General features: G+C 34.0%; 1 protein-coding gene across 5 annotated transcripts; it reads right to left on the reverse strand.

Moving 5' to 3' along the window:
• Window positions 1–24,613: 24,613 nt before the first annotated feature.
• On the reverse strand, window positions 24,614–99,398 carry PTBP2 (polypyrimidine tract binding protein 2). 5 transcript variants are annotated; one of them, XM_045547471.1, is made up of 14 exons: window positions 99,214–99,398; window positions 97,507–97,537; window positions 73,247–73,322; window positions 62,121–62,293; window positions 61,055–61,198; window positions 54,670–54,834; window positions 54,467–54,577; window positions 50,742–50,937; window positions 34,945–35,099; window positions 33,453–33,486; window positions 32,943–33,035; window positions 26,462–26,678; window positions 26,282–26,359; window positions 24,614–26,105 (listed from the first exon to the last, which is right to left on the reverse strand). In XM_045547471.1, the coding sequence occupies exons 1-14, from the start codon at window positions 99,219–99,221 to the stop codon at window positions 25,973–25,975; spliced, it is 1,614 nt and encodes a 537-aa protein (XP_045403427.1). In that variant the 5' UTR covers window positions 99,222–99,398; the 3' UTR covers window positions 24,614–25,972. The 5 variants fall into 5 exon arrangements, with proteins under 5 accessions (XP_045403427.1, XP_045403430.1, XP_045403429.1 ...); XM_045547474.1 differs by having other exon boundaries at window positions 24,614–26,102; window positions 34,945–35,084; window positions 99,214–99,366; XM_045547473.1 differs by having other exon boundaries at window positions 34,945–35,084; window positions 99,214–99,366.
• Window positions 99,399–144,179: the final 44,781 nt, after the last annotated feature.

The following is a 144,179-nucleotide window of genomic DNA, read 5'->3' on the forward strand; positions in this document are numbered from 1 at the left end:
ATATCCAGGCAATGTAAAACCGTACCTTCCATACATGGCTTGGGAGAGGCTTCTTGGTTCAACAGATCAGAACTAGGTGTCAGGAAAGTTCAGCTGCGTCTTACAGCCCCAATGTTGGTTTTTTTTTTTTTTTTTTTTTTGATATAGAATCTCACTCTGTTGCCCGGGTTAGAGTGCCATGGTGTAAGCCTAGCCCACAGCAACCTCAAACTCCTGGGCTCAAGCGATCCTCCTGCCTCAGCCTCCCGAGTAGCTGGGACTACAAGCATGCGCCACCATGCCTGGCTAATTTTTCGATATATATTTTTAGCTATCCATATAATTTCTTTCTATTTTTAATAGAGACGGGGTCTCACTCTGTGTCGAGACAGGGTCTCGAACTCCTGTGCTCAAACAATCCACCCGCCTCGGCCTCCCAGAATGCTAGGATTACAGGCGTGAGCCACCGCGCCCGGCCCCCAATGTTGTATTTTAGGCAAATTCTTTCACTGAACTATGCCTTCAGCAAAACTTCTCTCTAGAGTGCCTTGACTTCCCCAGCCTCACCTCATGGTCTGCACAGGCCAGGGGGCTACATGTGCCCTGGGAAAGAGGAGAATTTCCTGCCCAGCAAAGCCTGCAGGAAACCCAGCAAGCGGAAGAAGAGAGTGAAGCATGGTGAAATGTGGAAGAGAAACTTAGAAATCTGCAAGTCCAAGTACTTTTCCTGCAGCAGACCTGGGAGAGGTGTGATATACTCAGAAAAAAGACTAACAGTTGAGAAAGGATGGTGGGAGGCCAACGCACGAACCGCAGGAAAAGAGGAAAATGGACATGTTGCTTATTTCATTGGTAGAGCAGGTACAAATTTCAGTGTCAGATGAGAAACAAATGCAACTACATTTTTCTTTGATTGAACTAATTGTGGAGCCCTATTTCTAAAGTGGTTGGGATACCCTCAAGCAATTCCTATCCTAGTCTTTGTGGCTCTCTCACATGATGCTGCCTACACGTTTCCTTATCCTGTAGTCCCAGCTACTTGGGAGGCTGAAGCAGGAGGATTGCTTAGGCCTGGAAGTTCAATGCCAGCCTGGGCAACATAGCAAGACTCCATCTCTAAAAAATAAATTTAAAAAAAATTCCCTTATCAATGAAGCCTCTCCTAATCACATCATATAGAACAACACCCCTCAACTCTATTTCAATCTCTTTCTGCTTTGTTCTGCTTTTTTGTTTTTGTCCATTGCACTTGTCACTATTTGAGATGATAAATGTAGATAGATGATAGATAGATTTAGATATAAGTAAAATTTGTTCATTGTCTGACATCCCCCACTAGATTGGAAGCTCCATGAGGACTTTGACAAGAGTTGAGAGCACTTATGTTAATACGACTTAGATGACAGTAGACCCCCTATGTCAGCATGAACTGTTTGTTCCAGAAAACATTCGCCTAGAAAAGGCAAGGCTGTAAGACAATAAATAACTTCATTGTTTTTTTCAGGAAATCTCCTGAGAACAATTTATCAGAGACAAGGAACTGCTCACCTTGACAAACAGTTTGTTCATCAACCACAGTTTACTTATCAAGGAGCACTAAGGCCCTCACTTCTCTGTGTTTGCCGGTCCTGAAAGATTATATCACAATTTCTGTTCCATTCCATTCAGTTGCTCACTTTAAAAGGTCCACCTTAAACTACTTGAACTCACACCCCAAAGTCAAATGGCATTTTATTTTTGACTTCTTCATTCTGAGACACCCTTACAACTCTGTCAAGGTGATGTCCTCTTTTATTGCGGTAAGTTCTAATAAATGTACCTTGTTTGATTAATAGGTTGTCTGGAGATATTTTGGGGAAGTTCAAGATTGTTTAAACTTATTACACTGTCTTTAACAGTGAAAACAACTACGCAAAATTGTTTTTGTATAATGTTGTGTTTCTCATTCCTAGACCAACGCTAGGAAGTTTGCAAGTGCTCTGTATTTGTTGAATGGGAGAATGAACAAATGAATGGGTAGAGGGTCTCCACTTGTCCCTGCAGCTCGTCGAAGGCAGTTTGTGCATTGGCATGGTAAGTGGGAAGCTCTGGCCTGTGGTGTAGGCTCTTGGTCTAGACTGGTATCTGTTATGACATTGGTCACCTCTTTTGGTCTTTGGCCATTGGCTCATGAGCGATGCTGATGGGTGATTCCTTTGTTCTTGTCTGTGCTGGCTCCTGCAAGCCCTGATGTCTTTCTTGGTTATTTGTGTACAGTCATCATTCTGCTGCTTCCATGCCACACATAAGCTGTAAAAAACTCACCAGGCTGTCTTAGGCTTTTCTCCGTCTTTTTGCCACTTTGAGTGCATGGCAAGTCCTTTGACTATTTTGTGCTATACTGGTTGTTTTAACCCCATCTACCTAAGCACAGTAGCTGTTTCTTCTACTCTCATATAATGCCGGCTTGGGGAACTGGAATTTCCCAATGCCCTAGGCCAATGTTTCTGTAAAGGACTAGATAGTAAATATTTTAGGCTATGCAAACATAAGGTGTCTGTTGCAACTATTCAGCTCTGCCATTGTAATATAAAACAGCTATAGACAATACATAAATGAATGAGCATGTATTTACAAGAACAGGCAGCTGGTCTGTGTACTAGCCAGTGTTCGAGGACTCCTGCCCTAAGCTTTCCTAGGAAATAAAAGAATAAAAGACACATCTTCTCTTTGGACCCACAGATTTATTGAGGTTTGTTCACTTCCCCTAAGACTCCACTGTCACCACTTTTGGGATCAGGAACCATAACTCCTCCTCAGCCCTTCCAATGTTCTAATCTCTTTGCTTTTCCTTTTAACCATTTCTTTCTCCCCACATAAAGTCTTGGAGACAAGAAAAAGTTGACTTTGACAAATGATGTTTTCTTTCAAACCTATTATTTCATTCTTGTATTTCAGCTTTAAGAAATGCAAAGAATTTGACTTTCTTCTCTATTCTTCTTGAGGAAAATGTGGCTCATTTGTCCAACTGGGAGAAAGTAAAGACAATAAAAGATGTTTCAGGAGGAAATATCAGCTAATGTTTCAAAATAGTATTGACGTTTATTGTAACATGGCTCCTGGGGAGAAGGGCAGCAGGAAAAGGGAAGAGCACACAGGCAGTCCCCCAGTGGGTCCGAGGGGGAAGGCACTGAGACCGCCAGGGCTCTGCTCAGCGTGGGAGGGGAGCCCCTGCTAACCTGAGGGAGTGAGCCTTTCCCTCACCCACTCAATAGGGTCAGGGTCACCAGGTAGGTCTCCTGCCATTCAAACTGAAGGAAGAACTTAGGTGTTAGCTTTAGACCTGAAGAGAAATTTGTTCTGTGGGTAGTATCAGAAGAACGGGGGCAGGTAGGAGTTTTGAGATGACAACAGCTAGATGCTCTGCTTTCTGTCCATTTTCTTCAAGACTGGAACCTGAGCAGTGATAGACTAACAGTTCGATAAAATCAGCAGCATGTGGTTTGGCCTGGAAAAAATTAATGTGAATTGAACCATGGTAAGAGGGAGTCTTGCCATGGTTCTCAAAAAGGTACAACCACAGATACGTTAAACCTGTGGCTAAAGATATAGTGTGAGTTTAATGTTATATACCACAGAGAGTGGCTCCCATTTGGAAATAGTCACAGTAGCACTTCTTCTTAAAATGATCGGGGTAAAGAACCTACCTTGCATTTATATAGTGTGTTATGATTGGCAGTGTGCTTCCTTATCTATGCTCGCTGCACAAAAGTATCTTATAATATGAGAAAGACACACACATGCAAATGGGTGAAAGGTCTAGGATTAAAAAAAGAGAAAATATTAAACTGGGTAATATGTTCCCAAATGAAGGTTACAGAAGCCACTGGAGAAGGTGAGGGATGCTGCGAGAAGACAAAGCTCAAAAGGGGAAATTTTGAAGCAATCAATGGGACAATCAGAGAAGAAAATTAATATGAGTTTGTATCAAGAAATAAATCCAGATCCCAGAAAAGCTAGACATGGGGCTTTGCATTTGTATGCATGAGGATTTATGTATGCAAAATAAGAGCTGGAGATATGTAAATGGACAATGTGGCCTTTCATCCTGCTTCTATTTTGTCCTCATCTTTGGTTTTACTTTCCTGCACTTTTACTTATGCTACCTTTTATGTTATACATCCTTATCCACTGCCCTTAAACCTCTCTGGAATGAGATGAAGTAAAAATAAATAAATAAATAAATAAATAAACACAGTGTGCTCTTTTCTGGTAATAACCCAAACTGCATAGCTCATTTGCCTCAAATCCTTCTGGAAGTGGGTATGATAAAAATCAGTGGTTCTCCCCCTGTGTCCCACAGGGTGCTGATGGTTATTACAAGGGACAGTACACAAGCACTGGCTGAAGCCAGACTGAAATATTTTTAATTATGTATAATTCATAAAGTAGCAGGTCTATATTTAAAATCATAGTTTTCCACTGCTATGTACTCTCTCAATCAAAGGGTACAAAAAAGTCAGAGTTTTTATGAAATGTGATTGTCTTTTGACATAATGAAAGGTCCTCAAACTCAAAAAGATTGGAGGAATTTTGTAGGAATGTATAGTCCGGTCAGAAGAGCAAGGCTTTGTTTCTATTGAAGAATATTCAGAGAATAACTATTGATATAGATTGGTATATTGAAGTTCCCAGTGGAATTTTCTATGGGAAATTAATTTAGAGTTTTAACTTAGTGCTCAGGGTAGGACACTTTTATGTGTATGTGGGACTTGGGAAATAAAGCGGCAAACGCATCAGTTTTAGCAGAACTCCCTGTAAAAGGAGAAAGGATTTAAAGGCTGTTCCAGCAACAAAAGGGCCTATGGAGTGGGAACTACTATATGGACAATGCAATATATGTTAGTTAAGAATAATGCTAGACTGTTGGAGCAGATACCTTCTGAAATATCAGTGTTTCAGTATAAAAAATATTTATTTTTTCTTTACAAAAAATCCTAGATTGGGTGGTGATTTGGGGAGCAGGCAGCCTGCTTCCTGCTAGAATGTATAGGGGTACAAAGATTGTTTCAAGGGTTGAGCAGGCACATGTCATTTTTAACAGCTACATAGTATTCCATCTTATTACCATATGTACTGTAACTGAATCAGTCTTCTGTTGAAGGACGGTTTTTTCCATTTGTAATATTACAAACCATAATGTAATAAACATCCCTATGCATGTGCCTACATGAAATTCTGGGTCAAAGCTATGCCTAATCAAACCATCACAGCCAAAAAGAGCTTCCAATTCTAACAGCCTTTTATGAGTAAATTTCATAAGATTTCTGAAGCCTATGTAGATGAACTTATTACTATCATTTTAATTGCCACATGAAAGAGAGTGAAATGAATAAATGAAACAGAATGAAACAGGGTATGTTTTAACAATGATAAGTAAAGGAGAGGGGAAGTATATCAGAAACAAGAAGCTATTGATGTTGCGAAACACAGGTCTACTAGCAAGTTCATAAACAGGCAGTTGTGATGCCATCCTCTCCTTCTTTGCAGGCAATGACAATCACAGCATTTCTCTCAATGAGCCCATAGATTCCTTCCCAACACGGTATTCCCTATGCCTTCTGCACGTAAGTAGGATATAAGATCTTTAACTAGACCAACAGAATTCAAGTATGCCAACATGTTCCAGGGGAAATGAGCATGAACTATCCTATGGAAATCAGCCTCCAGATCCTCAGCTTCCATAGTATCCTTTTAAAACTGTTTTGCCTGAGCACTTGCCTGGGTTCACGATAGACCTTCTTCCCTTTACCAAATAAGGTCAATCTCTCCTGCATAGTCGTCTTACTGTGATTTATTGATGGAGGTTTGAAATTCTGCATATTGCCAAAATGGGGGGAATACACCTTTCAATAATTAATCAAAATGGCATAGATCCACCAAAATGTTTGTGTTTTCATATCATTATATATTTGTATTAAGGATTAAGCTTGCATTAGAAATGGAGGATTTTTGCCCACGTTGGGATATCCTGAATCTAGGTATAAGCTTCTTCTATCCTCCTATTATTGTCATAGAAAGGGAAAAGGAACCAAAGGAACATAGCAAAAAAGAGCATTGGTAAGAAATAGTGAAATGCTGATGGTGGCAGACAGACCCGAAGGTGGCCCCCCATGGTTTTGTTCCTCCTGGTGTCCACATATTTGTATAATCCCTATCCCTTGAGCGTGGGTACAGACGGGTGACTTGCTTCAAGCAAAGGTGATCCATGTTGCTCCCATGACTATGTTCTCCTTAGCTGACTGCAGGAAGAGATTCTCTCTGCTGACTTGATAAAATAAACAGCCACGTTTAGGAAGCACACATGGCAATGAGCTGTGGGCAGTCCCTAGAAACTGTGGGCAGCATCTAGGACCTGCAAGGGGCCTCCAGCCAAACGCCAACAGAAAGCTGGGACTTTCAGGCACATGGCTACAAGGAGCTTGGAAGCAGATCTTTCCCTGGTTGAGCCTTCAGCTGAGAACATGTTTTGACCCATATCTTAATTGCATCCTTGCGAGACTCTAAGCAGAGAACCCAACTAAGCCATGCCTGGACTCTTGGCTCACGGAAACTGTGAGATAATAAATACGTGGTTTTTTACGCTGCTAAGCTTGTGGTACTTTCTTACATAGCAATAGAAAACAAAGTTGATATTTCAATTTTTACAAAGATTTTCATTTCATGTAAGGGTAACCAATAAAAAGATAGAATTATTTGGAAAAGAGGAATGAAAATTCAAGGTGAAGGACTAAAGGGAAAAGTGTAAAATTTTTAATGTCAAAGAAAAATTTTTACAAATAGATTTTAAATGGAAGATGGTATCAAATTATTATGAATTCTAAATTCCATTCATTTTATTTAAAAGGAATCAACAGCTTTATGCTAAAAATATTTATAATACTCTGAAAATTAAATCATTTATGATAATTCAAATTGATAGAGAGATTTCAGGTGTCAGCTTAATGTATATTAAAGGATACATACTTTTTCAAAATTCTTTTAGGAGGTACATGAGCAAAAAATACTGAAGACCATAGTTGTACACTGTAAGTTCTTTTCTAATAAGGGCTATGTATATATCTTGTTTGTATATGGTAGCCCTAGGACCTAGTGCAATGCCTAAGACATAGTATAAATTTAATAAACGTATAGAATTAAGGGAAACTTATTTTTACAGAAAATCTGCTACCATAAAAGGAGAAGAAAATAGCTTTTTGTAAAAAAAAAAAAATCATAACAGATATAAAGGTGGTGGAAAGGATTTCCTTTGGGGGAAGCGCCTTTTCCCTATTAGTGTATGTATTTAGGACTCCAGACGTGGCACAAGGATATAATATTGGCCCATTAAGCATCAAATTCCCCTGGCTACTGTGATTGATTCAGAGCAGACACATAACCCAAACTTAAAGAATTAGAGAATTTCTATTCCTGGCCATGGGGATAACCTCAAGAATTAGCACATGGCTTAAGCTGATCCCAACAGGATAACTTCTAGGACTTGAGAAGTTACGAGGAGTGAAGTTCTTCATCTGCAATACTAGGATAAGAATATACACATAATAACATGTTAGAGGATTAAATGCAGTGATACATGTAAACCATTTGCATAGTAAATTTGGTAACTAGAAGGTCATTAGTAATTTGGTGAGAGCAATTTCTGTGGAGTGTTGGTAGCAGAAGTCAGACTGCATTTGACTAAACAAAGAGGAAGGATTGAAATATTGAGCATAGATTACACCTGTAAAGAGTTTGAATGAGAAGGGAAGTTGCGATTAAATGGTATTTAGAAGGGGATATAAGATCAAAGAATGTGTGTGTATATTTTGTGTGTGTGATTATTCTAGACAACTTGAACATGTTTATAGGCTGAGACAGGATTCAAGGGGACAATTTAGGGATAGAGGAAAGGGGGTAACTCAAAAAGGAGTTCTTAAAAGGGCAAGAAGAAGGGCATTGAGAGGAATTATCCTTGAAGAGGATGGGTTCATTCTCTGAAACTGCATAGAAGGGCACACATGACGGCTATGTTGGAAGAGAGAAATGGAGAGTTCTCACTTGACAGTTTCTATATAGATTATAAACATGGTGTGGGAAGAGGAGAGGGGTATCACAGGATCATTTACTGAGTGGAACTACATGTGCACATAAGTATTAGCAGTGTGTATGTGCATGTTAATTAAATAGGCAGCCTGAGTAAGGTGATAAGGAGGAGGAGAGTAGGATTTTTCAAGGTCACTTAACATGTCTGATACAGAGCATTGAGGACCAAGTAGGACGGAAAAGCCCAAAGTGGTGATGGCTTCAATCTGATAGTTGTGAGCCTATCTTCATCTTTGGGACCATAGCTCAGATATTTAAATAGAGAAGTCTGATTATAAGACAGTGTAGGCAAAACATGCTACCAAACAACTGATATTTAGGGTAAGTTTTAGAGAAACTTGACATTTGGATCCCTACTGATGTATTCTTTAAAGGATCCCATCTCTCTAAGCAACTGTTCCAAGGATCACTCCTTGATCATTTCATATTTAACATATTCTAAGCTTATGATGATCTTAAACTATAGACGTTAGATTTAAGTCCTGTAGACATCTTCTAGGCCAAGCACGATTTTCAAGATAAGAGCACCAGTGCTCAGAGTCCTATTTAGGAACCCAGTTCTTCTCATCTACACTGGTGTTTTTCCAACTACACTGTGAATTTTTTCTTCCACTGGAGATCAAATTTCCACTTAGCTGGAAACATTATTTGTTGTCAGTATTTTTTAAAAATGTGTAGCATTTCCTATGGAAATGGAAAGATATTCTTCCTTAATGGAAATATATTTTAGTTTCTCTAAAATTGTATCAATTAAGTACAGTAAATCTATTCATGAGAAAGTGGTATTTACAAAATGGTTAAACGATTTATTCAAGGTCAGTCTCAATACTGGCTCACTTTCCTGGACTTTTTAATGTGTTCCCTTATATGAGTTTTAGTTTTTAAACAAAGAATTTTTCATGATAAAATGAACATTTTCTAAATGGAAAATATAATCATAGTAAATAAATGTAATGGATCAGAGGCTACAAAGTCTTTAGGTTGTACAAATAGGCTTCACTATAAGCAAATTAAATAAATAGATAAGTACATTTTTAAGCAGTGCTTATTTACTTTTAAGTTCCAATTAAGCGGTTTTGAGCTATATCTTATCTAATCAATTGAAAGAAAAAAGAAAGCTCAGCTTAACACAATTATCTGGGGAAAAAAAAGATGCTCCAAATTTTTACTCTTAGGTAGGATACCTCCAGTTTGTCCTTTCACTCCTACTGATTTCAGAAATAATATGTTCATTTTATATTCTTCTACCATATTATTTCAAACAAGTGGTCTATTTAGGCTTCACAAATTTTTGCCAAATCAAACATAAATAGAATGAAACTAATCTATACTTCATAAAGAAAGATATAGTATTTAACAAATAAAACTTATACAAGCCTCTAGGTGCAAAAACAACTTTAACATTTAGATGAATACACAAAGAGAAATCGTATTTTATCTGCAATTGTGTGCTTTATATCAACTTCCGATTTTTGAAACATCTTAGATTCTTTAAGAATAAAATCTATTACTTTGAAAGTAATAGATGCTAGCACACCAGTTGTTTATATAATTATGCTTTTTTTAAAGAAAAGTAGTTACATTTTCAGAAATTCATAAAAATTAAGAGTTTTTGTTTTCATGAAAGAATATTTTTAGAACAAAAAATACACAAGGTGTTAAGCTACTAGTGAACATTTTAAAGGAGACATGTATTGGTCCTTATATTAGTAAATGATTTGTCCTAACATTTTCAGAAATATAGCAAGTATTAAACTTGGCGGCAGTAAATCATGGTTGTTACGATAATAACTGCCAAAAAACTCCACAGTCATGTTAATTCCAAAGTGGAAAATATTCTTATATAGCACATAGTATATCTCTTACCTCTGTTAAATATCGATAGATGACTGAAAATCAGCCATAGCCCCAGATTTTTGAGTTAATATGTATTGTACTTAAACTACTATCACTACACAACCAAATTCTATGACATGTAGAATAGAGCAAACTTCCTGATGTATCTATAGTTAAACAAATGAGGATACATGATAAAAGTAGCAATATGCAGAATACTTACCCTCCGAGAATGCTAAATTGAGGTGTATATTAAAAATAAATATAATAGGTAATAAAATTTCTGTGACTGACTGATAGGCATTTCTCAGGAGTTATATGAATAAGTTTGAACTCCAGAGTCAAAGCAGTATTTTAGCATTGACTGATTTCCTCTGATAAAATAGGTTTCCTGAGATTTAACTTGAGAATAAATGAAATTTCTAGCAGCTTAATTACAGCAGTAAGACAACTTTAAGACAGTGCTTCTTGAAATTTTAATCATGTTTGTGAATTCAAGTAAAGCTCAAATTCAAAATGCTTCAAGGTCATGATTATATCTTTTCTTTAAAAGTTAATTTAAAGAATGGATGAAAGCCTGAAAGTTTGTGACCTGAATGTTGTTTTGCTGCCATAATGTATATTTAAAAATAGAACACGCTATAAAAAACATAGCGCTGAGTAGGACCAGTGCAAAGCTTTCAAATATCTATAAATCAGATCATTAATAATATCAATGAAGCACTAAATGGGAGAAGTCAATAGCTGTAAGAAATGTACAGTTATTGGCCCTATATTACTGGCTGGAAAAGTATGGGGTAACTAATGACGTGAAATGTTTATTTCAGAAATTTGATAGTTATACAGCTATATATTAAGATCTGGCACTAAAATGATAAACTAAACCATAGAAAAGAAGCAATTACTTTTTTGAAGCAATTACTAATCAGGAAAAGATTCTAATAAATCAATCAGCATTAAGGTTGCTCTTCATCAGCTAGATTCATGGTATTGCAAATTATTTACATTTTTAAATGGCTCACCTGGCTTAGCAATGATATTCAAATAATTTCCATAATGTCGCCTGACAAGGACACCTTAGAAAATTGCTTATTTAACTCTGATATTTTTAATGGAACAAGGAGAGTGTGGGGGAATAAAGAAAAGAGAAAAAAAAAAACCTTCACTAAGCCAAATGGAGAAAAATATAAATTAAAAATGCCAAATATAAAAGGATAAAATTTTAATAAGTATCTACAAATATGTAGATTCAGCCTATTGATGTAGTGTATATATAGATGTAGAATTGTGTAATTTATCTGATAGTATATCTGTAAGTAATTTATATCATTATAGAATAAGCAGTGATATTTTATGCCCTTTTTCATACATTTGGTGAAAATCATATAGTACCCTATTTCTATGTTGTATCCTTTCTTATTAGCATGTATTTAAGCTTCAAAGCAGAACAATAGAAGTTACAATACATCATAAACATCACTTTCCAAAAAAAAAAAAGTGACTCTTCTATGTTCTTTAAAATTCTCTAAGGTAAAAAGAAACTGTATCTAGAGTGACATAGTAAGTTCCACAGAGCATTCAAATTTTTCCCTGTGGTGGAATTTCATTAGATTATGCACCTTGCCAGAAATTACTTTCTAAATTATTCTCTGTGCTGAATTGAACAGAGAGTGCATAAAGCAAAGAAAGAAAAGTGCTTTAAACATAAAAGAGCAAAGATGGAAAAAACTTCTTAAGCAAATACCCATTGATGTTGAAAGTATCATTTTCTGCTGCTGCGCTTTTAGAGGGATACAAAATTTGACTCAATCCCAGCCCTCAATGAGCACACAGTCTACTTGGGCAGAGGACATTAATAGAATATGAAATAGATAAAAATAGAAATATCTACCAACTCTCTATAGATAATTGTATTCACTCTCACTGCTGGAACTATAATCTGTGTGGTATAGCCAAAGACTCTCCAAATATTATCTCCACTCCCACCTCTTTTCTATGATTCATATATGCTTTTACAACCCAAGTGGATGTTTCAACATTATAAACTGATGTACAATTCACTGTCTTCCACATTCATACACCATACTAGAAGAACTATTTTTCCTAAATTTTTCCTCCTAATACAAATAATAATTTAACCGTCTGGTCGTCAACTCTTCCTTCTCCTTCACATGCTTTTCTTTAGTCCATCCCCTAGCCTGCATCCATGAAATGTTCTTCAAATTCTCCCCATTTCCACTGCCTGAGCTCATAGCATAATCTTTTGCCTGCACTGTTCCAAGAGTTTCTCTGACTGATCTCTATTACTCCAGGCTCTCTTCACTGCAATCCATCCTCATCATTACTACCAGTTACCTCTCCAATACAAATCTGATCAGGTAAAGCCCTTATTTAAATATTCACTATTTCTATCTATAGGGAAGATTAAAATTCCCAGCATGGCAGACAAGACCTTTCAACTTTCCTAGTCTTATCTCTTGCCACTCCCCATCTGCCAATGATATTGAACTATTCATGAGAGCTGAACATATTCTGAGCCTCCGCATATTTTTCACTGTATCTAAGATGTGCTCTTCTTCCATTTCTTCTTCTGGCAAATGTTTACTTAGCCTTTAAATAACCTAGTCCAATGTCACTTCCTCTGTGCCATTCATTAATCATCTTTCCCATGTGCTCTCATAGAATATATATATATATCCATACAAATATACATATACATATTTTACAGCTATAGTGATATGGTTGTTTTGTATTTTCTTTGCTAGACTGTAGGTCATTTTTTCAATTATTGCTTAAACATATTTGGCAAGTGCAGTGATACAGATAAATAGAGTTTGTTAGCAGTGTACAATTTACCAAGTCTAGACTGAGAAATCAGGGAAGGATTGAAGTAACACAATTCAGTGTTAGGAGTAAGTATACATCAGTAGGCTAGAAAAGAGAAAAAAACATTCCAGGCAGAAGGACGAACATGTACAAAAAAGTAGGGATCTGTAAATATTTGCTAGTGGTAAAGTTGGAAATATGTATGCATAGGCTTAGGAAAATAGGAAAAGGGAATTGAATTGATCCTTAAAATTATTAAAGATGTTGCTAAAGACTCAGATGAATTGAGCTAATCTGTGATGATGTAAGATTTTATTCAAATGTACTTTGCAATTCAAGCAAAGGATATAGATTATGATACTGATCTGGGTTGGAATTCGTTGGGCAGGTGTGGCATAAGTAGACAAGTAAAAGGAAAACGAAGATTTTAGCGAGTGGTTCAGATGACCAGTTCTTGGTTCCAGACCATGTAGAAGAACCAGGAGGAATCAAGGAACACAGGCTATGTTTTCAAAAATCAGATATACTGGGACAGACAAATTGAAAGTTGTAATTCATGGATCTAATAGGTATTTATTGAACACTTACTTTGTGTCAAATACTCTTTTAGGAACTGGGAATATAGCAAAGAAAAAAAAAGACAAAAATTGCCAAGATGTTTGTTGATGTTCAAGTTTTCGGAGGTAAAGTGGTTCTAGAAAACACAAAGACCATATGTTGCTCTGGGAAGGGATGACTGAAGTATTGTGGAGGTCTGGGTCCCTAGAATTTAAGAGAACAAGAAACTCTAAGGAGAACATATTGCACAAAGATACGTTTAAGTCATAAACATAAACAGGAAATCAATCAGGACCATCAGGACTTAGATGATAAGAAAAAAAAGCCAGGTGAAAAATTCTTCAATGAATGTGAAGGTTACTACTAGATTGTCGAGATGAAAATGGGTAGAAGAGGGCATAATCAGATGCAAAAGTTTCATTGAAGTAATAATTTTTACTTGAAAGTAGAGGATGTTGAGAAGTAGCTTGTTGAGAGAAAAAAGTATGTACTGCTTTCTGATCCTATGAAATACACATAAAATAAGAAAAACCAGGTTTAAGTTAAGACAAGACAGCAGAAAAGGCATTACATGAACACTAAGGATACAGAGTACTTTGTTTACCATGGAGTGAGAAGTGATGGTTCCACAGAAGAGTTTGCGGGTGAGTGTAAGGTAGGTGATAAAGTTGAGGAACTTACTCTGTGGGCAGTGATCTAAGAGTGGACTTGGCTGATTCACGTGTTACCAAGAGGATAGTGCAGCAGATGAGAGCAGGCTCTACAGACAGACTTCCTACCAGCTTTACCACTTATAGACTCTGGGACTTTGAAAATTGTATTAAGTACTTAGTGTAGAGCTCGCACACAGCAATTCTCAGATAGTAGCTATTATTAATGTGCTAAGGTCCAAGGAAGTTGGAAGTTGAATGGATGTAGTCACTGGAGGCCTGTTTTGTAAGCTGATGTAGGTGGAAGCCCTGGGAATCAGAGGCCTGTAGAAGCTGAGGTTATTAATAGTATGAAGAATAGGTTCCTGGTGGAAATGGAGACCAGTTCATGGAAAACCTCAGAGTGGTCTGAGGCCTCACTACACTGAAGTAAATAGAAAGAGCAATACTAGGTGATCAAAGGCTTAGTGGCCAGCACAGGCACAAGTATAGGGATAATCAGTGGCTTGTTATTTAGGCCAATGGTTCTCAAACTTTAGTGTCCATCAGTCATCCGGAGGGTTTGTTAAAAAACAGATTGCCGGGCCCCATCCCCCTTAGTTTCTAATTCAGTAGATCTAGGGTGTGTCTTAAGAATATGGATTTATACCATGTTCCCAAATAATGCTGATGCTGGTCCAGGAGCCACAATTAAGAGAATCATACATTTAGGCCCTAATTACAGATGCATTCCTCGCAATCAGAGGTCAGTAATAAGAGGTCTGTTTTGAATGCATAAAGTGCTAAATAGTATAGACAGAAATCTACGTGGTCTCTAAACATCAGAGAGGGCTTTAAAATAGACGAGAGGTGATTTTAATAATGACGCTAGGAAGATACATAGACATTGGAGAGCTAATAGAAGAAAGCTGAGGCGACAGAGAAACACCAACAAAAACCTAACTCCCCCACTGGAAAGTGAGCCTAGCTTTGTGTTTCTTATTTGTCCCATCACTTGACTCTGAACCCTAGAGCCCGAAGTAGGCAGGGCAATGAGACAGGATAAAGAATAAATGTGTCAAAAGAAAATTATGCATATTTATGAAGGTATATGATTATGATTATTATCACTAAAAGTCTGTTGGCTGGGATGATAGTGGGAGGATTACTATTTAAAACATGGGCTCAGGCTTAACCATTTGCTATACAGCCTTGGTGGTAACATTTACTGAGCTTGGTTTTCTCTAATATGGAAGTATAACATTTGTGTCACACTGTTTTCAAGGATTAAATTCACACAGGAATTAAATCAGCAAATGCACATGGAGTTTAGCACAGTTAGTGTTGCTAGAAAATATTAAGTTTTAGCTATTCCCTACTACAGGACCATACCTATAAAACCAGACCTATTGAACACCAGATTTGTTTTCCTGTTGCCACTACTTCAGCAAGTGTGTCATTTCCTGAAGCTTTACTAAACCCCCAATATCTGAAGAAGGAAAACAGATGTTCTCATACTTATACTCCAGGACAAACACGGGGGACAGCTGAAAGTTCTGACTCTTAAAGTGCAAAAATGCATTTAGATCTTATAATAAAAATGTGTAAGATTTATATCTAAATGGCAGAAGAAATGTTAATATAAAATTGAGATAAGACTTATATAGATAAGGGGCAAGGACCAAGAAGAATAAGATTCAAGAACATTCTTTTCTTCATCTTTCTTTCACTGAAGGGCTCCCAGATGGATGGGTTGCTTTTGCACACTGCAAATCTAAGAAAGCTAGATTAGGTCCATGGGCAGGGATACCATAATTGATTTTACTCATGTCTTTATTACAGCAAACGAAACAGTGTAAATTTGGCTTCTCATGCTAAACCTCAAATTTTCAACAAATTGGCAAACAGCTACTATTGTGGCTTCCTAGAAAGTAATTTATTTTTAAAGGAAAACGGGGAAAAAAAAAAGAGTTCACCATGATTCCAGATCCCAATGCAAGAGTTGTTTAGTGTAGATACCAGAAGAAAAGGACACACCTAGCCATGTTTGTTTTCCTTCAAAAATCTTGTTATATGTTAAATAACATTGCTTTCTTGTGTCGTTTTATAATTGTTTCCTAGCCTTTGCCTCAACTAATCTATTAATATAAGGAATTACATACTTCAGCTGTCCAACTTCAACAAAAAGCAACATTCTATTTGCTCTTGAAAAACATTCAATAGAAAGTTCTCGTGTATTAGTAGGAGTGCTTGTGTATATTGTGTAGATAGAATTTAGTGAAAAGAATATGACAGCAAAATTTGAACTAATTTTGCCACTGATTTTGCATTTATTAGGGCCATGTATTAGCCAAGATGGTCTGAGATTTATGCAGTAAATATATTAAATATAGAATGAATAAAATGAGAGTTCTTTGATCTGCTTGGATAGGTCAAACACTATTAAACTAATTACAACTAAATTACATCTACTCAGTAACAATTCATTTAAAGTATGTGTCAAAATTTGAGAGTCTTTTGGAGTTTCTAAATTGGGGTTTGACCTAGATATCAACTCCATACATCATCCTTGTTATGAATGATTAATAAAAAGTGAGACACGAAAAATACCTGAGAGAGAGTATGATATTGGTAACCTAGATTTCTAGGTTAAGTGTAGTGATTCAGCGAGCAGAAAAAAAGCAAATGCTAACAAAGATTTTTGGAAAACCTGTTTATCTATTGTAAAGCTCAATATTCCCGTAAACACTTTGTCCACTTGATTTCAATTTTCATTAAACTCAATTACATATGACTTTTATATACACAATGATAAGCTGAGGTAGACAGCAAGTGGAAAGGCACAGGTGGTAAAGTATTTTGAATTTTGAATTTTCAATCATTAAACAGTTTTTGTGTGTGGTCATAAACTCAAGTACAATTCTACTTGACTTAAGATAACTGTTATAACAGATAATGGTTAACAGGTACTTGTACAAGTAATATTTAATCTACTGTGAGGATTCAATTTTCTTAAATGGTAAAACATTTTATAAAGGGTTTTTTGTTCATCTACATTGATTCTTTTGACTCAACAAAATCACTGACAATTCTGATTTAAAATTTTTATATTAGTTAGTGATTCTAAGCAGCAGGAACAGCATGAGAGTGAACTAGTATTCCTGGCGAACCTTGAAGCATAGCCTAAAGTGGCCCTAGAAGCACAGTAGCTGAAATGGCTTTGAAATTTCATTTTAAATCTTGTAACTTAAAAGCTTTGTTTGCATTCTTCTTAAGATATATGTTTTAATGGAAAAATGTTTTAAGTTACCATAGTAAGACAGTACAAAACCATGTATGCTTGTTCCATAGCTTCGTCTAATCCTTGTCACACAGCTAAGAGGAGCATGGTCAAAGGGTATTAATTATCAGAGGACAATGCAGCCTTACTAAGGGTCTTCCTTTCAATAGTATTCAACAAGACTCGTTTGGAAGTCTTAATTTTGTATTTTAAAAAATAATTTAGTATCAAGTTTTGTTTGCAGTTTTTTAGATAGGTAGGTTTAAATTTGTGTGGTTTTTTAGTATTAGAAAAAAGAAAAAACCAATTCAAAAGGGATACTTTAACGAACATGATAAATTCACCATTCTTTTCAAGTCAACCCTGTCCCTTCTAAATCCATTTTACCAATAATTGTGTTTAAAAACCTTAGTTTGGATAGATATCCATTGGTTTCAAAATAGAATCCAAACACCTTAGCCTGGCCTACAATCTGACTGACCTAACCTCTGTCTATCCAAACATACTTATTTATTCCTTGTCTCATAATTTATGACCTAGCCAGCCAAACTTTTAGTTTCTCCAGGGTGCTATATCCTTGATTCTGGTCTTTATTTTTAAACAAACTGTTCTAACACTTGCACCCCCTACCCCTCCCTCTAAACCAGGTTAACTCTTAAATATAACTACCTCCAAGAATCCTTTCCTAACTGCTAATGGTTGAGCATACTGAGAACCCAGTAGTTTCTCCATAAAATATATCAAAACATATAATTCTTTGTTTACTTATCTCACACCATACTAAAACCTCCGTCATAGGATGAAATTTTGTTTTAATTGCTGTTTCAACCATAGCATCTAAGCTGGCACATAGTTAGGGGGTAATGAGTATTTGTTGAATGAAAGATTCTCAAGAAGTTAAAAGTAGATGTTAGCAAACAAAGACTAAAATCTAGTTTCAAAGTCATGACTTATTTTGCTAGCTGGTAGAAATCTGTATTTTTAGGGGCTATTTCATTTGAAAGCATAATACTGGATGCTTTACACTGATATACAATCTCTAAAACTGAAATTGACCTCTTCTGGTGCACTCCTGCAGTAATTTTATAAATAGATATAAATAATTAAATTCAATAACTTTAGAAAACAAAATTATAAAGTCAAAGTAATAAATTAGTCACAACCTACGTACACAGACTGTTATTCCCTGTGATGTAGAGAGAAAAAAAGCATGGTGTTTGAGGTCAAAATATATCTCCATTTGTTTGAAAAAATGTTTTATAATAATTTCACCTTAAAATTTGTCCAAAAGGTGATTTTGTACCACTATAGACTCAACCCTGTATTTCTGTATTTGACATTTTATAAACTGCTTACATAAATTATCTCGTTTGGAACTAACAATAACCCAGTAAGAAAGGATGTAGATCATCAGCTCCATTTTACAGATGAGAAAATGGGCTCAGATAACTGACAGTACCTTGTTCAAGCTACCATGATTATTAAATGGTGATATGCCCAGCCTATTTTCTGATGCTTAAATTATTCTTTAATATAAATGTTAAATATGCTGGAACAAATTTGCATTTTCAAAGTGTTATAGAACTGCCTGTACTTTGGTTCTATTTATCTTTGTATTCCCTGCAATGCACATAGCAAGTGTCCAATAAATGTCTTTTGAATACTTAAAAGAGGTCAGAATTAGTTTCTAGGAAAAAAAAAATTCCATAAATGTAATGCAAAAAATTCCCCCCTCAAGCAGAGGGCAAGGAAAACTACCAATGGAATGGCACTGCATTTCACATAATCCTCCCAAGTGAACATATGAAATAGATATCTCCATTTCACAGATGAGAAAATTATGGCTTTTAAAGGTCTCATAGCTACGAGGTAGAAGGATAGGATTTGAATACAAATTTAGTCTTATGTCAATGTCTATGCTTTTTTCAGAGTAAAAATGTATTTATAATTAAGTATATGATATTTTACACCATAAAATTCCCAACTTAGGGAAAAAACAACTACAGTGATGTTACTATGCTTTCTGCAGCTAATTTCTAGGAATCGTGACTATATGAATTGGAATCATGTTTTAGAATTCTGCAAGTCTCCTGAAAGGAGCTCTTTCACCACACAATTCTTTGACCAACTCCCTTCCATTAGAGTTGATACACTAGTGATAAATACATGAATGCTTCAAGTTTCTGGAGACTTACAGTGATTTCAACCATCTGGAACTGTTACAAACTCAGAAGTTAAAAAGCAAAACGAGGCAAAAGAAAAAGCGGGGGATGGGGAGGGTTTAAGCTGAACCAGACAAAAATATTAGTAGCAAAACATCTGAATATTACATACAATGCATTATTATTTGTCAATTCATTAACCAGAAATGAAATAATCTAATTGGTTGATTATGGCTATAAAAAATGAGTCACAGGAGCAAAAAACTTAATTGCAAAGAAGAGAGGAATGATGGAAGAAAAATGGAGAAATAAACAGCATAAGGGATGGACAGCTAAAGCAGCAACAAGGTTTAGAGATAGAAATGGGGGTGGCAAGCAGGAAATACTCAGGTAAGACATGACAATAGAGAAAGTTGCTAGCCATAAGAATATTAAGAAACTGTGCTAAAGTTACGAGAAATAGCCCCTGAAGTCATACTATTGCAAAGCTAAATATATATTTATAGTATAGCTATAGCTCTGGGAGAAAATATCAGAATCATCTTTCAGTAAGGTTAAAGCATTTCAACTAGAAGACTGTGCTATCCAGTTGGAGGGGTTAAACGGACTGAAGAAACATTAAGTGTATAGAAAAGCTGTCTATTTACGAAAATGACCCAAGGGCATTATTATACTGCGTGATATAATAAATGAGTCAGGGCTTAAGAATGTTAATTTGCAGTCATTTAAAAAAAATCAATTTACACAGAAATTTCTTCCCTGTCAGGCTGAATCTGACATTTAGTACTAAATAAAAACTCATATTGATTTCTATTATTAGCTATCAACTTGTACATAACAGTTTCAATTTATGAATAACAGCAGGCCTCTATTTCCTTTAATCACTATAATACACTGGAAGACTGGACTGGAAACCCAGGGAGTTGTATTCTAATTACAGATAAGTTACTATATATATGTTGCTAAACTATTGATTTGCCCTTTCTAGAAGTGTTTACCTCTAAAACAAAAAGTTACAACTGGATATCTGGGATCTTTTTCAGTTCTACAATTATTCCTTAGTGTTACTAACAATATTTATCTCTGAGTAACTTAAAATTACCAATGAAATATAACAATTTTCATACTGGGGGAGGGGAACACTTTGAAGCTGATTTTCAGAGAACTGAAAAAACATGTTCTATTAGAGGGCTTTTCAAACTTGTGGGTCAAAATGGATAATCTGCCAATCTTGTAAAAATGCAGATTCAGCAGGTCAGTTATACAGCCAGAGATTCTGAATTTCTATTAATAAGCTCCCAGGTGATACTACTTGCCACTGGTCTGATAAATGCACTTTGAGCAGCAAGGTTCTAGGATTTGAAGAAATGTACTATTGACAAGCTCGGCCAGTCCAGATACTACTAGAGAACATTAACTATGACCAGGAATAAAAAGACACGATAAGGAAAACATGGCCACAAAGTTTCATGATGAAATGTCTGGGATTTGCATTAGTATAAGAGGCGAGAAGTAGATGGAGGAAACAAAAGGTCTAACTTGGTAACTGAAGCTGAGTGATAGGGGTTTATTATATTCTTTTTTGTATATTTGAAATCTCTCATAATAAAAAGTGAAAATTCCTTGATTCAAAACCCTATACACCACCACTAACTCCAAGTGAATGAAAACAGACATGCCAAATACTTTCTGTCCACTGAAATGGGAGCAAGGGAGAAAGGAAGGATAGGACAGAAAAAGTTTCAAGAAAGGTGGTCACGTGAAGCTAGAAAGGGTGTGTTTGTATTTAAAGATATTACACATAATCTAAGCTTTTAAAATATCAATGGCCCCTTGTTTACTTTTTACATCTTTAAGAAAAACTTCAGACCCAAACAACTCAATATTTATTGAACAGGAGGATTTTAAAACCTCCTTTAAAAACTGGTTAAATGTCATGAGATTTGATAAGGGTAGTATCAATGTCCAAACATTTTAATGTTAAAAAATTATGAAGTGTGTGCTGGACAAAAAAAAATTGTAGTTTTTAAATATCATGAGTATTTGCAGTATTTTTTAGCTAGGTAGAAAAAGAAATTTAGGCTACAGAATATAAGACAATTTCTCCTTGAAAAGCAACCACTAAATAATAAAACACTAAATTCAAGGTAATGATAACTTCTGGGGAAAGAATGAGGTAGTAAGATCAAGAAGAGGTACACATGGGATTTCAGTCAATCTGTAATGTTTTCTTCCTTTCAAGTAACACATAAAAATTACATTTAAAATATGGAAACTGTTAGATGGTGATACAGTTGAGTGGTAAGCACGCAGGTATTCATTATGGTTTTTTACAATTTTCTGCACATTTGAACACTGTATCTTGTTCTTACTGTATGATACTCAACTTCAGACTTTATGCTTTTATTTGCAAAATCTGGAACTAAAAAAGATAATTAAGAATATATTCAAAATAACAAAGAGTAACTATGAAATCAAGATTTCTTATAACCAGCATATATATACTAATATTGTGGTTTAAAATTTTCTCCTGAATTCTTACCATCAGATTTCTAGAAACCACTATTTGGCTAAAATAGAAATCTACGTATATTTAATTTCACTTACAAATTCTGTACCCTCTTCTGAATGAAAAGAATGTTTTCAGATTTATGCTCCATTTTAATATACTAAGGCAGCCAGAAAATCCTGTTTGAAGTCCTGTGCTACTCAGAATACGTCTTTCCTTCCTTTCTTAAGCTTTGGAAGTCCTGAAGTGTTAGAATTACTTTCAAGTTTCACAGAAACTTTTAAAGGTTTATACATATGAAATCTCACTCTTTAGTAGAATCTATAAAGTTTATAATTAAATATGTAAGCTTTATTATTGGGCTATCAAATATTTTAAACTGAAAATATAAGACTAAATCCATAGTCTCTTTTCATTTGGCTTTGGGATGCACTATATAACTGCATTCTACATCTTTTTGCTTTACCAGACTAACATTTAAATAAATTTCAAAACATACATATTTCTTTGTGGCAAAAGAGACATTAGGATAGCTATTTATTTTGAACAACTAAGTTTACTATGGGCAAATCTAACAACAGTCTGGGAACTCTGGCATTGTAATTTTTAGTAGACGTATCAGTTTACCAATTGCATAGCATTCCTTCACTTATCCTATTTGAGCTTCACAATAACCCTGAGAGATGAGCAGAACAGAATTTTTCTCCCCATTTTACAAATAAGGATAATGAGGCTCAGAAAAGGGATTTGTCCTTTCCCTGGTAACTATATGGTGATCCAAATAGAAATACATGAACAAATTAAGCAAATTATTTCAATTAATTTGACTACACTAAGTTTAAATTTTGAAGCTAAAATGCCTCAAAAGTGTTAGCTAATATAATTCCTAATATAACTAATAGAATGATTCATTACCCTTCCTGGTTAAGCTAGGGTTTTCTTATTTGCCTTCAAATGCTAAAACAGGTTTCTAACATTAAATATGAACCATAAGAAACTATCCCTTAAGTAGGTACTTTGAAACTCATATCCAAAATGAATCTTACTTAATGTCAAAAAAATCAGTTTTTCTAACTCTCAGTTACAGGAAAAAAAATCAAGTTACTTCTCTCTAAATATTCAAGGTAAGGGCTCTACTAACAAAGCAGCTGAGTCCTAAGAATATTTCACTGTTAGCTAGTTCACTGTAAGAGATGATTCTGAGGCATAGAGTAGCAATAAGGACAGAGCTATTATTATTTTTACCTAACATTTAATAAGCAATTCACCATATGCCAAAGACCTAAGTGTATTTAATGTATTGAATTAAAAATATTCTAGAATGTCAAAATCCCCATTCTCATTAACTTGGTGCTTTGGAAGGAAGGCTGTATTGGAGTATAGAGTAAGAGACTGTAGAATCTGCCATAGTCCTCAGGCTGGAAGAACTTTAATTTCTGGTTACTTCCCATTGGGAGACACTGGAAACTCTAACCAGCTTAGCAATTGGCGCAACTGCAGTTCCCCCATGCAGCTCAGAACTTTATTTCTCCTTGCAAGCCAATCTCACCCACAAGGAACTACCTGAAAGGGGGATAGAACCTACTTTCAAGTATTATCACCATCACCCATGACTGAGAAAAACTCACTTGAAAAAGCTTTGTTCAATTACTATTCATTAATCACAGTATTGATTTTTTATGGCCTTTACACATAACTTGATGTCGCTAGACTCTGTACTATGGTATTTTAAGAAAAAACCTGGGCAATCATCTAGCTTCCAAATCATCTCAAATTGTTGACTCTAATGTAATTAAAATTATTTTACTATGATTTTCCTTTCTTGGAGGTGATTGAATTATTCTATTAAATATAGTGCATTTAAACATATCCTATGCTCCTTCATTTATTTTTTATTATCCTAATGTGTAAGTTTTGTGTAATTGTGAGATATAACAGAACAAACCTAAGGAACATATATAACTTCAAAGTTACTTGACACCAGTATACCTATTTAGAAAAAGTGGCCCAAAATATTTTGAATAGCACCCTAATCATAACTGTTTTAAAAAGTGAAATAACATTTCCAGTTGTTAAATGCAATTACCCTTATTTTTAAATGCCTGAATATATACCATCCTTCCTCCCCAGGCAAAAGCAGATGATATGCTACTCTTTCTTCCCAACATCAAGTACTCTTTGTTAACTAACAAAGTAGTCTAAGATTAGTAGGAAATCTTTAGCAGACACAAAAGATGAAAGATGAAACTGCAGCAAAAGAGCATGGCAAATCCAAAAGATCTATTAGTGCATAAATCTACTGGAAAAAAAAACAACAAAAGAGATAGAAAGAATTAACAAGCTACAATAAAAGTTATGTCTTTAAAGCAGTAGATTAAAACAGGGTGGGAAATGTTTAATATGTGTCCTCTTGAAAAGCAGTTACCATCTTTTAAATTAAAAAAAACCAGCTGGTATATTTTCACAGCATCTAGATTTATTTATGGTATAAAGCCATAGAATTGTAATATTATTACTCCTTTCCCACCCTGGCAGAGAATAAACATGAATTCAGAAGCACAGTGGAGTGAAAACAAAGAAGAGGAGAGAGAAAAAGGCAGCAGAGAAAGACAGAAAAGGTGAATACAGAGCTACAGAAGTGTTTATTGAGCATGCTACAGAGGTAAGCAGAGTACACACAAAATGAAATTAAACAACCATCAAACCTCCCAACTTTGTTAGAAAATTAATTTTTAATTGTGCCGCTTTCAAACTATACTGAATTTTACATTTCTAAAGATGTAAAAACTCAACTAATAGAAAATATACATGACCATTCTGTCTACATAGATAACAGAATCTATGAATCTTGAAACTAAGTACATCAATTTCAAAAAGTATTGGTCATTTAAACAGAATCAACAATTCAGATTGACAAGAACTGTTCAAATTAATTTGACCTGTAGATTCTGAGCCATGTTTTTATTAAAGTCAGATCTATTTCTAAATACAAAATATTTTGAAGATTTATTAAAACTGAATATTACAATGCAAGGTAAATTAAGACTAAAGGCACATAAACTTTGGTCCCACCTGGTTGTCAGTTTTAGAAAACTGCCACAAAATTAATCTTCCTGCAAATTTCCGCAGTACACTTTCTTTATCTTTGAAAAATACATGCACCAGTTTCTGAACTAGCTAGACCAGTCTGCACATGCTCAGAAATCCACAACCATATTCCAAATCTTAATTACAAACTAAGGATGGCAATATATATTTAAATGCACATAAGTCATGTCAACTTCAAAAACATCTACGAAAAATATTCAGCCACAAACAAGACATTACTTAGTGCTGACATTTATATGATACGTCCCACAAGAGTGTGTACAAAAAGGTTAAGATTCCACAATGCTTTCCACATAGGGCTCAAACTTACAGAAATCACTTTGTTGTCTTAAGAAATTAATACTCTGCATCTTGTTAATTTTAACTAATGCCTACATTCATAACTGAATCTAGACCAGAATTGTGAGATACAAAAGGCCAATGTTTTTTTAAAGCAATAAAGCCTAAGGTAGTGAAACCTAAAAATGCTGCTTTATTCTTTCAGTAGCATGTATCTTATTTGATTAAATAGAAAATAATGTGACAAGTTAATAATTCAAAATAAGTTCCAAGCAGGAGAAAAAAAACTTAACCTTTTTACACACCCCTGCCTAAACATATTTTAATTCCCATATAACAATGTGCCCTAGACAACCAATTCCTTTTTTCTAGTAAATGCACAATAGCAACACTAGTTTTCCTTTTTAAGGCACGTATGTCAACTAAGTTGAAAAAAGAAAGCAAAATTAAACTGAAATTTTAAACAGACAAAAATGGCTTCCCTATAGAACAGATGAAATACAGCAGTTAATAACTCTGCCTTTACATATGCCATTTCATTTCATAACCAAGGAATGATAACAGCATGGGAAAAAAAAGAAAAAAAATTAACAAAGAAATCAAACTCTGGTCCCCACTTTTCTGAACAGTCAATAGGTGATGACACCAAACAATGTGATTCACCCCAATCTTCATCTCCCACTTTTTAAATTGTTGACTTGGAGAAAGACACTCTCAGATGATGGTTTTCACCAAGGTTATAATTATGAAGATCAATCAAGGCCTGGATAGCTTCTTCCACTGTTGCCATCTGAAGAAGAGCCATTTTGTGATCTCTTCTGAAACAAAATTATGAAATTAGATACTTCATAAAAACTAGGAAGGGCTCATTAAATACTTGAATTTTGCCCGTTCCAGAATCAAAAATTTCTATAAACAGAAAGAATAAAAACTACTTGAAGAAAACTTTTATTTCTATCAAGTCACTAATATAAAGACAAGGAAGCTTGCTTACTGAAAAAACTTAAATGCTTTCACAGTGCCCCCAGTGTTAGCAAACAGTGTTCGTAGATCCTCTTCTGCTACTGAAGGACTAGGAAAATTGGATGGGGAAAAAAGCAAAGATTAATAATACATTTTATATTTTATTAAAATAAAATGTATATCCTTAATAAACTCCAGCTTAAATACTTACGGGATATTAGACAGGTGAAGGGTTGCAGAAGGAGGAAAAATGTTCTGAAAATTTTTGGATCCAGGTTTCTTAAAACGATGCAATGGGGAATTACCAAAATCTTTTGTTAGCCCTTGATCATCAAGTCCCTCTCGAGGTAGTTGTACAGTCTGATGTTTAGAAAGAGTAACACGAATAATTTTTCCATACATTTTCTGTCCATTAAGGTGGTTCATGGCTATAAAAAGGAGGAATGCTTATCAATAAACAATATCAAAGTTCAAAACAAAAGTAATGATCTTAAAAATAATAGTTTAAAATCTGATTTTCTTATGACTTTAAAATAAATCATGAATTTATTTAGCATAGCCATTGGTAACAACACTTCAATTCCATTTTCACTTGTAGTAGATAAGATATTCTGGTAAAAAAGCCAGCTTCCTAGAACAAAAATCCAGATTATGAATATCTGTATCTTCCTCAACAATCCTGCCAATAAATCATATACTTAGCTACCCAAGAAAAAAACTTAGTAGTCATCTTTTTCTCCCTTCCACTACATATCCTAATTGCTACGTCCTGTAATATTCCTTCTCCTGATTGTCTCTCAAATTCATGTTCGCTCTGTTTCTCCACTTTTTACTATATTTTATCTGGATAACTCAATCAGTATCCTCATTTGTCTTCCTATTGCTTATTTCTCTCTCTATTTTTTTCAATCCATTCTATACATACCAGCTTGATGACCTTTGCACATTATAAACTTAATCATGCCATTACCTGCTTAAAACCTTAGGGACAAAATCTATCATTCCTTGAAATGAGTTACACTTTTCCCAGTCTGAGCCTTATACAGGTTGAGTATACTTAATTCAAAAATCCAAACCTGAACTTCTCTAAGATTCAAAACTTTCTGAGTGCCCACTAGAGCATTTCCGATTTTGGATTTTCAGATTTGGGATGCTCAACTGGTATAATGCAAATATTCCAAAACCTGAAAAAAATGTGAACTCTGAAACACTTCTGGCTCTTATCATTTTGGATAAGTGATATTCAACCTATATATAACTTCCAGCTTCTTTGAGCAGATATTTATCAATGATGTGTAATATCACTGTGCTAGTGCTAGGAATAAAGTGGTAAGATAAGACGCCATCTCAGCTCTCATGGAATTTATGGTATCTTAGTACTATACTCTTTGCACTTTATGCTCCAGCTAACAAAACACATACCCTGACACTAAGTGCTAGTTTCTCTTATTTTTATTCTTGTGTACATGATCGTCTATCTGTAACAATTTCCTATGTCCTTTCCTTTCCCTTTTAGTCTACTCATCTTTCAAAGTCACTTCTCCAGGAAGGCCTTTCTTTAACCTCTGGAAAGGTTCAGAACCTCACTAGATGTCTCCTATACCATTTTTTAAGTTTGTCATCACAATTTATTGTCATTATCTATAACATTCTCTTTCAGACTGTAAAGTACATGGAGATAGGAATTACTGTCTCTACTCCAGCACACAGTGCAGTGTGTGAACACAGAATATTACATGGTTATTTCTGTAGGTAGCTGCTGGGTTATTTTTAAACTAAATCAACCGATCTGATATTAGAAACAATTTTATGTTTTAGTTACCAGTCACAACAACTAACAAAGACCATCTTTAATAAGTCATATACTTTTGGCTAAATTGAAGGTCTAAATGATTACAATAAAACTGGATAAAAGCATTAAAGAATTAGCAGAAGAGAGGTAAGGACAATGAAACTGGATAAAAGCATTAAAGTATTAGCAGCAGAAAGGTAAGGACAATGCGGAAAAGCAGGAAACTGACAACAGAATCTACTCTCCAAGAGTTTCTAATATAATCAGTACATTATGTATACATCCTGACACAGAAAATACCAAGAATTCGTTAAATCCATGAATCTTGTCATACTTACATGTATAAAATAAACCAATTAAATATAAAACATCTGAAAAGGATAATGCTGTAAAAGTATGAGGTACCATTCAGAAAAAAAAAGTAAATTCTTTTTTTATTTACAACTTCCCTAATTTGTAAAAATAAGTTTACTCTTCCTGAATGTCACTACACTGTTATATATTTGTAACAGTTTTCTATTTTCAACTGAGGCTAACAAAAAGAAAAAAATCATCTCTCAGGCCTGAATCTTCTCTCACTGGTTTCTTACAGTACATTTCACATACACTTATAAATCTACACTCACATTTATAAAACCAATTTTTAATTATCTACAGTGATGGTTCATAAAATCCTTTTATAATCCCATTGAATTATAAAACGTTTTAAAAGTCCTATAATTCTATTGTTTTAAGTGAACAAGCTTCTATGATAAAGTGTTATACCTCAGACAAAAGGTATCATAAAGTATGAGTCTGGGGAATAAAGGAGACTAAGGTTGCCATAAGAAAACTGTCTCAATGAAAAGACTGCACAAACAGCTGAGCTTTGAGATAAAGAAGGGTAGGAATAAGAAAACAATAAAAAGTCTTATGCATAGTAACTGTATAAAGAAGAGACTGATGATAAAGGAATCGTATTAAAATAAAGCAAAATAACCAAATAGCTATCCTCAGGAAGTGGCCAGGTAATAAGAGATTCAAGTCAGCTGATTGCTAACAAAAAGATCTGAAGGATTTAAAGGAGAAGGGGAAGAGAGAGCAGCAATTAGAATACCAAAGTTTTTAAGTTAAAGAAAAAAAAAAAACTTTGCCAAAAATTGAGGTACACAAGGATTAAAAAAAATAAAGCAGAAGGAAAGTATCTTAATCACTAATTTTAAATGAATCACTTTTTAAAACAATGAGAATCTTATATTTGAAATCTACTATTCTGATAAATATGGCATAAATGGACAAAGCAATAATAAAGGAGGAAAAAGTCAATGTTGCACAGCAGAAATAGCATTTTTGGTTAAACATAATTTTTTAGCTTTATCATATTCCATCTCTGAAGAAGATATTAATGAATTATGAAAATTTAAAAGACAGCAAGAAGTTTACAGATACAGAAGTTTATATAATTTGGAACTGGAGCTGTATCAATAGTTCTCCCTTTTATAATTCAAAATATTATGTGTGCCACACTCTCATTTCTTAATCTTTACAGACACTTGTCTATTTTATCACTAGCCTTTTTCAAAGAACTCAACTTTTGGCTTTGTTTTTTCTCTCAACTATCTTCTATACCACTGATTTCTAGTCTATAATATCTCTTTCCCTTGGGTTTATGCTGTTTCCTTGAAGTTAAAACTTTCTTTCAAAAGACCTCTTTCACTGTACCACACATATCTAATTTATGTATAGTATTTCCATTACCTAGTTTTAAGTATTTTTAACCTCCCATTAAAACAACCTCTTTGACCTATGAAAAACTGGGACAGATTTTTAAATTTCCAGGTACGTGGAGATTTTAAATGTATTTTTCCGTTATTAACTCTAATTGTGCAACAGAAAATGGGGTCTGTGTGATACTTACTCTTTGAAATTAATTGAAGCTTGCTTTATGGTTTAGTATATGATCAATTTTTTCAAATGTTCCATATGTGCTTTAAAAAAATGTGCTGGATGCATAACTGTTGGATGCATTAACAGAGAATTGCGTTGTATCATTTTGTATCTTTGTTGATTTTTTTTTTTTTTTGGTCTGCTTGACAATTCAGAAAGGTCATTGAAATCCACCACTATGATGGATTTGCTCAATTCTACCTGCATCTTTATCCATTTATGATTTATACATTTTAAAGTTATTTCACTAGGCATACATATACATAAAATTGTTGTATCTTCCTAGGTGAACTAAATCTTTTATCAATACTTTTTGTCTTAAATTAACAAAGTCACGTGAGTTTTCTTTGGCTTACTGTCTGCCCAATGCATCTCTTTACATCCCTTTGCTTTCAATCTTTTCCATATCCTTGTGGCTTCATATGTTTGTTGCAAAGAGCACATAGGGAACTTTTAAAAAATCAAATCTGACAATATTTTAATTGATGAATTTATTCTTTCACATTTGTCACTATTACTGATGTATCAGGTCTTGATTCTACCATAATTTCATTTGCTGTTTTCCCCTCCTTCCCCTTCCTTTCTTTGTTTTGGAGGGAAGATCTCTTAAGATCTCTCTTTTGTGAGACCAACAATGCCTCAAAGTGTGACTTATTACTAATTACTCATGACAGTAATATATACACATACTTAAAAGTGAATACATACACACACTTAAAAACTTCTCAAATACCGTAACACTAGAGTAATATGATTTCCACTCATTTTTTGAACACTTTGATAGATATAATTTAGTAGGTAAAGGTTATGAACAAGAACTAAATAAGTTTAACTTTTGAGATGGCAGCTATATATTTAATTAAAAACAGAGATATTTTACAAGCAGTTAGTAAAAACATAAATTGAAGAAACTAGACAATTATTTTTACCCTGAAGGAACCACTTTTTTTGTCAGAACTTAATCTTTGGAGATCAGTATACTGTTTTTAAGATGAAAATTTACAAATTTGATTATTCTTAAAATATTCAATTGAAAAAATACTGTATCAATTAAATAGGCTAGTGGCACAAAGTTTATCAAAGAAATATCTTGATGTTTGAAAATTTTAAAATTCTGGTGTGAAACGATTTAACATCGCCTGCAAGATCTGCAACAATCTCATTCACATTTAAACATTGCCTACTATATTCTCTCTTAGTTTCCCTTGTCATTTATTTCTCTCATGCTACTTCTTAAACATAAAGACATCTGCCTATAACATAAAGCAATGAATATTTCCAACTAGAGGCCCATGAAAACCAGAAGGAATGAGGACAGAGTCCAAAAACCAAAATTAAAAAAAAAATTTTTAAGTCTTATTTTTCTTGATACCACACCCTAGAGTTTCGTGTGGGATTTGAGTGTGAGTGTCTGTGTGTGTTTTAAAGGCATTGATGGTGTGAATACTATTTTTATGGTCACACACTTCAAGAAAGCAGTATCTACCTAGCAATAATGAGAAATAATAAATTATTAACCACTAAAGTCCAAAAATTATAAACCATGCTACTATTAATAGCAAGTCAAAACTTTAGTGACAGCATCTTATGAAATTGGGGATAAATACTTCCAAATATAAGTATTGCAACAGACTGAATTGTGTTTCCCCAAAGTTGTATGTTGAAGCCCTAACTCCCAAATGTAACTGTATTTAAAGATGGGACCTTTAAGGAGGTAATTTTAAGGTTAAATGAAGTCCTAGGGGGGAGTCCTAATTCAACAGAACTGGTGTCCTTATAAGAAGAGGAAGAGATCTCTCTCTCTCTCTCTCTCTCACCAAAAAGGCCATGTGAGGACACAACAGAGAAGATGGCTATAAGCAAGCCAAGAGAGCCCTCACCAGTAACCAAATCTGTTGGCACCTTGATCTGAGACTCCAAAACTGAGAAAATACATTTCTGCTGTTTAAGTCACCCAGTCTTTGGTATTTTTATAGCAGCCCAAGCAGACTCCAAGCACACTAATAACAAGTATGATAAAAATTAAAATACCATTTATTTAAAATAGTCTTTTACATAAAATAAAAAAAAAAAAACTACACAGAGGAATTTGGTTTATTTTTACCTTAGGAAATTCTCAACCATTATGATTTTGCATCCTTTATTTATATGAAGGTAATGACACCCATACCTCAAATGGTGACAAGAAAAAGATGACATATTTAAGAATGTTTTGTTGACTATGAAGCACTGTCAAATGGTTACTTACAACGTATATGACATATCACCACTCTTACATATCTTTCATTTAAAATAGGTATCACCATTATAAAAATGGAGAACCACATGGATAGTTTCATACCTTGTCTAAGCTGCTAAGATCATTGCCAAGAACACCACTAAAGTTTAAACTTACTGTTTGAAATTCCAACTTTTCTGATTCCAAAGGCCAAAGTTTGTCTAGTATATCATGTTGTTCATCTCTGAGTTTCATATGAATGTAACAACAAAAATATACTAGTTCTTACATCAAAAATGGCAAATTTCAAAACTAACAATGTAAATACAATCAGTCTAAGGCACCATCATCCCATAATCTCATGAACAGAATTATAAGCTACGAACATACTACTGTATGCAGTTATATTCCAGATTTATGTGACATGACTGTGTATGAAATCAAATGAGATGTAAGTTTAATTAAAATCATCAATTATTTATCTAAGTAATGATTTAAGTGTAACTTGACTAGAGTACATCTTAAGATCCCCAAAGGGATTAACAACAGTGCTTTTGGCACAGGTTTTTCATTCTGTAAGAACTTGGTATCTCTAAAAGACATCTTCTATGAACTCTTTCAATTACTAAGTTTAGCCAAATACTTACAATAAATGACTTTAGAAGAATTAAAATAATTTGCATTAATCAGGATTTATGGACTATGTATTTGAAATCAGAACTGAAGATATACAGATAACATATAGTTTAGTCTTACCGAGTTGTGATTGGTTTCCATCAGCCATCTGTATTAGAGCACTGTCTTTCTTATTGTACAAAATCTTCACACGCTGCACATCTCCATAAACACCTTTTTTGGAGTCACAGAGAGGTAATCCAAAAATGGAATTAATTTTATGTGCAAGTCAGCTAAAGATTATCTTTCTGACATATCAATGAAACATTCAGACATCAACATGACCACTCATTCAATCTCATCATTCTCACAAATGAATAAAGAAGATCAAGATTTTGAACAGTGAATTTTGAAAAGAATAATTTTTGATAAACCCTCAAAGCTATGTGAATGATATTAAATTAAAGACCATGCAAAATAAATCAGCATGCATTAAAACAAATTTTGTGTCTATGGAGAGTTTTAAATAGCAAAGAAAAATAGCAAAAGATTTACTATTCAACTTTAAGCCAAAGTGCTAGCTACAAATAAGAATTAAGGTGAAACAAAAATCAAATCAATAATAAAAGTATAGTGCTAACAATAACATACCGAAGAGGGTAAACAGACTTTGGGGCGTAACCATCTTTAGAAGGAGAGAAGAGCAAGCAGCGTAAGACAAGAAGAGAGAAGAGTCGAGGAAGAGCGGAGATGAACAGATCATCCATAACGAAGGGTGGTTCCCGCAGAATGGTGAGGTGGTCATGGATCATGGTTCAAGGCGGTTAATTGGGGCAAGTTGGTCCGAGGAACATTTGTTCAAGCACAGAAGCATGAACATAGGGAATGGAGACAGGGAATGAAGACAAGGACAAGGAAAATAAAGGATAAGACAGGGAAGGGAATGGGTATTTGGGAAAAGACAAGGAAAGGGAAGGTAAACACACAGGGAAAAGGATGAAATGGGGAAGGGAAACAGCAATGCAGAAGAAAAAAATAAGGAATTGGGGAACAAAAAAAAAATAAAATATAGGTCAGTACATAGGAAATGCAGGAATTTGGTCAGAAAATGGTTGGTTTATGTACTGTACAAGAAAAACTGAGTAAAATGTAGTCATCCAAGACAAATATGGGTAAAGTACATCTATATCAAAGAGTAAATTACAGCATTTCATCTCAACATAGGGAAGGAAAGCATGCATAGGAATTTTAAACTTTGAACTTTAACTGCATAAGCATGGCTGGTTATGAAATGCAGGCAAAAGTCTTAAAATAAAAACAAAGACACTCTGATTCAAACATTTTAGCATGCAGAACTGTGAATGATAATAGTATTAAATGATAAAATAAGCTTAATGTTCATATTAAGAGGCCAATTAAAAATGAAACAAATATTCAAATTAGACATCATAAAGTGATACACTGAGATTCCCACATTTCATACCAGCTTTCATAGCAATCAAAATAAAATATACCAGACATAAAATGTACAACTAAATAAAATAACTTAGCAATAAATTTTATTCAACGGGCGGGGGGGTTGGGAATAAAGTTGAAAAATATTTTTAGAAGACAATGACTAATAACTGCAAAGAAAAAATTACTAAGAAAGACTGGAAGAGTGCCTCGTCAAGATCTTTGGAAGAACCTTCAAAGAAAAATGTATTAGAGTAGTTCACATAAAATAAGATTTAAAAAAAATGCAATGACACATAAGCATGAAATGAACAAGCAAATAATTAGAAAAGGCAAAGAGCAAAATTGTTTTACAGTTAAATTTGCAAATTAGATCACATTTGCCTTTGAAAACAACAAAAAGATAAAAAGCCATACTACAGTACTTCACCATATTTTTCTTAGGAAAAATAGGTAGTTAGGTTAAAAAAATATACATATATAGATATAAAGAGATATGACTGTCTAAGGAAATAAAGTATTACTTAAACAAGTATGTAGATTTTATTCAGAAGTAGAAACATACAGAAAATACTTTGACTAATGAATGTACATAAAAAGAAAGGCAAGTGCAAAATGAAATAAACATGAAAAACTTTCACAAATGAAATGGAGTTAAAGAATAAACATTAGAAACTATTTTACTAACCTCTTCATTTAAATTGCTAACCAACAGGACTGTATTGCCACCAGCTGAGACTCCAGGCATACCCACTCGGCCAGCAGCAGCTGCAGCAGCTGCTGCAGCGGCATTTGGAATAGCCAAAGGACTCAGAGCTCCTGGAACAGCTGCAACAGGAAGCCCTAATTTTAAAATAAAGTATATTTTACGAAACACACACAAGTCGTTTACAAAAACCAATTTAAGCACGATGGCTGCATGGCTTACGGCTGACCATTCCAAATGGTTCCTGAAAGTTAATTTTTGTTTATAAAAATTATTTGCTGATGGGTAGTAGAGAAAGATAATTTATTTCAACAAAACCATTAATTATTTCAGCTAAGATACATACCTGTATTACGTTAAAAATTAAATACGCATTTCTCCATTTCCTAAGGAAAAGCAAACAAAGCATAAAGAATATATTTCTAAGTCAGAGACTCAGAAAATTCACTTCCATGGTTCATAGTGAGAAGCCAAATATAAAAAAATCACCTTCAACATAATAGCAATTCATACTTTTTTCTACAAGTGCTATCTTCTTCGTAAACTCACACCTGAAATCAAATAATCACACCTATGAAACAAATACAGTAAAATCCTTCAGTTCCTAGAGATAAGTCACTCTGAATATTATTTAATTCATGCAAATAACCTAAAGAAAATGTTAGCAAAATGTGTTGGCCTTAATACTACACTTGAGTAGTCATAATAAACATAAGTTTCTCCAGTATAATACCCTCTCAGTAGAAAGCAAGAGAAACCGTCACTATATAACAGACTTTCTATTTCAGTATTTTCCTATCCTTTGCCAATGTGTTTTTACCATTTCCTTCTTGTTTCTATTAATATTTTTCTAGTTTCCAGTCTTATTGTTGTCCTATTATCTTTAAGTCCTCCATACCTTCAGTCACTTATTCTAGATAGAATTCTCTTTTGTCTTAGCACCCTTTATCCACTTTTCAATTACAAATGAACTCAGAATACTTTCATCCCTTAAATTCTTACATACCAATTTTTCAATAAATGTTAGTTCACTAAAGAAATTAATTATATGTTCTTTTTTTTTTTTACCTTCCCATGATAAAGCAACAACACCCAAACTAAATGAAGTTGATTTTGTGACATACCTGGCCATTACCACTGTCGTTCCATAGTTCACATTTTATTTCTTCTGTCTTTCCAGCCTTCTTGAGCATTTCATAAGCATCTGCTGTTACCTTTGGTTTCAGAGATCTTAATCTTTTAGTAAAGTTTTTGATCTTTTTACTTTACAGAAACTACTATGACCTTTCACTGGCGGTCTGAACACTGGCAAGTTTAATATTCACAATCCTTAACCTAAGTTTTTGGCTTACATTATTTTCTCCATATTGTTTTATAATTCAGCCTTTATCCCTTCTCTCCAAGCACTGTATCAGTGGAATGATATGGTTCTCATTTAATATTCTTGCTTTGGATGAGTTTATTTTATAGCTTTTTTGCCCATATCATTTTTTAGGAGCTCCTTTTTTTCTTATTTCTCCGCTTTTCTTTTTTTGATATGACTTTTTGCTTTGGAAAGTTTCCAACATATATAAAAGTAAAAAGACTAGACTAATGAACCCCCATGTACCCAGCACACAGGTTTAACAATTAACAACTCTCATGGCCAATCATGTTTCATCCACTCACTCATTTTATTTTTAAAGTAAATCTCAGAAATAACAATCTAACTTTAAAATAGAAAAGTCTCAAGTCTATTATTTACTAATGCACAGTAGTCTTCAATGCCTCTTTGGATACACCAGTGTGGATCTTTTCAATCAACTATTCTACTACATTACTAACATTCTCCATGTTATTAGTATTAACATTCTCCATGTTAAATACTACAGCTCTCATTACAATTCACAGGTCGTTTCCATTTAACATTTAATGGATAAGTTTCATTCCTTACCAAGTCGAGCATAAAGATACAGTCCTAATTCCTAGGCACACACTCACATACATTGTAACTTGCATACTGTTGGAAAGTGACCTCCCCACACTTAATTTTTAACATTGTTCTTCAGTATTTTCAGATAGCTTTGCCTGAATGCACAGAACATTTAACCTAAGTCAACAACAACATGATTATTTAATAACAGTGGAAATGCCAGATGTAGTCATTATAATGTCAAATCATCCCCCTTGTTTTTCCTGCCTTTAATTAGCTACCTTTCAGAATAAAAAGTAACTTAAAATTCTGTTAAATTCCCTAGTCTTTATGAGATCCAGCTGATGGACAAAAAAAAGAAAAAGAAAAAAAAAAGGCAAAACTACCAACTGCAATACATAGCATACTGAAGAAAAAAAGTTCAGTACCAAGCCTCATGTTCCCTTTTAACAGTAAAAAGACTTTCTTAAAATAAAAAACTCCCAAAATATATGACCCATTCTTTCCCACAATAAAAAATTGAACCAGTTTAATTTCTGGTTTCTTTTCACTTCTAATAGGCAAGAAGTGATTCTCAGGACCCACTAAACCAGAAAGACTTAATTTAGAAATTAATTGTAATTAGTTACCAAAATCAAAATAATCTCAAAAATTTGATCACAAGCATTTTCTCTGTATATCTCTTGACTCTTAACACAGTCTACTGTTTATAAAAATACTCTTTATCTCCTATTTATCTACTAGAATTGTCTTGAACTTTGTATCCCACAGTAAAAAAGCTGTCAAACTTTTTGGTTTCAGGACCCTTTTACACTCTTAAAATTACTGAGGACCACAAAGAGTTTTCGCTTATGTGGGCTGTATGTATTGATATTTATCACTTCAGAAATTAAAACCAAGAACTTCTTAAGGCACAAAATCACACTTTCAAACATTGTGTTAGTCTTCAGAATGATGTAGGAACACCACTGTATTAAGAGAATGACAGTCAAAAAGGCAAAAAACATTTTAGTATTATCCTACAAGTTCTGACTTTGTAGACCCCCCCTGAGGTCTCAGGAATTCCCAAGCATCTCTGGAAAACATTTTGTAAACTTCTATCATATAGGCATATGCTTTGTACATATGGAATGCTCATGAAAATACATAGGAATTTAAAAGATGCATTACTCACTTCAAAGAAAATAAAATACTGTAATATATGACAGATATAGTAAAAAATAAAATGCTGAGTTAAGGTACACACTGCTGACACTTGCAAAATTTATATATTATATTACATTTTATATTTATATATTATAATATACATGTATTTATATAACATAATGTACTATATATGTATTTATATTTGTATTAACTTTTTAAAAAGAATGCTAAGTTAAATTACATATTAACACTTTCAAAATTTATAGTTCCAAGTCACCTATTACTCATTTTTCCCTGCTGACATCACAAGAAAAATTACTAATTCATAAAATATACACAAAATTATCAATCTATTTAAATTCAATATCTATCTAAACATACCAGCCTGAGGTTAATACTTCATTTTTATGAAAAATTATTTCTTCTGAGATATTTCTACAATGTCACCAACATACAATTAAACAATCCTATAAAAATTACTCACCAAAAAGTTTAAAGGTGGTGAAAAACTTACTTAAAAAAACCTTAAATATTAAGGCATAATTGTTTTTAAAATACTTTTCTTAAAATATGAGTTTTACATTGGAGATGACACGGGGTCATAATATTGTTTATAACATCAGGCCTTATCATGGAAAAATGGTAAGTGAGAATTTTAAAAATAATTAAAATGAATTTAAAATGGTAATTTAGAATTAAAAGTCTAGGCTAAAACCTTTTGTTAGTGTGGTAGCCCCAAGACATGTTAAAAAAAAAAAAAAGGCCAGAGAATGCTGTATTTTAACAAACAATATGGTGCTTCAGTGAAATTAACACTACTAATTTTCTAGTGAAAAAAATGTGGGTTCAAAAACAGATGCAATTTACCTCTTTCTAGTAAGGAGGTAATGGAAATCTTACCAAAAAGTAGAATGTAAGCTGTGAAGCCTCCCAACGTCCTTACCACTGAATGCTAATTCATAGTCTCCTCATTTGTCCATTTACTTCCACCATTCCGGGCCACTGTACTACTAAGTCAGGTAGTAGTTTTTACACAGCCCATAGTATGGTAAAAGAGTGCTTTCAGAGATAAGGGGCAGTCACCATCTATCTTTAATGCCACTAGTATGTATTTCTGTACCATATTTCCTCCCCTGGGCTGATATCCTAGAAAAACTACTTACGCTGCCTTTACACAGTTCTATATCACTGGAGTCGTCTTAAGTTTTTACTGGACTTTTAATGCCTCTGAGGATAAATTCCACAATTTTCCTCAGTATACTTCTTATCTGAAAAATTTACTTTGTCAATCAGGTATAATGTTTTCTTAGGTTTAATCTAAATGTTGTCGGCTGCAATAAAAATATAAAAACCTATAAAATATTTCATGATGCACTATTTATACAATAATGATAAATTCTGGAAAAGAATTCTCCACTGTATTTTTCATATAAATGTTAACTTTCAGCTATTAAAGACAGTAAGTTTACCACGGTCCCTTTGTAGAAGTTACATAAAAAGTGTTAGATACAGTATATACACTGACTCTAATAGACTATTTTTAGCTATTAAAAAAGTTATAATTTTAATTTTTATTATTTAAATCTTTAGCTAAGGCAGCAAAGTACACCGGAAAAAACACTTTTAAGCACATTGATGAGGAGGGATAAAAATGCCTGTTTTACTCCCAAGATTGTTATAAGGATAAAATAACGTAAAAGAGCTTTGTAAACTGTCATTATGTTGAAAAAAGTATTGCAGGGATCTTTTTCATATGAAATGATCCCCATCAGCTGGGCCAACCAGACACCTTGAGTATCAGTAATTTTACAAAATTCTCATGTTAGTTCTGATACTGTATTATTATTCTTTGTCCACTGAAACTGATGGACACCCAGCCATATATATGATAGAGACCCAAAGTCCAGAGGGAAGAAGTGATATAAATTATGTATCTAACCCTCTTTCCCTTCAGGTCATACTTCACTGAAACACATAGGCATCCCTAACTTTGCCTGATTCAACTACAGAATTATTATTTTAAATCATTTACAAATTTTATAATTTTTAATTAACTTTTATTTTAGAACAGTTTTAGATTTACAGAAAAATTGAAGACTTTACAGGCTTCTTTTATGACCTGAACACCCCATTTCCTCCCCCATTATTAATACATTAGTATGGTGTTGCAATTAATTAACCAGTATTGATATAATACTAACTCAAATTCATTCTTTATTCAGCTTTCCTTAGTTGTTAGTACCTAATGTCCTTTGTTTATTCCAGGATCTCATAGTACATTTAGTCATCATCTATCCTTAGGTGCCCTTAAAACTGTGACAGTTTAATCTATGATTTTTAAGGATACAGAACTTGTTTTATCCTTCCACTTCCCATTCTAAAACTTCCATTCAAAGTCATTCACATTACTTTTCTTTTGGTCTTCTTTTCTGTCTTTAAGACATTTGGTAGTTATCAATCTTGTGTACTAATGAACAGAAGAGGATTGGTGGTGGGACTCTAAGGCTTTTTCTAATTCTTAAAGTACACTGGCCCTCCTTATCCCTGGATTTTGTATCTGTGAATTCAACCAACCTCAGATCAAAAACATTCAGGGGAAGCCGGGCACGGTGGCTCACGCCTGTAATCCTGGCACTCTGGGAGGCCGAGGCGGGTGGATTGCACGAGGTCAGGAGTTCGAGACCAGCCTGAGCAAGAGTGAGACCTCATCTCTACTAAAAATAGAATGAAATTATATGGCCAACTAAAAATCTATATGGAAAAAATTAGCCGGGCATAGTGGCGCATGCCTGTAGTCCCAGCTACTCGGGAGGCTAAGGCAGTAGGATCCCTTAAGCTGAGGAGTGTGAGGTTGCTGTGAGCTAGGCTGACGCCACGGCACTCATTCTAGCCTGGGGAACAGAGCGAGACTCTATCTCAAAAAAACAAACAAACAAAAAAAACATTCAGGGGGAAAAAATGATGTTGTATCTGTACTGAACATATACACTTTTTCTTGTCACTATTCCCTAAACAATACAGTGTAACAACTATTTACATAGCATTTACATTGTACTAGGTATCACATGTAGAGATGACTTCAAGTATATACAGGAGGTGGTGCATAGGTGATATGTAAACACTATACCCATTTTACATAAGGAACTCGAGCATCCATGGATTCTGGTATACACAGGAGGCAGGGGAGTTCCCAGAACTAATCCCCCATGGATACTGAGGGGACACTTGTATGGGGTCCTGGCTGGGGACAGCATTTTTTACATTTTATTTCCTGATCTGAAAATAAAAATTTTACTTTTGACAAGAATGACAACTGCTATTCTTTCCTCAACAACCCAATCCTCCTCTTCTACCAACCTTTCCTTCAATTCCAATTTTCCCATATAGAATCCATTCTCTTTTCTACCATTAACAACTGCATTTTTATTTAGCTTGTTCCTTAGAGAAACTTTTTAATTAAAAGCTTACTTCGTTCTAATGAAACTACTTCTATAACCCTCTCAGAAAGTCATTTTTATCTCCCTAAATCTTTCCCAAAGGGAAGAAAAAGGATGCATTATTTATCATTCTACCTCACCACCCAATGGTACCTTCAGACTACTGCTCTACCTCCATCTTACACTCTTTCTCATCAAAATAGCCATCGGGTCATTGGGACACTTTCTCTCATTACATAAAGCCTTTAGCATCTGGCTTTATTTCCTTCTACTCCCTTAGTCCCTACCTACATAATCTTGTGTGCTCTTTCCAATACTACAGTCTCATAATTTCTTAAAAACTTTTACTTTGATGGATTTTACTATACCAATCCATTTTAGCATCTTTTTGCTACACCTTTGATTTTTCTTTTCTTTTTTTTAATGGCTATTCATTTAACCTTTGAATCCTCTGACTTCATTCTTCTTGATCCTCCTATTACCACACAACCAGTGAACCCATTTTTGGCCTTTATAGTGACCAGTTCCCTTTCTATTCTCCTTTGGCTTGACTTTACCATATAGCCTAAGCTTTTGGCCCAATACTCTGTTCATGTGCTATTATTATTCCTTTAACACTGTAATTCTAGACTTAGACAAATCTAATCTTATGTGTGTCTATGCTTTCATATCGGTCAGATAAGTATTAGAGTGAAAACACAACCCCCCAAGGCTAATTCTACAGATATTTTATCTACTTTTAGCTGATTTCCTACTCCATTTTCCAAAGAGTTCCCAACAAATTCTGTAGACTTAAGTCCTTTATCCTACTTACAACCTCCACATGTTCAGCAAATCTTATAATATTCAGATCAGAACTCTCTCAAATTTTTTCAACCAACTTCAAAGTCCTCATGTTCTTTTTCCCTTTCTTCATAATGACACAGAATGGTGAAAAGAAAGAATAAAGACTGAAAAGCTGATGATTTCAGTTCTGGCTCCAACTCTGCACCTCAACTTCTGTGTGAACTTGATAAAAATCCCTTCTAGTCCTCACAATGGCCCTAAAACTATCTCTATATTTTCCAAGCCCTAACATTTCCACCATACTCCTGATCCAATCCATCATAATCAATTCTAGGACTCTGTCTTAGAAATAAATACATGTTAACATGTAGCAAGCATTCACTATATGCTAGGCACTGTGCAAAGTTCTCCATGTATGAACACATTTAATCCACACAAAAATCTTAGATGATAGGTATTATCATCATTATGCCCATTACAAATGTGGAAGCTGAGAGGATTTGAAGCCTGTGCTTTTAATGATTACGCATACTGCTTCACTGAAAACATTCCATCTTCAGTCCTGCTTTACTCCTAAACTACCATTCCATTTCTTCTTCCTTTCCATGGCACAAACTTCTTCAAAGAGCAGAATTGTGCTCTTATTGCATTTATATCCCTGATTCCTTATAATTTGATTTATACCTTTCTCGTGAATAATATTATATCAACTACTGGACTGAAGAGCCATTTCTAATTTTATTTATTCAATCCTCTATTTATTTTATCTACAATATGAATGTGCACTGCTTAAATTTTAATGTCAATGCTTTAATCCTCTTGCTCTCTTGTAACTGGAAAAGCTTAAGCCAACGTTTCAAATATCATACCTCTGGTCTGTAAATTCACAACCCCATAGAACTCCTACCCAAGTCCTAGGCTGAATTTCCTACTCTCTTGTGGACTCCTCCATATGCTTCATTCTTCATAAGCAATCCTATCACTAAGATGCTAAGCCCTATTATTACTTTATGTATAATTTTCCCCATATTTCTTACTTTGCATTCTCATTTCACGTTTCTAGTTTAGATTTACAATTGTATCTACCTTAGACTGACAGTCTCCTACTATCTGGTATTCCTAGACTCCATTTTCACCTCTCCAGCATACTCTGGAGCCACAGTTAATTTCTTAAAACTAATCTGGTCATTTTTATGCAACTGCTTAAAAACAGCTGATGAATCTTTCACAGCAATGGTTCTTAACTCCTTTGATGATCTAATGAAAGCCAAACACCTAAAACTTGGTCCACAATATGAAATGGTTACAGAAACTTTGAAGTTCATCTGTAATCCTAAAGGAGTTTAAGAATGCCTGCATAAAGTCACACTCCTTGGAGAACAGCAGTTCTAAGATCTTGCCTTCTAATAGTTCTTTCTGGCATCACTACATTTCATATTTTCCCAATTACCCTATATGTCACTTGTAAGTGAAAATTTATCACTCCTAAAACATGGTATATACTTTATTACATTTGCTCATGCTGTATTTTTGGTCCATAAAACCCTCCCAATCGCTCCTTTTCTTGATAAATTACTCATTCCATTATGTACTAGTACCATACTAATGCTATTAAATATTTCAATTTACATCCAATTAGAGCTACTCATGTTTGTTGTCTCCACAAGATTGTAAGCTTTATGAAGACAGAAACCTTGTTATTCTTCTGAGTCCCTGCAGTGAATGCTGAATTATGCAATAAATTAATAAACCAGGATAACACTGAAGTGAGGCAGTATCCTCACTTCAGGAATATGAAATGTCCATGGCAATTACTTAAGGAAACAGCAGAAAAATCTAGAAAATGGAGGCAAATAAGGGTAGATTCAGAGAGTGAGGATTTCACTTTTAAATCAAAATCAACAGGAATATAAAATAAAGTTAGAAATAACTCAGGAAAAACAGAGCTCAAGAAAGAATCTAAATGAAATGCTCTATATGTATCTAATGCTTTTTAGAGTTGTTAATAAAATTTGCATGATTTTTACCTCCTTGGAAAGAGGTACATTTTATACTACGGTCACAAACATACATAGTTTTTTCCCACTGATTGAAGGAGCAGCAGTAATATACTTCTTTAGAAGGCTTTTCTTTGTTTTGGCCATACCATATATATAACCATCAACTCTTAAAAACACAAAATTTTTTTGAAGTAAAACCTATCGTTTGATTTAATTTATCTTCATACAGAAAATTTTCATTATCCAAAGGCTAGAGTTGATTACCAGAGATAGAAAAAATCCAGGCTGTATGGCCTTTAAAATATTAACTCTAGGATGGATGCAAGAGAAGGCTTTAATGATCTGACAGACTGTCACAGAAAATGGGAAGGTAACAGAAAGTAAATAAAGGATTAATAATGAAAGAAATTTCTTAAAACTACAGCTGAGAACAATATGATGGATAATCATAATAGATCACTTTAAGCAAGACTATGTGATCACCCATTAAGAACTTTATATAAATAAAAATTCTGCCTTAGATAGTTTAAAAGAAGGCTTATGTATAACACTTTAGTCCTACAAAATAAGCTTATTCCACTGACAATGCTGGTCAATAAGTAATTATGAACTGATGTAATAACATGTTTTTCCTAATGTTTATATCACATCTGTAACCACAATACCTTCAAAGTACTCAATTACCACCAAAAATATTTCCATTGCTCAGAAGATAAAAATCATTCCAGATTTAAAACATTCATTCAAATATTATTTAAAATGGAATCAAAGTTGAATAAGCTCTCTAAAGGATATAGTTTCAAATTAATTTGTGACTCAAAAGTTAAAATTTTATCTGACAGAAATTTTAAAATGAACAATTCTATCTATCTCAGCTCTTCCAACTTCTTTTCTAAAAGAGACATTTTAAGATTTAAAAATTAAAATTTTAAAAATTCAGCTACAATAGAGGACAGTTCAATAATCCAAAAGCTCAACATCATTTTCTAAGACTGCACACATACAGAAGGTATGCTCCAACTATAGTTTACTTGTTAGGTATTAAGACACAAAATGAGAAACAAAGTTATAGGACAGTGAGTTAAGGATAGATATTTTCATATGACTTCTGAGCAAATATTTCTGATTTATGTTGGACATGATAAAATACTAGTTTTTAATTTATATATTTATTTTGGTGTTACTATGGCATGCATCGACTGATGTGTTTTAAAATCTATGTAGTTTAACATTTCTAGGACATATTTCTAGCATATTTGTGCATATGTGATTATTTTAGTCTTTTCTGGAAGATATCTTTCAAATGTCTCTGCAGCAGATGAGTTATTTGGTTTGATTTTATGGCCATTATTTTCTTTGCTATAATTAGTCTTACTAATGGAATATTATAGAGTTTTATGAAAATTGAGATTTTGGCATATAATTTTTAATGTATAATTTGTGAAAAAATAAAAATATAAATTCAGTTTACTGTATTTTGATTTGCATGTTATGTATCTATCCCTATTCTGTACACAATTATGAATGGCTGTGTAAGAACAATGCTCACTTTTGGTTTTGTAATCATAAGATAACCAGGTTAAACACTGAATGCAGAAAGAATATGTGAATTGGGGCAGGGGGCAGTATCTGTAAAATCCCCCCACCCCATGAAATAAATTAAGGCAGCAATCATTAGTGGATATTAAAATCATTAAAACCACAACCAGTCTTAGAGCATCACTAAAATCACTAGAAATGGGATAACCAGATATAATATGCCTCTTACTGAGACATAATATGAAGCACAAAGAACACCTATATAGTATTCTTGCTTAAAAAAACCAAAAATCACCAGACTGTAAATTTTATCAAGATGACACTACAAGGAAACAGCCAGACCAATCTAATCTGTGAAACTTTGTAGAAGAATTACTAGGTCTCTTCATTAAGTAAATGGAAATGGGGTTGGGGGTAAAGGGAAAGGACTGTAACAGACTGAAAGAGACTTAGGAGATATAACCACCAAAGGCCATGTGGGGTCCCTGATAGGATCCTATTTTGAAAAATCAAATCTTAAAAAACATTTTTGAAGTAAATAGAAAAATTTTAATGAGTTGGGTATTTGATAATATTAAGAATTGTCACTGTCAATTTTGGTGTGAAAATCATATTATTGTTTGGTAAGAAAAGGTAATTACTTTAAAGATATTATGGGTAATATTTGAGAAGACATGTCATGATATCAAGGATTTGTTCACAACAGAAAAAAAAGAATAGATAAAAACAAGTGTAAGCACTACTGAACCAAGGTAATGGGTATGTGGAATTCATTATATTAGTATGTAACTGAAATCTCTGATAATAAAAAGTTAATAAATATTCCTATGTGAATGATCCATTCAAAAGTAAAGAAAATCAAAGCTTTCAGAAATCATTTAGAAATAAATTTACTTGTTAATTTTATGTATCACAAACATAAAGAAAAGAAAAACAAAGTGAATTCAGTTTAACGGTTAAACAATATTGCACCAACAGAAATGTACCAGGACAGATTTAAATGACATGAATTAAATTACAAACTTTTTTCTATAGCAGTAATTCTCAACTCTTGCTACAAAGTAAAACCATCTTGGAATCTTAAAAAGATATGAATGCCAGTGACTCACTTCCACTGATTCACAGTCTGGGTTAGGGCCCAGTAACTTCAACGTGCAGCAAAAGTTTGAAAAACACTGTTCTGTAAGGGCTAAATATTTACCTTCATAAATAAATGTTTGCTAATCTGTTCTCAATTTTAAATATTTTAACGTCAACAGATTTCTTATAAAAAGTTTGTTTTCCTTTCTTTTAAGACCTTATGATGAGAATACCTATTACTTCATTCAACTTAAAATACATGCAAAGCTCTAAAATAACTATTCGTTGTATGCATTATCTGCCCTAATTTTTAAAACGTAGACAACATGATCATGAATAATTACTTCTAACAATTTTTCTAAAAGTGAACTACCCTTTAATAAATTAACTACATTTCTTAACGTGATGAAATGATCATTATGATGATGTCTCCATTTATAATCTCAAGGATTTTTGATCGCCTTGTTCTTTAAAACAGAATATGTGAATGACTAATAGTCTGCCAGGTTTGTGATTATGCATTTAGAGGTCAGATTTTTAACTAATTACAAAGCACTATAGGTCTCTCTTCTCTGAATAAATTACATTTTCTGAGGTGCTGTGATCCCTAGCACTAAAAGAAACAGAGAAGCCAAACATAAATGCTAGTCTTAAAAAATTACTATGCAAAATAAGTTAAAATTTTTAATACTGATTCTAAAGTAATTAAATTCAATCAAGTGGCTAGATATAATACAGAAACTATTGTAAAGTGAAACCCTCAAATATTCAGTATAAGACTATCACCTTATATTTGTGTTCTTATAAAATCTTTGAAATAAACGGGTACTCTATCAGTTATTTCATTTTGAATAAGAACTGCTTGAGGAATACTGAGCAGGCAATGAGTCTCATCAGTAGTAGTTTGCTTGTACTTCGAAGTCACCTGATCAAATATTATTGTAGGGAAAGAAACATGGAAAAGACTTAGTTACTCTAAAAGGCATAACTTTACTAATGCAATATTGGATGTCACTGTAAAGGGTGTGTGAAAACCACATAAAGAGCAAAACAGTTAAGGAATTCCTACTAAAGATCATATAATATCCACCAAACGTATGAAAACAATTATCTTCAGTCCTGAAAATGGATACTTTTGGATTGAGATCAATTCATTAGAGATAAATTATTTTAAAATAGTTTTCCAAAAACTGACCAGTGTAAAATAGGTGAATAAAGCTGAAGGCTCAGCTCATACCAAATATGAACACGATATCATTTATAAGTATTTTACAAGAATTACTGTACATCCCAATAGAAGGAATGCAGATAACCATTTTAGAGAACTGTAAATACTGAGTAAGCACTTAACAACTGCAAACTAGATTATAAAAGAAAATAATAGACATTTTCCTATCAAATTAATATCTTATGAAATTTAAAAATACTCAATGCTGGTAGGGGGAAGGAGAACAGCCAGCCTCATATACCATTCATGTTAGTTTAATATCACCAGGCTTTAACATTTTTTTTGACCCAATAATTCCAGTTCTAGGAATCTAGTCTAAGAAAATAATATGATAGGCAAAAAAGTTATATACAGTACAATGGTGTTAGTATGGAAATAGAATAGTATGGAAATTTCCGAAGTAGAATATATCTATTAGCATGCTATGCAAGTATTAAAACTATCTTTTAAAAAAATTCTAAGTAAAATGTCAATTGTAATAACACATAAAAACTGCAAATACATTACAATTTTAATTTGTATAAAAATATGTATTTAAATCAAAAAAGAAATATATAAAAGTATATGGTTATATCTTGTGAATTATCAAAACTAGAGAGTCCATTATTTGATTTTTAAAACTTATAACCCTTTCAAAAACTATTTGAGAATACTTTAAAAGCCCAGTTATAACAAGATGCAAAACCATTAAAACAGGTAAAAAATGAAGTCACTTAGGAAGAGAAATTCACCATATTTTTACCACAAAACATTTTCCTTTTTCTTATGAGACAGAGACGTAGAAATAAAAATACATTATACTAAAAATTAACACAGAGCTGGCAGAAGACACTAGACAATTTATTAAGAACTGAGGAACTTAATGTTTTTAATGCAGAAATGTAGAACACTTAAAAATGATTAAAAGTATAGAGTGAGGCAGAAGTTAGTTGTGCTAGGGCTTCATAATCTTTTATGAAAAATACTTTATTTATTATTATTTTTTAAAAAATTTCACCAAGGTCATGAGATCATAAGGAAAACAGTGACGAATTCCCCATGAGAAGAATCCAGGTGTCTTCTAACTATGCCTCCACCCGGGATCCCTCTCCATCTAAATATACCCAGATGGGCAAATGCACATAGCTCCCTAGGGTCTAAGGAAGTGATTGTTGTCGTCCTTTGTTGATGCTAGCTCGAGTTTCTTGGTATTTTATCTTTAAACGGTTCCTTGAATGAGCTGCATGTCAATTTTTCAACTTCTCAGAAACTACATGTAAAATCTTGATGTCATCATCTACTTTATCTAAGTATTTTAAATAATGTATCTGCCAAGTGCTTAGCAGAATGCCTAGGATCTAGAAGCTATTTGATATATGTTGATTCTTTTCTATAATATAATCTCCATCAGTAAGAGTTTAATAATCTACACTGTAATTACAAGGGCTACGTTTTACTCATCATTGTCTCACTCTTGACTTTGCCTTTAAAAACTGCACACTATGAAACAGTCAATCTTATTAATTTGCAAGGAGAATTGAGGGAATTAAGACTTAAACTAGGCCCACACAATGATAGAGATTCTGTCAGGAAAAAGGGTAAGCAACCCAAAGCATCTACCAGAGTCAGGATAAACAGCTAAGGCTTATGCCAGATATATCAGGAAAATTGAATAAAGGGTCAGTTTTGTTTGAAGTCGCCAGAATTAATTTCAAATATCAACTGTTTCTCTTCTGCATTAAAGTGTCCCTAGTTATACATCCACATTAAATAAATATTTCTAAGAATTACTTCATTATAATACTTTTTTAAATTATGGATGTAAACCAAATTGTAAGAGCTAGTGTATCAACCACCAATTATGGGTTCCACAGGGATTAAAATCTTGACTTAAAGATAATCATACAAATACCAGAAATCAAGAAACAACTTCCCAAACACATCAAATAGAACTGTAAAATTCTACCTTAACATAAATCACTTAGTTTATTTTACTTACAAATTAACATTTTCCCTTGTTTTTTCCCCCTTCATCTTGACTCCACCAACTATTAGCTGCATATTTTTAAATGTATTTTTATTAAGTGGCTCAAATCCATTGTGGGACAAAGTGAAATGATTAAGACAAAATACAAATAAATAGCAAAAAAATTTTATAGAAAATTTCTCCTAGTTTAAATTATTTTTTAAAGGGGCTAAAATATGCTTTGAAAACACCTGTATGCCTACTCTCATTACATGTTTTGTCTATTAACATTTCACTGTTTCCATGCAGCGCTAAACTTAAACGATCAGATTAGCCCTAAAGAACAGGCACAGGGCCTTAGACCTAGAGAGTATGACAAGTTTAAAGTGTAAATATTTCACTAAGAATTCACCAGTATTTCTTCATTAGAACTTCTGTTCTTATGTTTTGGGAGTGATGTGAAAGAGAAGGCAAGGGTGGCAAAAGGAATAAAACTAACATAATTTCAATTATACTTATGTAGGACACTTTAGGTTTTTTCCAAAAGCATACACATGCTTTCTCACCTGAGAAAAACAAAATTCATAAAACTTAACAATTTGTTAAGGTCCAAAATAGGGGATTCATTATACTTACTGGAATTTAACAGGCACTTTCCCATTTGGCAAAATGGGAAAAAAAGTGGTATAGGCAATAAAAATCATACCTAAGAGGGAAGTCTCCTTGGCAAATGCTGCAGCAATAGCTGGGTCCAATGCAGGTTGTCCATCCCCAGATGGAAGATCCGGTCGAGTATAATCCCTACTTTTATCATTGTTGTATTTTACATTCAAATTCACAAGTTTGGAAAAATCAATCCTTAGGGTACAGCAAGCATTATAAATATTCTGACCATCTAGGGCCTGTAAAAGTGAATGAAGTATATTAGCAATCTAAAATAAGGAATAAAAATTAGCAAAAGTATGATTTTGACAATAAAACTCATCAATGAAAACCTGCACATAAAAGCTACCAGGAAAAGGATTCAAATTTCATACATCATACTTTGCTGTTCCAGCTGTACGTGTATTAGTTTCCACCTGAAACTATCTTCTTTAAGTAGAAAATGCTACTTAAATCTAAAATACAACCAACCAATTAAGAACCATGCTAATACTTTTAATTATAAAAAACAAAAAATTTTTAAAAAATTAGTAAGGGTCAAATACAGTCAGTCCTACCAAAGTAGTACCATACTAGTATGCATAATAAAGTTAATTTTACTCTACATATATTTATTGCTGTATGGCAGTACTTATATGAATTGGGATAGTTTTCAAAGGTAACTGCTATTTTATGCCACATTACATGAGGTTGCTTCACTACAGCATGTAATAGCAATTCCCATGAAATGGGGAAAAAAAACTACTATCACTCTTAACTGTTTAACCTGATCCAATGTCATTACAGGAAAAGTTCTTAAACAGAAGAGTGTCAGGTCTAGGCTTAAAAGCCTAGATTCAATTAGGTCATCTTGAGCAATTTACCCTCCCTGAATCTCAATTTCTTAATCTGGAAAACAGAGATGATAATAGCTGCTATGCTTCCTCATAGAGTAATTAAGACTAAATAAAAGATCATATGTGTGAAAGTATGCTGTGAATTATATGGGATTATGCTGCTGTTATGATTATCTTGGTTTTTTTCCTGCTCCTGTATAATTATCATTTTCAGTACATCTAGGTAACTGGGGAAAAAACTAGAGAATGGGGAAATATATTGTTAATTTTTCAGAAGAATAAACATGTCATGCTATGGAGAAAGTAAACCTCTATAGTTACTTAAGTATATAAAGCTTTTAATTCAAATATTCCTACTCTCTGGAAATATAAAACCTTTTTCCTTAATATACAAAATTAAGTTTCATGTGACTATATTTACCAAGCTAAAAACTAATCTAAAAAATAATTCAACATAAGTTCACCCACTTCAATACAGTGCTGGTAAAAACTCACTTCATACACATCAGGGTTTGAATTACATTTAGGTTACGCAAGGCACTTATCACATGAAAGTGGAAATCAAATATCAATTTTATCGGCCAGAATAACTATTAATTCAATATCCTGCTGTAAACGCAAACAAAGCATTGGAAATAGGTGTAGCACTCCTATAGGGAAAATGTGAGAAAAGTAATAGAATCTATGTTTCTATACAGCATACGATTATCAAAAGATGAGTAGCATAATTGACTCTTAGGTGACTACTTCAGTATTACTCAAAGAAAGAATGATATTTTATGAGAAAAGATATGACTTCAAATCATGCTATCTACATTAATGCTAAAAGTACAGTACTGATACAAAATTACCAAATCCTCACTAAGCAAACTTTTTTAGGGGCTGAGTTCTTCCCAAGCAATACTGAAGCAGACTGCCAAATTATCTACAATGAATATGCCAATTGTGAGGAAGCCCTTCGGAAATGGACATTTCCCTTTTATCATTTTTATGTAGATAGGAGATACACAAGTATACCTAAGGTATAAGAGCTAGAGCAATAAGCAAACAAGATGTACATTAAAACCACCTGTTAGCAAAGGAGGAGAGAAACCAAAGCTGAAGATGCATGAGAACAGGAATCCAGGCATTTTCAATAGCCGGCTAAAGTAAGGTGACCACAATAAGGTAAGAAGTAAAAGTCAAATTAAAATATATATGCAAGCTCAATTCATGCTCATATATTTGTAAAATCTACCCCGAAAATAACAGCAGCACACAAACCGGTCCTGTGGTTCACCAATCAGGAATGCAGTAATCTTGCTGGAGCAAAGATTTCTGACAGTAAAAGCTCAAGAAGACTGGCAGAAAGATCTTTCAAATGTGCCTACTCACAGTGAAAGTTTAGACAGCAAGCAAAAACAATCAGGAAAAATATTTTCATGTAAATTTAAAATCTATGGCTAAAACATGATAATCAAAAGACATGAAAGATATCAGACACAAAGTGGATAGTTAAAACAGCACAATGAAAAACTGCACATGGACTGAAAATATGAAAAGCCACAATAAAACTATTTCATTGCAATGTTTACTTTTTATTTATATAACTTAATTTTTGAAGAGATTGTTTAGTATCAGATTTAACAGATGTTCAGAGAAACCTATGCCTGAAAAGGCAATCATAGTAAGATTAGATTATATAACCTGAGAACCAGTGAGTAGCAACACACTGGAGAGAAAGGCTATCTGAAAGATAGATTGAAAAAATGTCTACCTTACAGATAGTGTGCATTATGATAAATTATTCACCTCTGAAAATCTTAGCATCCCCTTGTGACAGAGGAAGAAAAATCTGTTCTGTTTACAATATAAAGTAGTGGTCAGAAAAAAAATAAGATTATAGCACTTGGTAAATTATTACAAATGTATTATTACTTATAAAGTCTTTCTGCTACCTAAAGCTATTTTTGCTTCCCAAATGAGATTCTGAGGATAGAAATGCATTGAAACAGAAATAAAAAATATTCTGGGTTCCGTGGAAGTAATCTTGATCTGAAGGAAGCACTGAAGTATTAGAGACCATAATTAGTCTGAAAGTAAAAGAAAGAGTGAAAGGGAGAAAAACAGGTAAGACAAATGTAAGTAAAGACAGTTGATTTAATGGTTTCCTAATAATGGTTTAATAATGAATTTTTAATGGCTTAATAATGGAATAATGATGAGATATATGGCACAAAAAGTTAAAAAAGATAGAGCAAAGTAGATTTAATAAGATATACAAACAGAGGATTAAGGCATTTGGAAGTAAAGATGTGCTATGCAATTTTCAACAGTCCTCATGACATGGAAAATTTTACTTCTTTTAATTGTTTCTCACCAGCCATATATAACAACAACAAAAAAGACAAATGATGGGAATAAAAAGTAGACTAGGAATCTACTCAGAAAAATCTGTTTCCTAAATATCTTTAAAAAGAATATAGGATATAGTCCTAAATAACCTGAGAGCCTATCACAGCATCTGAGCCTCATCTGTATTGATATATATCGGCCAAACTATCTTGAAAACCAAATTTATTATTTTAAAGGTTCCTCTGGAAACCACTTAAAATCTTATACAGGTATGCATGCACAACACAAGCCTGCTATCTTCTCAAGAGCACAAAACTTTTGTTGTACCTAAATCAAACACAAATGTAAAATAATGTAAGTCTATGTTATGGATAACTACAGCTATCATTAGTCTAAAAATAAATATTTTTTTTATGACAAACACTAAGGTTTCCTAATATTATTTTAATGCCACCAATTTCTACCATCTATGATGCTACATGGTACGCTAAATTATGACAGGATTAATAAAATTAGCTATATTGACATAGTAATATATAAAAATACATATATATCAATGAAAAAAATACCACTATGGCAAAAAAAGCTCTAGACTTACTAATTTTGCTTGTTGAGCATTTACTGGATCACCATACTGAAGCAAAGCTTGAAACTGGTTATTTTTTGTAAATGTGATTATCTTCAATACAGCACCAAATTTAGAAAATATCTGTTAAAACATTAAAATCAAAACATTATTTATCTACTATATTAATTATTTCTCCAATTTATAAGTAAGTATGCAAATTAAATTAAACTTACTTGGTGAAGGACATCAAGTGTTACAGGGTAGTACATATTGTCAATAATTATTCTAAGTACTGGACTCTGAGCTGGAGTCACCGCACTCTCACTAACTGTGGTGCCACTAAGAGGAGTATTTGCTGTCTGGACAGCTGTCACAGCTTGAAGAACTGCTTGAGCACGCTGAAAATTAAGATTAAGTAGTTTAGAAACACACCCATTATGGTCACATACTTTGCTACATAATACACTATCAGTTCATTTATTTTCTAGAACATACATAAAATTTAATGCCCACTCAATAAATATTTGTGAGCACCTGCTTTGAGGCAGGTATTATTCGTTCATAATTCAAATACTGTATTAGTGTTTAGTTAAAAAATTATCTAGGTTTTGGGATCAACATTCAACAGGCAAATATAGGCAATGTAATTTATTCTCAAAAGAACAAAATTTAGTTTGGCAGATGTACATAACCAGAAAATGTTTTAAACAGAAACTTTTAGAGAACAATAAAACTTTAATCTAACATTATTCACTACATAAAACAGTTACATGGTAAATCTCAACAAGGAGATTACTGGATTATTCAAAAGACCTCCTATAAAGCTTATTACTTCTAATATAATCTTTAAAAAGGAATCTCAGTATACAAATAAGTCTTTTTTCATACCATTATTAACTTCTGACACCAAAATTTTTAGAACAAAGACTGTTGTGTACTCTGTACAAAACCAGAACATTTTCAGGAAAACTTTCAGATATAATATGAAGGTTATTTCCCATACATTTTACAGTATTGAATATACCATTAATTGTAAAATGCACTATTATTTTATGTGTGACTACTAAGACGTTGCCAATTAAACTCTGATGGATCAACTGCTGTAAGATACATCTTGATTTAAGAGATTTTAAAATGTGAAAAATATACATATAAAATTGAATACAGTATTTTTAGGAAATCTGTCAATAAAATCAAATGTTAAATGCTCCAAAAGAAAGCTTTTATTACTATTATGCCTTTCTTATTATTATTGTGACATGTTCTCTGATAAGGAAATAATTTCTACCTTATCTGGGGTCAGAAAACATATATAAAATAGTTAAATATCACAATGATGAATGCCTCTACACTGCTTTATAGTTTGAAAAATCTATTTTAGCAGATAAATAGAACACAAACTGCGCAGTGATGAAAAAAAGGGAAAGAGAATACAAAAGAATTAGGGCATTTATGGGCATAAACAATAATAGCCATTTTACTGAAATATTATATAACCAGGGATCACATAGCTTGAGACTCAAAGAGTCCACATATTTATCTAGACAAACCACATCATTTAAATATTATTTAAATAACAAACTGAAGTGACTGTGACTCATTAATTTAAACCCAACATTTTGAAACATGACAGATAGTTAATAGACACTTATACTACTATGGAAAAAGTCATTAAGAAAACAGGTAAAATTAGATTTCCAGAGCAACATTTACCTACTTAAATGTTTGAACATATTTAAATAAAACATTTTAAGTAGCTCATTACAATTTTACTTTCTTCATTAATGAATATGTTCTTACAAATGTATACCTATAACAAGAAGTATGGACTATCACAAAGTAGAAAAACACTAATTTCTACAGTTTCAAATAAAAAAAACGTGTTTTTAAAATAGGAATCACTTGATCATGGCAACTGTCACTCAGTCTGCTTTCCCTTACCAAACACTCACCAGTATTATCTTGGGTATCCTTCCAGAGATACCATCTACATATACAAGCATATATGTATATATCTATTACATACCTTTTTAGTACGATTTATTATTCTCCGTCTTTCTTTTTTAGCTTAATTATGTGCTCCCATATCAGTAACAAATGACTTCATACATGTCTTTTTCTAATTCATAGATTGTTGCAGTTGGCGTGCCAACCTAAACTTTAATTAATCTATCAAAATATTATACATACACAGTAAAGGACACAAATCCTAAGTGTACAAAACTCAATAAAATTCCACAAATTGGACATCTCTGTGAAATACATGCCCAGATAAAAAACAGATTATCATCAACACTCCAGAAGCCACATTCACGCTTCCTCCAAGTTATATAAATGGAATCATATCAGATTCTATCATATGTTCTACTTTGGTCTAGCTTCTTTCGATAATCATTATTTTATGAGGTACACCCATATTCTGCAGATACCACTCACCTGTTCATTCCTATTGCCATACAGTATTCCACTGAATGAATATACCACAAAATAGTCTACTGCTCCTAAACATTTGGATCATTTCCAGCTTTGAGCTACTACTATATAGTGTTTCATGAACTACCTCATATATATATATATATATATATCTGTGTGTGTGTATATATATATATATCTTTTGATATGCATATATAGATACACACGTTTTCTCAGGTATGTAACTAAGGAGCAGATAATTACTAAGTCAAAGAACACATACATGCTCAACTTTAGTAGACATTTCAAGTTTTCAAAAATAGTTCTACCAATTACATTCCCATCACTTATATATATATATATATATATGAGAATTCAAGTTTCTTTACACTGTCACAAACACTTGATGCTACTTCTCTTTTTAATTTCAATTAGTCTGGTATATATGCATGGTAATATCCCCCTGTGATTTTAATTTATATTTAACGCCCTCAATCCAAATCTAATCCACTCTTTGTGTATCGGAATGACTTTCTAAAGGAAAAAATAGCTAAAGGGAGAATTAAGGTATCTAGCATCTGGTCATGTGAAGTGTGGGGTGGAAGGGTGACACAAAGGCAGGCAGGCAAGCCACAATATTCCACATGTAAGTGAGAACACAGGGACATAATGGCAGCAAAAGACTGAAATCAAGAGAAAACATGGCAAGTTTGAGGATCTACCATTATTTTTCGGACAGAAGCACAAGTAAATAGGGCAGGACTAGCCGTAAGACAGAAAACAGAAATAGTAGTGATCTGAGAAAGGGCTTTGATCCCGAACATGAAAAGTACCTACTGCAGGGAGGTAACTTAGATTTCAGAAAGATATATACTGCCTGCACTAAGGAAAAAGAATTCAGGAGCAAAAAGTAAGAAAGCAGATTTGTAAGAGAACTGTTGTAATAATAGAGCCAAGAGGTGACTATGTCTGAAAAATAGAGTGGGAGAGATGACAAAACTAGGCAGATAATTAAGGTGAGTAAATTGATAGGTCTTGGTGATTTTATGAAGGGTTGTGGTTAACATACATATTCATTTGCCACTCTTTTGTTATGAAATCCTGTTAAAATGCCTATAGGTGAATGAATATAAAATGAAATAAACAAAAACACTGAAGAGAGCAAAGGTCACCATCAGCTGAAAATAATTTTATCACATTTTTAGAACACAGAAAATGAATGAAACCAAAGAGACAGAAGACACAGTGAATACATAGCAAACAGGGGTTACACTGGTTTGCCACAGGAACCAGATCAGAAATTAAAAGGTTCACAGAAGGGAGCGGGAGAAAACAAAAGGATAAATGGAACATCTAGCTAATGAACAAACACAGTTAAACACCCCTTCTCCCTCTCCTCTTGACCAACTTGCCCCTTCACCATTAAAAAACCAAAAGCAATTAAAAAGCCCTGCCTCAAAGAGAGTTTCTTGGCCAGAAGAAAGGCCTCTTTGGCATTTGGGGGTGGGTGGGGCTTGGGGTGGATGTACCAGCTTATAATCCAACTCATTACTTTACCCTAGAGGAAAGCATGCAAGTCCAATAAACCCTAATTGTCCATTGTGAAATATGAACAGACAAAAAAGGGGGGAGAGTGAGAACAAGATAAACATAAAAGCTAACAATGAAGAAAAGTTAATTGATCGTGAGGTATTTTTAAAATACTATAATTAGTATTCTCAAAGAACTGTAAAGTCCCTAAGATATGACCAAACACAATGCAAAAAGGATAATCAAAGAAGACAGAAGGGCTTTTGAAAATTAAAAATATGATTACAAAAATTTTTTCTTCAACAGAAGGAACTCTGCATTGATTATTCCTTCTGTCTGGAATAAGTGGCTTATTCCTTCATCACTTTACAGTTCATTATTCAAATATCCCTTCTCAATGGGACTTGCACTGGTCATCCTATTTAAAATTTCAAGGCCCCCTCTCACACAGACATCTAACTATAGACGCCCTATCTTTATTCTTTACATGTTCCTTTCACTTAAACCTTTTAAAATGAAAATGTGCTCATAAATTACATTAATAAAAATAATAAATAAAATTGGGATATCAAATGCCATTTTAAGAGGACATTGTGCTGAGTGAAATAAGCCAGGCATAGAGAGACAAATACTACATGATCTCATATGTGGAACCTAAAAAAAGTTGAATTCGTATTCATTAATTCATTCTGGTTACTAGAGGCTGGGAACAGGGAAGGAGGAGTGGACAGGGAAAGGGGAGATGCTGGTCAAAAGCAATAGTTTCAGTTAGGGAGAATAGGTTCTGGTGCTCTACTAAATAGCATGGCAACTACAGTTAACAATAATGTATTGCTGTGATACTGTAAAATATATATTTGGTCTTCAACCTATTTCCTGGTACACAACTCCTAAAATCCTTGGAATTGCCAAAGTAATGTCTTTTTGTATGCTACTGAGTTGACTGATGGCTGGCAGCCCCCTTCAGGATAGGGGCTGGTGGCCTGAAAGACTAAAGCATGATTAGAGGGTAGGGACTTTCATTCCCACCTCCACAACCTCCAGGGAGGAAAAAAAGAGTTGAAAGTTAAGGTGGTCACCAATGGCCAATGGTTTAATCAATCATGCCTATGTAATGAAGTCTCCGTAAGATCCCAAAAAGACAGGAGAGCTTCTAGGATAGTTGAACATGTGGAAGTCCCTGGAGGGGTAGCACACCCAGAGACGGCATGGAAGCTCCCTGCCCTTTCTCATACCTTGCCCTATGCATTTTTTCATCTGCATCTTTGTAATATTATTTATAAGATACTGGTAAACATCTGTAAAACAAAAAGGAGATCATGGGAACCACCAGTTAAAGTTGTTTGGTTCTAGAGGCCTGATCTGCAACTGGTCAGAAGGGAAGGGGGTTGTCTTGTGGGACTGAGCCCTCAATCTGTGGAACGTGAAGCTATAGCCAAGTAGGTGGTGTAGGAACTGAATTGGGCTGGAGGACACCTAGCTGGTGTCTGCTGCAAAACTGACTGCTTGCTTGGTGTACAGGGAAAAATTCCTCCATATTTGGTCACAAAGTCTTCCATGTTAATTGTTGTGCTGTGAGAGCAGAAGAGAAATAGTTTGGGTCTTTCCACATTCAACTGCATATTTCAAAATAGCTAAAAGAAGGATTTTAAATGTTCTTACCACGTAGAAATAACTATTTGAGGTGATGGATATGTTGGCCTAATTTGATCATTCCACAAGGTATATATGTACCATGACATCACACTATATCCCATAAACATATATAATTATTTGTTAATAAAAACAAAATAAGTAAAAAATTAAATAAATAAAGGCAAAAAAACTAAGTAAAAATAGAGCAGACGTTTTCTTTTGGTATACTTCTTCATGATAAATTCTTGGAAGTATACATTCTTGTTCAAAAGAAATAGAAAATGTATTATCAAATTATAAAAAGCTGAAATTTTAGCCCTATCTTTAAGGCAAAAATTTACAAGCTTATTTTTCATAAATTATGAAAATGATTTCAAGTCCCTGTTTGTGAAGAGACAAATATATCTATAAGAAATTATTTTCCATTAAATTTTCATTAAGACAGTTTATTTTACTGAAACAGAAAGATAGTTTAAAAATGATATTAAAAGAGCTAAAAATCTTCAGACAATTATAGCAGTCCTACATATTTAAGTCTAAAAACATTCTTATAATACATTAATTTTAAATAATATCTTTCACACTGTATTTTTAAAACATCAATACATTCCTTTATTTTTCATCTATGTTTTTTCCAGGAAAATCAATTAACACACTCTTCAAAAGGAATTTTTCCACAAGAAATTAAGACCTATAAAAAGTCAAATAACCAAAGGCACTGAACTTCATACCTTAAAGTCCAAGTAGAAGAATTGTATATATCGTTTACCCTAATAAGTCCTACCTCTTAAATAGTTTTTACACAAAAATTTTAACTTGTAATAAGAAAAAAGAATATTTTTGAGCAGGGCTTTAAAGGAATTTAAAACTCCATGATATGTAATATTTTGGGACATTCTGCATGAAAATATCATAAAGATAATAAGAAAACACCTATAGAAACATTTTCTGAGTGGTTAAATATTTTATTTCCCATTACTATGTTTATAAGATTCTTAATATGTTCTAGGCCATTTTAATTATGTACCTACACATACTCACTTGGTTTAATGTATTATCTGTCTTTAGCTCTTTGTGATTGGAATACTGGATATAAATCGGTTGGTTACGAAGATGAGGTGTCACAGCAGAATAGTAATTAACCATAGTAATAGCTGCTTCCTCTGTTGCTAGCTCCAAAAATGCCTGAAAATAACAAAAATTATAATGTACATTAAATTCAAATAAATTTCAATATCTGTGTAATCTATGCAGCTGACTTAAAAAAATCAACTATCTAGAATATAACCTTTCAAGTTACATTTAAATGTTCTGATAAGTTGAATTAAAATTCTCTTAATGAAGTTTAGGTATACGATTAAACCTAATCTCAGAAGAAAACTGAGTACCTGGTGCTTCTGCCTTTCACCTATGGTCTTCCACACCCTACAAATCTATTTCCCCCAACAAAAGCTAGAGAAAATGTAGCATCAGAATTTTACTACCTCTATCCTAGGGTATATGAGATCTCAAAAGTTGTTTCATAAGCCATATAATTATATACGAAGAAAAAAATTAAAAATGTCAGATTAACTATAACATTAACTATAATCACAGGAATGTTATTAATTAAACTTTATTAAATTCTTTTAAATGATAGCATTAAAAATTTTTAAATAAAATTTCATATTTAATATATCTTCGCCCTAATGATATAGTTACACCTATTAAAAGAAGAATATCCAGGATTACTCCCTAATTTCTGCTAATGCTACCGGATATCATTACTGATATCTGATATCACAAAGAACAGAGCCATATTTGTATTTGTATTTCCCACAGTTTCATTATAACAAGTAAAGTCTTAAAGTGTTAAATTTAGAACACTGTTCCAGTAGAGTCATAAAGTAAACTCAAAAGGCAAAATCTCAACACTATGGTGACCCTTCACTTTGGCTATCTACCATTAGTTTCCCACAGACATCCACCAAGAAAAGTTAACGTAAGACTTCTGTTACTTTTTTCCAGAAAATGAACCTATTTTCTACCCTTTTATTAGGTGACAGTTAATTCATACATGTTGGATAGTCTGGAGTTTAACATTTCATAAACCCTAAAAGAACTGTACCTGATTTTTTCCTTTCAGCATAAGGATGTTGGTCACCTTACCAAAAGGTAAGCCTAAAGCAATAACTTCAGTTTCTGTCACTTCCCCAGGTAATTTTCGAATATGAAGTACACGAGAAGGCGCACCATCCATTTTATCTTCTCCTTTAAACTTTTTACTATCATTACCATTGGCTGAAAGACATTAAAAAATAGTCTCTATATATTAACAATAAAAGAATATAGTAATTTTCCTCATTTGTGTAAAAAACTACAAAACAAATTTTAAAAAACCTTAAAAACATACCTGGGTATACCTGAATAACTCCTAAAAATTAAAAAAACTGAGCTTTCAAAGGAATAGAGAAAATCATATCCATCACTTATTACTAAATGAATATCAGTTAAGATTGTCATTAAGTAATATGTTTATGAACAGTATATGTAAAGAGTAGTAAGTGATAAGCAAAAACATTAAAATGCAATCTCAAAGAAACTGTAAAATGACTACAGAATATAATTACAGCCATGTACCACACAATTACATTTTGGTCAACAATGGGCCACATATACAATGGTGGTGCCACATATTATGTTTTTACTGCACCTTTTCTATTATTTAGATATGTTTAAATACATATATACTTAACACTGTGTTACAACCACCTTCAGTATTCAGTGTAGTTAACATGCCATACAGGTATGTAGCCTAGGCACAATAGGCTACACCACATTGCCTAGGTATGCACTAAGCTATACCATGAAGGTTTGTGTAAGTACATTCTATGATGTTTGCACAATGACAAAATCACCTAACAAAGCATTTCTTAAAACATAACCTCATCATTAAGTGAGGCATGACTGTATCTTGCAATTTAATCATCTTATGACAGACTAACAGAAATACCAAAAAAAAAAAAAAGTGAAAAAACTGAGTTGGCAAAAATTATGAAGATTATAATTTTACCTGAAAAATTATAAATTGTTCAATTTCAAAAATGTTGTACTCAAAAGTGGGATCAAAGGAGGCAATGCTATAAAAATGACTATGTAGTTAATCCACATTATGGCTTATCTACACTGAGCCTTTCCTAATGTTAGTATTATCACCTAATCTATCTACTTAAATATTTTGTGCTATTAACATCAATATACTATGAATCAGTCATGAAATTAATTATTCTGTTACCCTGAGCTTTAAAGTAAACTAGTATATTTCAATCAACAAATTAGTTACCTGCCTTTTCATTCCAAAGCTTCACCAAAAGCAAAAATGTTAAAGATGCCTATGACGTAGGCGGTGTTTTATGTAGAATTATTTGAAGAACTTTTAGTCTATTCACTATGCCAGATTGATGGTTCTTAATCTTCTATGGACTCAAGGATATTTCTCAGACTCTAACTAAAATGAAGGATCCTTACACATTCAGAAATATACATAGATACTCCATTTTGAATAAAATCTTGGGTACTTTACAGTATTTGCCAAAACATTCAACACAATCTATAAACAATATCGTGTATGTATATTCAACAATATCTATAAAACTCTAAGATCATCTTGATCTTCTTTAAGTATTTTCAAAATTCATTCACTCATGAATTCTTTAAACATTTACTGAATATCAAAGACGTGCCTAGTACTGTTTTAGGCTCTGGAGATAAAACAATGAACAAGGTAAATATGACTGCTGATGCTCTATAGTCTAATGGGAAAGGTGGACTGCATGAATCAGATAATGTCTTATAGTGATAAGTGCTATAAAGAAAGTAAAACAGTGATGTGATTAAAAGTGAATTCGCCAATGACTGGGAGAGAGTGGTGGTAATGACTTTATTGTATAACCACAGAAGGTATTTCTAGGAGAAAATAATATGTGAACTCACTTGGTAATTTACCTGTCAAGCTATACTTAAGTTATATTTTACTCTAAGAGTTTCACTTAGGCTTATATACTTGAATGGCCAGCCAATGCATTTAAAAATCCCCTTAGGTTGCCTTTGTACAGAAGAGGAGTAAACTATGGTTTCTGAACATACTACCCTGAAAATCTTGGCTGGCTAGCTCAGCATCACTCCAAAAATAAGAAAAACTACAGGAAGCTATCCATACCTCCTTTCATTACTGAGGAAGGTTTGTGCATGCACAGGCACCTGAACTTGTCAAAAAGAAGAAAGAGGCTAAACTTTCTACTTTATGGTATCTTATTTAACAAAATCATCACTGGGTCTGTTAATTGAAAATGTAAAGTTAAAACAAGGGGAATGAAAAAACTACATACATAACTTAAAACATGGAACTGGCATACAGGCATATTCTTCCAATGCAGGACTAAGGCCTTTTTTTGGCCAAAACAGTCTGAGTTCAGAAACCTGATAGTTTGTTCTTGTTCATTAGTTTGAATAACAAGGACAAATATTTCATAATCCAACCTAGAGACCCATGTGTTATAGCTGTGGTATTAGGATATTCAAAACAGCAAATTTCAGCTCTTCTAATATGGTCTGTCCTTCCTTCTGGGAGAAAGGTAAGCAAAAACCCACCAAAATAAAGATTCTACCTATCACTGTACCTGTAAGGGGCAAAAAAGCTTCTTTTTCACATGATTTTCAGAATATAATTTCCAAAATGCAAAAGCCTACCTAAACCTATTATTAAGGGAATAGTTTATTATTTTGGATTTGTATTGGATACTTTCTGAATGGTGCATGGCAGGCAGAAGTCAAACAGCTAAATAACATAGAAAGAAGGTGGTATACTTTTGAATCAAGGATTAAGATAAACATCTGGGTTTCTTAGAAAAATATAGAAAATATAATTTTATTTTCCATCAATATTTAACATTCACTGAAAGTCAACTACATGCCAGGCAACTGACAACTCTAAGATCACTATTATCGTGACCTATTAATGTCATTTATAGGCTAAAGAGCTAGTTAAATGCCCAAAGTCAGGTCAGACAGTTACCAAGTGGTAGAAAGTAAGAAAAGAAGAAAGAAAAGAAAGAAAGGGAAAGTAGGGAAGGGAAGGAAGGGAGGAAGGAAAAAGAAAGAAAAGGGAGGAAGGGAGGAAAAGAAGGAAAGGAAAAGGAAAGGGAAAAGGGGAAAGGGGGAAAGGGAAAAAAAGGAAAGAGAGAGAGAGAGGGAGAGGGAGACAGGAGTAGAAAAAGGATTAAAACTCAGGGAGTGTGACTCCACAGCCTGTGGAGGTTTTCTTTCACGTTTTAGAGACAGGGTCTCACTCTATTGCCTGGGCTAGTGTGCAGTGGTGTCATCACAGGTCACCGCGCAACCTCAAACTCTGGGGCTCAAGCAATCTTCCTGCCTCAGCTTCCTGAGTAGCTGGGACTACACATGTGTGTCACCACACCCAGCTAATTTTTCTATTTTTTGTAGAGACAGGCTCTCCCATGTTTTTCAGGCTGGTCTCGAACTCCTGGCCTCAAGTGATCCTCCTCCTTCAGCTTCCCAAAGTGCTAGGATTACAGGTGTCAGCCAACATGCCCTGCCTGGTCTGTGCTCTTAAACCACTATACTACAAAAGGATCCCAAAGACAAACTTCACATTATACATGGGTGGCTTAAAAAAGATCTGTCTTCTGCTCCCAAAGACCAAGCCAAAATTTACACTACCTGATACTATTTCAGTTAGTTAATAGCTTCAAAAGATGGCTACTAAGTATTCTTATCCTAGTACTAAACATTATGAAAGTCTTCACTTCAAATAATTGATACTATGAGAATGTGCAACAGGAAATGGAACTCCTTTAATCATAACGAAGCCTATTTTCATATATAAAAACACCCGAAGCCTAGGAAAAAAAAAGGGGCCAAAGAGAAAGGCTGGCCCTCAGCTTATGAAACACGTAGGCCATTCATTTATCACTCTATCAGAGAAGTAAGTAGAATTGGGTCTATTAGGGTTACAGTTCTATGATTCTTCAGAAGACAACAGAATAATCTGAATTTCTTCCCATGATCCTTTCCTTCCATTCCCCCAGTAAACCCAGAAACTTTTGTTTGGGTATGTAAAACTAGTAATAATGCAAATAATTTTAGGACTTTATGTTCAATTAACAAGGCATGTGGTAATATACTAATGGTACAAATCTTTAAGTACATACCATTTTCTATACCTTATTCAGCTCTTTTAAAAGCCTTTGCTTAGGGAGGATGTTCATTTACTCATAAATTCAAAACAAATAAAATTTTAAAACCGTTTCTACTTAAACACTTCCTTCTAAGCTCAAAACTGGATTTCTACATCAATTCTAGAGTCAACCATCTTCACCTCTGATCAGTCCATCACTTTTCTCCTCCTGACTGATCTTTCTTCTCCATTGGCTTTTATCTGCAACTTTCAAATAAATGGGTCTTACCAAGATCATGGTTAATTTTAAAATCACCACATCCATCAGTGACCAGGGAACTGTGAACCCTCTCCTCCTTACTGAATTTGTCTGTTCTCATAGCAACCCTAACAATTTCTACTTCTACTTTTCTTCCCCTGACTTATCTGATACCTGCTTTGAACCTTCTGCTTGCTCATTCATTCCCCAAAATTGTTAGTTTCCCAAGCTCTTTTGGCCCCAGGTCCTTCCTATCTTTACCTGATCATTATAAACACTCCAGCACCTGGGTTTTGCCATCAATTTATTTGTAAATATATTATTTTAGTCCCACTCATTCACTAATATACTTTCAACTGCATACCCACATAAAGTGCAACAGTTCAAAACTTTATACTTCATCTGTCCAGAGAAAACTATTTGACAAATATAAGTACATCTTCATTCTCCAAGACTTTCAGACTAATGCATTTATAAAAGTTTTGGTAACTCCTTTTATTATCAAATATGATACTGAGAGGCAAAGCAGTTTTAATTCTAAGCAGTTTTAATCAGACTTAAAGGCAAAGCACGGTGTTACAGAAGCTGCTGGCTCTAGGAAAAAAATAAAAAGACTCTAAGAAAAATGAATGCCAGTATTCATTTTTATACAAGAAACAGAAATTTCAAAGAGTTAATCAGAAAAAAAAGAGCAGATACATACAGATAGATGGTACTTGTTATTCTGCTGGCTGTTTATTTAACTCCAACACCCACCACATAAAAAGCCTCACTAGGCTTACTGTAAAAAGATGGCTGTAACTCTGCATTTCCAAGTAGCTGCAAAGCCTAGGTGCCAAAAGTACCTTACGCATGAGCTAGAAAAATATAGAAGGCTCCTAAAAGAAGGCTCTCATTACCTCTATATGCAAGAAGACATGTTAGAACCCTCACAAACATTCAATCTGTGAAATAACCTGTTTGGAATATTCTCAAAAGCATTGTAACAAAATGAAAGAGCATCACATCAAAAATGTCTGTAAAAATTAAAGTGAAAATCTCAGAGTTCTGAGTAAGGTGTACCAAAATCTATAGGATGATTTCAGTGCTTTCACTTAAAGCAAAAGTCACTTTTAGCAGTAGTAAATAAATCCTGCTATTACAGAGTAACAATCAGCACTGGCAGAAATATGTATACCTAAAGGGATAGTCCACTTCCATAGCTATAAAGAAATGACTAAAAAATTAAAGAGACTATACCTTCCAATTGTCAACCCTCTGCCCACTGCCAAAGAGTTACAAATTCCTTTCAATAAAATCTAATTCCAATGCTAGATGGGGCTACTTCTATTTTTTTAATATTTTACTTCTATTTCTCCTGAAGGAACTAATTTATTACAAAATATTCTTATTATATCAACTTATGAGATATTTACCTGAGATTAAGTTTCTGATAATATTTCTTACTTCTAAAGTCAATTTTTTCTTTGACACAAAGTATCTGTTCAATAGGTAAGAGAAGGAAAGTCTGGATAGGTAACGGAAAGGCTGTTGAGGGATAGTTTTGGAAACAGAATTCAGTTAGAAGAAACACTTTGGATAAAGCTGGCAGTTGGAACATAAAAATGAAATCCTGTTCTATATTTGAAAACCAGGAAGTGTCCTTGTAACACTGTCAGCAAAAGTCCTTTTGAGTCATCTGAACCATAGGGAATATTTTTCCAGGCAAATATAATCACAAGTTTTTAAAGGTTTTTTTATGGTATCTGCTCTTATGAGCAACAGTATTCAAATTGGTGCATTAGAACATACGTAAGACTTTGATTTTTGTTAGGAAAAAAAACAAATCTTAAAACTCAAATGTTTTCTCTGTACATAGAGGTTAAATAAATTGATCGCCTGTACATTTCTCATGGTAAAACAAGACTTTAAGGAATTTTCATTCCATCACCTCAAAACGATTACACTGATTCTTTGGTCATAAAGCACATTATGTATCATTCCTAAACATACTTTAAAAAATGGAAGAGTCATAGATTCATTCTTTCCACCAAAAATCTTCTTTTCCACTTTTTCCCCTTTGTTAATGGTACCATCATCAACCTAGTGATTCTAAAACTAGCATTTTCCCCAAACTCATCTTCTTCCAAATAACTGAGTTGTAATTTCGTATTTTTCTCTTAAACTTTTTATTTTGAAATAATTCATATTTACAAAAGAGTTATAAAGATAGTACATAGATTTCCCACATGTAACTTCTTGATACATCATTTCCTGCATATCCTTCTTCCAAGACCCTAAAATTCATGAACTTGCTATCTCTAAAGTAGATTATTATAAAGTTTTTGACTACTCTCCCCTATATACATTACTGGCCCTGGCCCCTTGAAATATAAATGGAACAAAACTCCTTTCTATAATGTAAATCTATTAATAAAGTTCAAGCAATATATATACACACACACACACACACACACACACACACTTTTAACATTTCATATTCCAACAAAAGTACTTGTTCCCAAAAACAATCTACTGTTTTCAACAAATTTTGGATATTTTACAACTTAATTGATATAGAACATTTCCATCACCCCAGAAAAGCCCTTTCTACTTCCTGTTAAGCTCCCAACATACACAGCCATCCATTATTCTAAACTAAAAACTTATTATCTGCTCTTTAACTTCATAGAAATATTATAGAACCACACAGTTATATACTATTATGTCTGGCTTCTTTTACTCCATTTAATGTTTCGTATTCACCCATGTTATTGCATGTATTAATAACCATTCTTTTTAATAGTAATGAGTAGCAATCCACTGTCTGGCTATACTACAATTTATCCATTTTCCTGTTAGACATTTGGGTTATGTCAAGTTTGGGACCATTATCAATAAAGGTCTTGATATACATATTTGTACAAGTCTTGTACATTGTCACTGGATAAAAAACTAAAAGTAGAAGTACTACATCATAAGTTAGTTTGGCATAAGAAAATGCCAAACTGTCTTCCCAACTATTTTATATCCTCCGCAGCAATAAGATAGTTCTATACCTTCATCAATATTTGGTGTTGCCAATCTGTTTAATTTTAGCTGTTCTAGTTGGTGTGAAGGCTATATCATAATGGTTTTGTGTTTACTTCATAACTAATGTATCTTTTTATGTACTTATTACCCATTCTTATAACTTTTGTCCATTTTTTAAAATTGGGCTGTTCATATTATCAAAGTGTAAGAGTCCTTTACAAATACTTTAGGATATGGGCCCTTTGTCAGATATATGCATTGATATGTGAATATTATTCTGTTCCAGTCTTGCCTTGTCTTTTCATTGTCTTGATGTCTTTTGATGAGCAAATTTCCCCTTTTGATCAAGTTTATAATCACTTTATGATTAGTGTTTTTTGTATCTTTGCTAAGAAATCATTTACTCCAACGTTTATGAGTTTACCCTGTGATTTTTACTAAAAGCTTTATATAGTTTTTACAGTTTAGTACATACTTAATCTCATTTTTCTGTATGGTATGACGTAGGTGTAAGGTTTCTTTGAAGTAGCTGGCGCCAGAGGAAGAAAGACAGGCAGAGTAGAAAGGGATAAGTAAAGAGGATTTATTGGAGCGCTCCCGGGTGGCGGTAATGAGTCCCTGAGAGAGAGGGACCCGGGCGAGCCTCAGGGGACCCATGGAGTGGTACCAGAGAGGCCGTGCCACCCAGAAGTCTGAGTGGGTTTATGTAGGTTCTTAAGACTGGGGGAATAGGAGTTTCTTCGGCCAGGAGATGGTGCAAGGAGTGAGGAATTTCTTTGTTTCAGCTTTAGGGTGGGCATTCAGAAATAGGAGGGGCTTCTTCTTTTTTCATTAGGGAAGGGAGGGGTACCTGCCACCAGCCTTACAGTAGGGTTTGAGTTTTTTCTTTTCTATTTTTAATGTGTTTCAAACTGTTCTGGCACCATTTGTTGAAAAGAATTCTCTTTCTCCATTGAGTGACCAAAGCAATTTTGTAAATAGTCATTGACCTTAAATGTGAGCTTATTTCCGAACACTATTCTGTGGCACTAACCATGCTAATATTGCTTTAATTAACTATAAGTTTACAGTGAATCTTGAAATCAGTGCAACTTTTCCTTTTTCAAAATGGTTTTAGCTCATTTTATTTCCACATAAATTTTAGAATCTACTCATTAATTTCAACTTAAAAGCCTACTGGCTTGATTAATTACAGACTAATGCCATCCCAATTTGCAAAGAATTGACACGTTAATATATTGAGACTTCTAATTCATGAACATGGTTTATCTCTCCCTTTATTTAGGTCTATTTAAACTTCTGGCAGAGCCTGGAAGTTATTGGTATAGATGTCTTATACATCTTTTGTTAAATTTGTTCCTGATATCTTATCTTTCTGATGCTTTTGTAAATGGATTTCTCAAAATTTCATTTTCCAATAATTTGCTGCTAGTAATAAAGAAACAATTACTTTTATATATAGAACTTGTACCCTGTAATCATTCTAAATTCATTTATTAGTTCTACCAAATCTTTCGTGGATCCCTTTAGGTTTTCTATTTAAAAAAAAAACGATAATGAATAAGAGTTTTACTTCTCTTTTGCAATCTTTATACCTTTTATTTCATTTGCCTAATACAAACAGGCAGCTAGAAAAAAAATTGTGAAATAGACACCCTTGCCTAATTCCTGTTTTTAAGGAGAAAATATTCAATATTTCCCCATTAAGTATAGAATTTGTTAGTCTTTACAGTTCTTTATCTGTTAACATATTCCTCCATCTGTTCAATCATTATGTCAATCTTCTCCTTTATAGCTTAACATATTTATCATCTTTGCTAACTCTATTATCTAGATAATTTTCAAGTCTGCTCCTACTGAATGCTTCTTTGTAGTTTACAGTTTATTTTTCTGCTTCTTCACATGACTTGTAATTTTTGATGGTATGCTAGATACTATGGAGAATAGTTATAAGAACACTGAATCATGCTGTCTGCCTTAGGGGGCAGTGTTTTTGTTTTGGCAGGCAATTAAATTACTGGTGAATCTTTTACATTTCTGTCAGATTAGATTTTCAGTTTAACTAGTCTTATGGATGGCTCTTACTATAGAGAGTGACCCTTTAAGGACTCAGCTTTCATAGTCTAAATGGAATGTCTGAGGCCTCTGCAAGATGTCTGCATTCTGACTTTCCAGAACTCTTAATGTCTGACTATCTACAACTGCTATGTCTTTCTTAGAGCACTGCTCAACCATTTAGCTCTCAGCCCCAGAGCAGGTGATTTCTGACAGATCTTGTAAAGTCTCAATCTACACACACACAGACTGGCCATTATCCAAAATTCTGAATAAAGTGAATTCTCCAAACCAAATTCTGCCCCCTACCCTATGTATAAACCCCTAGACAATTTCCTTTTCTCTGGGGGCCTTCCCCACAGATTCTATATTTGAAAAGCTTTGAATTACACTCAGTCTCTTCAACTCAGTAAGACCTGTATGCTCTGCTTGAGCTCCATTTCCCTGTGCTGTAGTAGTAAGGTAGCTCAAAGCAGAAAGCCAGAGTGATCATAGGTTCGCCTCATGTTTCCCTTCTCTCAAAGATCATGATCTTGTATTGTTTGCTCATCAATTCCAGACAACAGTTGTTTCATACATTTTATTCATTTATATAGTTTTTGGGGAAGAGAAGCTGCTACTAATTTCTGTCATAACCCTAAATATTAATTTAAAAAAAAATTTCCATTATCAATCACAATATATATTATTAAAAAGAGAAACTGACAAAGCAGAGTTAAAGATACTTGCGCCTATTGGGTCAATTATTTGTACATAGTACTTTGACTATCAAAATCATGGCCTCATGATGGCCTTTGTAATCACTACACAGAAAAATCAGTAATAATGATGTGGTGACAAATTCCTCTTCACATCATTATGACTATATTTGGTAAGTACGTCCTTGTAATTTTTAGTTAACTGAATCGTAAGGGATGCGTATGTATATGCAAGTAATGGCTATCTAAAGGAAATCAAAATGTCTTCTCGTCTTTTAAGATCCTTTCATTGCCCAATATAATTAATTTCTCAAGCAAGTAATTCAAGAAAAAATAACAGAAAAAAGGAACTTCAGTTTGAAGTAAATAATATGAAATGTAGGGTTATAAGGTAAATTCATTCAACAATAAGCAGATTCAAACTTTGGCTCATGAGCCATAAAACTAAGGTCTAAAATTAGTCTATATTTGTTTATAGACACTACAAACAACCAATATTATTTCAGACATATACAACTGAAGAAAAACTCTTAACTTTGAAAGTTAAAACAAAATCTTAAATTTGCAAGTTGACAACATAAAAAAAAAATCAATTCAGAGAATTGTTACAGCAAAGAAAAAGGTTCAAACCACAGGAAAAAAACAATTATGTAGCTGAATTTTTTGGTTTTTATTTACAGTTTGGGTTTTAGGGTTTATGGCATAAAGAAATACTTAAAGTAAAAATATTCAATGATTAAAAAAACTAAAAAAAAAAAATACAAAAGGGATGAGTGAGGAGACTATAACATGAAAGAGAAAGGATTACATCTTTGTGATCAAAAAAAAGGGCAATCAGACTTATGAGTTACTTGCCCCAAAAGTCACCAACTTCGAGATTTTTCCACTGGACTCATTTATATATAGTAAAAATTTCCTCTAAAATGTTTCAACATAGCATTTAAAAAGAAAGGGTATATCAGAATAAATTTTTGTTTTAACATTCTGCCCCATAAAATGGCAAATAATAACAAACTGTTGAGAGTAATACTTACCTGTAACTACCATGCCGCTCATATTAGAGTTTGGACTACTGAGAACACTGCCTGAGAGTAGTTCGTCAGATCCTCTCTATAAAAACAAACACAAATTAGCATAAGTTATCTTAAAATTTAAAAATATTAATCTGAAAGCCTGTCACGCATTTAAACAAATAGCAAATGTTACATTATTGGGAATAAAATAAAAAATTAACTTCATGCCTCTACTCTCTCATCTATCTGTCCCCCTTTCCCACAAAGGCAACAGTGTTCCCTTCCCTCCTGTCACTCAAGTCCAAAAGACAATAAATAGGAAAGATCATTAGCTTCCATAATTAAAACCTGTGGAAAGCTACCATGATTTTTTACCAAAAAAAAAAAAAAAAAAAAAAAAAAAGCAAAAACTAATGCCATACAATCCTCCATCCCAAGGGCCTCTTCAGATCATATAAATCTTTCGCCTTTCACCAAGCGGCCCTTTATTCATCCAGATAACTCAAGTCTTAGGAAAAGGAGAATTTCATATTGGTGAGCTGGACATCATTCATCATGATTATTAAAATTAAACAGGTATATAAGGCTAGAACATTGAAAGCAAAAGTAAAATATGGAATGAGATGTTTCTTTCCATTAGATAAAGAGATAGCGTCATACCCTAACATCTTTTAAAGAAAAGGTTAAAAATGTACGTTTTAGAACTGCACAGTTGTTCAAACTAGTTAGTGATGTTTTAGTTATTTTGCAAATGTGTGTATTTACAAAAATGTGTGAGTAGACTAATATTTAAACTAGCTAAATCAACTCTTCTGCCTACTTTAAGTATGTAGATATTTATATACATGGGTATTAACATTTAAAATAGCTAAATTCATACTGGCTGATCTAAAACAACCGATCAGTACAAAAAAGTGGAATGCAACCATCAAAATGAAAAAATGCATAAAGGACATAATTTACTGAAGCATTTCAGAGAGTCAAAGAAAATCCAAATTAACCATAAGCCTTATTATGCTAATTTGTGTTAAACTCATAATTAATAAGCTTTTATATTACAACAAATATGAAAATGGTAAACAAACAGATATTCTAGGTCATCTCCTTTAAATGTTTTAAAAGCTTTCTGCTCGTCAGGATCAAATGCTCAGAGAAATACTAGTATCGGAAAAATAAAAGCACGGTTTCATGCCACATTAATACCATATTTGCACTAAGTCTGATTTCTAATCAAGACATGGAAGATTTGGCATAGCATGCTTAGTTGTATAAGGACATAAAGAGCAGAATTAGATATTTTAGCGATTCTCAAAGTATAGTCCCTAAAACCAACATCAGACCTGGAAACCTGTTGGCAATACATGTTCTCAGGTCCATCCTAGACCTACTGAATAAAAAACTTTTAGATGGGGTCCAACAACTCAAATTTTAACAAATCCTCTTGTTGTTTCTGATGTATGCTAACATTTAAGACCACTAATATACATTATATTGGTCCACTATATACAACATAAAATGTTTCCTAGTTTTATGTTTTCACGACAAATATACAACATGGTTTTAAGTAAAAGTGCTCTGGAGCTCTCAGCTATGTAAGTGTACTTAACCATTCTAACCCTAACATTCCTCATTTGTAATACAGGGTAATATCTACCTACATCACAGCCCTTAGGATTAAATGTGATAATACATGAATAGTGACTGCCTGGCAAAGTACCTGGCCCACATCATAGTGTTCACTATAACATTCCCAGGTGTCAACAAAATACAATGTCCATACATATTTACTGACTAAATAAGTTAACAAATACTGATTAATAACAACTGCTACATATTTTTTGGCCTTTGTTCTTTTATCAAAAAACTGTGAATCAAGTTGCTCCACATACAAAAGCAAAGTCAGCCCCTGCCATAGCATGAGGAAGTAAATAAAATCAGCCCTTCTATAAGTCAACAGAACTCCAGATCAGATATGCTAAAAGTAGAAAACAAATAAAACCGTAAAGAGGTCCTTAATGTTTTAGTCACCTGAACAAAATTTCTAACCTCTTAGAATATTTTCAATGTCTTATCGCCTTAGTTTTCAAAAACACTTTAATTCCCCTAGTTTTCAAAAGTACATCTGACCTCTTTTCAAATGTACATTATCAGTTTATTTTTTAGATGTTTGTAGAATTAAAATCCTTCCATACTTCTACTGTAATACATACTTCATTACAAGGGATTACAGTGGATCACAAGTAAATTCTGGAAGATGATAGGTGGGGAATCTTGGGATCTACTCAAGTACAAAACAAAACCTATAATTCTGACTTGTGGTGTGCAAGATGCTCTCTTCTTCCCTCCTGCAGTGCATCTTTATGCATGGCAAAGTCTTTAATTTTTTCTTTGAATTTTCTATTTGTGGTCTTTTTTTCGTCTTCAAATGATTTCACACCTGCTCTTAAGAGTAGATCTAATAGCCTTCATAACTGCACCAGAAGAGTATCAAATTATTTGCAATTTTGAGATTTTATCAAAATTACTGAAGAATTTTTTTGGCCGGGCACGGTGGCTCATGCTTGTAATCCTAGCACTTGGGAGGCCAAGGCGGGTGGATCATTTGAGCTCAGGAGTTCGAGACCAGCCTGAGCAAGAGCGAGACCCCATCTCTACTAAAAATAGAAAGAAATTATATGGACAACTAAATATATGTAGAAAAAATTAGCCAGGCATGGTGGCGCATGCCTGTAGTCCCAGCTACTCGGGAGGCTGAGGCAGTAGGACTGCTTGAGCCCAGGAGTTTGAGGTTGCTGTGAGCTAGGCAGATGCCACGGCACTCACTCTAGCCCGGGCAACAGAGTGAGACTCTGTCTCAAAAAAAAAAAAAAAAAAATTACTAAAGAATTTTTTAATAAATTACATTTATACAAAACCAATTGTGTTTGCTTTTCCACTGAGTAAAAAGCCTACCATTATTATGCCCAAAAGAAGTGATTCTGCACTACTGATACATGTTAACATTACCACGTTGGCTGATGGAACAATTTCCCTTGAGTTATCTCAGCCTAGTTGTGTAACTTGGAATATATATAAAATGAATGATCAACGGTAGTGATTGACGGCTGTTCCACATTAGTGACTACTGAAACAAATCAAATTAACGGTACTTAAACTCAGAATCAAAATTTGTACTAGGAATATATACTTTTTAAAAATTTTAATTCATCTAAGATAGATGTCAATTGATCTTGGATTCAACCTAAAAAAAGAAATTAAATGTTAAGATTGGCATTGATGTCTCTTGTTAAATCTAACCACAGAAACTTTGCTTCCTGTATAATACCAGTGACCATTTGGAGAAGTCAGCAACCCAGAGAAACAATTAGGAAAATGCTGATACGGGAAGATACAAGTTGTAAGTCAATCAGTGAAAGAAATGACTTAAAAAAAAGTGCAAAAGTAAGTTCGGATTAAAGGCCATTTGGCATTCATTCCAATGATATAAATGTCTTGTTTTTTCTTCTCATGGTTATTGGATATTCTTTTCATCATAATAATCTAATCCAACTACCAGCTATCATTTCCAGGTGGAAAAGCTGCTAGGGCTGCCAGAAAGGTAAGCAAGAACTGATGGCTGAGGTTGACAAGAGTCCCCAGCCTCTGCTAGGGTTCAGGACTGAGAGCTGACCAAACATGCTCTCCTCTGGAGATGTCAACCTAGGGAACCATGACAGAAAAACATGGGCCAGGACACGAGTATCAGGAAAGAAAACCATATTCTCCAAGAGGAAGGAAGGTATGCACCGATATGATTATCCTGGACTCCTTAAACATAGAGGTGCTACCAAGGAAATGAACAGGTAGACTGAGTGCTACCCACCTATTACAGGCTGGGAAAGCACTAACTCACACACACAACCAATAAAAATACAGAAAACAGTAATACACTGAAGAATATAATGTCTTATCTGCTTAGTATAAACCAAAAGCTAACTTTAAAAGAAAAAAAGACAACAAAATAGACAAACCTACAGGGAGATAAAAAAAAAATTAGGACAGCACAATTATACATAAACAGATCACACAGCAAAGACAAAAGCCTAAGGATTAGTGAAGCAACAAGATGAAAGAAACTTGGCCCAGTGAATAACCTTATGCAGCAGACTGATACCATTTTCTTAAACCATGAGAAAGATTTTTGCTATGAGAAAGAAATAAGCTTCCAGTCTGTTTATGCTACTATGCTCTGCATTTATTAATAGTTGTAGTAGCTTAGCCTTTACCCTAAGATATATATACCTGTAATGTGGAGGGAAAAAATGGCAGTGCAGATTTCAATTTAATTGCTTATCTCTACAAGGGCAAAAAAAAAAGAAATTGGATCCCTACCTACTACAAAACACGAACAAAAAATAACTTTCTGATACAAATATAAAAAGCAAAATTTTAAAAAAATTTAGAAGCAAATATGTGAAAATATCTTTATGAACACTGAGTATGGAAGGACTTTTTATATTAAGACATGAGAAAATTAACATGAAAGAAAATCTGGTTAAATTATACTACAAAATAGCCACATAATCTCCACGTAATAAACTATATTGCAACAACAGTTGAAAACCTAAAAACTGTTGTTAGGGACTGCTTTAAAGACTTTCAACAATTAACATGAAGATGCCCAGAGAGCAAGGGAAAATTAAACACAGATAAGGAATGGGATCATATAAATGATCTGTATCCAAGATGCAAAGGGAGTTTGTGTCCATATTAAAACTCTACACATTAAAATAAATAACTTCTATTCACCAAAAGACAGCATAGAGAAGTGACAATGCAAGCAAGCTACAAACTGGGAGAAGGTAACAGCAAAATATATAATCAACAGAAAATGAGTAATCATAATACAGTTTTAGAAACTACAAAATCAGTTAAATAATAAATTAAAATTTTTATGAAGCTAAAGACACAAAAAGACATTTCATAGAATTTCACAAAAGAGAAAACACCAGTGGTCACAAATGTGGGGGGAAAAAAGGTGTAACACCTTAATAATCAGGGAAAGACAAAGAAAGACGGAAGATACTACACACCAGACTGGCAAAAATTAAGAAATTAAATATTTAACCAAGTGCTAGTGAGGATAGCAAGAACTCTTAAGCACCACTGGTGAGAACATAAATTGGAACTATACACTGGAAAACAATCTGTCTTGTAAAGTTTAACATACTCCACACCCTAGCAATATATACACTTAGACATATAAGCTAAAAAAACTCTTGCATAAATGCACCAGGAAACAAATACAAAAATGTTAACAGCAGTATTGTTCTTAAAATCAAAAACTTTAAATATCCAAATGTCCATCAACCCAAATGTCCAGGAAAAGAAATTGGGTATTTTCATAGGCAAGTATTGAGTATTACACAATTACACACAAAAAAATATGGGTAGCTGTTAGAATCATTATTGAATTAAAACACAAGTCACAGAAAACATATGAGTATAACATTTTTATGCAACTCAAAAAAATCTAAATATATTTTTGTCATTTGCATAATAAAACCATGCTGGAAAGAATAAAGAATTTATGGCAGTCATCTACCCATGGTAGGATAAGAAGGGGGGGGATAAAAAGTTACATATGACATATACAATAATACAGGTAACAGTCAAGTTTTTTATTTGGGTAGCAGATTCATAGTGTTCATTTTATTATATTTCACAGTATTCTCACAAATATATCTTGTGGGCTATAACAAAAGATTCTAGGAAGAAAACAATAAATAAGGATAAGGTGACTATTTAACCACCTGAAATGGGACACTTCTGTGAACAATTACACCTGAAAATAGATGTAAACTATGACAATAAGAAACCTAAGAAACAAATGGCAATAAGAACGTTTAAATAAGACACGTAAAACCAGACATGTGTTATAATGTTCATATTTACCAAAATTTAGTAAGTACAAAGGCTCCACTATCAAGTAGAAATAGTAAATAAATTTAATGAAACTATACTCAAAATGGTAGATTAAGATATAACACTATTTCATAAGCAATGTATACGAAAAAGAATAACTTAAGACATAGACAGCCAATGTTATTACCTACAAAAAAGATTATATGCTCTTTTAAAGACTTTACAATCACTTAATACTTATTGGTACATAACATACTACATGACATTAGCCACAAAGCTATTCCTAGATTTAGTTGTTTTGCTTTCCAATCTTCAGTGACAAGGTATAAAACCTGAAGAGGTAATCAAAGAATTCTGTCTCATATTCTATCATCTCTTCTAGTTACGGAAAGAGACTTTTAAAAAATAATATTTATTGCATATTTTAAATATAGGCATATATGTAAAAAGAAAAAACATGGATCATAATCTTTCTGCCCATATAATCATCAACATTTTAAAAATCAAAACAAAATCAAATATTAACTTAGAAAATTCAAAAAAGTAAAAAATGAAAAATGGAAAGTTCTCTTCCACCCCAAAATTAATTTCCCTTAAGCTTCATACAATTCCTTCCCTCAAAAAGAACTATGCAGCAGCAGGAAGAAATGAGAAAATTTTCCATATACTGCCATGCAGTGATTTCCAGGATATATTTATCATTAAATAAAAAAGCCAAGCTATAAAACATTGTGTATACTGTGCTACGTTTTACCTAATGTTGTGGGAGGGAGAGGGTAGGAAAAAATTCAGCTTATATTGAATAAAAAAGGGATAAACCAAAAAATTTATGAAAACAGATACCGATAAAGGCAGAGAAAAAACAAGTAGACTAGACAGGAGTGGAAGGCTAGATTTCTCTGTAGAAACGTAGTGTATTATGAAGCTTGTCAGAGAAACTATAGCCTGTATTACAGTTTTGGCTTTGGAAAATGTAAAGTGAAAAAAATCCCTAAAAATTAAAAACAAACGAAAACAAACCTAACTACCAACTTGGCAGTAGAACCACACAGAGAATTATTTCAATAAAATTTAAAATTCTGTAATTGTACTATACTGTATACTCTTTGTGGAATATAATTTAAGGACAAAAGTGACTGTAAAAAAAAACTATATTCAATAATTACAGTGTTAGTGTAATACTGATGTTGCTTCTTAAAAAACTAGTTGTTTATATACGTAACAATGTCAATGTTAGCAAGATTTTTCAGTGTACAGAGACAGAAAAATAACATATAAAATCTTCTAAACATAGAAGTAAAAACTGTGTTACCTTAAATACAAACTGGAAATTACAAATGAGCTCATAATGTACTTCTATCTTTTAAAAAAACTGTCCACTGAAAGGGCCTTGAAATAACAACAACCTAAAAGCAATTAGCATCTTGGTACTTGTTATTATTCTGGTTTCTAAGGACCATTTCCTACCCATAGGAACCAGGACTTTTTTAAGAAATACCTGATTAAAGGTCTGGAGCAAAAAATGATACTTTAAGCAAGTATCAAAGCTATTGGTGTTCTGAGCTCTTGCAGGCCCAAGATGAAACAATTTAAGCATTTAAAAAAGAAAAATCAGTGCAATGAAAAATAAATGTTAAAATCTTTGCTTTCATAATGATACTAACAACAAAAAGGAACTCATATTGGTTATGTGGAGGTTGCTGGGGTACCAACTCCACAGGAAAAGTTTTTAAAAAGTCAAAAATCTGTCCTGCTTTTCTTATAAAAAGGGTTCTTCAATGTGACCAAATAGTTGATGGATAAAGTTCTTAATAGATGAATTTTAACTAATACACGCCAAAAAAAAAAAGAATATTGTCATTTTTGCAATACCCAATACAATTATGCAATCATTAGTTACTAAAAACTATTAGTTGAAAGGATGATGCAGCTCTCTATAATGGATGCATCAAAGCTGACACTTCACCCTACCGATAAATGTTAACATCACAAAGAGATAACATTCTGTTTCTCTTAGTGTGATAAATACAATAGAAATTACATAGATTACATCTACAAAATATTCTTTTTAAAAATTAAGCCTGAATCACATCACACCTCATCTAACTACAAGTTTACAGGAAATTCAGAGGATATGGGGAACGTATGAAATGACAATATGGAGGTATAATCAGCTGAATCCAGAAAATAGAGACTGTTAGAGAAACTGAGTCATTTGTACAAAGAAAAGGCAAGGAAAATGAAAGGAAAAAAAAGTATTTTGAATACTATTGGAGATTAGATGATATTAAGAAATTATTTTAAATTTTACTAGGTATATTAATAGTATCAACATCACCCTTGACAGAAATTATATTTGTTAGAGATACATACTGATGTATCTGGGGATCTGAGATTTGCATGAATATTCTCCAACAGAAAAACACTGTTATACCATTCCCTCTACTTTTGTATATTTTGAAACTTTTATAAGGAAGTTTTAAAAATGAAAAAGAGAACTCTAAAAGTCACATATTGCCAAAGCAATCAACTGATCCATTCTTAACCTTGAATGCATTTTTAAAACAAAAAAATAAAGGAGTTTAGGATCAACTTAAAGTGTACAAAAAACAAAAAACAGCAAAATAAATCTAGCGTAAGGCAGAAAAAGATAAAAACAAAAATTAGTGAATTATGAAACAAAAAGAAGTAACCACAAAAGCCAGTTCTTTGAAAAGACCAGTAAAGTAACTTTTGTGGCATGACAAATCAAAAAATAGGAGAAAACACAAATGTTCAATGTTAATAATAAAAAACTGAAAAATGTTATACAATTTGGAGAAATTTGAAGTTCTTAATAAAACAGATAACTTTCTGGAATAGCACTGAATAACTGAATAAACCAATACATTCAGGAAAAGCTGAACTACTTGCGAAAATATCCCTGGTTACCTCATCCCTTACATATAAGGTTTGTAAAATCACTGTAATATATAGGGAAAATGATGCGAAGTACATACAAAGATGACTAACTAGCTTTGGTAGTAGACAGGATTATTGGTGATTTTCCTCTTTACCTAAATGAAGTTTTCTGCATTAAGCGTGTCTTTTATCATTACAGAAAACATTGTGTAGAAGAAAGTGAAAAAATTTTCAAAGAAATGTTACAGTTCTCTTCTTTTCAGCTCAAACATTGACATTTTATTTTATTTATAATGCAAATACAATGCTCTCCCAATTAGTTAATTGAACTACTAAATTTTACACAATTATAAACAAAATCCAGAAAGTCCTCACAGAACTCAGCCAACTGATCTTAAAATACATATAGTAAAGAAAATGCCCAGTTTTAAAGAATAAAGTTTTGAAATTCACTCTACAAGATTCCAAGATTTATTCTAACACCATGATAATTAAGACACTGTGATACTGGTACAGAAATAGACAAATAATAAAACAAAATACATATACCAGAAACAGTTCCATGAATATATGGAAACTTGAAGAGCTGAGAATGCAACTTATTGGAGAAAAGATGAAACTAGTTAATTGAGTACTAAAATTGTTATCCATATAGGAAAAATAATTAAATCTATAAAACACACTACACAAAAAATTAAATTCCAAGTAGACTGAGGGCCTAACTGTGAAAAATCAAAATTTTTAAATACAATAAAATCCACAAGCCTACATGTAAGACCTTGGGTTAAAGAAAAATTTTTTAAAAGAAAAATATTACATTAATATTTGCAACTTCTACTCATCAATGTAAAAAAAACCACAGAGAGGAAGGAATTATCTACAGGACATATAACTAACAATTACTATCTTCAGTATTTAAAATCTTTAAAAAGATAAAAACCACATAAAAAAACTAAATGGACAAACTATATAAATAGGCATTTAATGGAGAAGAAGCATTAATGGCCAATAAACTAATAAAACATCATTAAAATATCAATAGAGAATTCAAATTAAGCTCACAAGATACTATTCCCATGCACATTAGATTGGCAACAATTAAAAACTCCAACAATGCCAATTTTCAGAAAAGATGTGTAGAAAGAAATAGGAATTCACATCTACCACTAACAGAGAGCAAATTAGCACAACCACCTACGAAAGCAACATGCCAGTATTTGATTGACTTGAAAACAGACACACCTTTTAACCCAGCAGTTCCACTTCTAGAGTAACTCTAACATTAATACATGTTGGAATATGCATAAGAATGTTTATAGTAGTAGTTTGTAATGGAAAAAATTAGAAATATTTAGCAAATCAACTTTGTCAAATATTGACAACCTCGATATTTGTCAGTAGGATAATGATATAATCATATATTATATGGCAATGAAAATTAATCAAGAGCTACATATGAATTAAAAAGACAAAAATAGCAAATGAACAAAAAGAGCAAGTTACAGAATACATTTGGCATGACAGTACATCTATATAGTTCAAACATGCAAAACAAAGCCATATATTGCTTGAGATAAAAGCACATAAACAAATGCGGTAAAAGAAAAATCCAGTGGAATGGTAAACACCAAATTTTGGATGGTTGTTACCTGGGGTGAAAGTAGGGGTAAAGTATATGCAGGGTGTCATGGACTGAATGTGTTGAAGCCTTAACACCCAATGTGACAGTATTTAGAGATGCGGGCCTTTGGAAAGTAATTAGGGTTTAGTGAGGTCATGAGAGTAGGGCAGTCATGATGGGATTAATATCCTTGTAAGATGAAACATCAGAGAGCTTGTTCCCTTCACTCTCAGTGTGCTCACAGACAAAAAGGTCATGTGAGGCACAAAGCAAGATGGTGGCTCACAAAAAAAAGGTCATGTGAGGCACAAAACAAGATAAGATGGTGGCTGTCTACAAATCAAGAGAAGTGACCTCAGAATGAAATTTAGCTTGCCAGCACCTTGATCTTGAACTTCCCAGTCTTCAGAACTTTGAGGAAATAAATTTGTTTTTTAAGCCACTCAATCTATGGTATTTTATTATGGTAGCCTGAGTTAAGACACAAAGGACTTCAAATTGGTACACAATGGAATGTTATGCAGCCTTAAAAAGTAAGGAAATCCTGTCACGAGCTGCAACATGAATGAACCTTGAAGACATTATGCTAAGTGAAATAAGCCACTTACACAAGGACAATAAAAGGCTGAGCATCCCTAATCTGAAAATCTGAAATGCAAAATCCTCCATCCAATGAGCATTTCCTTTGAGCACTATGTTAGTGCTCAAAAAAGTTCAGATTTTGGAGCATTTCAGATTTGGTTTCCATATTAGAGATGCTCAACCTGTACTGTATGATTCCATTTATATGAGGTATCTAAAGTGGTCAAATTCATAGATATAAAAAGTAGAATGCTGGTTACCAAGGGCTGGGATTGGGCAAAAAGGAGAGGTTTTTAATGGGAATAGAGTTTCAATTCTGCAAGAAAAAAATGTTCTAAAGATCTGTTTCACAAAAATGTAATGCTGTTACATTGTTAAGTGTATGCAAATAGACAAACTATTTTAAGTTTAGTATTTTAAGCACATGTACATATAATTAAACTATTTTTTTGAGACAGCTTCTCTCTCTGTTGCCTGGGGATGGGGTGCAGCAGCATCATCATGCCTCACTGCAACCTCAAACTCCTGGATTCAAGTGATCCTCCTGCTTCAGCCTCCCAAGCAGCTGGGACTACAGGCGTGTACCACCACGCCCTGATTTTTTGAATTTTTTTGTAGAGACAGAGTCTCATTATGTTGCTCAGGTAGGTCTTGAACTCCTGGCCTCAAGAGATCCTCCCACCTCAGCATCCCAAAGTGTTGGAATTACAGGTACTTCAATTATTTACGTATATACTTAAAAGCGGTTGAGATGGTAAATTTTATGTTTTTTTACTACAATTTTAAAAAGATTTATATCAGGTTATACTAAGTTTTTTAAAGAAAACAAGAAAGTTCTATGTTTAACCAATTAAGCAAAATTATCATTAGATTAGATACTAAATATTATAAATATAGATTATATTAGAAATGTGGACTATATAAAAAATACATAGGAAAGAAATTTTAAAAATTAGTGTCATCAACCTGAAGAAAACTACTCTATTTTTGTGTACTGCCCTCAAGCTTTTGGAGATACATATAAACTGTATGTATTTGTCAAAGCTACTTTTAATTCTACTTTTTTTCATACATATTAAAAATATTTTAAAAACATCATTTGTAATGTTTATTAGTTCCCTGTATGAACATAATTTAGCCATTTTCCTATCACTGTACATTTGTTATTTCAATTTAATCTAAATAATGCTGTAATCAACATCTTTATATATAAAAAGTACATTTATCTGATCATCTTTTCCTTACAAGACATAAAATACTGGGAACAAGAATATGAAACAAAACATTCTTTTCTAAAGCACATGAAGGTCTACTGATAAAACAACAATCTCAAATTGAGTATGTCACTGCAGAAATGCACTGTGAAAATCTAATAAAAAAATCAAAAATAAACCAGACTATTTGCAAGTCCCAAAATCTCACTAAGCTATAGAAGGGTTCAATGTGCATTTTAATATACTATTAAGTTAAAAGACATTATATAAGATAATTTATGTTTCTAAATACTACTCTTATATTAGAGGTATCCGTTGCAGTCCAGATTTTTTGAAGTGGCATTTTGCTATTTAAACTCCCATATATTTGCATGGTCCACAAGAAAGATAATAAACTGCTTCTACCTACATTATTGTCTTATTTAATCTTTACAATAATCATGTGAGTTAGGAATTATTATCCTTATATTACAAATTAGGAAAGAGAGGTTCAGAGAATAAATGATCTGTTCATAATCACATGAAGAAGTAAAGCAAAGGTTCCAACCCAACCAATGTAAAACAAAGTGTTTTTTAAAACTACCTTATAAATTCACTCAAACAAAAGCCAAGCAAAAGTTTATATACCACTCCTTTTTATAATAGTGGAACTATTACAACAAAAAACTAGAAACAGGTATAGTAGATGTCTGCTACAATTTAAATAAATGAGGGGATATTTCTTTTAATAAAACAGCCAATAAATACTCGTGTCTTACATAAAACATTGGAAATACTTTGACTAGACAAATAGTTTGACTAGACAACTGTATCAAATTGCAAAGTATCTGAGAAGAAAAGGAGAACTATTAAAGGAAGTTCAACATTTATAAAACCTCACTCTGCAAAAGTTCATCATAAATGATGACTGGAGGCCTTAAAATAGCCCACAAATATTTAATCAACAGGGTGGATTGAAAGAAGGTTAGTTTAAAAAAAAAAAAACCTACTACCACTACTACGTATGAAAATATATGTAACAAGATTCAAGAATCAAGTTTATGTAAACATAAATACTGACACTAAAGAGAAATGAAAGCAGTTAAAATTTTCAAAGGTCCTCACTGCAAATACTTTGTATTCAAAGCTTTCCATATTATTGCCAAAAACTATTTAAATTTTGTCTACTACTACTCTAACTCAACCTACATTCCAAACAAACTACTTCCTTCCTCAGTATGTCCCAGTTTTCCTTCTCACTGATTTTGTTATTGTACCTTTCTCTACCTGATATGAACAAAGAATGATTCCACTCTTGCCCCTAACCTGACAACCAGAAAATTCTATTTTTAAAGGTTAAAAGGAATCATTCATAGAGCCTTCTGACACCATTAAAATATGAGCTTACTTTGTATCCTATTCTTTCCTTTTCTTTTTCTGCTTTCTTTAGGATTACACATCATTAAGTTTAGTCACACACCCTCCATTATTTTAGAAGTTACATACTCCATCTCCATGTTCACTATGTTCACCTTTACAATTTTAAAATGCAAACGTATCTACCACTTTGGACTTTAAATCTCTACCCTCCAGGTAACACATAACATACTTTAATCCAAAATACCAAAATATTATCAATTCAACAAGTAACCCATATAAAAAACTGACATATTTTACATTCTTCTTTTATACTAAGCCTTAGAAATCTGTTTACATTTTTCAACTAAAGGAGATCAATTTAGACTATACATATGTCAAGTGCTCAATAACCACATGACTAGTAGCTACTGTAATGTATGACACAGCTCCAATCAACATTAGATCACTGCAACTAAAACTCTAGTCACTCTACTAACTCTACATGTTATTATTATATTTTTATTTTTGGTTCTATTTTTTAAACCCCTATCAATCTCTGCTGTTACATTCTTATACCATTCAGTAATTAGATTTACCCACAGGCTTACCAATTTCTTGACTAGCCTTACTACTACTTCAGACCTCCTTTCTGGTGTCATTGGCCTTCTTCCTGAAGTACAACCTCTAATAATTCCTTCAGCAGGTCTGTTGACAGATTAATTGCTTTTTTGGAGGGAGAATGGAGTGCTTCAGAAAATGTCTTTATTTTGTTCTTATCCTTATGTGATAATTTAGCTGACTATAAAATAATAGATGATTACTTTCACTCAACACATTGAAGAATTTATTCCACTATCTTCTGGATCCCCACACTGCTGATGAAGCATACTGGATCCTTCTACAATCGTTATTACTCCTTCTTAGGGAATCTGATTTTTCCCTAACTTCTTTAAAGATCTCTGTGTCTTTGGTGTTCTGCTCTTTCACTCTGATGTGTCTAGGTTTTCTTGTGCCTCCTAAATCTAAGAATTCATGAAGCTCATCAATTCTAGAAAATTATCAGCCTTTAGCATTTCTAATTTTGCCTCTCTGCTGTCTTCAATTTTTCTTTCTATAACTCTAATTAGTTGTTCATTAGAACTTATCTTCCTTTCCTCCTCTTTTAACCCCTCTGCTATTTTCATCTCTTTATTGCTTTGTGGTAAATTCTGAGTTATTTTTATTTTTTAGTTCACTAATTCTCTTCAGTGCTGCCTGGCAGTTATTTTTAATCTGAATTTCAGGATCTCTTAGAAATTAATTTATCATATTTGATTTCCATTAAAGTGCTTCTTCCAAATTCGGATTTACAGAACAAAGAACTACAATAACAACCATCATTTGAGCACTTATATGTCATACACTGTGCTGTATTTTTTACACATTATCTAATCTTCAAAATAACTTTGAAGGTAGGTAGAAATAAGCTCATTTAAAAATGTGTATAACAGGCTCCAAAGTTAACTTGTTCAATGTTAGAGGTCAAACCCTAGTCTGTTAATCCTAAACCACATGTTCTTAACTTGACAAGACCTTCAATTAAAAAAATCTCATCCACATCAATAGTTCCAATTTACATTTCCATTATATGAATTAAATGAACTTTAAGACACATTTCTTTGTAGATATCCTTTAAGAATACTGATCAATATTATTTGAGAACAGACTATCCCTAGACCAAACAAGGTGAAGGAAAGTGTAAGAAATTTTCTGGAGAATAACATCACATACACACAAAAAATCAGATACCATGTACTCTAATGAAAAAATATACCACCACTTAAAAATAGTATTACCAAAAACAAAAAGAGAATCTGAGGAAGTCTCTAGATCCAGCAACCAATTAACCTGAATTATAGAGAACATACTAAATTACAACATCAGAACACAATCAGGAAATGCAGACTGTGGGCAACTCTGTAAGACCAACAATCAGTGTTCTTCAACAAATAGAAATGCAACCCCCTCCCCCAAAAAATACCCCCAAAAACAGGGATAGAGGGAGAACTTGTAGATTAAAGGATATTTTTAAGACATAATATCAACCTAGAAAATGTGTTGATCTTGTCTTATCTCGATCCCCTCCTCCACTAAAAAAACCCTACAAAAACACTATGACTTTTAGGAGACAATTAGAAATTTTAACACAAATTTAACATTTGATAATATTAAGTGTTAATTTTTTTAGTGTCCTAACAGTATTGTGGTTATATTTTAAAAAAAGAGAAAGAGAGAGTCCTTATCTTTCATAAATACACGTGCAACATTTACAGATGAAACAACATGGCTATCTGGAATTTACGTAATTAACAGAAGGAGAAAAGTACAGTTGGATATCACAGCTTTAGCTGTGGGCTGATTGCTGAGATTGACAGATACACAATGAATGACGTCTATTGTGATACTATTGTGTCTAAATTCACCACAATACTTATAAAAAGAACTGTCGCTCAAAAAATTTCTTATAACATTTGTGATACCTTATTACTTTTAAAGTAAAAGTATTGCTTCAACACCTTATCCTCTAATGTAGTATGCCTAGAACTAAATTAAGAAAGCTATTATAGTTTAACACAAACAGACCAAGAGACTAAAATAATTAAAAATTACAGAAATTCATTATCTTAAGTCATAGCACTCCATGTAATACCAAAGTCAATCTTTTTTGGAGCCACCTCCATATTCTGAAGACAGCAGAATGAGCTACTTCTATGTATGGAAACTTGCAGGTATAAAGAATAGCACCTACTAGATGAAGCACAAATGTCATAACCTGTAATTGAGGCCTTCTATAATCTGCCATCCTATCTTTCCTCTTGTAGCCTTATACAAACCCTTAGCCATAAAAGCCAGATTATTCAACTCACTGCTCAATGGCTGTGAATTTGTACCGGCCTATAGATACAACTTTGGTCATGTCATTCTCTCAATGTGTATCGCCCTTCACTCCCTCTCCACATCCCCCAACCTATCTACAAAGCACAGGTCACAGCCCACTACCTTAATAAAACCTACTCTGATCCTACCAACTGAAACTAATCTCTCCTACTGTAGATATAAGGTACTTAAAACCTTAGGTCTTTATCTTTCCAACTAGATAGGTCCTAAAAGACAGATTCTTTTGGATCTCCAGGGAAAGGAATGTTGTACAATAAAATTGGCATTTATCCTTTTGTTGCTAAATGGCTCATGAGATTTTAAGCATACTGAAGCCCATGACACTTCTAGTCATTAAATATTAATTGATAGGATCACTGCCCTCCAGAAGCATATGTTCTGTGTGGAATGTTTTGGAATCAATTTCTAACACAGTGCTGTCATTTAGTAGACACAATAAAATGTCTATAAATTGAAATTCTAATAAAAATACCCTAGCAAGCATTATGTAGCTTTTGAGAAAAACATTGTAAGAAAAAACAAAATCTAAAAACCCATTTTTCTTGAAAGGGGGTTGAAGCAAATAAATACATAAATCAATAAAACTCCAAACAACACAAAGTTCTGAATAACATACCTATTATAACAAACCAGTTATTCTATTACAAAAAGGCCATGTTTAGCAATACTTAATTGCAATTATCTAAGCAAGCCAATGATGGTAAATTCAATAAATAGCCATATTACAATTTAAATTGTGAGTTCATCCATTTACAACCACTGCTTTCAGAATATTAACAAAACCCAACTTGAAAAAGCTAACTTATTTTAACAAATAGGTCCTTTATTAGTTGTCCAGTTATAACGTCTTGATTTAGTTAACTTACTAAAGAGAATTGCTATAAATTTCACCATACTTAAAATCTGCATCTAAAATGTTAACATTTTACTATATTGGGTACCCGTGTATTAATCCACAATTATTTCATGCATTTCCATCTTCCCAATAGGCCCATTATTTTGCAAGGATTTCACATTAGCAAAATGATTAAAAGTTCAGAAACAAAACCCCTGAATTTACAAATTACAAAGAAAAAGCCAGTTTAAAGAAAAGCAACTCATCTCATATTAAAAACTCAATTTCCTTTCTTGTCTCAGTCTCACTAAGCTAAGAGTCTAAATCAACAAGAGTTGAATAAGTACAACTTTATTTTTAAAAAATTAAATGAGATTTCAACATATCCTAAAGCCATAAAATTTGCATATTCTATATGTAGTGTACATTAACTTAGGAAAATACTTTTTCTGCATAATCACATTTAATCTTCACAATTATTAAAACCCCATTTTAAAGGTGAAGAAACTGAAGCTAAAAATGTTTAAGTATCAAATAGATTTTTAAAAAAATTATACTTAGTAACTCAAAAGTATACATCATGCCCAAGATTAACAAAGAATGCCAAAAAATATAAAATTTCAAAGAAAAACACCTACAACACATATGAAATCAATCGTCTTTTATACAAAGAGCTACGACAAATAAAGATTACCATTAAAATAGGTTCAGTATACAAAGAGGCAGTTCACAGAAAATAAAACATAAAAAGCCAAATTTGAAAAAATCTCACTCATTTCAAAATATAAATTACAAAATAATTTTTTAACCTAAAATTAGGTAATATTCTAAATTTTGATAAAACCTAGAATTGGCAAGGGTATGAAAAAACAGGCACTCCCATACACAGTTATGGAAAATAAATGAGTGTTATGGCACTATGATTTTTAAGTAACTTTTGTAAGTATAAATTTCATTTGACATAGCATATTTACTTTTATTCTAAATATTCCCACACTTTATAACTACAAATGGAAACCAACCCAAAATATCCAACATAGGAACTAAACTGTGTATGTCCAGTAACTACACTGTGGTACACACACAAGTATTCTCTATTGTCACTAACAAAGTATGAAGTAGACCTATACTGCTGAGACCATATTATGCAATTTTTTTTTGTTTTTAAAAAGGTAGACTTCTACTTCCAGCCAAGACAGAGTAATATGAACCAGATTTGCCCTATTGAAACAACTAAAAAATAGACAAACATATAGAATAGGTTTTCAAGATGCCGGACATCAGGCAATGATAAACAATGATCCCTGAAAGTCAAAAAACAAATAAGGTAAATCCATGTACGCCTCAGCTTATTCCCTGGGGTGCCCAGGCCATAGCAAAGATATAAGGAAACCAAGCTGACTCTCAAACACTCCTTGAACTGAGACAGAACCAAGAGTCCAAGAACACTAAACCAACCAGAGTTTGCACATCAAAGTACCAGGAAAAAAGAGCTGCACAGAAAACTCCAGAAATCTGCAGAGGATCACCCCAGTATTCAGTGAGTATAGTAACTGTTTTACAGGTAATGTACAAAATATTATATTTATTGTTTATATCTTTTCAAAAGATAATTGGCTATTCAAACAAAAAGAATGTAGTTTATAATTTATACCATACATAGAAATAAAATGTATAACAACAGCACTAAGGCCAAGAGGAGAGAAGTAAATAATTCACATACTATTATAATAATCAGTGTGTGTGTGTGTGTGTGTATAGGAAGTGGTATAAATATCCATTGGGGGAAGATTGCAATAAGATTACAGACATATACTATAAATCCTAAAGCAGCCACCAAAGTAACAAAAAATTACAGCTAATCAGCTAACAAGAGATAAAATGGAATAAAATATGCTCAATACAAAAGAAACCAAAAAAGGAGGAAAAGGGGAACAAAGAACACCAAGAACGAATAAAAAATATCACAGTGGTAGTTTTAAAATTAACCATAGTAGTAACAACACTAAATGTAAATGGTCTTAACCAAAAAAACAGTTCTTAAGATGTAGAAAAAAAAAACAATTTCCAACTTTATGCTGTCTACAAGAAACACACTTTAAATCTAAGGATAAAAATAAGTTTAAAATAAAAGAATGGAAATAGACATACCCCATTCACAATATAACAGAGATAGTTGTATTAATATTAGAAAAAGTAGATTTTAAATCAAAGAATATTAGCAGGGACAAATACGGTCACTGCAAAATAATAAAGATGATAAATATATCAAAAGGATATAGTAATCCTAAACATTTACGTACTAATTATAAAACTTCAAAATACATAAATCAAAAACTGGTACAACGGCAAATAGAAATAGACAAAACCACAAGTATAGGCAGAAATTTTAATATCCTCTCTTCAACTGATTTAACAATAGACCAAAAGTCAGTAAGGACAGATGAACAACACTCTCAATAAACATGACCTAAATGATATTTATAGACCACCACCCAACAACGGAATACACACTCTTATCAAAGGTACCTAAAACATTTAACAAGATATACTATATTTGGACCATAAAACAAGTCTCATATCAACAAAGATTCAAGTCTTACAAAATAAGTTCTCTGGTCAGAATGGAATTAAAATTAAAATGCATAACAGAAAGATATGTGAAAAATTCCAAACATTATTAAATTACATACATACCAATAACTGATAGGTCAAAGAAATAAAAGCAAAGATTGGAAAGTATTATGAATTGAATGAAAATGCACACATCAAAATTTGAGGGATGCCATGAAAGCAGTACTTAATAGGGAATATATAGCATCGGGTACCCCTCTATAAGAAAAGGTGACATGTCAATGACACTAAGTGGAAATAGAAGAGCAAACTAAACACAAAGCAGAAAAAAAATACAAGTAGTAGAAATCAATAATATAGGAAATAAAAAAACAGAGAAAACTCAGTGAAACCAAAAGCTCACCTTTTAGACATTAATAAAATCAATAAACTTCTATCCAAAATGACAAGAAAAAAAGATGAAACAAATTATCAATATCAGGAATGAGAGCTGATATCACTACAGATATCAAAAGTATAAAAAGGTAATATCATGAACAACTCTGTGCAAATAAATTTGGCAACTCAGAAGAAATGGACTAATTCTACGGAGGACACTAATTACCAAAGCTCACCCAAGAAGAAATAGATAACCTGAATAGCCCTATATCTATTAAATAAATTAAATATGTAGTTTAAAACCTCCCCACGAAGAAAACAAACATCAGGCTCACATGGCTTCACACTGGTGAATTGTACCAAACAACTAAGGAAGAAATAATACCACTGTTCACCCTAAAATCAGGAACAATGTACAGATACCTTCTCTCATCACTTCCATTCAACATCGTACTAGATGCCACCGGCAAGAAAAAGAAAAAAATGGCATCCAGATAGGAAAGGAACTGTCTAAAGACAACTGGACATAAATTGTCTATGTAGAAAATCCAATATAACATATTTTAAAAATATATTAGCTCTACTAAATGAGTTTAGCCAGGATGCAGACAAGAGCAATATGCAAAAATCACTTATTTCTATACATCAGTACCAAACAATTGGAACTTGAATTTTTCTAAATACTATTTACAACATCAAAAAATATGACATATTCAAGGTTAAATAGGACCAAAAAATGTACGAAATCTGTACACTGAAAACTAAAAACACTGCTTAAAGAAATTAAAGAAGACTTAAGTAAATGGAGAGATAAAGTGTTCATGGGTAAGACTCAACATTGTTAAGATGTCAGTTTTCTCCAAATTGCTCTGAAGATTCAAGTCAAAACCAATAAAATCCCAACAGTTTTTCTAAAAACTGACTCATAAGAAAATACAAAGGACTCAGAAGAGTCAAAACAACTTTGAAAAAGAACTAAGTTGGAGGACCAAAATCAACTGGTTTCAAGATTCAGTTAAAGCTATAGCTACAGTGATTAAGACAGTATGTTTTTGACATCTAGGTAAAGAAAAATGAGTCCATGGAAAAAGAGTAGAGTACAGAAATACAACAATATGTATAGAGAATTGATTTTTGATAAAGCTGCAAAGCCAATTCAATGGAGAATGGATAGTCTATTCACCAAATGATGCTGGAAACACTAGATGTGCACATCCCAAACCAAAAACTTTTTACCCCTTTGTACCATATCCAAAATATTAACTTAAAATGGAACAGAGACCTAATGTTACATCAAAATACAAAGCTGCTGTTAGAAAACAAAAGAGAAATCTTTTGTGAATTTAGGTTAGGCAAAAAAAAAGCTTAGATGTGACACCAAAAGCACAATCCACAAAAGAAAAAACTGGTTAACCAGAGTCCATCAAAATAACTGCTGCTCTTCAAAAGACACTGCTGAGAAAGAAAAGACAAGTGGCAGAAAATATCTGCAAACCATTTATCTGGCACAGGACTTGTAATCACAATGAAGACCTGTCAAAACTCAAGAAAAAAGAAATAACCCGTAAAAAGTGGGCAATTTAAACAGACACTTCATCAAAGGTAATAGTTGACCAAAAAGCACATAAAAAGCTGCTCAATATCATAGATATTAGAGAAATGCTAATTAAAACCACAGTAAGATACCACTTCATACCCACTAGAATGTCTATAACCAAATAGACAAGACAATAATAGGCACTGGAGAGGACGTGGGGGGACTGGAAATCTTATACACTGCCAATGGCAATATAAAATGGTACAACTATTTAAAAAAAAAATTTGCAGTTCCTTAAAAAGTTAAACATATGCCTATACCATATGATTTAGCAATTCTAATCACAGGCCTCCCCAAAAGAAATGAAAGCACATATACACAAAAGGACTTATAAGAAATTGTTTACAGTAACTATATTTTAATAGCCAAAAACTGGAAACAATACACACATCCATCAAGAGCTGAACAAATTGCCATATAGCCATACAGTGCATTATTAAGCAATAAAAAGGAACAGACTAGAGATACAGTGTAGGTAATTTCAAAATAATTACGCTGCGTGAAATAACCTAGACAAAAAGGGTACATACATAATTACAATTATTTAAAATTCTTAAAAATGCAAACTAATCTATAGTGACAGAAAGCAGATCAGCGGTTGTTTGCAGGAAGTCAAAATGGAGGAATTACAAAGGGGCAAGATAACTTTGAGAGTGGTGTTCATTACCTTGATTGTGGTGATGATTTCATAGATGCGTACATATGTCAAAACAATATATACTTTAAATGAATAGTTTATGTAAAGCTATTTTTTTAAAAAAGGCAAAATGTGAGCCAGAACAAATAGTTTGAATCCTTTGTGCAAACAAAGGTGTTTATATGTGAGGTAATACATAAACTAATAATTTCAGAAAGAATGCACAAAAAATTTTAACACAATTATCTACACCTAAGAAATAAAAAACAATGAATCAGGGAGAAATACCTTTCACTTCAAATTTTTTTTAAACATACACATGTATTACTTTCTTTAAAGAAAATCAAAAACTTTTTTAAAGCAAGCTCAATTACTTGTACATAGGCCTGACACCACAGTAAAAATTCTTAACCATTATCCTAGAAAATTAGATAAAACTTTAATTATTCAAACTCTTAAACAATGTATTTTTTAAATGGTTAGCAATTTTTTTTATCATTTTCTAATGTTTTTCCCTCAAACAACTAATTTTCAAAATTGGTGTAACCAATACATCATTGTATCTGGACATTCTCTTCAGAGTCTCCTCATTTTTTTTCTGCCTACTCATTCTGGGTCTTGTCTATATACTCTCTTTCTCCTTATCCACTAACAGTGGACAACTTAGACTTATATCATCTATTCTTTCACAAAATTCACAGAGGAAAACTGTTTGGATGGCAACTACAACATCTACATTTTGCACTCTCAGCTATTCCTGATTTCTAATCCTATAGCTATCTCAACCTGGAAAATGTAATTGCCAACTAAAACTAAATATGCTCTCCCCAAAACAGTTTGTTCCAGTATCCAAAATATGAACTCAAAAAACAAGGCTAAATATTAAAGGATGGACAAGTATCTAGTTCACTATAGGGCAGAGGACAGAAAATAAGCAAGAAAACAATAATATCTCCAAAAGTATTCTAAAGAATTATCACACCACCCTGAATGCAATTTTAAGATTCCAAAAAATATTCTAAACAGTCAGCATCACTGGACTAAGCACACAGCCTCTCAGAGCAGACCGGCTTGCAAACAAAAAATTATAATATATCATGATGTTAAAACAAAGACCTAAGCATTACAACTAAAGTTTAAAGGATGAATAGTTTTCCTAGCCAAAAAGTGCGTGAGGAAGGATTCCAAAGGGTCTCTACCATGAGGTCTATCTTCCATTAATAGAAAGACAAACCAACTCTTAACTTCTGACTCAAATTTGAAGGTAATTGCCTAAACAACTTTCTTTTCTTTTTAAGGGTCAGGACAACTCACTTCTAATGCGTCCCTTGTTATTGACAAAAATATTTTTCATTTTCATAACACAAGAGTAAAAAAAAGAAATCTTAGATTAACAAAATTATATGATTTAAGTCAAACCACTTATGATCCATTCAAAATCCATTGTTTCCACTCAGAAAACCAGGGTATCATTTTGTGTTCACAAGAAGCCATGTGTGAAAAGCATTTTTAATTCAGTGAACACCATTCATACTTTCTTTAAAATGTTCTTACAGATTACCAGTTCTAGAAAAACTTACAGTTGTTTATTTAGATTATTAACTATACAGGCAACTTTACAAATTAAAGGAAACATTTTACACTTGGGTTTTATTAGCTACATTATAGTTTTCAAAAGCTAACTGAAATTTTCCATTAATTATGAGAAGAGTAGATCCAACAATCCAGTTTTCATATTAGTTTCAAACATAATCTTTTCCTACCTTCACACCAACTGCAACCTCAGTGACAATTCTGAAAAGAAAAAATAAATAGTTTCAACTCATTATTCTTCCAGTAATCACTGTTTGACTCTAAAACTTTTTAGGGTAGCTCTCACTGTTCATAAATCTTAAAACACAACACAGATGGAAAAAACCACACAGCCGGTCAGTGACACTTCTTAGTACTATTATCAACCTGACTTTCTAGAAATAACTTTCAACGTGAAATGAAATTCAGTAAACTTATACTATCTTTTTTAACAACACTTTCAAGGCAAAAAGAACAAAACCCAAAACACTATAATGCCATTTCTACAATGCTACTACACTTAAATTAATAATTCAACACGTAAACTCTTTAGTAGTCTAGATAGAATCTAGGAATCAGGAAACATGAATTCCAGTGCAATCAATTTCTCTGTTGATTGGGAGGAATACAAAACTTCTTTGGAGTTATGTCACCAAAAAAATAATCTCTGGATAACCTCTAGGAAGATTTAAATTCCGTAAGTCTGTTTACTTTTCTAAGATCTACATTTAATATCTTAAAAAAAAAATCACCAAACTCAACCCTTAAGCCAAATAAACTCATTTTACTTTTGACTTTTCAAATACTGTCACTGGTTTTAATAAATGTACTTGCTAAACAGTACGGTTCTTATACCCCCCAAACGGGCTTCCTGCTGTATTTTCGCCCTACAGCGTGCTCGCTTTCTAAGCGTGAGTTAAATTACTGAGCGTGTTCAGATGTGGAGCGTCAGCACCAGCGGGACGCTGGCGGTGTCACTTCCCAGAGCCCCGGCCTCACCTCAGCATTCTATCTTCACTCTCGGGCTTTCAAAGATGCAGCAAGGTTTTCGCTTTTGTAGTTTTTGTTTCTGCAGAAACTGGCCAAAGTAGCTAAAAAAGATGGCCCTGTGCTGACTATCTGCTCTTGTTTTTGCCATGGCCGTTGGCCTTTGCCCATGTGACTGATGTGAACCTCAAACACTTCGTTTTTTAGATGATTTAATTTCTGGGCCCTTTTGCCAAGCCTTGAATGTTCTCATGCCTCACAAAAAGGCATTCTTTCTGCCTCCCGCCCCGTTACCAGACGCAAATGAAAACAAAGGAGTATGACATCTGCCCCCTCCCCCCGCCGCACGCCCTCGCCCTTCCCCGCGGCCCCCGCTGGGCTTCCCCGAGCTCCCGCCACCTGCATCTCTCCCACCCGAGCGCGCCGGGCGAGGCCGGCGGGCGGGGACGGCCGGGGCCAGCGGCGGTGCCTCTCCTCAGCCCCGGGGCCTCCCCCGCCACAGGCCCGTCTGCCCACGTCACTCGCTCCCACAGCCGCTACCCAGGGTTCGGGTCCCAGGGTACGGATCGAAATGGCTCCCAGATGGGGCAGGGACATGCGAGACGTTGTGGGGTTCCCACCCCACCCCCGCCGCCGAGCCGATGCCCGCTCCCGCTCCCGCTCCGGGGTCGGCCCAGCCCGCCATCGCCCCGATGCCTCCCCTGCCTCCAAGCCCGCTTTCTCCTCATTTTCTCGGCCGCGGCTCGCCAGGGGAAGCGAAGGGAGGGGTGTGTGCGATGGGGCGGGGGTTGGGTAACGGCAGCCCAGCCCTGGGAGGGGCGGCTGGAGGCTTTCTGTCCGATCCCGGGCGGGACCGAAGAACGCTCCAACTCCTCTCCCACACACACCTCTTCGCCGGCCCGATTACATACCCGTCCATTGCCGAACCGGACAAAGCTTCTCTCACAAGAACCGAGCCACGCAGCCAGCGAGCCACACAAGCGGCGAGAAAATGGCGGCCAGGGCCCGACGGAAATTGCCGAAGGTGCCGAGGCGCACGGGGCAGCGCGCGGCAGCGGCGGCGACGGAAAAAGCCGAGCGCGCCGGCGCCCGGCAGCGGGAGGCGAGCGGCTGGGCGCGTGGACGAGGGGGAGTGGGCGCCGCCGCCGCCGTCGCCTCTTCCGTGCCGCCGTGCTCCTGGCTGCCTCCGCCCTCTGAGACCTGGCCTGCTAGTGCCGCAGAGCGTGGCGTCCTGGGTTCTCCTCCCTGAGCGGTGGGCGTGGGACACCTCCCAACCCTCCACACCGTCTGTCCTGGACCTCAGGACGGTGGCCCTGGGCTGCAGGACTGCCCCCAGGCAGCCTCCACTTTCCCCTCCAATCCAAGTCCCCCTTGGCTACCCTCGACCTAAGTGGGCCAAGGAAAAAAATTTATAGCTTTCCTCCTGTGCCATCTGTTATGCAGACCCACTCCATCCACAGAAACAAAAATGTTTATCCCATTGAACAAGACAACTGCTTAGTAAAAACAGTACTTTCTAATGCTAGTAGAACTCATCAGACTGAAACAAACACAGGCTTTTGCTTCCAGAGCTGCAGTACCACGCCAAATAGAGAAAATGGGATTCTCACTCAGTTGATGATTACTGTGCTGTACCAGTAGAAAATATTCACACCACCCTGGGTGGAAACTGATAGAGGTTGAATGATGTGTTAAAATGCTACCAATTGTTAGTGGCTAACATTTGGGGCCTTGAAAAGGAAAGTCGGGGTGGGGGTGGAGACAACTGAGTCTTCGTTGACGAGAGAGGGTAAGAAATATTAAAATGGGCCACGCAAATTGGCTCCCTTTTCTGTAATGTCTCACTATCTCAATTTACTTTTTTGTTTGTTTGTTTCAGCATATTATGGGGGTACAAAAGTTTAGGTTGTGTATATTGCCCATTCCCCCCCCCCGCAGTCAGAGCTTCAAGCGTGCCCATTGCACTCATTATAGTGAACATTTTCCTTTAACATTTCTATCAGAGGCTTAAGAAAGTTTGAAAAGGCAACCATTTTTGGAAAATTTGCTCAGTGGGTGACTTCTTTGCCAGCACCCTTTCTTAATGCACCTTTCACCCACCTCCCAACATACAAACAACGTCTTTCCAGTCCTGAGAAATTACAAATATTCCCAGTATCTATGCAGTTGTTCTCGTTACCCACTCTGTGTTTTCCCAGATCTCTTCAGACAAACCTCTTACTCTTTACTAATTGGAATTTCACCATACTAAATGCTAGTGTCTGTATAATTTTTAAAATACTACTTTAAATTGAACAAAACCTTTAAGAGCATCTTGTCCAAATACTTTGGTATGGAACTCTTCAAAGCACCCAAATGTTTACAATTCTTGATTTGCCCCACAGATTGTCAGTCCTTAAAAGGAAATCAAACAAACTTCCTACAATACCTCCCCTTCACCTTCACCGTTGACTTACGATACATAAAGGACCTGTTTTCAGTGCCATTAATAGTCACTTTTCACATATTTGTGGTTTTGTACTTCTTTGTTTTGTTTTGTTTTTGAGATAGGGTCTCTCTCTGTCACTCGGGCTAGAGTGCAGTGGCATTATCATAGCTTTAACATCAAACTCCTGGGCTCAAGCCCTCCTCCTACCTTGGCCTCCCAAAGTGCTGGGATTACAGGTGTGAGCCGCCACGCCCAGCTTGTACATGTATTTTCACTTAACAATTAAATGTGTAAGCTACCAAAGGGCAGGAACTATAGCATTATCTCTGTGTATTCCTTACATTCACTTGATTGATTTTGATTGGTTCTCGTTCTATCTTGGCAAAGACAAACTGTTCTATGAGGGGGGAAGCCTGTCCTTTTGTGGTGGAAGATATTATAGTGTTCACAAAAACACACTTTTCTTTATTTTTTTTCTCCAATAAAGTACAAGACTACAAACATGCAATAGTTAACATGTTTGTTTATGTAAGCCAACATTTTCTAGAAAAGATGTAAGGGAGTTTACAAGTTAAGGCACATAAAGTACTAGATTAAAAAAATGAAGTGAAATAAGAATAAAATGAGGACAAAGCATAACATGAGTCAGGAATGAGGCTGATGCAACAATGTATACACAACTGGAGAGATACAGGGAATATTTGATTTAAGTTTGGGTTCAGATTTGAGCTCTTTCATTTAATAGCTGTATGACATTAGGCATGTTCATTAACCTTTCCAGGAAAAAGTCCCTTTACTGAAAATAGGATTAAAAATAAGGCCTTCATCCTGGAATCCTCTGAGGTCTAAATGCCTTAATGTATGTAAAGCACCTCCTTAGCTCAATAACTGGCCACAGTAAATACTTAATAAAGGGTGCTATCATCATCCTTATTATTTTTGTTATTACTATTATTATTTATTTGAGAAAAAATAGGCCACAAATTTGGCTCTTGAATTTTAAAAGCCAAAAATATTCATATAAATAAATCTATGTACAGATTTTCACAAAGGTTAAACATGTCACTAAAGTAATTAGATTGGCTGGTATCTAGAGGAATAAATCTGGGAAAATGTCATAGATAAATTTCTAAAGCCCCATCCAAATCTAAATTTGTGTGATTTTATGAGTTAACCATAGGGTAGATTATTAATCTCAGCATTAGCAGATGGCCAACCTTTGTAATATATGACAAGATTATATTAGTGTTTATGGATTCCTAACAAAATAAGGCAATAAAAAGTGAAGTGCCTGTACAGTATTATTTTCATACCGATATCTTTTTGCAGTATAATGATTTGTTCTTTCCCATCTGAATGGTAAATGTTTTGACCTTTTACAGAGATTTACACTTACATGAACAATGATTAAACCTAAATTTCAGTGTATGCTAAGCCAAAATGAGGTCTAATAATTACACAATAAAAATAGGAAATAGGATCTTGTTCATAATATTCTGATGTTATTCTTAACCCTACCTCTTGTCTGGATATAGTACCAAAGACATCATTTAACTTTTTCAAGCTGTAGTTTCTTCTTATGAAAAGAGAGAATAATAGGATCAATTAGATAATATTTTATTATTGAATAGGTGATAAAAATTCAAAATAGAAAAAATATATACAAAAAGTATAAAAGCAAAGTATCCAGAAAAAACAAATATGTAGATCTAGAAGCTACAAAAGTGGTTACCTAGGGCTGGGAGTAGGAATGGGCAATAACCATAAATGGGCACAAGTTTCTTTTTAGGATGATGAAAATGTTTTAAAACTAGATTGTGATGATATTTGTAAGTATATCAAAATTCATCAAATTAAACAATACTGGGGAATTTCAGAGTATGTAAATTATATATCAATAAAGCTGTTACAAAAAGAAAAATCATATACCTTCTACTCCTGCTCCCCAGCTACTGAGTTCCATGTTCCAGAGGCAACCCATCTTACCAGTTTATTGCACATTTGTTCAGAGATGTTCTGATGCATCTATTGACTACATACATAGTTTTCCTTTTGATTCAAAACTAGTAACTACTACACACACTGTTCTGCAACTTATTTTTAACTTAAAAATATATATCTTAGAGATTTTCAGTACATTTTAGAACGGCCTCATTCTTTATATATGGCTGCATAGTAGTCTACTAAGTAGATCATGATTTATTTAATTAGGTCATGTTGATAGACATTTAGGTTGTCTACAATTTTGCTATTTACAAATAATTGTTCAATGAATATCTTTGTTTCTAATCCATTTTCAACATGTGTGAATATCTGCTGGATAAATATATAAATAAAATTACTGGATAGAATTTATTTTTAATTTTAAAAGATGCTATTAAATTACCTTTCATGGGGCTTGAGTCCTTGGGAAAAAATACTAGCAATTCCTATCATTTAAAAAAAGGAGGATGCTGCTTAATATAAAGGGGTTCCTACAAATAAAAAAGTCAAAAGTCAACAACCAAATAGAAAAATGGATAAAGCATATATTAATCAAATATTAACAGATCACAGAAAAGTAAAAACATGCTCAGCCTTACTTCACAGAAATTCAAGGTAAAACTGTACTAAGATACTTTTATTCACCTGTCAGCACCACCTCCAGCAGACATAGCACAGTTTCTGTGTACAGTGCTGAGAAAAGGGATTCCTTTCCAAACTATCAATAACATGTGAAGATAGAATAAAGATACTTCTTTATACACTAAATGTCAAAAACGTTGTTTCCTATGCATTTTTTCTTTGGAATCTTCTGGAAGACATAGTTCCAAATGAGGAAATACATCAGGAAAGAAGAAGAAATAGGATCCAGGAAACCAGAGATCCAACATAGAGAAGAAAATTGAATGTTGGTGAAAGAAGCCCCAAGCCAACAGCTATACAGCCTAGAGTGCCAATGGAATATGAGGCCAGAGGGTTCCAGGAAAGATATCGCCAAGAAAAATATGGAACTTATACATTTTAAAAAAACTGAATATATTCAGCAGATGTTTATGGTACTGTTGGCAAGCTTAGGAACAGAATTAATCAAAAATACATGGAAATCTTTTAAAATATTAACTCCAGGATAAATAAAAAGTTGTAAGGAAACATAATCATAACACACTTTGTGGCTCAGTTGTAAAAATAGTTGCATCTTCATAATAATGTAAGCACTGAATATCAATAAAATTAAGATTGTGAAACAGTTTTGTAGGAGGATAGAAGTACGGATATATGCACATGTGTTTAGTGGGGTTATAAATTCTCATCTTCAAAAGTGGAAAGTCAATAGATAATGTCTAGAATTGATAGGTGAGGAAATGGCAAATCAGCATATTGTTCAGAAGCATGGAGGTAAATACCGAGAGAATCAGGGAGAAGAATGGAAGTGGTTGCTTCTGGGGCATGGTACTGGAGGATAAGAAGGGATGAGACAGAAGAGTACAGTTTTGGGTTTTGTTTATGTCATGATAAATCTTCCAGAACTATTTACTTTTTAAGCTATGTGCATGTGTTACTTTGATAAAAATAAATTTTACATTAAAAAAGAGAAGGGATTAGATGGCAGTGAGCAAAGGAGTGTTTTAGCATAAACATTGCCTCTTTTGTATTCAGCAATGGTGACTGCTTATCTACATGTTTACTGAAAAAAGCTCAGCATAGCTGGCTGTCGTTCCTATACTGTGCACGTAATAAAGATTATTCTTGGAAGAGAACACAATAGTTTGAGTGGATCAGCAGTTTTTAGAATGATCACACATAAAGACCTAAACTAGGGGAAAGAATGAGAAAAGTAAAAAAAAAAAAAAATACACAGAAAAGTAAAAGATGAAAAACATGCTAAATACAAAGGAAACAACATCATTTTGCTTTACGATATTATAAAATAGGAAATATAAAAATGTTATAAAATTCAAATCATAATGTATGTGGCCCTATGCAAATAGACACATAAATGAAAACTAAGGACAAATGGTTTGCAAATAAAAATTACTGTAGTTTAAATCAACACACAAATTTTAAGCTCATACCTGGAATGAGTAACTCTTCCAAATTAAATTCTTTGATAACTTCAACAAAGAAAGGAACCACATAACAATTGGAAGTTGTCAGTCTTTTCCAATCTTTTAGTATTTCTAAAGTTTTCAAAGTAGTTTGAAATCTTTAACAAAGGCAATGAAGAATTTTAAAAAACAAAATGAGAGCTGAAAATAGTTTCTATTTAGTTGTCTGTTAATTGTTTTGCAATAGATATCTGTTGGAGCATTGTCACTTCAGTCTATGATCTCCTCACTCCCTACACTCGTTTTCAGTTATAGAAGTAAAGTATCATGTCGGGCACAGTGGCTCACATCTGTAATTCTAGTGACTTAAGATGCTGAGGGCAGAGGATCCCTCAAGGCCAGGAGTTTGAAACCAGACTGGTCAACATAGCCAGACCCCATCTCTAAAAAAAATAAGAAAAACTAGCCAGAAGTGGTGATGTGCACATGTGGTGCCAGCCACTCAGGAGGCTGAGACAGGAGGATCCCTTGAGCCCAGGAGTTTGAGGCTGCAGTGAGCTATAATGGTGCCACTGTACTCCAGCCCATGTGACAGAGCAAGACCCCCATTTGGAAGGAAAGAGAGAGAGAGAGAGAGGAAGGAAGGAAGGAAGGAAGGAAGGAAGGAAGGAAGGAAGGAAGGAAGGAAGGAAGGAAGAATCCTTTTAGGAAAGCAGGAGGGAATATGACTTTGTTCTTATTTAATATTTATAATGAAGTATGTTTAACAAATTTGCAAGTGACAACTTATATTGGGAAATATAATATAATATAAATATAAATATAATATAAATATAATATAACAATCAGCATTCAAAATGGTATTGCAAAGAGTATAAGGTGAATATAAATGTAAAGTTTCTCATTTATGCTAAAAAAATGTAGCTTCATAAATACATATAAGAGGATGTGTGGCTTGGTAACAGTTCCTTTAAAGACATCATGAGGCATTGACCCCAAAACAATCTTAGGTTTTGTCAATAAAATTAAAGTATTCAATTAAAAACCCATTGTATTCTACTCATATTTTGAGCACAAATCATGTTGAGTTAGAATAAATATTAAGAAAACAATAATCCTTACATCAGGATGACTGTGGAGGGCATTATGGTTTGCAGCTTAGTGTTCATTCTATTCTCTCCTTGTGGAGTAGCTGTGCAATTTGAGTAGGTTTGACCCTCTTTCCCAGCTCCAGGGGTAAGCCAATCCAAGTAATTATCCCTTTCCATAGGGATAGTTTCAGTTAATCCAGACCTAAAGTCAATCAAAGCATGGCATTCCCTTGAACCCAGAAGGTGAGTCAATAAGCATGAAATCTATGTTTGATGATGGACACAGATGTATTCAGTGGAAGCATGTAGTTTTGATCAATGCTGGCAGCCACACTAACATGCAAAAGGAGCTTACCTAAACATAAAGCCTACAGAAAGATTGAAAGAAACTCTTGCGTCTCAACAATCTATTCTTAACAGGAGAAGCCTGGGAAATCCTTTTAAAATGTAAGATCACATCACTCCTCTGCTCAGAATCCTAAAATGGCTCACAAAGGTTTATAAGCCCTATGTGATCTGGTCCCCTGTCATCTCTGTGACCTCCTCCCTAAGGACTCTCCCCTTCACTCATTGCTCACCAACGTGTTGTCCTACTTTGCTGTTCCTAGAACATGCCAGACACTGTCTCACCTTAGGGCCTTTGCTTAAGCCGTTTCTCTGCTCTTTCCTCAAATTTCCCTGTTCCCATCTCCTCCCAGATAACTCCCTCATTTTTAAATATTTATTAAACCTCCTCTTCTCAATGACAGGTACCCTGATCGTACTATTTAACACTGCCACTTGCTACTCCTTCCTGACAATCTCAACTCCCCTTTCCTTGCTCTACTCTTTTTTCAAAGCATGTATTATATTCTAACATACTATGTAATTGGGTTTTTTTTGTTTTTACGTTTATCGTTTACTATCTATCTCCTTCCACTGGAATATAAGCTCTAGAATTTTGGACAGTTTGTTCTGTCCCTGATGTATCTCAAGTGTCTGGCATGAATACCTGGCACAGATGCTCCCTACACCTTTGCTAAGGGATGAATGAGTAACTGAGCTGCTGGATCATCCACCTTCTGAAGACTGACTCTCACTTGAGCCAAGGTGATTCCTTTACGCTTTATACATCTAGAATAGGAAAATCTTGTTTAGACAATTGATAGCAAACTAACTACTAAAACAGTGAAGGATAAGGGCTGCATATCAGAGAAAGAATGTTTGAAGGAGTTGGAGATGTTACTGTGGAGAAAACCAGTGAAGAACATGTTACCTTCAAATAAGTAAAGTGCTGTCTTATAAAAAGAGAATTAGGCATGTTATTTATTGTTCTACAAAGCAGAATGGATTAAAATTATAAGGAGTCAAATTTCAGCTCAGCTTAAGAATGAACCTTCTAACAATAAAACCGCCTCACTCTGGAATGAGCTGCCTCATGCTTTGGTCAGCTCTCTACTACTGTGAGCGTTAGAGCAGAAGCTGAACGCTTCTCTTAGAGAGACAATAGAAGAGATCACTTTACTGAGCAATACACTGGGCTTGGTAATTTTTTGAGTCCCTTTCTACTGTAGAATCTGTTATGAAGTACTTTGATGTGGCCACTTATGGGATATCTGCTTAGCCCATAAGCAAATTCTCTTTCTGTATGAATCATCTCTTTCCTGACTCCTTGATCTTCTTCACATGGAGGGGCTTTCAGCAGCCATATTTGTACAAGGTCACCCCAATCCCTTAGACCATAGCTAATTATATCAGGAATGGGCAGTTTATCAACATGTGCCAGTCAGATTCTTCCACCCAGATATTTAGAGATAGAATAAAAGATTCTCAGTTGGTTTTCTTTTGTGATTGGAAAGGTAACATCTTACCTCAGAAGTAATGGACAGCCGCCTTCTACAATGTGGGCTAAGAGGGGAAAGAACTAAAGGAGAAATAAAACAATGAAGCTGATGCAAAGAAAGAGCAAAACTAAGTGGCAGAGACTATATTTCTTGGCTACCTGTAATGGCTTTCCAGTTCCTGGTTCCAGTATTTCCTAAGGCCCAGGGGTAGTCTTACCCTTGAATCTCTGTCTCACTGTCTTTGTCTGTTTTTCACTCTCTTTTGCTTATGCCAGTCAAGTTATTTCTGTTACTTGCAACCAAAGAGTCACAACCAATAAACATTTTATTTTGCTTTTAACCTCTGTTTATCTGAATTTAAGGATCTGAGCTAATAAATGAAGTTTTCTGTCATATGTATAAAAAGAGTGAAAATAAAATCTCTACATATTAATTGTAATTGCATACACCGTAAATTAACTGAAAAAAATGTCATATGACATTTCTTGCAATGCATTACTTGCTTTATCATCATTAGCAGCATACTAATACCTGACACAAAGTTCTAAAAAAATATATAACAGTCTACAATGTTGCGTATTTGGGGACTTCATGAATGTACTATATATACATTTCTATTTGGGTAGCTTAAAACCATTATTATGTCCTATTCACTTTGGGGTTATTAGTACTTTTGGTTCCTGGCCTTTTCCTAGCTCTTTCATTCTTTCAAGTTTAGATGTTGATGGTACTGAGAATGTGATAATTTAACATTTTTGTAAAAGCAGGAATCACACATAAGTTTAGGAAGGGGGAACACGAAGTTTTGCTTTGACAGCATTTGCGAATTACAAGGAGCAGTTACTAAGGTTAACTCAAGTGTTGGGATATGGGAGATTGTAAGGATACATGAGGAAACAAGCACAAGCATTTGACCAGGTCTCTACTATGTGAATTGGGCTCACAGAAGTGAGACCTAGCTCCTAAGGAGATGATTTCACGTCTACTACTCTCCACTGCACTGCACTGGACCAGAAGCAGTGGTATGCTGGTAAAAATTTAACAACTCCCTCTTCGGGACAAAAGCACTGATTTGTTGTGTTTGCTGATTTGTATAATATAAATACTCTTATCATGGCCAATTTCCAGCCACAAATTTGACTAATCATGAAGTTAGGAAAAGTGCACATAGTTGGCCCTCATGGGTGTGTACAAGTTAGATCCAACACACAATTCATATAGGCCACCTTGTTATATTTAGAAGATGCTGCCCAAGCAGGTCAGCCTCTGGCTGTACTTTTTGCTCTGAATGCCCATCTTCCACGTCTTTGCAAGGTTTTTTTCCTTATTTCATTCAGATCTTGCTCAGAAGAGACCCCCTCAGAGAGGCCTTTCCTGGTGGTTCTTTTTAAAATAACAACTATCTATCCAGTCACTATCCATCCCCTTCCCTACTTTATTTTTCTTCTTAGGAATTATCAGCTTAACATTATGCTATTATTGTACACATTTAGTTGATTATTATTTGTCTTGCCTCCCACCTCCCAAAACACAAGCTACATGAGAGCAGTGACTGCATATTATGTTCTTTGCTTTTCCTCCAACACCTAGAACAATGCCTGGCACAAAGTAAATAATCAACAAATAATTATAGAATGAGTTAAAGAATATAATTTCTGAAATTGTCAAATGCTAGTAAACTCTATTACTCAGTGCTTAGCACAGTTCCTGGACTACCATTGGCACTTCATAAAAATGTTTGAATGTATGAAATAAGTAATTAGAGCTAAAGTTGGGAGTTGGAGGAAAGTTCACTTAGGAACGTGATTTCTGGTGACATGCCTGCACAGCAGATGGCAAGTCTTTTCTTCCTTATCCTTTTTTATAGTGTAGAGACTGAAATACAGAAAAATAAATTGATTTTAACTAAAGACATAACATGTGTTCCCTTTATACAAGACCAGTAGGTCAACTCAGCAATGAAAGTTTTGATTTGAACTAGACTGATATAACATTAGATTGGTAGTTTAGGAGAGTAGGCTCTTCCCACCTGCCTAAACTGAGTGAGACCTAAAACTTAGCTTCTCTTCACAAAAAGAAATGACATGATATGACAACACAAGGAGGTATACAAATTTACTTCTAACTTGGTTCTATGATTGGGTTACCTTATTTAAGAATATAAATTTCCAAATTATTTTACCATAACCTGAAATATCCAGTTCAAACAAAACTTAAGTTTCGATTCCAGAAGTTTCCATTCTTACTGTTGTTAGTGACCCAAAGTTATTTAATTCAAGTTAAAAAAAAATATATATATATGTATAAAATAACTGGCCAAAGAGGAGACATATTCATTCATTAAACAAATAATAAACATTTATTCAATAAATGTTATTCATAAATATTTATTTGACCCCATTTAATAATATAATCTGCCCTCTTAGTACACTTGATCCTTGTCACCTACTGTCATGTTTTCACAATGTCTTCCAACATGGTTAATAATTACCTTATTTATTAAGTTATTTTTTACTATCTTTCTTCCTTTCTCATCACTCTCCTACTCCAGCCGCTCAATGTAAACTCCACAGAGCAAGTGCTTACTTTGCTCGCAAACACATAGAACAGTACCTGGATCTCAATAAATATCTGTTAAATGAATTAACTTTATTATACTTTTTGTGTTTCAAATACTATTTCAAATACTACAACAGAGAACAAAACAAAGACTCTGTCTGCTCTCGAGGATCTTACATTCCAAAGGGAAAAACGGAGAAAAATAAACATATCTTAATATATATGTGTGTATATGTGTGTGTCAGGAGATGATAACTGCTATATATAAAAGTAACAAGACAGGGTAGAAAGAGGGTAATTCAGTGAGAATTGAGTGATATTTTTCAATAGGGAGGTTAAGAGAGGCGATTCTGACAAGGTAGAATTTAAGCAGAGGCTTAATGAAAGATAAAGAAAATAGTATGAAACTACAGGTGTAATAATCCAGGCTGGTAAAGATATGGAAATAAATCAACTGTGGCTATTCAAAATTTTTAAAAATCAAGTTTTTTAACATATGCTTATTAAAAATCTACCATATCTCAATCTCTGTGTGATGTACTAGCATTACAAAGATGAAACAACAACAAACCCATCTGTCTTCAACCTTAAGTAACTCAACTTCTGGTAGAGAGAAAAGATAAGAAAATCCATGATTATAATGCAGTGTAGCATCAGTATAACCAGGAAAAGCCCAAAGGAGAACCCTTATGCAATTTTTTCAGAATATGAGTTGGAGAAGGTTGGGAATACATGATCGGTTATGATGAGTGGATGTAGAATCAACTGTCAGGTTGCCAGTAGGTGGGGCAGGAAAGAACATTACAGGTAGAGAAAGCAGCATGTGAAAAGACAGGGAGTCATGAGTGAGGACGAAGTGCTTGGAATCTATAGATAGAAAGATAATCATGGTGTTGAAGATTTTGGTGTAAGGAATGGAGAATGAACAGGAAACCTGTTCCTTAAATGTCTGTATATGTCATGCTAATAAACTTAAACCTTATCCTAAAGACAATGCAATAGGAAGTTGTTGGAAGATTTTAAGCAGCAGGATGACAAGAAGTATACGAGATATTTAAGTAGATAGTCAAAGTAGACACTTGGGATTTGAAGTTTTTTAAAAATTACAGGACTATTTCATAAAACAGTTGGCTACTTGAGCCTTGATCACTCAGAAGAAGGGATGTGCAGTATAATGAATTTACAGTTTCTCTTTAATATCAACAAGAATAGAGAATATTTAAGTTCCAAGACATTTATGTTAGTTGCTCTTTAAGGATACTTAGTATTGCTTGGAGACAATCTTTGGTGTGAAGTTTCTATAGTAGACTAATAGGATATTTTCCTACTGACATTAATGCTGATACTTAGCCAGGCATGGTGCACACCTATAGTCCTAGCTATTTGGGAGGTGGAAGCAGGAGGATGAGTTGAGCCCAGGAATTTGAGATTTCAGTGAACATTGATGACGCCTCTGCACTCTAGCCCAGGCAATAGAGCAAGACCCTGTCTCAAAAACAAACAAACAAAAAAGTGAATACAGTTATAATAACTTTACCTTGGTTAATATAATGGATTAATACTTTTTTATATTTATAAGAAACACAGCTTATTTATATCTCATCAAATGCTACAAATGCTATCTTTTTTTTTTTTCATATTTTCCTTGAATACAGAGAGGTTTGTTGGGTTTTGGCATCAACAAGCAACACTTTGTCCCACTGGCCACATGGCTATAGCTAAATAGAAGATACCAGCCCAACCACTCTGATGTGGAATGCAAAATGACCAGTTATGGTATATTTTAAGATAAGGTGTTAATAATTTATAATTTTATAAATTATCTTTGGACCCTTTTTTTACTCATGTTAAGTACAGACACATGATCTGGATTTTCTTCCCAATATCAATAGAAGAAGAAGGAGAAGAAGAGTAAGAAGGGGAAGAGGAAGAAGAAGAAAATTTAAAAGCTACAATAAAATCTTTTTAAAAACTCTGCAACATTCATATTTTATGATTATTTACAATTTCTGAGGTTCACCTGGACTAGTTAATCTTTGCCAAAATAATTCTTTGCTTACAGATAACATAATTTAATTGTAAGCAGAATGGTTAAAATAACGTGGACTATAAAGTGTTTCTAAGCACCTTCAACACCATCAAGTACTTCAGAAGTAGTGGATTTACATACAATTGCTATGCTAATTACAATTAATTTATGAATAATTATTATCTATTCATTAAATCAGTCCCCTAAGGACTTCTATTAGTCAACATATTGTTAGCTTTAAGAGTTTGAGTTGCTTAAGACTTGATAGCTGAATGAGGAAGGCAAAATTGTGAAATATTTTCTGCCCTTCATCCTCATCAGATGAACTTGAACATTTTCCCTTTTCCTCCTCAGTGACTGTCTCAACTTGTTTCATACCTCTTTGTTTAGGGCCTAACACTGTTATGTCTGCTGATAATGAATACGGAGGCCATAGAATAATTTTTAAAGATATAATTATGGAAAAAAGTATAGTTTCTATCTGTCCAGTTCCTGATATAATGTAACAGCAGAAGGGAGGCTTAGCATGACTAACTCCATATTTGTTTCTGATCCCTGGTGGCAATACTCCTAAGGTTAAAACCTTCTGTTTAGCTCTGCACATAGGCTCGCTAATTATAGAAGGAATTTAGTTTGTAGTTCAACTTTAGAAGAAAAATGATAATCATCCCTTTCCCAAAACTAACTCCTGGGCAGAGAAGGAAAGTATGTACACAAGTAACAACATTATAAAAAGATTTATGGGAAAATCGTGACCTGGCCTATGTCATCCAAAGTTAATGGAATAAGAACAAAGAAGTTTCACAACCTCCTCAGACCCTCACTGATGCCCAGATGTCTGCAGTCCTCAGTCACCACCTCTTCCCCCTTTCCTTAACATAAAAATGAGCCTAAACTTCAAAGTAACTTAAGATGGTTCTTTGTGATGTTAGTCCACCATCTTCTCAGTGTGCTGGCTTTCTGAATGAAAGTCACTTTCCTTGCCCCAACACCTTGTCTCTCAATTTATTCACTATTGTGCAGTGAGTGGTAGGAGTTTGGACTCAGTTACAATAATCCTGAATCAAAAGAATTCTAAACTTTGCCCAGCACATTTCCCTATACTGACTACTTTTCATTGAAAAACAAAAATGTGGCAGCTCTGCTTTGCTGGCATCCTAAGTACAAATTTAGCCTGATTAGTTATTAATCCAACATTAGCCATTAAATTAACAACCTGACAAGCTTTTTTCAATGACCTTCCTGAACCAGCCAGAAGAGACCTGAAAGGCAACACTTACCCTTAGGAACACGTGCCTATTGCTTTTGGTATATGGTTGCTATTAAGGTGACTTGACTTTGTAGCTCAGCCACAGGAGCGTACAATAGTTACTGAATGCTCACATTTTTTTGGTTATTCAATCTCACTCAGAAAATTTTCATGTGCTATCATAGCACTTTGATGTTTGAAAAAGTCATGCCCTTGTTATATAAAAATGACAGTACTGAGCTGTGCTTTGAGTTGTTTATTCAGAGGCAGTGAAAGGTCAGGGATCCAGTCACTCTTTTCTTTAGTTCCTCTTATAAAAGGTAGCATGTATCCTTGAGAGGTTGCCTCAAAATAGACTTCATCTATTGAATGCTTCTTTGTGTAAGGCATATGCAAAGCAGTCAGGGGATTCAGAAAGAAATCAGTTTGAATCCTGTTTTTGAGAAGCTGTAGTGGAGGCCTTCCTACCACTGAAGGTAAACTTACTGTGAATTATCAGTGTTCACTCCTGGGAGCTTAAATTGTCATGATCCACCCTGTCTCCAGTTCCTGTGTTATAGGACCATCAGTTTTGATTATCCGTTGCACAGTAACAGACCAATACACCGAAACAGCAGGTGTTGTAGCAGACAGTTTAATAATCGATTGGCCACCAAGTGAAGAGGTGGGAGGGAACCTCAAATCCACCTTCCCGGAAGTCTTGAACTGGGGTTTTTAAGGGAATTTTGGCAGGTAAAAGACTGAGGAGCTGACTGCTGATTGGACAAGAGGTGAGGGGTGAAGTCATGGGACGAGGAGATGAAGAAACTAGATACCTGTGCCAAGTAGATTCCTTGGCAGGAGTCTTGAGACTGGCTGGTGTCAGTGGATCCATTGGAATGCACAATCTGGAAAATATCTCAAATGGGAAACTTGAAGTTTTTTAACATTTAAGATGTTATTGAAATGATTAAGGTAAGTTAGTGCCTTGTGACAGGGACTATGTGACTTATAGGCAGTAGGCCTAAAGAAAAGGGCTAAAGGGCAGGCTGTAAGTAACTATAAGGAAGTGGGTGAAAGGGCAGGCAGGTTAGTGGTTAGCTGTGTTTCTATTCAGTATATAATTTCAGAGGTTAACATTTGCTTTTTCATTTAGATGGTTTCGCTTGTATCTGTGTATCTTGCATCTGTACACCTTACATGTGAAATTCAGTCCCTTGCCTAGTTTACATGAAAAATTGGTTTATACAGGTATTCATGAGGCTATCCCCAAATACTTAGGAGTGACAATGAGGAGTTATACTGTGTAGTAGCCAGACTTCTGCAATCTCTTTCTCTTCGATTTTTCTTGATTTTGTACATTTTCCCTTTTGTATTGAGCAAAATTCCCCCCTTGCATCTCATTTTAGTGAACATTATTTATTTGAGTCAACATGCCTTTGAAGGGTTCACCCTCAACTCCAAGAAGTAATTCTTTCAAATAATACTATACATTGTTCTTCCCAAGAGGAACTCTGAAAAATACAGTTTTCCCCTCATTGCAAAAGTGTTGGAGAGAAGTTTTAAAAGGTAGGTTTTGATAGCCTAAAGAAAGCTTTTGACTACTTGTCAGAGAAACTCTGAAACTTTGTTCTCCCAACTCAGCCCAACAAAACCCCCAATCAGCGCTTTAATCTGTCATCTTCTCTTTCCTACACCTGAACAGTTGAGTGCCACTACTGAAAAATCTCCCAGTCTTATAGATGGGAGTCTTTGCCACCATAAAGTCATCTCTCTTAACTTGCAGATCTCTTACCTGTGAAATAAACCATTCACGCTCCTTTCCTTTAGTCTTGAAAATGAAAGGTACCTCTTCCAGTTCCTTGGTGGTATGCAATCTGGGTCCTATTTTTAAAAATTTAATTTAATTTTTTAAATTTCAAAATATTAATGGGGTACAAATGTTTTTGGTGACATGGATCACTTTTGTAATGCTTGAGTGGCATGTCTGTGTCCTTTATCAGTCAATTACTCCCTCTCTTCTATTCTTAACTGCTGCTTAGGGGCAGGCACCATCTCTTAACTCAATTACTATAATGATTTTTCAACTCTTCTATCCCCTGTCCTGTCCATATTAACTTCACACTCCATTGTATGTAAAACATGAATCTGTTTATGGGACTAATTTTCTTAAAGTCCTTTAATGACTGCTCTTCACTATAGGTAAAGTTCAAGCTTGTTAACAAGGTATGCAAACTTTTTATAGTGTTGAGCTTCATTTCTAGGCACTCCCAGTGTCTTACTTTATGCTCCAACGAATAGAACATCAATAGTTCCCACACCCACCATGCCATTTCTTGCTGTGATGCCTTTGTTTATGACCTTCCCAACTTTCCCATACTGCAGTACACCACACCACGTCAGACATGCCCTTTGCCTAATCAATTTCTGCTTACTTTATTGGAATCAGTTAATGTGTCACTTTTACCTAGAAATCTTTCCCTTTGTGCTGTAATAATATCCTGTGGCTCTCCATCACCCGTCCTCATTTGTTATTTTCTATTTATCTCTTTAAGCCTGTGCTCTCCCTGCACCTCCAGACTCCACTGCCACACATACTTTGTAGGTCCTTGAGGGTAAAAACTACACTTTATTCACCTATATTAGCCAACTTTTTAATTATATTGCAATACTGAAATATATTGAATCAGAGTCCTCATAACATTATTAATATAATTTTTTCTGGCTATCTAATCTTTATTGTTGATGAAACATTGGCAAATAGACTTTTTTTTCCTTGGTTTATTTGTTTGTTTGCTTGCTGTTTTCTGGTAACAGTGTATCCACAGGAATATGTTCACCTGGCAAAGACTTAAATATAAAATGTGAACTTCATAATTCTAAAATTTCAACCTTACTGTAGGCAAAATTCTTAATTTTTATTGTGAAATATTTTATGTATACAATATACAAATATTTAAAGAATATTAATTAAATTGATACCACCTAAGTAAAAAAAATAATGGCTAAGATCCTGAGTGAGTCCCTGGTAGCAATAAGGCTCACCACAGTCTGGGCATCTGGCCCAGCTGTAGTAGGGACAAGATTCTTGAACTAGCAGAAATAATGTCACAGGGGGTAGGCTGTTGTATATTTTTTCTTCTAAGATCATTATGCTCTATCTCCAGCTCTCAGAAGTACATCATACTGAGCATACTTCTTTATGGTGAAATCTGGGTTCTCAACTAATACAGCAGCAGCACACAGAGGGGAAAATAGAATTTTCACTAGTGAGTAGTCAGGACAAGTTGATCCTAGAAAGGAATCTGGGCTACACTCTAATGAGCAATTTATTTGTATAATCTGTTACTAGCCATTAGGGAATAACTGGGATCTGAATTCCTTCCAAACATGAAGATTAAATAGATAACTTGAAAAGATCACTTGAAAAACATGTAACAAAACAACTGTTTTCATACATTGGGCAATAAGCCGTGTAGGACAGAGAGAAGGGAAAAAAATGAGGTGAGCCCTTTGATCTCTCCAGCTTTGTGCCTGAAGGCACTTTCTGGAATATGGTGAGGAGCGAGTTAAGCAAAGCAGAGCTGATATCAGGTATAAGATTTAGGGGAGGGTAAGTCACCTGAAATTTGAAGTACTGAGAACTGGAAGGGATGGTGAGTGGAAAAAGAGCTCCAGAAATCTGCTAAAAGGATTACCTTTGAGTCTGTTGGTGAATAATGAACTGCACATGCATAGGGTGAAACTCCACAAGAATAATAAAAAGTGATTGAGGAGCTGTAAGCCGGGAAATTGCCATTGCTCACACAGGATTGGGAGGTATTTGAATTTCAACAAGCCCTAGTAGAGAGTCCTTGTTAATCTCCCTGGATATTCAGTAGAGACCTCAGGAAGGTCACACCTTCACAGTAGGGCTAAAGTAGGCCTAGTGTTATGATTCCTCTGACCAAGCTACAAAACAAATCTTGAAAGAGTCAGACTGATCCAAAAGTAACTTAAATGCCTACCAAACAAAATCAATACTCTTTATAAAATCAGAAAACAAAGACACACAACAACATAAAGTCTGCAATGTCCAGAACTCAGTACAAAATTACAAGACATCCAAACAAGCAGAAAAATGAAACTCAACCAAGAGAGATATCAATCAATAGGAATATATCCAGAAATTACAGAGATGATGGGTTTTAGTAGATCCTTCAAAGTAGATACTATAAATATGCTCAAGGATATAAAGAAAAACATAAACATAAGGAGGACAGAAATATAAGATATAATGTTATTATATATAAAATTTTATAAGTATAACTAAAATATTAAAAGAAATAATATGGTAATTCTAGAGCTGAGAAAAACAGTATCTGATATGGAAAATTTGCTGGATGAGCTTAGTAGAGTTCAGACACAGCAAAAGAAAAGATCAATGAACTTACAGACAGCAATCAGAAACTAAATTGATACAAGAAAGAAAAAAGATTGAAAATAATGAACAGAGCCTCAATGATCCATGGGACAATATTAAACTGTCTCACACATGTCTAATTGAAATTCTGGAGTTGGAGGGAAGGGTTGATAATATTTGAAAAAAATAATGAAATTTTCCATGAAAACTATAAACCCACAGATCTAAGAACTTAACCTAACATCAAGCATGGTAAACACAAAGGAAATTACATGAAGCTACATTATAATCAAATTGCTGAAAACCAGTGATAAAGAAAAAAAAGCTTAATTGCAACCAAAGGAAATAAAAATAAGAATGATACAGATTTCTCACCAGAAAAAAGAAAATGCACTCTGGAAGACATGCAGTGACATCTTTAAAGTGTAGGAAAAAAGTCCTGTTATATCAGAATTCTATATTCAGAGAAAATATCTTTCAAAAATTGAGAAAAAATAAATTGTTTCTCAGATAAATAAGAGCTGAGGAAATTTATCAGAAGATCTGCACCATAAGAAAAATGTTCTTCAGGTAAAAGGAAAATTATATAGATAGGAAATAGTATCCTCATGAAGGAAACAAGAGTACTGGAAAAAGTAAATATTCAGATATATTTAAAAACTTTTTTTCATTTTTAAATTTCTTGAAAAGATGATTGATCATTTAAAGCTAAAATTAAAAACAATTTATTAAGTTTTAAGAAAAAAGAAAGTAGTTAATATTGGTTGAAATGCTAAATAAAAATGATAACATGATATTTTCATCTCTTTCACTTTCAAAGTAAAATTGTTTTCCAGTGTCATAGTGAAAAAATATAAATAGCATATGTTTAAATAAATGCATGAAAACAATAACCTGTGGAATGGGAGGGGACCGATGACAAGACAATGTTGTAAGTGTCTCAAATTATATGCGAAGAAGTATAATATTACTCAAAGGGAAATTATGATCAGTCAAAGATGCATACTGTAAAACCTACAGACACCATTATAAAGTTACAACAAAGAGTTATGCCAAAAATCTAAAAGAGAAGACACAATGGTGTCATAAAAATACTCAATCCAAAAGAAAGCAAGAAAATAATAATAATGATAAAAAGTGAAGAAGCAGATGGGATAAATAGGAAAAAAAATGTAAGGTAGTAGATTTAAACCCAATTATATCAATACTTACAATAAATATTAATGCTCTAAACAATCCAAATAGAAGGCAGATACTAATCAGTCTGGATAAAAAGCAGAACCAGTTATGTCCACCAGTATATGAGCAGTTTAATATTTAAATATTCTTTAAATATAAAGACAGTGTTAGGTTCAGAGGAGAAAGAAAAGGAAGTAGTTGCTATTGTTTGAAATGCTACATAAAAATGATAACATTTAATGTTTTAAAATCCATTTTATCTTTCAGGTAAAATTATTTTTCAATGCTATAATGAAACAATATAAGACACCATTTTATTAAGTCACAGTTAAACTACCTTCTTTCATAAGCAAATTGCAAATTATCATTCATATAAATGAGATTACTTTTTCTATTTTCCTACAATTAAAGTGATAGTAAATATTTTCATAAGACAGTGCTAATTCTATTACTAGAAGATGCAAATCTTACCCTCTCTGACTGACTGTTAAAACACATGGGTCTGTTTTTAATCTGTAATATTCAATAGAGGTACTCTTCTGATGTCTTAATCTTCAATTTATTGTTATTCAATAACTTTCAAAGCTCTGGCCCAAGGAAATAATTATTTTTAAGAATTAACTGAAAGCAATGTCATCCAGACATCAGTGAGCATATACATCCAGACCATATTATGTTGGCCTCATGTTATGCAGTTAGTCTATGTTAAGGCACATTGTACATTATGCAAAGTGACCATGCACCCTGGTTTGTTTGGGACAGTTCTGGTCTCCACCTGTTGTCCCATTGTAATTGTCATTACTGCCTCTTTCACTCTCAAAAGTGTTTTCAGTTTGGACAATAAATAATAATGTCATCTTAGTTATAGGTGAGTTTTATTTTCTTCTTTCCTATATTGTCAATTTTCTCTAATGCTCTGTCTTAGTCCATTTGGGTTTCATAACAAAATACCATAGACTGGATGTCTCATAAATAACAGAAATTTATTTCTCACAGTTCTAGAGGTTGGAAAATCCAAATCAAGGTGCCAACAGATTTGGTGTTTAGAGAGCCTACTTCCTGGTTCATAGATGGCCATCTTCTTTCTCTCTGTGTTCTCACATGGCAAAAGGAGTGAAGGAGCTCTCTGGGATCTCATTTAGAAGGGCACTAATCCCATTCATGAGGGTTCCACCCTTACGATCTCATCATCTCCCAAAAGCCTAACCTCCTAAGATCATCACAGTGGGAGTTCATTTAATGTATGAATTTTGGGGGGACACAAATGTTCAATCTATAGCATGATCACATACTACTTTTTTTTAATACGGGGTGTCCCTCTGTCATCCAGGCTACAGTGCAGTGCCATGATCATAGCTTACTTCAGCTTGGGCTCAAGTGATCCTCTCGCCTCAGCCTCCTGAGTAGCTAGGACTTCAGGTGTGTGCCACCACACCTGCACATACTACTGGCTGGCTGCACATACTATTTTTAATGCAGGAAAAAGAGCTAGAATATTACTTTAAAAAAGAAAAATATTTTCATGCCATTTGTACATCCTCACAAAATATCAAATTTCCTGAAGAGTTTTTCAAACTTACAGCAAAAATTACTGAATTCCTTAGAATCATACAATATTAAAGTTAGGAGAATTTTTAGGCAACAGTTTGTTTAATCATCTCATCTAAAACATAAGGGACCTAAGACTAGAAGGCTCAGATACCTAGCCCATAGTTATTTAGCTAGCCAGGGACATAGGTAAGTTTAAAGTCTAGAGCTATGCTATCGGATAGGTCACCCATTAGTCACATGTGACTATTTAAATTTAAATTAATTAAAATTAAATACTCATGAATTTTTTATACAAATTAGGCACATGTCAGTATATAATAGTTACATGTGACTAGTGGCTACCATTGGGCAGTCCTGATATGACACTTCTTTAATTACAGTAGTTTAAAACAGTAAAATTTCTAAAATTTCCAAGCACCAACAAAGAATAACTTTGTTTTTTATTTTTATTTTATAATTTGTTTTAGAGACACAGTCTCACTTTGGTGCCCAGACTAGAGTGCAGTGGCACTATCAAAGCTCACTGTAACCTGAAACTTCAAACTCCTGGGCTCACGTGATTCTTCCACTTTGGCCTCCCAAAGTGCTGGGGTTGTAGGCATGAGCCACTGTGCCCAGTCCCAAGAGTACATTTGAGGGACATAAATGTGTATATGATCCTCAGCACATAAGAACCCAAAATCTGGCAGCAGAGGTCAGACATTTGCTGTAGTAGTTAGAATTCTGGTGGATATGAGAGATACAAAACTAAATTTAAATAAGCTCAATTAAAAAGTAAATTTATCAGCTCATATAACTGAAACATCTAAGAGTAGAGCCCACTCTAGGCTCATGTGGTAGACTGATTTCAAAACTGTCCCCAGTTTTTCATCTCTCCCTAAAGGAGAGATTCACACCCTTTCCAGTATATCCTGGCAGCTTCTTGCATCAAGACACAGTCTATTTCAGTACTACTTTAATCTGGGCTTCCTTTGTGACTTCCTTTGGCCGATAGGATTTGGCAAAAGTGAGAATCCTCGTACAAGAATAAAGAGTCCTTGTATACTTCTGCTATCTCTTTTGAAATACTGTCATTGTCATGTGAACAAGCATAGGCTAGCCTGCTAGAAGATAAAAGAACAAGTGTAGTTCTCTTTGCTCTAGCCTACAGGCCACTAATGTAAATGAAGTCATCACAGACCTAGACAAATCAGTTTCCAGATTACCACATACATGTAAGTAAGCCTGGTCAAAAGGAGCCAACCTGACTAGATCAGCAGAACTACCCAGGTGACCCATACTTTCATGAGCAATGCTAAATGCTTATTGTTTTCAGCCACTGCATTTTGAGGTCGTTTTTACACAACAGGCAAGTGATATAGCACGGTTGAAAAATTTGTGCGTGGTAACTTTAAAGTTACATTAAGATTTGCTTTTCCTTTCTTTTAACTCTTAGTTCTGATTCTTCTGTATTGGTCCCATTCTCAGTCAGGACCTTCATTAAGTGTTTGAAGATGATTCTGGCTTATGGTATAACTTCAAGTCCAACGGAAAAAAGCAAACCTCTTTTTCAGGAGCTCCTGCAAAAATTTTGAGATTCACTCTGATTGCATGGTTTGGATAACATGACCATCCCCCAACCAATCACTGCAGCTATCGGAGTTTGATGTAGTCATTGGCTCAGGCATGAATCGTATTCCTGGAATAGGGACTGGTGTTCCCCCAGATAATCCTTTTTTCATTTAGTACCTACCATTACTGCCGGTTCCATGTTTATGACCAGCGTCCATTAAGATTAGTTGGCTTTTCTATTGCTACTATAACAAATTACTATAAACTTAATGTCTTACCACATATTTAGTGGCTTAAAACAACATACATTTATTATCTCAGTTCTGGAGGTCAGAAGTCCAAAATGAGTCTTGAAGGGCTAACATTAAGGTGTTGGAAGGGCTGTGCTGCTTCTAGAGCCTTCAGGAGAGAATCCGTTTCCTTGTGTTTCTAGCTTCTAGAGACTACCTGCATTCCTTGGCTTATGTCCCTTCCTCCATCTTCAAAGTATCTCACTACAACCTCTGCTTCCACCCACATCCCCTATATTTCTCTGGCCCTCCTGTCTTTCTCTTAAACAGACCCTTGTGATTACATTGGGCCCAACTTCATAATCTAGGATAATTTTCTTATCTCAAGATTATTAATGAAATCAAATGTGGAAAGTGCCTTTTGTCATGTGAGGTAACATATTCATAGGTTCCAGGGATCAGGACATGAACATCTTTGGGTGAGTGAGGTGCATTATTCTGTCTACCACAATTTGGACATCCATGTCTATGCTCTAGTGATGTTTAGCACTTTGATGACTATTTTCCTACCCAATGGAATGAGTGTCAGGAAGGTGGCTAAAACCATAAAACAAAGTCAATAACCAAAGCAAGGTGAAATTAGAATAAAAGCAGAAACCTATATACATCATGTTCAAGTTGGCAGAAAACATACCACAACTGCTAGAGCTTCCTGAAGAAGGTGCTCCCAAGTTGCATGTTAGGAGCAAGGGTTCTTACTTATTTATTGTTTTATTAACACTGGCCCATATAAATCTCATTCCACTTTCCACTCCAGGTCTCTTTTCCTCTCACCTATTCAGCCCACTTGTCTGGGATTTGCTAGGATCTTCAGTGGAGAGGAGCAAGAGGAAAGCAATGGGGATTTAATTGGTAACATTTCACTACCACTCTACTCAGGGACTTCTTTGACAGGAAACTCCTTCCCTTTAATTCCTTCTCCTTTGTGATCTAAAGACTTTGGGAAAATGAAAGTAGTTCCTACTTGTTAAAATATCTGGACTCTTTGTCAAATATGCTGTATGGCATTGGTCAATTGATGTGCCCTCTTTGGCCTTTAAAGCTCTTATAGTTCAAATATGAGTTAGTATTACTCTGCCAAGCTTCAGAACATAAAAACCCTTTATAAATGGCATGTAATAGCTTAAAAATTAAATACAAGTGCTCTGAAATCAGAATATCTTTGACTAATTACTTCTTGAATCCTTAGTCTTTTCCTCTATAAAATGAGGATTAATAATAGACTATAACTGTGAAGATTTAACAAAAAAAAGCATGTCAAGTCCTTAGCATAGCCTGGCATAACTTGATAAATGATAACTATTCTTAAAAATAATACTCATTTCTAATTCAATCAACATTTATTGGGCTCCTACTATGTGCCATGCCCTGTACTAGATTCTTTGGCTCAGCAAAAGAGATATTTTTAGCAAAATAAGACACTTTGTGGTGAGTTCATCTTATTAGTTGACTGATTGGGGGTTTAATTAAGATATGGTAATAGAATACTTTCAAACCCAAGTAGCAGAAAACTTAATTCAATTGGCTTCAACAATAAAGAGACCATGCTGGTGCATAAAACTAGAAAGTCTAAAAAGAGGTAGAGTAGAATTGATTAGAAATTAGACTCTTCTTTTCTCTGATTTTCACAGCTTCATCTTCCTCTACGTGTTGACTCTGTCCTCAGACTGGTTTTCTTCATGGTAGCAAAATGGCTGCAGCAATTTTAGGCCATATATCTGCACACCATATCTTTTAGAAGGGGACACAGTTTTTCTTTCCACAATAATTGAAAGAAAATTCTGTTTTTTGCCAACAAAGGTCATGTGCCTATCCTCAAACTAATCACTGTAGCCAAAGGATTCCATGTGCTTACATGAGCAGGAATAGAGGTTACTCCTACTAAAAATGTATGGTTAGGCTGGGCATGGTGGCTTAAACACCTGTGATCCTAGCACTTTGGGAGGCACAGACAGGTGGATTGCTTGAGGCCAGGAGTTCAAGACCAACCTGGGGAACATAGCAAGACCTCATCGCCACAAAATATAAAAAAAAAATTAGCCAAGCAGGTTAGTGTGCACCTGTATCCCAGTTACTAGGCAGGCTAAGGCATTAGGATTATTTGCATCCAGGAGTTTGAAGTTGCAGTGAGCTGTGATGATGCCACTGCACTCTAACCCATGTAACAGAATGAGACCCTGTCTAAAAAAAAAAAGAGCTTCACAGTGTGAAGACATGTAATATTTTCTGGAAAAGATACCAACAATATCTACTATGCAGTCAACAACAACAACAAACAGGCAAATTTGAGAGTTATTTAAAATTTCCTCGACAAGGAGAAATTTTGCTTGGAATTACTATGGTTTTTCAAATAGGTCATCAAGTTTAAAACTTGTTACTTCAGGCAAGACTCTTATTTGCAAATAACAGAAAACTCAAACTCTTAAACAGTGAAAAGGAGTAGATCAGCTAATGAAACTGAAAAGCACAAAGATAGAAAAGGTCAGGCAGAGTTGGATTCAGGGATTCAAGATTTGTCAGGAGGTACCAGTCATTCTGTCTGTCAGCTCTGTTCTCCACTGTGTTGACCTTCTTCATAGGGTGGCCCCTCGAAGCTCTAGGCTTACCATCCCTTAGTTTAGCAACCCCAGAGAAAAAAGGCTTCCCTTTTCCCACAAACTCCAGCAAAAAATCCAAAATTGATTTTGATTTGCCCAAGTTTGGATAATAGTCCCATTCCTGAGCTAATCACTGTTAGGGTGAGGTCAGAAGGATGGATGACCTGGGTTGGACAGCACTAGATCACTTGCATGCCTAGGTGTTGCTTCTAGTAGAAAGAAATAGAAGCAAAGTTGGGAAAAATCAAAGACACTACTATATTTGTCTAGCCACTTTATCCCTTGATTCACTTAAACAACAAATATTTATTAAAAGTGCACAGTGGGTCTGGATTTGTATCAGGGAACTGAAGAGGGAACAAGAGGGAACACAAGGCTGTCCTCACGCAGTATATGGCACAGCACAGAGGAAAACTGTTAAACAATCACCGTAAAATGTGATGAGTGTTGTGATAGGTGAGGTACAGGGTGCCATAGTTGACTCATCTTGCACAGGAACAAAGGAGACTTTAGAATATCTCTCTGCATTTACAAGTGGGGAAGAAAAAAGAAAGAAAAGAAAACAAACTGCTGTTACCTTCCTCTGATCTCTCAAATTTAGATCTTTGCCCTTTGAAGCCCAAACCTGAATTACTTGATATTTACATTGAATAGTTCCTTAGCAACTATCTCATATATATGGAGAATGGTATAAAATTGCTTTAATAGAGCTAAGAATTAAATAAATCTCAGCTATATTAAAATATTATTATTTAAACATACTTCAAAAGATTTTTTAAGTTTTACCAAGGACTTAAATATACAGTCACCAAATGTGATTTCAAAATGCCCAGTCATGTGTCAGTGACTGTAAATTTTTCAAAATTATATGAAAGAATATTGAATTCATCTTAGCCAATATTTACTGCAATTGTCTATTGAATATACTGTAATGGTTTTCACCCCAGCACATGGCAACAGTTGTAAAGGAAGTTTGGGAAGGAATCTATGGTCAAACAAAGTGTTAGAAGTTCAGGAAATTCACAAAGCCAAAAGACTCAGGTGGCTGGCTCTGGAGGAGTCCAGGAGATTGGGGAGCTGTGGCAGCTGGATATAGCAGCACCCAGGGGCAGACAAAGGGATGAGCTTGTTGAATGATTCTATTGCAGAGAGTGCTGCCTTCCCATCCCTATATGTTCCTTACAGGAGGGTGGAAAGCTGTTGGCCTGTAGATGGGCAACAGGAAGGATTGCAACTCCAGCCTACAAAGGGCTGGGATTAGGGCAAAGCTTGAAAGGCTATATGAGGATTACTAGGAGTCTTCATGCCAGCATGCTACTAAGACGCTGTGATAAAAACAGATATATATTCAGCCTTAAAAAGGAATGAAATTCTGATACATGATACAATATGAATGAACCTTGAAAGCATTGTGCTAAGTGAAATAATCCAGACACAACAGGGCAAATATTGTATGATTCCACTTATATGAGGTACTTAGAATAGGCAAAGTCGCAGAGACAGAATAGTGTTACCAAGGGAAATGGGGAGTAATTTTTTAATGGGTTTCAGTGTGGGATCATGAAAAAGTCTGGAGATGAACTATGGTGATGCTTGTACAACATGACTGTACTATTAATAAATGCCACTGAATTGTACACTTAAAAGTGATACACTTAAATTTTCTGTTATATATATTTTACCACAATAAAAAATCACACACATAAGTATTCACTCATTCATTTAACCTTACTGAACATCTACTATTAGGGTTGCTGGATGAAATATAGGCTATTCAGTGAAATTTGAATTTCAGAAATAATTTTTTAGAGTAAATATGCCCCATGTAATATTTGGGGCATATGTATACTAAAATTATTTGTTGTTGATCTGAAATGGGACATATTTATACCAAAAAATATACATTGTTTCTCTGAAATTTAAATTTCAGTGGGAATCCTGTAGTTTTATTTGCCCATTATGGCACCTCATCTATTATACCTCAGACACTGTGCTAGAGACTGAAATACAATGAGACACAGACGTGATTCTGGCCTTTGAGGGGTCTTCTTGAGCTATGGTCTTTCTTAGACATATTAGCAATTTATATTCTACCTATGATACAAGAAAGTGGACCCCAAAACTGGGGTCTGGCCTGAAGGCCAAGTTGTTCTTGGCTTCACACAGGAAAGAATTCAGGCGTCAGCTGACAGAGTAAAGCAAAAACAAGTTTATTGAGGTAGAAAGAAAAAAAAGAAAAAGAAAAGTGGCTTCCCCATAGACAGAGCAGCAGCTATCTCTCAGAGCAATAGAGAGTAGCACTTTTGTGAGTTTCTGGGGTCTGATTTTATACCTTCTATTTAATTTTATGTTAAGCAGAGGGAGGATTATTCATAAAATTTCTGGAAAAGGGGTGGGGAGTTCCCAAAACCAAGGGTTCCTGCTTGTTGTAAACCATGTAGAGTAACTTCCAGGAGTTGCCATGGCATCTATAAACTGTCATGGTGCCAGTGGAAGTTTCTTTTAGCATGTTAATACAGTATAAGCAGGGTATAATAAGCAATGAGGGTAATGTGAGGTCATTTATTATGGCCATTTTGGTTCTAGCTGGTTTGGGCCAGTTTCTCTACTGCCTTCTGTTTTATCAGAGACCTTGGTTCAGGTCTTGTGACTCCTTATAGAGCAGGGCCTGCTGGCTCTCTATCTCACCTGTATATGCATAAGCTATGAGAGTGAATAACTTCAAAATTATTATTTTTAAATGACTAAAAAACAAGCCTAATGCTAATGTTAAGAAAACAGAATAAAGGCCTACAAATTAATTTCCAATTTTTATGTTTGTATGTAGTGATGGAGTAGTGTTGCTATAGAAGAATTTTTTATTCTTCTTATTTGAAAGAACACAATTAAAGAGAAGGTTTTTTATAACCTTATTTCTTTATAAGAAAGCACATCTCTATTTGGGACTAGAGTGATGATGCTTTATCTTATGTTAGTGTTTAAAAATTTATAAAGTATTTTTCATACATATATTTTATTTTTGAAATCATAAATATCATCCTTGCTCAGTCAATATTATAATATGCCACTAATCTCTCACTCAATTTTAATTTCTACTTCCTGCATCTATCACTGATGATTAATATTCCTAGTGCATAACTCTGATATCATTACCCCCAGGTCCAAAAGTCTTCGCTGGCTCCCCTCTGTGTTAGAACACCTGAAATCTTTGGCTTGGATTTCAAGTCCCCTATAGTTCACCACTTTCCTCATCTCTTCTTATTTTTCCAGCCTTATGTCTCTCCTCTAGTGAACTCTGTCTTCCAGATAGTGAGCTACTTTGTCCTTCAACATGTTTCCATCTTTTGACCCCTGCCTTTGCCAAAAATGTGTTCATTCTCCTACCTCATTTTTCTCCTTGGAATCTTTTTCATCTTTTAACATAGTATCTTTCAAATGGCATTTGTCCTGTTTTGCTGAGACCCACTGTAAGAAATATATTTTACATTGTAACCCAACACATACACATATACATAAATTTTAAAATGGAACAAAATTTTCATGAAAGAACATTTTCTCTTGTGTTATGTACATTCATGTTTTCTTCTTTACTGTATTATATTCTATTCACTACCATTCTATTTCATTAAAAGAAAATGATAGTCTCATCCCATCAAATTGTTTTCTTGACCTAATTATGGATTACTACTCTCCAAATAGTGGAAAGCATTGCTTTAGTGCTTACCTAAAATGTCCCCACCAGTATAAAGAAATTTTATGTCTCCATTCAGAAACAGCCTTTCTTTTCTCTAACTCTGACGAGTGCTTTTTACTGCTGATACGCTTATTAACACAGGCATTTATTTATGTTATAGCTATTGGCATGCATTTTAGGCTCCTTGAAAGACTGTAAAGTTTTTGAGAGTAAGGTTGGTACTTTATTGTGTGTCCTCTGTGGCACTTAGGACATAATAGAGTCTCACTAAAAGTTAGTCAAATGAAAGAAACCTGGTGCTAGTCAAGATATGCCTCTCCCAAACTATCCTAAAAGATTTCTTTCTCTCTTCTTTAGGTGTATCTGATTTAGGGATATGATGATGAAATCATTAATTGACGTGTTCTCTATCACCTGTAATCAATTTATGATGCTCCTTGCATAATTTATCAGATGCAACCAATTCTTAGAAAACCTCCCATGTTAGGTCACATTTCCATATAGGTTACTTATATGAGGTAGTAATAATAATTTCTATAGTATTTCTCAATCTGATTTGATGCAGGGAGAGCTTGGGAAATCCAATCTTAGTTTCATAGTAAATAGGAGGAGTCCTGACATAGTAGCATCTTCAGTCTCATTAGAACAAAACAATTAAAGGAGTAGTAATAATGGGGGGGGGGAGAAAAGACAAGCAAACTACTTGAATAGAGAATAACATTTTTCAGAAAAATAGCACAGCACTCAGTAACATAAAAGTATTCAAAGGGGGAAATCCTTTAACTATTGTTTTTAAAAAAACTTCAAAGAGGATACCTGAGTCATGCAACTGTTTTTTAACATGAAAATCTTCAAAGAATACATTTCCCATGCAATGCTTAAAATTCTCAAAGGGGGCTCCCTCTGGAGTAAAACTCTTTGAAGGTGAAATCTCTTCAATCATGAGTTTTTTTTCAAAGAGAAAACCTTTTCCAAATTTTCTGTAAGCCCTGAACATTCTTTAAGGAGGAATTATTTCAGAAATAGAAAAACTGCCTTTTCAGTGATATGTGTGCATTTTTGGATTCCTCCAAGTAAAGCCCTTAAAAATAATGAAAATAAAATACTGCCAATAATATAAACTACAGCTAAGTCTGACAAAAGAAAGAAAAATTCTTGTTAGTTTTACCCATAATACACCATTTTAATGTTGTAAAAAATGTAAATGACTTGATTTAACGTTGTTAGGCACATATCTAATTAAAATAATGAAAACAAAATTTTTTTTCTAGGATCTTCCTTTTGGTTCAAAAAAGAAAGCAAAAATGAACTTATTATATGTGGCTCAACCTAATTTCTAGCTTTTATACTTAACCATAATCTCTGAGGAGATCTTTCTGGTAGTTTCTCTTCAACTATCTATTATAAAGCTAATTTTGTCAGGTTACTATGACATCTAAAGAGAAAAACTGTCAGATTGTTGGGGTCAAATCTATTGTCCCCAGAGCCCAATATTCTGTCATTGGCAGCAGGAAATGTGCTTTTGTGGTCTGGCCATTAAGTCATTTATTTATTCATTCAATAAATATTTATTACAGTTACTATGTGCCAAATACTATACAGTATGTCATCCTCCATGACATCAATATAAAAAACTTGTGTATATGCCCACTGAATAGTCTATTTTCCTTTTCTTGTTCATTAGTGGCTACTGGGATCAGTAACTAAAGGACCAAAACAGGAGCAGATGTTTTCACTCATTTAATTTAGGACTTGACCTTAACACCCACTCCAGACTAGGCTCCCAGCCTATCTTTGCATATCTAGAATACATATTAAATTCTTCTGGTCAACAGAAAAACTCTCTACCAGGATTTCTAGGCTTAGCACAACAAAAAACTGGCCTAAGTTTTGACATGTGTTCCATGTAATATGAAATTCTCACACTGTTTTGTAAAACAGCAATATAATTCGGAGTATTGACAATTAATGGACAAAATATACTTCACCTCTGGGGTGTTCTTCACAAAAATCTATAACTTTAATCATGACACATTAGATATATCCATATTGAGGGACATTTTATAAAATACCTGATCAAGAATCTTCAAAAGTATCTAAGATCATGAAAAACAAGGAAAGAATGAGAAAGTCTCACAGGTTAGAGGAGACTAAGGAGATATTATGATTAAATGCAATGTGGTATCCTAGAGCAGAAAAAGATATTAGCAGAAAAACTGGTGAAATACAAATTCAGTCTGTAGCTTAGTGTATTGTACCAATGTTAATTTCATAGTTTTGACAAATGTACCATGATTATGTAAGATGTCAACTTTAGGGGAAACTGTAAAGAATATGTGGAAACTCTCTGTACCATCTTTACAACTCTTCTGTAAATCTAAAATTATTCTGTAATAGTTAAAAATCATAACAATGCAGTAAGGTGCAGAACAAGCAGCAGCACTAAAAGTGATATTTGAAAGCTTGAGGTCTGGGAAGTGCTGCCCTGGGTCATGCTGTGTCCTGAGCATTGCATCAGCTTCTGTATGGATTCCATAAACAAGTGAACTACATTCTTATTCTTATCCTTGAACTTCACAGCTGGCTAGAAGGGTTTGCAGGACACCTGATAAACAAAAGCCAACTACACATGGCTGCAAATTAACTTCCAATGTACTATTTCTAGATTGGAAGGAAAAAGTTTTTTTCTATTAGTTCTGCTTCTAAATAATCAATTAATTCAACAAGCATTCACTGATGTCAAGGCGATCTCAGTCAATAAACTGGATGCTGTATCTGCAAAGACCAATAAACATAGTTCTTGCTCCAAAGAGTCTCACAGTCTCCCGAGGAAGGTAGATATATCCATTCAGTACACAGTTATTTTTGAGTGCCTACTCTGGGCCAGGCACCATTCTTGGTGTTTGGGATACAATAGTGAACAAAACCTGCACAGATAAATGCCCCTGAGGAATGCATATTCTACCAGGGATGGTTTGGGGAGAGACAATCAATTTACAATCAGGGAAAGATGTTAGTAAACTATGGATCTTCTTATTCAAACCCAGAGTTTATCTCTGCCAGTAGCCTTTGGAAGGAGGTGTGGCTGGCCTATGCCATAACTCCCCTTCACATGTCATAGTTGCATTATGCCCCACGTCCACTCCTTCAGGGCCAAGCAGAGGCATTGAAATAGGTGGGCACAATGTGACATAGTAGTGATATCCTCCAAAGGACACTCCCACTGGGACAAGGCAATCCAGCCTTGTGCTTGTGAAGGAGCTCTGTGATGTGTCTGGGACCTGGGAATTTGTTACCTTGGAGGGACTTTGTTGTGGCTTCCTCCACAGGCCAATGAACCCCACACATATTCTGAGCAACACTAGCTGGCTTCTTCATTTATTCACATATTTTGAAATTCTCAGAAACATTTTTTTCTTTTTCTAGTATGTCTTACAGATGCCTCAGTAGTGTCCCTTGATAGTTTATACTAAGAGACTTTTTCTTTGATATTCTTTCTTTTATGCAGATATATAATTATAATGACTTCAAATAATGTTTTTTTCCATTTTGTCAACCAATTTATAGTATTTTTATTATAGTTTTTATGTTATGTGTTAATGTTTTTACAGGTCAGGCAACTTACTATTCTCCTCTTTTAGGCTTTCTTTCAAAATTATTTGCATGTTTATAATAAGAAAACAACAATAAAATGACTTAATGAAATGTGCTTGATGTAAAATTATATACATAAAAGAATTGTTACATCAGATAAACAAAGCACATCTGGAGGGTTGTTGCCAGCCTAGTGAAGGGTAAATTGGCGTATACGGCAGTGTTTAAAATTAACTAACATATAAACATATATTTGAGAGCTCTTTATACATAAGAAATACTACTTGTTTGACAAAAAAATTGTCATACCTTGACTAGTCCAATTTTCTTTGACCTCTACTAAAATAGGGTAGTTTTATAATATTTTTTAAGATAATTTTTGCTTTGATTTCATAAATCAAGCAAGACTCACCATTAGGACTTATCTTTTTTTAACTAAATTTCAACTCTGCTTAAAAAAATAATTCTTGGGTTCCAAGACATAATGGCTATATCTCCTAGATTTGGTTGATTGGCCTTTATGTGCAACAACTTGAATTCACTTTAGAAGTATCACAAGAATGGAAAAACAAACATGACATGTATTCACCATTAAATTGGAACTAATCAATCAATACTTATGTGCACATATGGAGGTAACATTCATAGGAATTCAAGCAGGTGGCAGGGGAGGCAGGGATGGGTAAGTTCACACCTAACGGGTACAATGCACATCTAGAGGATGGGCACACTTGGACTCAAACGGTACAAAAGCAATTTATATAACCAAAACATTTGTACTCCCATAATATACAGAATATTATAGTTATGATACACAGACGTTCCTTGACTTATGGGGTTAACAGTAAACTCATTGTAAGTTGAAAAAAAACTAAATAAAAAAAAAAGCATTTCAAATGCAGGGACAACAACAGGCAAAATGGCAGTAGGTCATGTTTCTCTTTCTCTCATTTTCAACTCCTTCCTCCATTTCCAGCCCAGGGGCCTAGCATTTCATACAAACCTAGGAGAATAGCTATTTGGGGCTTACCTTGCCCTGCTTTCCTTCTCAGTCCCAACAAAAGTTCCAAACTGTTAAGTTGAATGCTATACATATATTAATGGTTAATATGAATATAAGTATTTATGCTGCATAGAGTAAGAATTCTATAAAGGTCTGCAGGATCCTCAAAATCTAGAGCAGATTTTAAGGAGAAAAAAACATCAATAAAATTTCTACATGTCCTGCCTTTTTAGGCCAAACCAACATACGCCTTCCATGTATTGATTTATGAATTTATATGTAATTCCTGTCTCCCTGAAATGTATAAAACCAAATTGTAACTCAACCACAGCAAGTCCACTTGCTCAAGTTTTCTTGGGTATGACTCCAAGCCATGGTCTTCATATTTGACTCAAAATAAACTTCTTTAAATTATTTTAAAGTCTAGATTTTCTGTCCACAAATGTATTCGTTTATATACTCATAAAGTTAAAGAGAATGTTATTTCATGGTATTCCTGCATAAATGTCTCTCACTAAACCTACTTTAAATGTATTCTTGAATTATACTTCAATGACACATCAATAATTTAAAACAGCAGTATTAGTGGGGGAAAAAAGATTGTTCAAGAAATACAACCAGGAATAATTCATCTTATACATTTGTATTTAAATCTTCTGGGCATTCATGCAGAGGGAATTAGATGTACTTTCACAAAGTGACCTTTCCTATGTTTTTGAGTTGAAATTTTGTGAAATAATAAAAAAAAAGCCACATATTTCTTTCAGTTCCTGGTTTTATAGAATTCTTTCATTTAATCATTCAACAAAGATTTATTGAGTACCCATTATAATATGTGCCAGTCATTCTTTGCTAAGTCTTCCACTTTCCCTATTTATGTATTAATACTAGGCAATATCACCTGTTTGGCCTTTCTGTGGAGGATACGGGCCAATCTGAATTAGTTGAGTCCAAATTATGTATTTATTTTAAAGTTTGCAATTATAGGAATGAGAGATTTACTAGAACAGATCTGAAAGATCATTAAAGACAAAAGTTTAACTCAAAAACACTGGAAAGATCATTTAGTGAAAGAAAACATGAATATCTGCATTTAATTCCTTCTTTAAAAAATTGAATACAAATTTATAAAGTAAATCATTCCTGCATATATTTCTTGGACAATTCTTTTTTGACCCACTAACACTACTGCTCTAAATTATTGATTTTTTTTCTTTAAAGTATAAGTCAGGAATACATTTAAGATAGGTTTAGTGAGATGTTTTTATGCATGAATATCATGAAAATAGTGTACTGTATAAGTTTGTGGTGATATACATGTATAAGTTATATATGAATATATATATGTATTCACTCCAAGAAAGGGCTTTGCTGAACTATTTAATTCAGTGAAAATTTATTGATTTTTTTTCTTTAATATATTCCCTAGAGTTTGAGGATCATGCCAGCCTTTGTAGGACTCTTATTGTATTCAGTACAAGCATGTATATTAGTGTTAATCATTAAAATATGTATAAGTCTGAACAGTTTGGAAATTTTGTTGGGTCTAGAAGAGTCAGGAAGCCAGCACAAGCCAACAACAGCTATTCAGCTAGGTTTGCCTTAGGACATTATTTTCTGGGTTGGAAATAAAGAACAGAGATAAAAATGAGAGACAGAAAGATCAAGAGAAAGATTGCCTGCTTGTCATTCAGCCTATTGTTGTCTCTGCTTGGAGTTTTACTTGCTAACTCATTTGGAATTCTTCCAAAGTGAATTCAGGTTGGTGAATATGATGCCAGTCAACCAAATCCAGGCGATATTGCCATAATGTCTCTGAGCCCCCAAACTGATGTTCTTTTTAGCAATGTCTAAATAACGGGAAAAAATCTTAAAAACAGTTAGCCACACTTGATTTGTGGAATTGTAATTAATGTTTATTTTAAAAGACTATAACAGGGTGAGGAATTTCAGTTTCTGTTTCCACATATAAGAAGCTTGGAAGTTGCCACTCTATCCGAACCCCAAGTAAAAAGCTGATCAGACTGAAAAGAAAAACAACTCTTCTAGGATCCATAAGAAAGGTGAGGAAAAAGGGTAAACTGCTTCCCCTAACATTGGAGAGATAGACAAGCCAATACAAGGAGTCATGGTTTACTGGTTTACTGGAGTAGACACAAGTGGAAATGCTACAGGATCCAGTGCCTGAGTAGGAAAACCAGAACTGTAACTGACAAATTGCTGGAGGTAAAGTGTGGACAAATCTGAGAGTTAAAAGCTCTAGGGTGACCCAGTCACAGGGGAGCCCAGCCATTTTATGATATTTACCTCTAGAAGTTCTACCACTTAATCACAGTAAATGTTGGAGAAAAATTCCCTCATGCTTACAGCATGAGGAGGGGAAAATAAACCATTTTGAAATATGACAGAGCATTCTCTTCTTAACAAGGCCTGACCTCAGAAGACACTAGTTAACCAGAGCCTAACCTGCTTTGCCTGGGTATTATCAGAGCCTAATTGACAAGAGGAAGGGAAATGCTCAACTCCAGACTGCTCTAACCATCCTCTCCCACCTATGCAGGAGAAAAAAATGATATACACTTGTGAAGTTTACAGTCTAGAGGCATAGAGTCATGAAAAGACTGAGACCTAATCATTGGATTATAGCATGTTTCCCCTCCTCTCATACTTTACCACCATATTAATAAATGCCTATTTACAGCAGTTCCTTTTATGGCACATCTTGTCTGGCTATCAAGAAAAAATTACAAGACATACTAAGAAGCAAGAAACACAGTTTGAAGAGACAGCACACATCAGAACCAGATGTGGTAGGGATGATGGAATTATCAGACTGAGAATTTAAAACAACTATAATTAACATGCTAAGGGCTCTAATAGATAAGACAGACAGCATGCAAGAAGAGATAGACAATGTAAAACAGACACCTAGAAATCCTAAGGAAGAACCAAAAAGAAATGCTAGAGGTAAAAAACAAATAAATAAACAAACAAAACACTATAAAAGAAATAAAGAGGGCTGGGCAGTGCAGTGGCTCACACCTGTAATCCTAGCGCTCTGAGAGGTGGAGGTGGTAGGATTGCTTGAGCTCAGGAGTTTGAGACCAGCCTGAGCAAGAACAAGACCCCATTTCAACTAAAAATAGAAAAAGTAGGTGGGTGTCATGACACGTGCCTGTAGTCCCAGATACTCTGGAGGCTGAGGCAGGAGGATCTCTTGAGCCCAGCAGTTTAAGGTTGCAGTGAGGTATGATGATGCCACTGCACTCTACCTGGGGTGACAGAGCAAGACTCTGTCAAAATAAATAAATAAATAAATAAAAATAAAGAAATAAATAAAGAAAGATGGTCTTAGTAGTAGACTGGACATAGCTGAGGAAAAACAAAAATCTCTGAGCTTGTGGATATATTAATAGAAACTCCCAAAACTGAAAAGCAAAGAGAACAAAGACAGAAAAAAACAAAAAATCAAAACAGAATATCCAAGAAATTTGGGACAACTATACAAGGTGTGATATATGTGCAATGAGACTACCAGAAAGAGAAGAGAGAGAAAGGAACAAAAAAATATTGGAAGCAATGACTGAGAATTTCACGAAATTAATGTCAGACACCAAACCACAGACCTAGGAAGTTCTAAGAACACCAAGCAGAATAAATGCCTGCAAAACTATACATAGACATATTATTTTCAAACTACAGAAAATCAAAGAAAAAGAACAAATACTGAAAGGAGACAGAGGAAAAAAAACACCTTACCTATAGAGGAACAAAGATAAGAATTGCGTCTTCTCAAAACTATTAAACAAGAAAAGAGTGAAATATTTTAAGTTTTGAGAGAAAATACCAATTTAGAATTCTGTAGCCTGCAAAATTATTCCTCAAAAGTGAAGGAGTAATAAAGACTTTCTCAAACAAAAATTGAGGACATTTGCTTCCAGTAGACCTGACTTGTAAACTATATTCAAAGGCTTTCTCTAGGGAGGAAGAAAATAATATAGAACAGAAACTCAGATCTACATAAAGAAAGAAGGAGTACCAAAGACAAAATAAGTGAAGGTAAAATAAAAACTTAAAAAAAATTCTCAATTGACCTAACAGGTAACAGTTTGTTCAAAATAATAATAGCAACAAGATATTTGATCATGTATGCTTATGTATATATCATATACATTATGTACACACATATATGTGTATATGTATATGCTTATGTATGCTTACATGTAGATAAAATAATGGCAATAATGATATAAGGGATGGGAGGAAAGAATTAGTTTTATATTGTTATTATAAGATACTACCCATGAAGGTATAGTGGTATAGTACTGTTTGAAATTGGATGTGGATTAATTATAAATGTATATTGCAAATTCTAGGGCAACCACTAAAAAAAGCAAAAAGAGAAGTATAACTGATATGCAAATAAAGAGAAAATGAAATCATATAAAATACTCAACATCACAAAAAAGCAGAAAAAGTGTGAAAAATGAAATAGGAACAAAGACCAAGGGAAACAAATAGAAAACAGTTACAAATATGGTAGATAGAATCCAAACTTATTAATAATCACTTTGAACGTTAATAGCCTGAGGGCACCAATTAAAAAATAGAGATTGTCAGAGTTGATCCCAAAACCAAACCCAACTATATGTTGTGTGTAAGAAACCCACATTAAATATAAGAACACATATAGATTAAAAGTAAATGGATGTAGAAAAATATACCACCCTAACAGTAATCAAAAGAAAGCAGGAATAGTTATATTCATTTCAGACAGAGCAGACTTCAAAGCAAGGAAAATTATCAAGAATAAAGAAGGGCATTACTTAACAATAAAGGAGTCAATTCTCCAAGAAGACATAACAATCCTTAACGTGCATGCATCTGACAAGAGTGTCAAACTACATGAGGCAAAAACTGATAGAACTGCAAGAAGAAATAGATAAATCTACTACCACAGTTGGAGACTTTAAGACTCCTCTATCAGAAATGAACAGGTGCAGCAGGCAGAAAATCATTAAGGACTTAGTTGAACTCAATAACACCATTATTCAACTAGATATAATTGACATAGAACAACAGCAGAATACACATTCTTTTCAAGCTCACATGGCACATTCACCAAGATAGACCACATTCCAGACTATACAATACAACTTAGCAAATTTGAAAAAATAGAAATCATACAATGTTTGCTTTCAGACTACAATGGAATTTAGCTAGAAATCAATAAGAGAAAGATTACTGGAAAATACCAGAATAGTAGAAGTTAAAGAACACAATTCTAAATAACACAAATTCAAAATTTGTGGAATGCAGTGAAAGCAGTACATAGAAGGAAATTTATAACATTAAATGCACATATTAGAAAAGAAGAAAGATTTAAAATAAATAACTCAAATTTCTACCCTAGGAAAGTAGACAAAGAAGAGTAAATTAAATCCAAAGCAAGCAGAAGAAAAGAAATAAAAATTAGAGCAGAAGTTACTGAAATTGAAAACAGGAAATTAATAGAGAAAAATCAACAAAATTAAAAGCTAGTTCTTTGAAAAGAATCAATAAAATCAACAATCCTCTTGCCAGAATAACTAAGAAACAATGAGGGAGGGCACAAATTACTAATATCAAAAATGAAAGAGGAGGCATTGCTGCATATCCCATGGACATTAAAGGTGTAAAATAAGAATATAATGAACAACTATATGCCCAAAATTTTGAAAACCTAGATGAGCTGGACCAATTCCTTGAAAGACACAATCTACCAAAACTCACACAAGAAGAAATAGACAATTTGAATAGGACTATACCTATTAAATAAAGTGAACCAATAATTAATAATCTTTCAAAACAGAAAGTACAAGATCCAGATGGGTTCACTGGTGAATTCTACCAAACATTTAATGAAGAAATTACATCAATTCTCTACAATATTTTTCAGAAGATAGAAGCAGAGGGAATACTTTGTAACTCATTTTATGAGGCCGGGATTACCCTAATGCCCAATAAATATCTTTCATGAGCATTTATGGACAAATTCTCCACAAAATATTAACAAATTGAATACAACAATGAGTAAAAAGAATTTTAACACCATGTCCAAATGGGATTTATCCCATGTATGCAAGGCTAGTTTAACATTCAGAATCAATTAATATATGCATCATGTCATCAGGCCAAAAAATAAAAATCATATGATCAATAAATCTCAAAAAAGCTAAAGCTAACATTATACTTAATGATAAGAAACTTAAAGCTTTCCCACTAAGATCAGATAGAAGGCAAGGATGACCCCTCTCATTACTCCTTATACTTCTAGTACAATTTTGTACTGGAATTTCTGGCTAATGCAATAAGACAAGAAAAGGAAATAAAAAGGTATATTTATTGGTAAGAAAGAAACATAACTGTCTTTGTTTGCAGATGACATGATTATCTATGTAGAAAATCTGAAAGCATCAACAAGAAAACTCCTGGAACTAACAAACAACTATGGCAAGCTTGAAAAATACAATATTAATATATGAAAGTCAATCACTCTTCTATATACCTACAATGAACAAATGGAATTTGAAATTAAAAACACAGTATTATTTACCTCAACATCCCCCAAAATGAAAAACTTAGGTATAAATTTTACAAAATATATTCAAGATCTATGTGTGGAATACTATAAAATGCTGATGAATGAAATCAAAGAAGAACTAAATAAATAGAGAAGAATTAAATCCATGTTCATAAATAGGAAGACCCAATATTGTTTAGATATCAGTTCTTTCTAACTTAATACACAGATTCAATATAATCCCAGTCAAAATCACAGCAAATTATTTTGTGGATTTTGGTAAATTGATTCTAAAGTATATCAGAGAGACACAGAATAGCCAATACAGTTTTGAAAGAAAAGAACAAAGTTGGAGGACTGACATTACCTGCCATCAAGGCATACCATAAAGTTGCAGTAATCAAGACAGTATGGTATTGGTGAAAGAACAGATAAATAGAACAATGGAACAGAATAGGGAACACAGAAATAGATGCACATAAATAAAGTCAAGTGATCTTTGATAAAGAAACAAAGTCAATACAGTGGATCAAAGATAGTCTTTTCAACAAATGGTGCTGAAACAACTGGACATCCATATGCAAAAAAGTGAATCTAGACAGAACTTACACCCTTCACGAATTTAACTATAAATGTATCATAGACCTGAAGGTAAAATGCAATACTATGAAACTCCTAGAAGATAACATAGGAGAAAACCAAGATGACCTTGGGATCGGTGATGACATCAAAGACACAATCAATGAAAACAATGATTGATAAGCTGAATTCCATTAAAATCTTGTGCTCTGTAATAATGTCAAGAGAATCAGAAGACAAGCCACAGATTTAGAAAAAATATTTGCACAAAAAAGATCTGATACACGACTGCTATCCAAAATACACAAAGAACTCATAAAACTCAACAACAAGAAAATGAATAATATGATTAAAAATAGGCCAAAGACCTTGTATACAGGTGGCAAATAAGCATATGAGAATATGCTCCACATCCTATATCATCAGGGAAATGTGAATTAAAACAACAATGAGATTGCACTATCTACCTACAATGGCCAAAATCTGGGAAGTTGACAACACCAAATGCTGATGAGGATGTGAAGCAATAGGAACCCTCATATATTGCTGGTGGGAATGCAAAATGGTACAGCAACTTTGGAAAACAGTTTGGTAGTTTCTTACAAAGCTAAACATACTCTTACCATAGGATCCAGCAATTGTGCTACTTGGTATTTATCCAAGAATTGAAAACTTATATCCACATAAAAGTATGTACATGGATGTTTATAGCAGCTTTATTTATAATCCAAAACTTGGAAGCAACCAATGTCTTTCAGTAGGTGAATGGACTAATAAACTGAGGTACCTACAACCAATGGAATACTATTCAGTGCTAAATGGAAATCAGCTACCAAACCATGAAAAGACATAGAGGAACCTTATATGCATATTACTAGGTGAAAGAAGTCAATCTGAAAAGTCTATATACTGTATAATTACAACTATATGACATTCCAGAAAAAGTAAAACTATGGAGATAGTGAAAAGATCAATGGTTGCCAGAGGTTAGAAGTGGGAGGAGAGATGAATAGGTAGAGCATAGAGTATTTTCAGGGCAGTGAAAATATTGCCCTAAAATATACATACGTACACACACACACACACACACACACACACACACACACACATATATATAAATGATGGATACATATAATTATATATTAGTCCTAGTTCATAGTATGTACAACAACAGGAGTGAACTGTAATGTAAATTATGGACTCTGATTATGATGTGAAACTGGAGGTTTATCAATTGTAACAAATGTACCACTCTGGTAGGAATATTGATAATGAGAGAGGCTATGCATGTGTGGGAGCAGGGATATATGGGAAATCTCTGTACTTTTCTCTCTATTTTGCTGTGAATGTAAAATTCCTCCAAAACCATAAAGTCTTATAAAGTAAATAAATAAAGATGATAGTATTTCTCCATGTAGTATAGATCAAAGGAAACAAGGTAAGTCACATATGATAATTTTTTTTATTTAGAAGTTATATTTCCTATATTTAGAGAGTTTCCAAATATATACTAAGAAATTATTTTCAAAAACTATTGTTACTTTTGAAACTTTCACTAGACTATGCTGCGTCCAATGTGCCAATTTATTTTCAATATTCCAAATGATACTGCTATTCGCTAGAACAAAATGAGCATTTCTTCTCAATATTATATATACCCTCATTCACACAAATGGTGCATATTCCATTTCTGGAATTAATATAATGTACACATAAATGTGTATGCTGAGACAATGGGCAAATGATACTTTTCATTTTTGAGTACAATTTATCATGCAGTTTTCTTCAGTGTCTGTTTATGAGAGATGATAAATTACGGCTTGGTTATATATTGCTCTATTAACTTAGTGTTACTGGTAGCTTGACTCGTAAGCCTTTTATTGGCCTGTTTATAGGTGAGAAACAAATATAGGTAAAGTGTGGTTGGAATAGTAATTTCCTAAAATGTATTTCTGAATGAAATCAGCCCTGGTCAAAGGAAAGAAATAATTTTATCTATGTGTATGTAGTGGCTTTGATTACTGTTTAGAAAATATTTATTTCTCTCCCCAGCTCCATGGTAAGAGTACATTCTCTGCCTCACTGATGCTGAGATCAGACTCAGACCTTAAGGGGCAGCATGTGTTTTCACTTACCCCTGTAGAAACTTCAGTCCTTACAAAGGTCCTGAGGTGGCAAGGGGTGGGGGGAAGAAATTTCCAATCTTTACCATGAAAAAAGTATTTTTCAGAAAGCTGCTGCCCCAATCAGCTTGGGCTCCTGAATGGGACACTATAGCACTGAGTCACAACAGTGGACCTTAAAACCTGAAGTTGCCTTACCCAACCTGCAGACCCCTAAGTGTTTCGAGGTGAACAGGTATATGCAAACCTACCCCCAAAAGGCCAAGGGAGAGAAGAGGCCAAAGAAAGAGACTGAGAAATCCAGTTTCTCAGAAAAAAAACATTTAATAGGGTAATTTAATAGGGATAATAATAAATGGAGGCAATATCTTGGGTGGCCATGAGGTGGCGGATCCCTGCAAAGCCCTCCAGAAATAAACTTTATACAGCAACCTTTTTTGGTAAAATATGTGCAGCTGGCCACGCTTTAGACTTTCTTATGAAACTTGTGACCACTGTAGAGGTTAGGTAAACCCCTTTATGGCAGTTAGCTATGCTATAGGCATTGTTTCTTTAAGAGGGATTATTTATGCAATGGGAACACCTTGGTATGAAGGAATCACACATCAGTCATCATGGTGGGTTTCGCTTCAAACTGGCCATGCAACAGGCTGTTTTCCTATGCTAAGTGAAATAATAATGACAATGATGATAATAATAATCATAATAATAAAAGCTATTGTTGAATGCCACTGAGATATTTGTTGTTATGCCACAAAACTAACATGTTTGTTTATATACATGTAAAATTTTATTTATTCATCTTTCATTATCTGGAATTCCTTGCACTTTAGTTGAACTAAGGAAGGTTCACAGTTCACATTAAAAATTAATTTACATAGCTCACATACTTCATTTTTTTAAGAATGTAAAAGCGGGGAGAGGGATAAAGTTGTGATGGTTAATAAGTGCAAAAATATAGTTAGATAGAATGAACAATATTTGATAGCACAATAAAGTGAGTCTAATCAACAATAAGTTAGGGTATACTTTAAAAGAACTAAAAGACTGGAATTGGAACGTTCCTAACACAAAGAAATAATAAATGCCTGAGGTGATGGATATTCTAATTACCCTGATTTGATTAATTCTCATTGTATGCCTATATCAAAACATCACATGTACACTAAAAAGATATACAACTATTATGTACCCATAATAATTAAAAATAAAAAATTTAAAAATAAAGAATATATACGTTTAATTTATATTAGCACTTTATTATTTTTGAGCCAGGTGACATGAAGACTAACTTCTCTGAGCAATATTTTAGCCAGGGTGTCACCCTGGTACCAAGAATTTCATGATTTTCATATAACTATTTACTTGTTAAAATTGGTTCTTCTGGAAGTTATGTCTCTAAATGTGTGCTATGCCACTAGTGTTTGATTTAGACAATATTGACTAAATCAGTGTTGCAAATCGAAAGTGACCACAGTTATACTACCACCTAATTACCCCTCTTCCTCCCCCTCTCCATTTATTATTTTGATTATTCTAGTGGTTATTGTTATAATTTTAATGTTG

The sequence above is a fragment of the Lemur catta genome, chromosome 3, assembly GCF_020740605.2.
Source record: "Lemur catta isolate mLemCat1 chromosome 3, mLemCat1.pri, whole genome shotgun sequence".
Lineage (NCBI taxonomy): Eukaryota > Metazoa > Chordata > Mammalia > Primates > Lemuridae > Lemur > Lemur catta.

Bases quoted from the DNA above. Each gene is read 5' to 3' on its own strand.
- PTBP2 (XM_045547471.1), bottom strand. The intron at 33,487-34,944 runs GTTAGTAAAATA...CTCCTTCTAAAG, and splicing joins TTAGCAATTTAAATGAAGAG to ATGGTTACGCCCCAAAGTCT. The intron at 26,106-26,281 runs GTAAGCAAGCTT...ATTTTGTTTCAG, and splicing joins AAAGCATTTAAGTTTTTTCA to AAGAGATCACAAAATGGCTC.